The sequence below is a fragment of the Spinacia oleracea genome, chromosome 1, assembly GCF_020520425.1.
Source record: "Spinacia oleracea cultivar Varoflay chromosome 1, BTI_SOV_V1, whole genome shotgun sequence".
NCBI classification, from domain to species: Eukaryota; Viridiplantae; Streptophyta; class Magnoliopsida; order Caryophyllales; family Amaranthaceae; genus Spinacia; species Spinacia oleracea.
Genome location: NC_079487.1, coordinates 120,805,017 through 120,928,099, shown reverse-complemented (window position 1 = coordinate 120,928,099; position 123,083 = coordinate 120,805,017). Strand labels below are relative to the sequence as shown.

Genomic DNA, 123,083 nt, shown 5'->3' with positions numbered 1-123,083 from the left:
TTTAAAAAACATATGATAAGTACGTATTATAAAATATTATATAAAAAATGACATTTTAAGTATTTTAGTAGGATTAAACTACTACATGCTCGTCTTATACTCTCTATATTTATTTATACTCCATATCTTCCGTTTCTAATATGATGCGCGCAATATTTCTTTGATAATTTTAAAATATACTAAGTACGAATTATTATAATCGAATTACATGCGGACTTTTACAAGAATTTATAAGTACCTCTCTTTAATTAGGAAAAATCTGGTACACGAGCTATGAATTGCGTGAGGACCATTTATATTGATACCGAAGACAAATGATTCATCCGTTCATCGACAATTTAATTATGTGGTGGTTTAAAGTTTTAAACTATTGAATCCCAACGTACAGATAATCGTAATACTTGTTGGCACTAGCTAGCTGAACTTACGTAAAAGAGATTCTTACAGTTAATTTAAGTTTTTAAGCATCATTAATTAGAAAGGATTTAACTACAATGTTTGGCCTTTTCAATGAAAAAGAAGGATCCCCATATATAAAATAAACTTGTTTTGAGGAGGAGATAGCTAGATTGTCCTTATAACCTTATTATATTGGTGCAATGGTGCAGTGTTTACCAGAAAGGCATGATGTTTGCACTAAAAATACTACTAGGTCGTATAAATAAATGACTGTGACACCAGAAAAGTTTTAAAGCATATACTACTTAATTAATTACTAATTAATGGTTTCATTGGCCAATAACTTAATAGATTAGTGGGAATTTAATAGTGCATACTAATTAAATTACTGCAAAATGAGAAAATTATTGTTAAATTACTCTTAAACATGACGTAGGCGATGATTTTTGACGGATGTTGGTCGTCACGTCCATCGTTTCTAGATACTGATTGATGGCTTGGTTCCACAAATCTAAAACAATAGTTTTGAGCAACAAAAATTCTATGGAGTATTATTCACAGAATACGTTATCTGAATCATTTTAAACATATGTATAATAGTTACCTTCGTAAATTTCATTTTAGTCTATTTTATAATGTTATTTATGTTGTGGGATTTTTCCTGAGATGTTAATGTGGGTTGGTGACTTGTTGTGGATGTATGACATGTATCCAGTATACAATGATCTAATTTTTGGATTTATGGGCATAATTAGAATATTAAGATATATTCCCTAGAGCTGTCAAAAATCGACCCGACCCGAAAATATTGGGTCCTGAACAAGATTTTGTGACCCGTAACCCGATTTTATCCGAACCCGAGCAACCCGAAAAGGAATGGGTCAAAACCCGATCGAACCCGTTTTGGACCCGACCGATTGAAAATCATTGTATTTATAGTAATAAATGAGATTATGAGAAAATTTAAGCATAATTGACACGTTGTTTTTACTATTGTTGTGTGTAATATGATTTTAATTTTAATTATACGCCATTTTATGGTTGAATTTGACTAAATATAAACTTTCGTAGGAAAATTTGTTAATTTGTGCCAATATTTTGTATATTTATAACCTAAATTAATGAAAATATAATGCGCGTTTTAAAATCTCTCAACCCGTTGGGTCAACCCGAACCCGAAAGTTCTGGGTCCCGAACAAGCATTTGCAAACCCGAACCCGAAAGTGACCGACCCGATTCAACCCGAACCCGAAAGTAATTTTTTACAACCCGACCCGACCGACCCGTTTGACAGGTCTAATATTCCCTGAAATGCTTAAGTGAGACTGAGAAAGATAGATAGAATGTAGAGTAAAAAGACATGAAGCTGAGAGAAAATTGAATGTTTAACTCATTGAGAATTGCAGTATTCATAGTCCTAGAGAATGTCCTAAAAACGTGGTATCTAATTGGCAATTTATTAGTGATATGCATGACAAGTGTCCTTTCACATCAGCCTCCATTATGAGTAAATAATAATTAGAGTTTTATTTCTAAGCTAATCAGCTTATGCGAGCCCACAATTACAATTGGTGCGCAGAAACGAGTATTTCCTTTTCGACGCCCTGTAGGCTGTGCCTGTGGGCGACTCCTGGCTAGGATATGCAACCTAGCTACGTGTTATTTAGATAAGTCGGGCATTTATCCACGCTGGATGACAATTTTATACCACATCAATTTACATACACTTCGTATTTTGTTTTACACTATTTTTGGAATTGAAAAGGTACCCTCTTACACAAAATTTCTACATTTTCAGTCACTTCTTCTTACACCTACACACCTTCATACAGTCTCTCTTCATCCATATTTTTATAATACTCACCCAATTTTTTACACATTTTCTCTCATTTATCTTAATATTGTGCAAATGATAACTGTAAAAATCATTATCCATCAATTATTAACTACTTCAAACCCTCAATAATAATCTGAAAGTTACTCCTTTAATAGTAAACTAGTGTGTGGCCCGGGCGTTGCTCCGGGTTTTACTTTTAGTCGGGTTTACGTTTTCTAATAATGTGCCCAATTTTAAAAGATTGTATTTTACATTTATATGTACAATATATGACAAACATTGTAGCTAGTTGAGATGGTAGGAAGTGAACTTTTAATCCATGAGGTTTGATGTTCGATCCTTACGGGAGTCTACGTGACACATATACGTTTTCTCAAACGCCTTTTAATATATTAGTATAGATAATCAATTCTTATAATTCCTTTTTAAATCGTTGTCACAAACTAATTAAAATCAATAGTTTTACGGCTTAAATCCACACTTTAATTATTAGGATTATTCTTGTGTGAATTAGCTGGTATATAATAATATTAGTGTGGACCAAAAGCCAATAATTTCCTCTAGCAACTCTTCTACCTATGTACAGTGATTATAGAAAATTAAGCACCAATTTTCTTAGATATGGTAACCATTTAGAAAAAACAAAATATAGGATTCAAACCTCAAAAGAATAGAAAAACAAAAGAGAAGAAACCATAAAAGTAAAGAGAATACGCATGACTAGGATTCAAACCAAGGATCTCAGTCCCGACCGTGAGCAAATACTTGATAACCACTTAGATAAGACCATTACAATGCATTTATAGGGCACACAAATTCTATGTAACTATTCTTTTTTTTACAAATAATGGTGGGGCACGTGCCCCATCATGCACAATGATAGGTCTGCCCCTGTTTATGACAACCCCATGACTAAAAAGTAGAATTTCATATTTCTCCTTATTTAAACTACTTTACCAATTTGTTTTAAAAATAAAATTTGATTAAACCTTAAGAAAAATTTGGCGATTCCAAAACGTAATCCGTACTACATTTTCAGTGACATCAACAAAGACAACATGTTTTCTAATTTCCTACTCTTCACATGATTTTTTCTTTATCAAAACATCACTAAAATATACGAAGTACTTCATGGTATACTCCCTCTATCCCTTAATACTCGTACCGTTTTGACTTTTTGCACTATTCACATAATTCACTTTGACCCTATTTTATTTCTAGTGTATGAAAACAAATATTAGTATATAATATATTGTTGGCTTCATCTTAATATATATTTTCAAATATTAATATTTTTATAAATTTTTATAATATGTAGTTAAAGATATTGATGGTCAAAGATGTGCATTGGCAAGCGTGTCCAGTCGAAACGGTGCGAGTATTAAGGGACGGAGGGAGTACTTTATAACCCAACCCGACCCAATACACCCTTTAACATGTCTAACATGATATATGGAACAAGGCCTCTCATTTGAAGGGGCCCCGAAAATTTGAATTTGATATATGGAACAAGGTCTCTCATTTAAATTTGATTACTTTGTCTTTTCCTCCATTTTTTGTTGGGCTTACTTTTGGGCCCTTTCTTTTTTTTACTTGGATTATACTCGTATATAGTAGGCCAATTTGAGCATTTTAACTCAAATTTTAATAATTTTTGTATACGAAGTACAATTTATCCCTTTATTCCTTTGTTAATGCTTCATGCTTAACAATAGTAGTAGTTAATTGTTTGGTTTGTTGTCAAGCTAGCTTGATTTTTGTAAATACAACTAGTTTTGTTTGGCCCGTTGTATAAATAGACTTTGTATTGGTTTGGTTATTGGGTGGTGTTTATATGTTTTAGTTATTTTTGTTGTTGTTGTTGTTAATAATTAAGATGAGCATAATTTTGTTATATGCTGAACTTGTTTGCCTCATTCGGCACGACATGAAGGAACTGGCTCGAAATGCCTATGATTGAAATGATTTTGTAATATGAAATTGATTTTGAGAGAGATGATGAAAATTGGATTGAAATCAGGAGACGAGAGGTTGGACAATTAATTGTGAGAAAATCCATTTTTGAATGTTAGTTCCTTTTGAAATTTAAGACAATCCAGTATAATTGTATTTGTTAAATGAATATAATCCACGTGGGTATGAGAGCAAAATAATTAAGGGGTTTAATGGCGATAAAGGTTACTTGGAGTTAACAAGTGGGGTATTTAGATATTTTTGAGGCTTTAATGGGGATAAATGTTGGACAAATAAGGAAGATTCCTTAAAAGACTAAAAAAATCAACTCAACCAATACGGAAAGATGAATAACATTCAATAATGGATGGAATATTAATTTTCAATGCTTGAATTTATAGAGATTGTTTAGTTAAGACAACCCACTTTCCACCTCAAAGGGTCGGCAACCCCGAGAGTGGCTGGATATTCTCCACTAATTTATGAAAAGTCTCATTTCCTAGGAAGTATAGAGTATAAATGTTGTTTGGTTGATATACGCATTAGAAGTTTCATTTCATATGAAGTTTTATTTCTCCCCAAATGGGGGAAGTTGATTTATCTAGTCCCATTGTTAAATATAACTTCACATGGAAACTCTAAATTCCTACACTTAACCAAACAAGAAAGCTCAATGACTCGAAAGTTAAAATACACGGGAATTGCAAATACAAGGGACGCATAATTTCACAAGTGCAACCAAACATCACCATATCATGCTTTGTGTTTCCCAATAATAGCAGGAATATTGGCTTACCTAAGAGGTGTTAATAACTTATTGCGCATGATCTGTAAGAATATTTACTTCATTGGAATTCTAACTTCCCCATTTTATCAATTGTATGCCAACTAAACACTAAGCAGTCTCGAGTAATCACATAACTGGTCATTTATGACGAGAACATGCTTTATTGGTATAAAATTTTATATGTTGACATACATTGTTATGTTACTGATACTCCCAACACACAAGTAATCACTAATCACCACAAATAAGACTTGTTTTATTGGTATTAAGAAAATCTTGAATGATAGTCATCATTACAAAAAACAAACTACTCCCTCTATTCCTAAATGATCTTTCTATTTGGTGTTTGGGGTGAAAAATAAGAAAATTGAATCTTGTAATGATTGAGTGTAAGAGTAATGATTGGGTGTAAGAGAAAATAATAAATAAATGAAGAAAAGTAATAAAGAAATGAAAAAGATAGAAGATATTTTTATTAAAGTAATAAAAAATCATAAAAGTGGGGTTGGGTGGGTGAATGGGAAAATGTGAATGAATTAAATAAGGGATGGTGGGAAAATTTATGGTAAAAAGTCATGGCCAAAAATAGAAATAGGAAGATCAAATAGGAAAGACATTTATAGAAACAGGAAGATCAAAAAGGAATGGAGGGAGTAATTTGTACTCCCTCCGTATTTATTTAAGGGATACACTTGCCTTTTCCGGCCGTATTTATTTAAGAGATACACTTGCCATTTTTAGTAACTTATCAACTCCACCATCTAATTAAATAATATATCTACAACCCATCCCCACCCCCACTACCTAAAATGACATGGTTCCCACTTATTTTTCTTATTAAAATATTACTCAACCCCATTTGTTTTATTAATTTATTTCATTCAATTCTTTTTCTTAATACCCGTGCCCGGCCAAGTGTATCTCTTAAATAAATACGGAGGGAGTACCAATAAAACATGTAAGAGTCATGAATGGATAATCCCGAATATACTGTTAGCCAGCCGCAAACGATCACCAACCCATATAACTATATAACCATATCCTAGGAAGTTTGATTTCCCCCAATATTTTATGCAAATAAACAACTCAAACTCTGTTCTTTTCACTTTATTTTTATTTCTTATTAAATGAGATAAAAAATCAGACCAAATTCAGACTAGGAAAAGTAAAAAACCTCCACAAATTCTTATTTACAAAGGGTGTACAATAAATATTGTACACCGGAGTAAAAGTTAACTCAAAATGTATAAAAGTTAAGCTTATATATATTATCTAATTTTTAGTTATAAATTTTTTCATTTTAGTAAAACATATTTCTTCAAAACCACTAATAGTGTATAAAATTAATCATTTAACAATTTCTATCAATTTTTTTTAACTAATATAAAAATTAATCAAAACTAGGTTAAAGTTACAAAAAAACGGCTAAAAGTTATCTTGGTGTACAATAAATTTATTATACACCTTGTGCGCACAAGACCTTTTGAAAAACCTCACAAAAAACAATGCAATAAGACCAGATAAAAAAACTACGGAGTACTACTACTCCGTAGATAGACCAGACCAGACCGAATGAAGAATAAGCATTATATTGGAAACCCTTTTTCTTTTTTTCTAAAAAAACGACAGGCTGGATACCGTTGATTGGCAACGTGCGAATCAGCTGGCGATTCGATTCGAATCTACGACTGGTGATTAACGGCCTTGATTACCCTCATCAGTTTCCAGTTTCCAGTTTCCACCCTCCAAAAAACTCTCTCGGTCTCTCCACATATTCCATGTCCGCCCTTCCTGTTTGGAGGAGGAGAGAGAAAACAGCTCAGAACATCCCCAACAGAGACGTAACACATTTTTTCTCCCTTTCTCTCTCCTAAACCTGCAAATCCCCATCCCCAAATTTCAAATCTGGTCGACCATTCTTTTTAGGTTCGTATTTTCCTCTTTTTATCGCTTTCATTTGTCCATTTCATTTCATGTTTTTATGTTCAAATTTCAATTGTAATTCGCTCGATTTCCTTTTTCTTTTGTTGGTTCTTTTCGATTGCGCATTGTGTTATTTTATTCGTATTTTGTCATGATTATTCACTTTTGCTTCCGAATTATGTTTGTAGTACTATTTTATTCAAAAAATTAATTAATTAATTAGGATATTATTGCAATTTTGCTCATGATCTTGTTTTTTTTGTTAACGGTTCCTTTTGTTGATGATTTTTCTGCTTGTTTTGTGTGTGTATTTTGTTGTTAAGTTCATTAAATTGGGTCTCTATTTGATCCGTCATTGGTATTCTGGCGAAATATGGCGTTTTGGTTTATCTTTGCCCCCGTGTAGCTCTTTTAGGAAGAACACATTATCTTTAGCATGGAAGCTAATTATGTTAGATATGTAATCATTTGGTTGATTTTGCATTTTGAAGGTAAGGACGATTAGACGTCCTCCAAAAAAGAGTTGAAAAGGGTTGTTAAATAGTTTAAGTGTTGATAGAATTTGTTACTGGTAGGAGGCAGCAAAATTCGAGAAGGGAAATGAGAAAAAATACTTGGCATTTTGATATTATGTCTCAGTTAGGTGGGAAAGAAGTGTCATGAATATATGTTTTCCTAACTTTTGGTCATGAAATGTTGAATATGGAGTATTAATTTTATTCTATAGTCTTTGAAGAGCTGAGTTTTATCCGTTTTGGGATTGAGATACATGGAACTATGGAAGAGGTTTTGGTCTCCGAAGAATCCGTTATTGTTTTGCTGTCTGTGGACTAAGTCAAAAGTGTTCAGTCACTTTTTATGGGATAGTATTTGGTTTGATGTGCCCCCTAATTGATGGTTATTGAGTCATGATGCAAGTAATTAACTAATTAACTTTTAAATCCTTTAATTAGCAATATTTTATGTCTTAATTAAATTTGAAGTGGTTCAAAACTTTAAGGTTAAGCTTCAAGTAAACAATGTTCTGTTATTCTTTATTATTCTTTATTCTTTGGTTGGGAATATATATATATATATTTTAATTGAGAATGCCTACATATTTAAAGGGAATCGATCACAATGTAAGTTTTAACTTGAAAGAAATAGTGTTGCATATATATTAGCGTTCCGGTTAATGTACAGTTTCTTATACCTGCTGCCTTTTCATCTGGTGATTTGTTGGGCTTGTCTGTGAAGTTGTTGTGAATTCATTTTGTTTTAATTTTTTATTGCTGATGCTAATAATTCGTTAGTTGTACTAATTGATCAAGTAATGATTGACAAAAGAAGCAAGGAAAAGCTTAGACGACAATTTATTCATGGCTTGGCATTCTTCCTGCAAACATGTGATGTGAATACTGTTACGTGACCTGTGCAAATGTGAACCCCCTCCCCCCCTTCCCTTCAACAATAGAAAACGAAAAATGGAAACTAACATTTTAAATTATACTGCACCTTATCTTCTAAAAGGTGATATACTATATATATACGAAGTATATGTGTTTTTTTACTAACGAATTCCATGGTATTATTATGTAGCTGTACGCTAGACGGAAGACGCCAGGATGGTTGTCCAGGGATTCACAGTGGATTTAAAGAAACCACTTGTCTTTCAGGTATGGCTTCATAGGGCTGTTCTCTTTTTTCCTCTTATCATGTCAAGTTAATTTGAGCTTTGAGTTTGCTTCTTTCGTCCCTTCTATTAACCCGAATGATAGTAGAGACTTAGTAACTTCTCTTACTTTTAATCCATCTTAAACCGAAGCCAGATCGATTCTATATTAACCCGAATTATGCATGTTTGTCGCACCTTACTATAACCAAATTAAAAACATTTAGTACCAAGAAGACCTCACCAATCCTAACACAATACACTCACATAAACGAACAGGCATGTTAGATCAATTGTGCTCTCTAATTTAAATTGCAACCATCTTTGCAGGTTTAAAACAAACTAGTTGCTACTTGTTTCCATCACATGAATAGCATAATTATAAACCTTACGCATGAGTGATAACACATCACATAACAAGTGTGTAATTGAAAGCTTAGAATCAAGCACAATCGAATACCAAATTAATTTCAAATTAAGCAAAACAGAGTATACCAATCCTAAATCATAGTCCCATGTTTAAAACTCAAAAGTAAGTTATCTAAGTTACAAGAACATTAAAGTAACAATGCAGAACAAGGTTAAGAGGGGAAGGGAGAATAGAAAGACTTGTGAATTAGTTCCGAAAACACGTCATCCGAGGTCGGAATTCGCACCTTCCGCCAAACTCCGGTCTCCTTCTTCTTGGACATGAGACTAAGCTTCAGTCCACTGGCTGGATTTCTAGAATCCCACTCTCAACAGTCGAAATCCTTGTCTTAAATGTCCATTAAAGCTCTCGCATTTTGACCTACCAAAAATGTAGCTTGCTTGCATGCTGATTATTTCCCCATAGTTGGGTATTTATACCCAACTCTTTCTGCCCCAATGAACTTAATAGGTCCAATAGACGAGGATAATTAACCTCCGAGAAAATCGACAACTCATTTATCGTTCAGGTTGGATTACGGCTCCAAATTGCAGTTCTTGATTCTAATTGGCGGAGGGAAGCGGTGCGGCAAATTGTAGTGTGTAGCCATTGGTGTTTATTGAAGGAAATTTGCGGCGAGCACTGGGCAGTGCCAGAGAACGAAGGAGAAGGGTAAAACGGTTGAAAATGTAAAGTTTATGATGTTCTGGCTGCTAATCCTTTCCTTTCTTCATTTTCTTTATTTTCTTTTCTTAGTTCCTTGTTTGCTTTGTTGGACCAAACCAAAATCTTGTGCACATCATAACTGGGCCTTGCTTGATTATCTCTATTGGGACCATAATTACCTACGTATATAAAAAGAAGCTAATAAACTGCAATTATACATAAAATCGTATATGAACAATAATAAAAATACTAGAATTACATAGCTAAAACATTACAAATGATTATGTAAGACATACAAAAGACTAGATTAAGGGAATGTAAATATATTAAACTACACACTTATCAATATGCTTCCAGTTGTTACTAAGAATTTAGAGCTTGTAATTTGTTAATCAGGATGCAGTTATATTGTGATTGTTATTCCTTTACGTGTATACTTTTCTTGTTTTATAAGTCAAAAGTTGCATTATATTGCATTACAATTATTTGTAGGTTGGTCACCTTGGCGAATCTTATGAGGAATGGGTCCATCAGCCCATAGTTAGTAAGGAAGGCCCCCGTTTCTTTGAAAGTGACTTTTGGGAGGTATTGTTCTGTATCTTCTATTATTCTTCTGAGAAACCGTTAACTGCCCATTCTTTCATTTTGCCTTGCATGTGTGGCGTAGGCTTATTTAGATATCAGTTGTTTCAGTTCACCAGCCCATTGTCTCTACTTTTTAAAGACCCTTAAACTTCATTCAAATTTCTGACATTGTTTCTTTGACTTGATCCAGTTCCTAACCCTCACCGTGTGGTGGGCCATTCCAACTATTTGGCTTCCAGTTGTGTGCTGGTGCATCTCCATGTCTGTACGGATGGGTCACACTATTCCGGAGATAGTGCTGATGGTGATTTTTGGTATTTTTGTGTGGACATTTGTTGAGTACACTTTACATCGTTTCCTCTTCCACATCAAAACAAAAAGTTATTGGTTAGTTCTGTCTCTCTTTGGTCACAACTACTCACTCTTTTTATGAAAGTAGTGAAACTATGGATCTCCTTGGTTTGTTTTTATTTTTTATTTTAATCTTGTCATATAGTTTTATAACGTATGTTAGTGTCAATGTACAATGTTTACAGGGGCAACACTATCCATTATCTTATTCATGGCTGTCATCACAAGCACCCTATGGATGGCCTGCGTCTTGTTTTCCCTCCTGCTGCGACAGCTGTCTTGTGTTTTCCGGTTGGTTGCATTCTCAGATATGTGTATTTATGTAGTACTCAGTATATATGATTTGGACATATTTCTGACATGGAGAACTTTAGACTCAAATTGGTTTGATTCACTCTTACAATTAGTACAAATATTTATAAGCAACCTCTATTTAAGCTCCTTTCAAAAAGAAAACCCCCCTCTATTTAAGCTAAATAGTAGTATAGCAAAGTACAGTTACTTTTTTTATATTGGAAAGATAGTACCGCTTAATTGTTTAATAAAGGTGCTATCGTTAATGCATCCCAATGTCATTTTTTGGGCAAGTATAGCATGATAGAAATTTTAGGTATCTGTTTTGGGTGGATTTTTTTCCTCCATGAATACTTCTGTTGCTTTTTATCGCGCTTATTCTTTCTACAACAAATTTATTCTGAACAGTTGTGTATCCACGACAATGGTATGGAGTGTAAGTTCTGTGTAACATATTCTCCGTCCCTTTAAGTTTGCCCACTGCCCCACTTTCCTTTTGGGTTGGCCCTTTGAGTTTTCCCCATACCATAAATGGCCAATATTTTTGGTCCCACCATTCTTCTCAGTTTTCACTGCTTAGAATTAGTTGCACAATTTTCCTGTTATGGAAATGTCATAATAGTTTTGTTATGACTAAAAGACCCACACAGTGCCCTTGTCTCTCCTCTAAATCAGCAGACCAACCATTCTTTTGACCTCCCTCTTCATCTCCAGCCAACCACTTCACCTCCCTCCAATCATCTACCGCCGCCACCACCACCTCCACCCTCGTCCTTCTCTCGCCCCTGTTTTCTGAGTCCACCTCTCTCTTCTATCTCCTTTCCCGACCTCTATCTGCAGCCTTCTTAGTTCTTAAACACCTCCTCTGTTCCCTCGTCGCCTTTCAAAATCTCCTAACTCTAATCCTCTGCGACTCCCTCTCTTCCACCATCTCCCTCCTCTCCTCTATCCCGTGCCACTCCCTCACCCCCTTCCCTCGGCTTTTCCTCTTAATATCGGTGTTCACCCTCATCCCTGAAGGCTTCCATCAATTCCTCTCTGGCGGCAAGTCCTTGTCTTCCCTTTCCCTGTGTTGTTTGGTCCAGATTCCATGTAAGCCTTCAAGGAGCTACAGACTTTGATGCTGAGAAGATTTGGGAGATCTGTAACTGTTAGGTAATATCAATCGTAAGACAATGGTGGTTGGTGGTGGTTCCCAAGGTCTGGCAGGGTTGATTGTTTTGGGGTTGTCAAGATCATAGTGGGTGGTAATCGTTCTGAGATGGGAGTGAATAAGGTTATAATTGTCCTTTTGACATTTTCTGTCCTCTTTTTTAATAGTTGTGCCATTTAGAAATGGTGCTACTATTTATAAACGGAGGAAGTAAAATTCATTTATCTTGCCAGAAGTAAGTGGATTTCGAATTTCAATATTCTTAACAATCTTTAGCTCATTAGTCCAATCTATTAATGCATTCTTTTCTTTATATTTATGGCTTTGGAAAATAGCTGGAGGTTATGTCTTCATTTTCTGAACAGCTATTAGAGCATCAGTTCAATGGTTTTATGCTTTGTTGGTTTAATGCAAGTCGGATAACTTCTTTCTTTCATATTTTCTGTTTGCTCCCTGGTGCTGCTGTTGTATGGAAACTAAAAATTAGATTGTGCGGGTACTATGGACTAACCCTGATTTTGTTTCCAAATTTGCTTTTGCTTTTCCAGTTCTGGAATTTGGTTAGGATTTTTGCAACACAGTCCACTACTCCCGCTCTTTTTGGAGGCGGCCTATTGGGATATGTGATGTATGACGTGACACACTACTATCTGCATCATGGACAGCCAGCCAGTGACGTACCAAAGAATCTGAAGGTATGCTTACTTCTACTTTTACTTTTAAGAGTCACTTTTTTTATGAGTTATTTTCTTGTACGATTTTCAAGAAGCCTTGGAACGTTTTGTGCTCGTGTGTGATGATTGTGTTTGGTTTTTGCAGAGGTATCACTTGAATCATCACTTCCGTATCCAGAACAAGGGCTTTGGCATTACTTCATCACTGTGGGACAAGATTCTTGGAACACTACCCCCTCAAAAAACAACTCAAGATTGTAAATAAACTTGATTGTCCGTACAGTTGTTCTTCTTCATCTTGCAGGCCCTCGATTCTAGTTTGTCCTAGGTTTAACATTTTCTGGACAGCCAGGAAAAAGTTTTGATGTGGTGTGTTCATGTTTGTATAAACAAGTTAGGACTGAGGTGTCTTTATTATCATTATTTATTTATTGAAACCCAAAAAAAGCAATTAACAGATTTATGTTCCTGTAATCATGTGTATTTTTTAATATTTTGGTATTAGAACTTAGAAGCTAGCAGTTGGGATCGCGAAGTTCGTTGTTTGGGTGCTGAATGGCTATATCTAGGAGAAAATGTAAAGCAAATTAGCTAGTAGTTTAAATGAATGTGTTTCTTTATGACTGGAGAAAATTCTATCTTAGAAACATTTTAGAAACTACGCTAGTTTTTCAGGTTTTGAGAACTGATCAGAGTGTTGTGTAGTGTTTATCCAATTGTTTTGTATCAATCCCTTTCTGTTTAACATTGGCATTGTTTGATAAATTTATTTATGGCTACCCTTTAATTGGCTTCTGGATAATTAATTTGGCAAACAAGCCAAAAATTATTTCTGGTAAAATGGCATTTTAGCATGCTGAAAATCTCTTGGCCAAAATAAAACAATACTCAAAGTGTTATGAAACAAAGCATGTCATGTAGTAAAGTGTTTCTTCTTGGGCGGACATGCTCACGGAAACGAATCGAACCCTCATAGTCGTATTTTATAGAAGGATAGGCTGGAGAATGCCTCTGACTCAGAACAATTGGGCTCTGCAACACAGTGCGTAGTAAAATTTTGTAATTAAATTCATTTTCGTGTAACAAGAATAAAAAAAATTAGGTACGTTTTTTCTTCGAAGTAAAATACTCAAAACAGTTTAACACTTTATCTAACTAGTGAATAAGCAAGTGAGGTTTGGTAGATATTTTACTAGTAAGTAAACAAGTGGGACCATGTTATTTTGTGGGGGTAAAAGGTGAGGTGGGTTTCTGAAATTATTTGTTTAATATGATTGTGGGTCATAAGGTAAATTAGTTGTATTATTTAATTAGACGGTGGGGTTGATAAGTTTACTAAAAATGGCAAGTGTATCTCGTAAATAAATACGGCCGGAAAAGACAAGTGTATCCCTTAAATAAATACAGAGGGAGTATCTAAAATTCAAATGGTAATCCATGTAATCTTCATATACATAAAAAAAAAAAAATGTACAAATGGTTTGACCCCCTGACCTTGAGCTTAAAAAATAAAACTTTTACCACTATATTATCACACGTTCATGTTATCATCGCAAAAAAACGAAAATATAAGTAAATGTGAATGTTATTAATGTAATAACCCGAGGCATCCCCGGGCCCAATAACTAGTTGCTTTTAAACACTCTTTCATTAACTCATTTCAACCGGATTACAAGAATATAGGCGGTTTTGGTAAGACGGATTGATCCGCCCCACCCAAATTACTGCTCCATCAATCAATCACGTGATTCACGTGCCTTACAGAAATTCTAAAAAAAAAAAAAAAAATCAAAGCCCAACCTTATGAAGGACGCTAACCAGCTAGAACCCTAACCCCCATTTCCCTCCAAAAATAGCTGAATTTTGATGATGCAACCGTAAGCGTAACATTTCCCTATCATTCGAAGCCTTTTACTATTGGTTAATTAAAATCTCAGGTAAATTTTCAGATTCTGCGATTTCTAATGTGATTTTAAATGCTCAATTTGAGATTTCCTTTATCAGTTCTCTAATTTGTATTTGTAAATCGTAATGTTGTTGCAAATTCTAATGAGAAGGACATTTTCTGGCTTGGATTGTCGTTTACGCAGCAGAATTTTTATTTGGTGATCATCAAATACTCCAAAATTTGGTAGAATGGCTGAAGAAGAAGCAGAATCGACTAAATCAGCTGTGTTAGTGAGGTCATGGAGGACTGCTTTCTTGACTTTAAGGGATGAAACTCAAACTCAAAATCATGCTACTAACACTTTGATTAATGTTCTTCCCGTGCTCGACGAACTCATCTTCGCTCACTTTCACTCATTTGTTGCTGCTGCTCCTTCCCTTCCACCTCTTGAGGTATGGTTTTGCATGTAGGGGTGTCCAACTGCTGCTTCTAATCAACATTTTCTTTTAAAGAAGCTTATTCACGCTGATTTTTTAAATTTTTTATTGGATGTTAATCTTGTTATTTGTTTAGGTTACGTCTGATTTGATGTATATGTTGAATGTGGCGGCTCCGAGCAATGGCATGAATGAAGACACAGAGCGTGCTTTGTATCTCGTTTGTCATCTGGTATTGTCATTGTAACTTCTTGTACATTGCTTGCTTCCTAGTTCCTACATTGATTAATACTCCGCATTGGGGAGCAGTTAAAGGTTTTGAAATAGTTTGGCACTTCTATTTGGAAAGCTGGATGTATAATGTTATGGCTCAGTGCCTCAGTTTGAGGAAAGGGTTGTTGCCTAAGGAAACTGTAATTTGCATTTCAATTACCTCCTTGAATTTTTGAAAAATGGATTTAATCAGTCATAGCAGGACTTGCTGGTAGATTTCATGTAATCGTTAGATCATGGTGGGGATAAAAATACTTAGACTAAGTGGTATGATCTTCCGTGTAAGAGATGTTTCAAAAGTTGCAACTGGTCTACAATTTTGATGGAATAAACATCATAGGACCATATGCTATCATTTCCCATGTCAATGGCAACTTATGGCCTCTAAGAAATACGGAGTACTTGAAATACGGAGTACTTCTTAGGTTAGGTGTAATTACAAGAATGCAATAATTTATTTTATATTCTCGGTCACCGATAGAAAAGGAATTAAAAGAAGGTTGTGATAAGAGACCTACATAAAGTATTTGCTGTGCACCCAAGAAAAAAGTTTTTAACTATTCTATTTTTTCATTGAGAAATCAAGACTAAAGATATCTTTGATTGTCACTAGATTGAAGAGGTAGATTATTTAGCTCTGGTCTTCTGAGTGTTCCGACTTCCGACCAGTGATTCCATGTGTAATACAATAGGGCAATTATAAAGCTATTTTAAAAATTAAAAAAACATATGGCAGTATAGTTTGGCACATATAAGGTCAGTTCAGTAAAATCAGTGGAAATAAACATGACCTTTTCCCTGCTACTTCTAATACTAGATAAGTACTCCTCTGCCTGGGTAAGTGATCATACGTTGGAAATTTATAGGGTATTTCCGTAGTTATTTTGAACAGCCTAGGGTGCATACCTTTTAGGGTTGTTTACTAGTAAACACTGATGTTTTTGACATGCAATTCATGGAATAATGAGTAGTGAAGCTCCATGTAATTCTTTGTTTGAGAGAAATCACAAACCTGTAAAGTCATTGTATTGTTTCTGATTATTCTGAAGCTTATCTTGCGCAAGACCTGGGGATTGCTAACCTGCATCTCCGACCTTTGTCCAGCCATATGTAATTCTGGTTTCATTATTATAGAGCAGCATCTGAATGGTTCTTTTCACGGAAATGTAATTTCAATTGAGTGACTAACAATTCGGGTATCAATGTAGATTATCTGGAGCTTCTGCTATTATCTCATGGTATATATAAAGAACTTAAAAGCCCGTTTGAAAGAAGAAAAGAAAGCATGAAACTTCAAAATGTGTTTCTTTTCATGGCTTTGCATTGTTGGAAAAAATTCCTGTTATTTAGCATATTTTAGAATTTGTGTTTATCCCGACTTCAAATATGCTGTATATGTTGCAGATCTACAACATTGCTCTCCGTGTCCCACTTGCACTGAGTTCTTCTGCTTGGTCTGAGATGCTTGGCTCTTTCAGCAAGATGGCAAAGTCTTTTATTGAAGATGCCGTCAGAGAAAGATTTGTCTCTGAAAATTCAGTTGGCATCAAAGCTACAAAGGATTGTCTGGAAACTACAAGGTTTATTTAGTGCTGCATTTCTATTTTTATTGTGGTGCTTTACATGTTTAGTTTAGCTACCATGAAGCATTAGGCATGTCAAATTGCAATTTGTCTAGTACAGAGCATAGTAGAATTTTGATTTTGTAGTGTCTGTAAAAGAGAGAGTAACAGATGGAACTCAAGTATTTTGTGGCCTAGTGTAGTACTATGATTTATCTCTGATAAGCAAATTTTTAGCTTGGCGACTCAAAATTTAGAGTCTTACTAAAGTTCGCTTGTCATTTCTCTGTTGTGACACGATGAGCTAATTATTTGTATGCATGAATAATTTCAGGCACCTGATCAGCATGGATCCTCGAAGGTCTTCAATATCTGAAAACATCCAGCTGGTGGAATTCCTTCTTCATATTATTGTATGTTGTCATTCTGAGTTGAATGGTTCTTATCACTCCATTAGTGACTTGAGGTGTTGTGGTGATTCTGGGAATAGAAATCCTCAACATGCTAGCTTGTGGAAAGTTCAAACAACTGCCTTTTCTATGGTTGGTGAAGCGTTTACAAGAGTTGGACCTTCTTTTCCCTTAGGCACTTGGCAGTCGGTTGTTGAGGTGGGCACTATTTAATTTTTAAAATTTAAATGTATTTCTGAATGGACAACTTAGATAGTCTATCTCTGTATTAGGTTCTGAGGAAAGTAATGGATGCACTTGCGACCAAGATGTTTCCTGCAGAGGATGGTACCCTGTCAAGGTACTTTTTTTTTAATTCCTTTTTACTTTTGTTGTATTAGATTAGATACTCTTCATTTCATAGTGTTTATTTTGTAGATTTTTTGCAAAAATAGGAGAGTTAGAGCGAACTAATTGGAATATGCTTAGTGAAAAGTTGGATTTAATGCTTACAAAGAGAGTGAGGCACTCCGTTTAGAACATATCAATATGAAAAGGATGATAACCACTTTGAACCTAACCAGGGGGGTTGTTTATTTTGTTCTCTGTTATTAGACATGTATGTTCACACAATCTTCACATACATGATTCTATTGTTTGCCTTTGCGGTTTTCTTATGCGTGTTTTATTTACTATCCATGTCTCTCTTTCTCTCTCTCTGTAAATTTTAATTAATGCGTTTGAGGTGGTGTAATTTGATAGGAAAGAAAAGGAAGCCTTAGTTCAGTAACGTGGTTTGTATTCGGTACATAAGGGGAGGCTATCTCTTGAAACATGTCTTGTCTTTCCTGCTTCATTTTGTTTTTGTGCAAAGAAGTTTGGAACTTTCGTCGTAATATTAAATTTTAATATTAATGGCTGACGAGGCATGCCTGGTAGTTTTTATTTTGTGTTGGTAAGATAGTTAAGCTGTCATGTGGTCCCAGTTTGACTTCAGTGCGTCTTTGCTTTCGTCAATAAATAGTTTATCTAATTCCTAAACAAGCTCATATGAAACCACTTTAAGGGAAAGGGAATGTATAGGGGATATAACTACAATTAGTTATTGATCTTCTGTTGGTGAGACCTAGAGAGGTCAGTTGTATGTGTTCTAATCTCTAACAAGTTGAGACTAGAGCAGAGTTTGTTTGCAGAAGACCCGCTGCATGAATAGGTCATCATCACATGTTTTGACTGTTAATGGAAAATGTCTCTTAATGAATTATTATGGAGAGCATCAGGGCATGGTTGTTTGAGGAAGTCAGAGTAGATGTTGGAGTGTAAAAAATTTCCTTAGGGGAGGTCAACGTTACACGAGTAGAGGGATCGCGCTTCAGTCACCTGGCATTGAAGAGTTTGCCTCGGCCCTGAGATTTGTTGATCTATGTGGTTTGGTGGTACTGAACATGGATTATGTAAGAGGAACCTAAATACTTGCTTACTTGAATAAGGTGCCAAACGTCTCTGTTGATAACATATCTTGGTAGTCACCATCCTGTTATCCCTGGCAAGAACCCTGGAAGTGACTGCACTACTGCAGTGAGCAGTTTCTCACTCACCGGCCTTAATGACGCTGTCCATGTTTCTTCCTTCCAAATTGGGTTGCAGCTCCATCCCCACCGACAGTCTTTCATAAGAAAAATGTTACACACTCTTCATCTTTAATGACCTTAATTAAGTCCTTCATGTACTATATTTTTTCTATGAATAAAGCTGAAAAAATATGCTTGCATCAGCTTATGCTGTTGTGAGAGTCATGAGGTGCCTCAAAGCATCTTCTTCTGCTGAGTTGTAAGGCTGATAAGTGATAACTGGGGATCCTTACTAAATTGTATAATGTGTTTTGTTAAAAGAATTTGATGGAGAGCTAAGAGCTTATAGGTACATCGAAACTCACAGAGAGTAGGAAGCTTTCAGTAAGATTTTAAATAAATTTTCTTACTGAGTACTTGTCAATTTGATAAGGACAAAACACAGCTTGGGAGAGCAAAGCCGCAAAGTTCTAGCCTGCAGGAATTTTCTGTCTGCTAAGGAGGCAGCTCGGGCCTTAGAATGGGATTCACACTGTGTTATAAATTTAGGGAAACTGATGATATATTCTTCAACTCACATTTAAAGGAAGCTTTTGTTTCTTTAGGTGTTTGTTATTCTAAAAAGTTATAGAAATGTTAATTTTTTAAAAATATATTTGGGTTTGACTTGTGGGTTACGCTTGTCGTTGTTTTTGATGTAATATCTTTTAATATGTTGGTGGGAAGTCCTAACTTTAGCCGAGGGGCCTTATGTTTTGCAGGTTTTACACCTCAGTCTTGCATTGTCTTCACCTTGTACTAATAAATCGGAAAGGTTCTCTTTCAGATCATGTGAGTTATTGATTCTCTTGATGGATGAGGTTTTTGCTTTATGTTTTCAAATCAACTCTTGGTTTAACATCATGACATCAAATAATGTTGCAGTTGGCAGCTTTTGTAGCAGCATTAAGAAAGTTTTTAGCTTATGGCCTGAATAATTCAAGCCTGTTATCCTTTCATGGCGACAAGGATCCAGGCCCTTCAAGCCATAGGTTTACTTCGAGGGAAACCATAAAAAAGGATGTTGGTGCATACAAGCCTCCACATTTGCGCAGGAGGACAAGTTCTTCTCTGCAGCAGACGCTAACTAAGACTTCTAAAATATCATCGGATCAGGACTCTTCTCCACTTGAATTTTCATCATCTGATTCTGACTATAGTGATAGTGATGGTGTCCCGAAAGATTTCGATAACGTGAGCAGCTGTAAGGCTAGAGTTGCTGCTATAAATTCTATACAGGTGAAAACTTGAGATGTTTGTTTCTTCTATCTTAAATCTTTTCTTATTTCCTTTCATTTGTAACATATTATGCACTATGAGCCCCCCTCACTCAACTAAGCAGTATATTCCAATTCTATTGCTAGTTGTGTATGGATGTCATTTTATGACTTGGCTCTTTATCCAAGGGAATGTCACTTTCTGTGAAATTTACAAATTCCATTTGGCCTTGATTGAAAAATCTTTTTTGTCAGCTATTGTATGAGATGTTTATTTTTGGTCAAGGGTGGAGGAATAGAGGAGAGATCACCGTTTTGGTTGGGACTTAGTTTGCAACCCGGAGATGAAAATGACTGGTTTTTGAGATTCGTTGGTGGATATATTGTTTTTGAGAATCCCAATTTGGCTGGATTACATAGTCATTGTGTGATCTTAAGCAAGTATGAGTCTTATTCAAAAGTTACTAGGAGTCATGCATCCTATTCTGTTTACTTCTTAATTTTGTATCCTTTTTTCCCCCACCCAATGATACTGTTTAGGCGACTCCTTTTCTTTCTGTACTTGTTCCAATTTCTATCACTGGAAAATTTCACCTTAAAAAACGGAGTCGTACTCCTGACACCTAACTGTCTAGCTGACTGGATAAGCTGAAATACCTTCTCTTTAAAATAGATGTTGGAATCTTGTATTGAACCTGCTCCCAGACAAGGAAAAACTTTGGAGGTGCATTGGATTCCAAATTGCCTTAGGAGGGAAATTAGGCCAAAGATTCCCTTCTTGAAGGTTGCAGACACTTTTAATGGCAAAGAAGCTTTCTTGTCATGCAACAAAGTGAACAAACTCATCAATTATAAGATTCATAGCCTTGAGGTTTAACCTTTTGATAGTGGAAACAACTCTGTCAAACAAAAACTGAATATTTTCGATCATTGGAGTTATTACTTTGTCATGGGCAGTTCATGATTTCATATAGAAGAAGGGTCTAAACATTGCAAGTTGCACTTCAAATAATCCATTGGCCTATATTTTTTACATGAACTTTTTGTTACCATGAAAAGTCTTTTGAGTGAAAATCTAGATTTTCTGTATTATATGGAGCAACATATGTTTTTCTTACTACTGATTATAATTTCTTCAGATAATACTCAAACGGCTTGCCCAGCCTTTGAGTACTAGGTGAGTTATATCTTCTGTGCGGGTAACTTCTTTGACTAATAAAGAATGCGGAACGCTGCTTACTTTGAGCAGTGGAAGTTAGAACCTGATAAGTTTAGCTTTCCGCCATGGCGCCATCCATACTATTGCTTAGCTTATTACTGGACCTAAGATTGATTAGTTATCAGTTTCTAATGTTGACTTTATTTTCTCCATGAATCGGGTTTGTAGGATCTTTGCGAAGCTGATCCAAAGGCCTTTATTGCACATTGGACAATGCTTTTGCCAACTAATGATGTACTTCAACCGAGGTGAACATTACGCCTCTCTTGTTCTCCATCTGTACTTATAGTTGTCTTTCATTTGTCAATTTTTTTAATCATCATCAAGGCTGTTCTTTTTTTCTTTGACGAGTTCTTGCAAAGCTTGCCGCTGTACTCTTCTGCATTCTATAATTTTCCATTTTGTGTTCTGTTGCTCTTTCTGTCTTTTTCCTTGCAGACATAATGAAGTGTGTGAAATAACTTTGATCGCGTTAATTGATTTCTCTTTGAGCTATTTGATCCATTTCTTAAGGTATTCCTTGCTTATTTACAGGAAGTATGAAGCGACTTTGATGACTTGCTTGTTATTTGATCCATTCCTGAAGGTACTGTTGCCTCAATTGGATACAACCTACATTTTCACATCATTTTCTGTTAGCATAGGCTTCAAGAGCCATTTTGTGTCGAAGTTCTTTTTTTCTCACCTTTCTTTATGTCATCTGGTCAGTTGTTATTTTTTCCTCTAATCTTATATTATTCTCCTCGGTATGCTATTAAATTATGCATTATCATTTTTTTTTCCAGGCACGCCTGGCATCTGCCTCAGCGATTGCTTCCATGCTGGAGGAGCCATCCTCTGTTGCTCTTCAGGTTGCAGAATACAGGGAATCAACTAAATGTGGATCCTACATGGCACTCTCAAGCTCTCTGGGTCATATACTCTTGCAACTACATGCTGGTATACACAACATCTGAACTCTTTATGTCGAGGAGCTTTTCTTCTGCGATATACGCTAACGATTATATTTTTGTCCTGACTCATTTTTCTCCCCTTTTTATGTTTTTCAATTGATAAATATTTGTTAATGGTGCAGGTGTGCTACACTTAATTCGACATGAGAGACATACTGGATTGCTGACTTCTTTGTTCAAGATTCTCATGCTGATGATATCATCCACACCGTAAATATTTCTATTCTTTTGCTATTGTGCAATGCAAGTCTTTCTTTCCGTTAATTACTGATCGTGTTTCTTGCTTAATTCTAGAATCTTGAGCTTCATATATTGAGACAAGGATCACAAATGCACGTGTCATTTTCCCTTTTCGCTTTTCTGAATATTTATTCCGAGGATAGGGTGAGTCTTACCTTCTGTGGGGTGTGGAGACTAGAGATTGGGCCTAATTTGGGAATTGGTGTGTCGGCTGCTCGTAGTGAATTTTTTTCGTAATATGAACCTGTGCCTAACTGCCTATGGTGAATAGTGTTGTGCTTCTGCAGACTGTAGCACGTATATGAAGGTTTCAGAATCCCCATTTAGTGGATATGTTTGTTCTAGGAACTACTAGAAAGTTGGGGGAGATCTTTCACTTTAATCATGGACCGCTTCCCTCATTTGGGCTTCCAGATCCCATATTCACCTTTGCATTTACTTATCTCTCTCTTCGTAACAATATGGCACCAGACTCAAATTTTAACTTGGTAATTATCTATACGACTAGTTTTCCCATTCATAAATATGTTTTTCTTTTTTATTTCTATAGGAATCTCCTGATATTTTTTGGCTTCACTATTTCCATTTCATATCATTTCTGTTTTTACTGGATATGATTTATAATTGTAGTTGTCTTGCGCAATAATGCTGCTTTGTTAAATTTTCCGTTGTTTTAAGTCATTTTCACAAAACAAATTGGTAGAGCTACTAAGTTTAGATAAAGAAACATCAATATGTTGTATTTTGCGAATGTGCGAGGTTGACTCTTAGGCTTTTCCTTCTCAAAGTAGAGCCTTCCACGGAATCAACATGTCTAAATGACTTCATCCCTTTGTGCTTGAGTAATTGACATCTATCAGATTATTCGTTGAAAAATGAAGTTTGACTGAGGGGGTTTGTTATTGTGGAGATTGGTTGGAGTTATTTTGGTCTTGTATGTTGAGAAATATTGAGTTTTTGGGAAGGATAATTCCTCATTGGGGATATCTGCCATCTGTTTGAAAGCTTTTGCAAGTTGGTCTTTGGAGTTATTTTGGGAAAAAGTACATCTCTGTGGAGGCTAGCATCTCTTGCCATCTCTTTTGCTTTTGTGGCTGGGTAGAGGTTGCAAGATATTTAATAGTTGGTTCTTTAGTTGCAAATTTTTGTTGAATAGGATAGTTCTCCTTGCATAACTTTGGTGCTTTGTTATGAGGTTTTCTCTAGGCATTCTTTCATGAATTTACAGACCGCAGTTGGCACACAAATCTTTTTGTAATAAATTATGGAGGACTCTGCTTTTCTTTATTGTACTCTTTTTTTTAATGATAAAGTAGTTTTGGTTATGTCAAAATAAGTAATAAATGAAGAAAAGCATCAATGTTGTACCTAAGAGCCTAAAAACTACCTTCTATTTGTGACTGGAAAAGTGCTAGTTGACCATCAATGCCTAGGACTGTGGCAGAGCCAGGAATTTGTTATTTGGGGGGCTAAATCAAAATTGTAATTTTAATATTTTTACAAGGTTATATTAATATACAAAGACTGGTACTACAATTTCCAATTTTTTTGTCATCATAATATATGGTTACTCGTAAATTTTAGCTAAAGATTTTAGGAAGTTTTAAGAGAAAAGAAGAAAGACCAAAAGAAAATAAATGCGTGTTAAAGGAAAATAAGAAGAAAGAAAATAATAAGCAAAAAGCAAAGTGGTAGGCTGGTAAGCAATTAATCATGCTAAGAACCGAACTCTGGTCTAACACAACAGGCAACGATCTTGAGAAATCCCATGATCACTAGGACGAAGTGCATTTATTGTTTAATTATGTAGTGAATAATATACAACGCTTTTCTTGTTCTTGTGGGGGGCAATGGGACATAGGCTCTACGTGCCCCACTAGCTCCGCCCTTGACTGTTCCTACTCTTAGTCATGGCTATACAGGCTGGTATATGAATGTCAACATCAACAGTACCTTAATCTCCTAAAGCTTCTGAAAGAGAGCTTGCATCTAGCCGATCTAAGGAATGATAATTGGGGATCGGTTTTATGTAGCATACTCTTGCTGTAAGTCTGTAACAGGGAGTTTATTCTATAAATAATATCAAGGAACGAATCACAGTTGCAAGCGGAAGCGGCTTGTAACTGACGAATGCAACAGATCACGACCGAACTCGGTGTGATTTTTTAAAACATATGTACAATAATTGGTCTTTATGACCTTATTTGCATTTTTTTAGGTTAGTTAGTATTCTTTTAACATAATATGGCCAAACACATTAAAATATTAGTGGGTTCATTAACTACTTAATTAATTAGTAAAATAGTTTTTGCCGAATTTGATGAAAGATCGGACCACTGTTGCCTGATTGGTTAGTATGAGATTGGGTATGGTTTGCAATTCGCTACCAAATTCGCTAACTTAGTCCAAAATTGTACCACTTTCATGTTATAATTCGCCTTTTCGGTTCGCGGTTCATGGGGCGGTTAAAGAATTAGGTAACACTGGATCGACATAAAGGTAAAAAGATATTTTAACAAGACAAGTCACCGTTATGTATGAGAGATGCAGTAGAGAAGGATGTGATTTTTATTGGGGATTCCGCAATTAGGTTTACGGAACAGAAATTACAAGCTGTGACAGAAGTCACAGAACAGCCGCCCTGTAACATAACCTCTGAGTCCTCTTTTCAGCTCATGTAGATCCTTGAACCGAAACACACACCATTTTCTCCGTGACAAAATTATATAGAAGCACAAAAAGTTTAATGAACTTTTTTTAGTTAGTCTATTTTAATCCAAAGCAAAACCGTGTGAATCTTTCGATTGTATTGAAATGGAAATATTATTGCTTATCTACCATTTCTTCTTCAGTGATGTAAAGTTTCCTTGGCATACTTGCCACTGTCTTATTCTTGTGGAGGTCTATTTTAGAAAATTAAGTGCATGTACTATTAAGTCAATCGTCTTGATTGACGTGTTTGTTTATGCATTGTTTAAGTATCAAACTTGTAAGAAATTGAGAATGCCATGGATGAAGGATACTTGTTCAAATTAATTGGGATTGTCGTTTATATGCTCTTTTCCTTGGGGTTAATTTTAATCTTTTGAAGTATTCCTTAGGTATTTGAGGATGCCTGGAGAGTTGTTGCCCAGAGTCCTTTCATCTCTTAGATTGAGGATTGAGGAGGGGTTTCCATTTAAAAATGATCAGACCAGTTTGCTGGTAAGTGGTCTGATTTTCTGACCGCAATATAACTGTGAAATCATTTAGATTTTTTTAATCCTACATATTATCATTTGAGGAAAAATTCTACAATTTTATCTATCCACAGGTTATTGCTATCAGTTGCTTGACTGGAGCTGTATCTACATCACCGTCCTCTTCACATGTTTATAAAATGTTTGAAGCTGAAATATCTGCAGGTTGGCTCACTGTCTCCTAGTCATTGGTGGTGATTTTATTAGTTATGGCACCTTGACTTTTTTTTACTGATTAAGTTGTATATTGCATTAGAAAATATATGGAAAGTGAAGTGAAAATAAAAGAAGAAAAAAGACCAGTAGCAGAGCCTACTGCGGGGCTTCCCTGTCGTCTTCACTCCTGACCCTTTACTGGTGATGTCAACGGCTAATATTGGTCATGTTCTAACTAAAAGTTGAGTTATCAAAGACATAAATCTGTGCCCTAAAACTATTAACAAATCTGGAAATATCTACACTTGTAGAGCTGATCAATGCAGTCCAACATCTTTTATTACATTAGTATCTTCCCTTCTTTGTGATTGATCCTTATTTTGACGAATGATCCTAATCAATTACTTTGATGGTTGACTGTTCACTGCAATAGAGGGACCTACGTAATATATTAACTGAAACTTGTTACCTGTTGAAATCTTATCTGGGTCATTTTCATATCCCTGAGTTGTACATTTTCGAATCTTTCTTGCATTTCTTGAACTGTGATGGTATTATTGTACATTTGTGAACTGTGATGCCTTTCTGTTTCTCTTTTTTACCGCTCTTTCTCTTTTCCAAGAGCGAGTAAAATAATTCTCATTCCCAGGGTAACGAAACCTATCTCACAGGTTTGGGTTGTAATGTTATATACCTACAGGGATTTCTTCTCTTTTCATTCCTCATTCAGTTTGCCGATTTCATTCTTTTGTGTTGGCTAATAGTCAATGGGATTTTTGCCCCCCTAGAGTCTAACTTCACATTTGTTATTATATGATGCTTGATTCCAGGCTTATTTTTGGGTAAAGGAGGATCAGGTGTCTTGATTACTCTGCTTCAGCATGCTGAGCAAGTCACCAATCCACCAATATGTTCCGAAGCTCTCCAGGTAGTGACTGAATATTAATATTCGTATTTGAATTCCTGTCATGATGATTGTTTTGCTTCCTGTTAAGAGGAGATTTTGAATCCTTTACTTTTTGCCGGCTTTAAGTCTGAACTCTATATGTCAAAAGCTTATAATTTTAAGGGTTAACAGGTTTCTTTCTTTTGGATCAAGGGATAAAAATAAAGGTGTCCCCCCCCCCCCCCCCCCCCTCCCCCTCCCCCCTGTTTTTGGTTACATATTCACATGATGCAATCATTCAGTGTAGTTTTTTGTTTTGTTGTGAACTTTTCTTATTACTCTGATCCTGATTATCATTCAAATTATTGTGCTACCACTACTTTTTTAGTATGATGATATGTTACATTTATTCCAAGTGTGTTACAGGCCCTCAAAGCATTATGCCACAACTACCCTAACATAATGGCTGCGTGTTGGAAACAAATTTCAGCCACCGTGTATCAAATTTTGAGGCCAGGCACTTTTGGGTTACCTTATGGAAAAGGAGCTTTTGGTTATGACACTGGCTCGACTATGGATAAGGTTTTGTCATCTGCTGTCAAGGTATGAAGTCCCCTGCCTAATATTCTTTTGGTTGAAGAAATTCACATCACCGTCTGGCAGGTCATTGTGTCCAACCTTCACAAAGTGAAAGATTATCTATATTCACAAATAGTTGTTCAATTTTGATATCTTTTTTTTCCCCAGGTTTTAGATGAATGTCTTCGTGCTGTATCTGGATTTAAAGGAACTGAGGATCTTGTTGGTGATAGATTAGTGGAGACTCCCTTCGTGTCAGACTTTGTTCGTGACAAAAAAATCTCTTCGGCCCCATCCTATGAATTGGAGAGTGCTGGTGTTTCTAGAGACAATCTGTCAGGGAGCACAGAGTGGTCTGAGGCCATTGAGAAGCATATAGCCATATCTATATGCCATGCATCTGGAATGGTGCGTTTATTAAACTTAATTGGCTCGTAAAAGTTTATCTGAAAAATACAAGAAGTCGGTTGACTTAATAAATTGGCGTGTCCTGACTTTTGATGGCTGGGGTTAAATTTAGATACAACTGACTCACAGATCCAGAAATTTACTTCGTCCTCCCCAATGTAGTGTTCTCACTTTTCTTTTTCTTTTGTCCCCATTTTGTTTGTCTTTTTTTATTTTGGTGGTGGGGTGGGGGGGGGGGGGGTTATTTTTTATAACACTTCTCTCTTTGGACTACTAAAAGATGTCATAAACTTTCTCATTCAATTAAAATAAAATAAGATACCCACTATCTTTCATCATATCTACTTTTTCATTAAAATAATATTTAATAACCTAACACCCTTAGTTTTAAAAAGCGCGCTTTTTTGCGCTTAAAGCTCGGAAGCCCAAAAGCTCACAACAAAAGGCTTCTGCCAGCCGAAGCCTAGCGACAAACAAGAAGCGCGCGCTTCCTAGCGCTTCGGCGCTTTTGCGCTTCCTGTAGTCTAGGCACATCAGATCCTTCTTTTTTATAAAAAATAAAGCCACGTGACTCTAATATTCTTTTTTAAAGTATCACATGATTTCTTTTTTTTAAAAAGCGAATATTTGGAAAGTTTTTGAAAACCCTAGTGCAATTTTCTCCCGTAGCCTGATTTCTCTAGCCTTCTCGACGGATTTTTCCCGTCGGATGCTGAATTTTTCTTTCATCGTTTTGATTTCTCTTTCTATTTTCATCTTTTCTTTCCATATTTTCTGAACCTTTGAAAATTTATTATTTCTTTCCGGGTGCGCTTCGCCTACGAAAAGCGTGCGCTTTCGCTTTGCGCTTAAGCTCCAGGGCCCTTTTGCGCTTCAGTGCGCTTCGAGCTTTTTAAAACTAAGCTAACACCTAAAACTACGCGCTCTGATATGTGGGTTACACTGAATAGGGATAGAGGGAGTATTTAGACAGTAAATTGCACAGAAGAGCACCTTCTTATGAGTTATGACTTGTCTGGATTGCAAGCTCGTTCCTTCTCTGCCACGTGCCTAGTACATTAAGAGCACCTTTATTTTGATCAGTAGAGAACAGAAAATAAGTGCATATGCCAATCTTGAAGGAGTGTTTTATACTTGTTAGGCAGTTATTGTGCATTCTAAAAGTCTTCATCCTCATGTTTATGACTCGCGTACCCCGTTCAGCTGGCACATAATTTTTTAATTTTTTTGCTGATTCTGTTTATTTTTTTTAAGAGGTTTTATTTACATAAATCATTTTTTTTGAATATGGGTTGTCTCAAACTAATGTTGAGGATTCTACTGTCATTCTTTCTGATTTTATTGTCAATTTCTTATTCTGGACTGACTTCGTAACGAGTTAAAGGAGGTTAAGTAGGCCACAAATTGGAGCGGGGTTTAAGTTTTTGCAGTTTCCATCATGCTGTCTGAGTAGTAAGAACACCATTGTGGGATTACATTCATATCTTAGATCACAAAGTTGGACCTGAAGTCATTCATTGTGCTGTGGGGCTTTAGTAAAATGGTGAACTGTCAGTTGAAGTCTCAAAGAGTAAAGTTTTGTAGGATTTTCTTGTTATTCTCAGTTTTCTCCAGCAAATCGTCCTTTGTCATGTTTTTCAGATTTCACATAGTAAGCCTTTTCTTGTACCCAATAGTGGCAAGTACCTTGGTGGTGAACGATGTCTTACGGTTTTGAAACGAGTGGTTTGCATTCATTTGAACAAAGTTTCAAGATTTGTGTGTTAGTCTGTGAAGCATGAGACTAACTAACGTCTGTTTATCTATTGTGGGCTTGCTCAATGGTAGGGAGGAGGTTATTTAATGTAGGAGCCCTAGGAGGTGAATTGCTTAATAATTAGTAAGGAGGTAGTTTTTGCCTTTTTTTCGGTAAGCAGTGAGTTTGGGTTTGTTCTGGCGATATGGAGTACATGCGATGGAAGCATGTCAATTTTGTAGCAAATGAGGAGAATGATTATGTTGTATAGCTAAGCTGGCCAGAGTGGAATGAGAGGATTTTCTCCACTAATTTCCAACTTACACCTGGTGTGTAGGATGTGTTGTTCACATGGCCTCTGTGCATGCTGTTGGGAGTTTTCAGGGATCGTATTTCTGATAACTGTAGGAATAAGGAAATTTGTAAAACAGTGAATCACATGGTATCGTGTGCTTTTCTCCTGTGTTTATATATCCTGATACATTATCTTTCTGATTGGGGAGGGAGGGGAGGGGGATTTATTATGGCTGATCATAAGCCTTTTTATTTGTATTTATTTAGAGAGCCACGAACATACCGATGTAGATGGGATTCAATCCTAGCCTAGGTCTTGGGTATACCCCCTCAAGACTTTACCAACTAAACTAGTTGCCATCCATGAAACCCTATATGGCTGTAATTGGGGGAAATGGCATCAGAACTATTTTGAACTATCACAAAGGAACAATAATCTGCTTGGGAGAAAAGCTCTGTTTGGGAGAAAAGCTCTGTAACTCTAAATATCTTATAGAACTATTTTGTTTCTTGTCGCCGCTCTCCTTTCTTTTCCATCTGCTTAAATGTAAGGCGAAGAACAACTCCTTTTTATGTTATCATGTGCCATTACTGGCCCATTCGCGAGACAACTCTGAATTCTGGAAGAAGCTATTGCTCATCTTATTTTCATACCATTTTGTCTTTGAAATAGTTCTTGTTGCTTCATCAGTGGCTGCGTTGGATATTTCCTCTTGATTAGTTCTACTACGATTGGAAACAACCTCTGTGCAATTGCAGGGGTAAGGTTGCGTACGTCCGACCCCCCCTTACCCCGCTTCTTGCGGGAGCCTCTTTCAGGCAATGGGGTAATGATAATGAATAATTAGTTCTACAACGGTTGGAGAGTTATGGGTAGCTTGAGTTGTCAATCGTTTTGTTTTCATCAATTGGTAATTGGGTGGACTGTGAGGCCAGGGTCTTCACCAAGCAGTTAGTTCTTTTTTCCTTAGCTTCAGAGTGTAGTGCTTTTCACTTTTCTCTTTGGGAAACTGCATTCCTTTCCTTAGGATGCAAGAGTCCTTTCGAATATTCAGCGTGACAATTGCCACAAAAAAAAAAGTTACAAAATTCAGCGTGACAACTTTGCTATGTACCTTTTCCTGTCACTTCCTCTTCCTGCTTCATTGATTAATTTTCAAATAGTGCAGAGGTAACTCAAAGCCATTACTGTTTCAAGCAATATTTTATTCCTGGTCTCTGCCTAAGCAGAAACTATTAATAATTGACTTTATCTTGTGTCTGAATGTCTGATACTTTCTTTTCCCTGCAAAAATTTCAAATACAAAGTGATTGGTTTCAGTTTTACCTAGAATTTATGGGAAGCATTAGTCAAGGGTCACTGAATTGAACTTCCTAGAGTGAATCAGTTGGGCTTGTAAATCTGTATGCACCACTGCTGGCACCATCTTAGGTCTCCTACTTTCCTGAAGTTCCTGTGGTCTTGCTTCTGTGAAAACCATTCTCCCCATACAAAAAGTAGCTGACTCATTGCGTAATCCAGTTAGAAAATTCTCGCTTTAATGCACATACCAGAACCAAAAGTAAGTGCTATACTGAAGCCTATTTTCTTGGTCTGTTATGATGTTAACCTGAATCTACCTATTCCACTGTCATCTAGCCAATTGAAGATAAATCCTTCCAATTTTTTAGCTCTAGTTATCCAAGGACTCTGAATTGGCAAGTTATATGAGTCGGTGGTTTGTCTTATTCCCATTTCTATCATAATTGTAATTTTACATTGTTGATTCTGTAAATATTCGTTTATCCTTGTTAACAGTCCATTTTAGCTCTGAAGGTAACCTTCATAGATAAGTTTTTATAGAACAAAGCCGTTAAGGAAGACAAATCAAATGGTTGGTTTTATCTTGTTGTAGAAATTGATTCATGAATCACCTATAAGGCTATAACCAATATGGTATTTTGTTTTTTGTGTTTATATTGTTTCCTTTAGAAGGGCGGGCCATTTTCTGAAGAGGTGGTCTGTTTTGGGTTCATCGGTCTGAAGGATTTTCCCATTCCTCATGTTTGTCACCTTCATGCCTGCTCTCCAAATTTTCTTTCAAGCATTTTTAAAAAATAGAAACTTGTGATGCTAGTCTAAACAATTTAGCTTCGTATTCTTAAAATTTATTATGAAGTTTTTGTTTTCTGGAAGGTGAGAGCTGCATCCGTTACTTGTTTTGCTGGTATGACTTGCGCTGTCTTATTTTCTCTCAAGAAGGAGCAGCAGCAGTTCATCATTTCTTCCTGTGTGAGTACAGATCAGTAATTCAGTATTTATGTATTCATCATCTGAATTTATTACTGCTGTATTGCTTCGTAGCCGTCATTTATATGTTTCTCCAAAAAAATCAGATAAATGCTGCAAATGATTCAGTCCCTTCAGTTAGGGCAGCTGCGTGTCGAGCAATTGGTGTCATTGCTTGTTTTCCAGAGATCTTTAGGAGGTACTATGAAGTTCTCCTCTATCTTTTTCTGTGGTGACTTGTTTATACATCACGATGAACAATATGCTAATTGGAACAGTCAATTGTATAGTGCAGAGATCCTTCACAAGTTTATCAATGCTGTGGAGGTTAACACACGTGATCAACCTGTATTGGTAACTTCTCTATTGGCTTGATCTTGCCCTCAATTATTTGTATTCATGGAATACTCTCCCTCTCTCTAACTATTTTTTCCTTTATAGTAAGATATTCAATTTGTTTTATATTTTTATTCATAGTTTTTTGCTGCAGGTGCGGATCACTGCATCTTGGGCACTGGCAAACATATGTGACTCTTTTAGACATAGTGTTTCAGATTTTTCTTTAGGTAGGTAGGTCATTTTTTTTTAATATTCATTTTTAAGTAAGAAGCTTCATTTTCATATGGGGTATAACTTTTAGCTAAATGTTTATAATTTTGTCTATTATCATCCTCCTAGAAACAGTTGTTATCAGACTTATATGGCATATATTTTCCTTGCAGATCCTGAAGCAAATTTTCGAGTGGTGACATTTTTGTTAGAATGTTCGTTGAAGCTAACAACAGATGGAGACAAGGTAGTTTATATATGATTAGAGGATTCCAGTTTTTGTCTCTATTATAGTTAATCTCGATGTGTTGAATTATATTATATCATGTCTGTCTTTGTCACTTGTCTTCATCATTTTTTTCTTAGAAAGATGATCATATCAATTTTTTAGATGCGTAAAGTTGTAAGGGGAGTAGCTGAAAATTGCCTATCTTTTTACTATGGAATACAAGAGAATAAGAGATACTAGTCACTTTCTCAAACTGCCCTTCTTTCTTTTGCCTGATGAATAAGGAAAGGGCTTCCTGTTATTTGCATGGCGGGCTGAGCACACCAAAATCAGTTTCGGACCTGATAAAAATAACATCACTTGATTTACGTATCCCATCTCAAAAATCTTCGGATATCCGAAATTTTTTCGGTTCGGATATCCAACATTTATGTTTGTTAAAACACCCAAAATTTTGGATATTTATTTCGAATATCGGATAACAATTCAAAACATCTTGATATGGATGTTTAAAATTCCAAAAATTGATAGCTCTATTGGTATCTATATCTAGCTTTTCATCAATATTGGATATGTAGATCAGGTTTTCGGATAGGTCTAATCATCCCTTGCAGGGTGAGGTTATGCATATATTACCCTCCACAAACCTAGGTTGTCAATGTGGGTATTTTGATGTTGTTTCTGAGTGAACTAGGTGCAAGGAGATATGAGCTCTTTTTCCCCAGGTCTTGGCTTTAAGATAGAACCTCACTAGCTAGACCGTCTTGGTGTCTGTCAATTATATTGCAAGAAGATGGCTTTTTACCAACCTCTAAATTAGTTCGTTTATTCATGCACTTTATTTCCTTAGTTTTTATGTTTCTTGCTTCGTTTTTGTATTTCATCCTATTTGTCTGTTCTTGTCAGTGTGAAATACTAAAATTAGCTGTTTGCATAAAAAAATCGTTATTTTCTGCTAATTAATTCTGCACCCCAGCTCAGGTAGGAGCTTTGGCAGTATGAGGTTGTTAATCTTTTGGAAGCATGAGCTTTTATGTCTAATTATTTAACTTAATGCCTAGGCAGGTAGTCATGTTGGTCACGAACTCATGAGCCCAATGAACTAATTGATCCTGATTTTTATTGAAAAAATCAGTATATTACATGTTCTTGTGGAATTACCAACCCTCCTCCATGGCTCTGGATGTACATTATTGGCAACTTTTTACTTTTAGATAAAACTAGGCGTCATCCCAGTATTTTCGTTTAATTTCCCTGTCAATCCTTCAGCTTTAGGATATCTAGATACACTTCTTCATTGTATTCTAAATGACTGTATTTCTTGCCTCAGATAAAGTCAAATGCGGTTAGAGCTCTTGGTAATCTTTCGAGAGTGATCCGGTTCTCGAATCCTCTTGAACAAGGCAAATGTGCTGTCACATGTCCAGGAACCGGTAAGATGGACAACTTTTCCTGGAAGTGCACTTCAACACAAGAGGACACTGCTCGGTCTACAGATTCCTTGGGATGTGTTCATTTATTGGAGAAAATTGTGCAAGCTTTCCTCTCATGTATTACAACTGGAAATGTGAAGGTAAGTTGCACTGTATGTAAGTTTTGTTTACTTGTCCATTTTATTGTTGATTCTCCTACTTTTTTCTATTTTCACCCCATAATAAGAGACCTGTTTTTGCAGGTGCAGTGGAATGTTTGCCATGCATTAAGCAACTTATTTCTAAATGAATCACTGAGAATGCAGCGGATGGATTGGTAACGGACTTGTTTCCTTTTTCTCCATTTATTAGTTTCTTCTCCTTTTCAAATCTCCTTTTTTCCCCAAGAGAACAATCTTATTAAAAATGAAAGATAAGTCTACTATATAGAGGACCAGGAGTGCTCCAAGCCTCCAAGTGAAAGAGTGTGTTTATCCATTGTTTACCTTCTGAAACATATTGGAGTACCAATCAGATCACACATCAGCTAAAGACGAGGGTTAACTGTAATAGCCAGTATAGGTAACATATTGGAGTCCCAAAGACTACCTTAACTAAAAGAGGATTCAGTAGACTATCAGTCATTTCTCTCTAAAGTTCAACCACAGTACCCTTATATTAACTGGATGTACGAGCAGAGCACTGCAGGATTTCAGATTCCTTTTTCCTAAAAGGAAGCATTGGGAACTTGAAGACGCACTCTGAAAAAATCTACTTGCCACAAGTTTCTCCGTGGATCTAGTACGTAACATAGACATCAGGTGTTTGATCTAGAATATTGAAACTCTCCCTTTTTACAAGTCTTTACCCTTTCTGAAACCTCTGACTTGCAGATGCCGTTTGTAACTAGTGCTTGTGCTGCTCCTTTGTTAGGGGTAGCAATTTCACCCGATACCGGCTGATACCCAAACCACCCGAACCAAATATATGGGTGAAATCTCAGTTAAGCGGATGTTAAACGGGTGGTGGGTGGATCAGGTCGGATTCAAGTAAAAGTTCATCCAACCCGTCACCCGATACGTAGGGGTAGTTTTATTTATTTATTCATAAAACAGGTTTGGTCAGTGGCATTTTTTATTTTAACGAAGTTCATGAATCACTTTTGCCACCCTTCCTCCCTAATTCTACCCTCCACAAATTCTCTAACCCTAAAACACCATACAGATGAGGTCTTCCACCTTCCTAAACGACTAAACTTCACCTCTTAGATCTAAGGTTTTTGAAAACTCCTTGACTTTTACACCTTCTTCCTCTTCCTTCCTGACTCCCCGTTCTTTCACTCACTTTACTACGGGATCTCGAAACAACTGAGCCGTGACAGAACGACACAACTTCTATGGCGGTGAGAGATAAGAAGCAACGGCGGACTTTGCTAAACCTTCTCATTAACAAAATCTCCCATCTAATTCTTTTCTGGGGAGGGTTTATGATATGATGGATCAAGATTAAAAGAAGTTGCAACTTTATTTTATTTTTTGTGACTTGCTTGGTTTAAGTAAAGATATGGTCTTGTGGTTTGTTGGATTGTAATTTAGGCATTTTCATGCTTTTTTGCTTCGGAATTTTTGTCTGAAGCGTTAGAAGATGTCTGAGGTAAGACACTTTAAAATTTGTTCCTATCTAAATGACTACTACAACTTTAAATCTGATCTGAACATCTAAAAATTATAATTTTGTTAGTGTAAAGTGTGCAAGATTTAATCCTAGGAATTCGTGATTCACCCGTTATCATCCGATTACGGTGGACCGGGTGTGGATGAAGTATTAAGTGGTGATGGATGGATCGGGTGGCAGGTGGACGCATGTTGAGCTTGTTGGTTTAATTGACTGATTCAAAAGTATGTTTCCTTGTGATTAGTAGCATGCGTTTTTAAAGTTAGGGAGTCATAGACTCATAGGATTATTAAGGTTTGAAGATAAGTGAAGTTGTTAGGATTCTTAGATGTTAGTGCTCAGTATTATTGTTAGGGATGAGCCGCATGATTATTATGATGTTATCAACTTATCATGGGATGTATTTCCTATTTTCTAGCTTAGTCATTTCTTTTGGCATCCTATTAATTGTCATGTATTTCCTTTAGAAATTCTTTTTTTGTTTCCACTTTTCTTATTTATCCAACAAAACTACATCCGACCCGAATCCGACTCATTGTCAGCTCTATCCCTTGCTCGTTATGTTAGCAGAAGTGTTCTTGATATAGAATAGTCATGGTAAAGGCTTTTTTATCTTGTTTGGTAAGCCTTGCAATCCGTTTAACTTATTTGATCTGTGCATCTGAGTAAGTGAGTGGCAGCTCATTATGAGATGGTACTTGCTTAGATTAGTTCCATTATCTAAAGAAGACCTTAGTATTATTTTGTGGTGGTCTTTTGAAGTTTTTGTCTTGGCCAGGTGCTCCTCTAAGGTTTAATAACAGTTTGGCCTAAGTGCGTAACTGTCCAAGCTATGTGCAAAAGGGTGGCAAAGAAACAAATCGCTTTGCCTAGTGCTTCCTTCAACCTATGTTACTTGGACTCGGGTACTAGTGTCGGACACGGGTACGTGTCCAAGTGTCCGACTCGGCTAAATTATGAAAAACTTCCAGGATTTAAGTCGAAAATGAAGTGTCGGAGTGTCCGTACCCATGTCGGAGGGTCGAGGGTCCGACACGGGTACTTGAGGTAAAATGAAGAGTCTGAGTAACATAGCCTTCAACTCTTTTCTTTTCTTTTCTTCTGGCTGACTTCAGTCTTTCCCCGGATTTTTGACTTCTGTTGGCTTTTTTGTTTTACTTGGTTTCGTCACTTTTTTCTATGTTTCTACTTCAAAAATTTATATAATGTTAAGTTTATGTCTTGACAGGGCTTCATCAATTTATAGCATTCTTCTGCTGTTGCTTCGTGATTCTTCCAACTTTAAAATTCGGATACAAGCTGCCGCTGCTTTGACTGTGCCATCAACAGTGCTTGGTGAGTGTCAAGGTTAATCAAACTTCTGCTGCCCTCACACATAATATCTGCTTAGTATATCATTCTCTGATTTCTCAAATGTTTGCATGATTATTATATTTGTATCATCAGTTGTAATTGTCGTCCTCTTATACCATCATTTGCGGCATCAATTTCTCCATTATATGTGTCACTTAAGGAGTTAAGGTTATGACCACAGATCAAAGAACTGCTGCATATTGCATGGTATTCAATATTATCCTGGAACTAGTTATATTGCATCGGTCCTGTTAAACGACTAATAATGTATTGGTGCCAGATAATGTGGAAGACTGACAAAATGAGGAATATGAACATTTTCTTTATCCTGAAAAAAAAATCCATATTTTATTTCATGTCAACAAAACAATCAAGTGAATCAACTAAAAGTTAGACTAGTGTTTGTTTCAATTTCTTTGATTGATTTGTTAATACATATAGTAGGCATGTTTAATCTGGATATGCAAACATGTTTTATAGAGGGAGTTAGTGTACGAACTATATTTTGACTCATAGAGATTGTTGATAGCCTGATAGGTGTCTGCCAATAATTGAACATTTGATTTTATACTTTGCACTTTTGCACATCATAATTGGTTTTTGTTTTTTGTTTTTAATTTGGCTTCGCCTCTCTTCAGATTATGGCAGTTCGTTCTCAGATGTTGTTAAAAGTATTCAACACATTCTTGAGAATGTGACAACAGACCAACATTCAACTCCTAGTTTCAAGTATAGAATTGCCTTAGAGAAGCAGGTCAGAAATGTCTAATTATTTTGTGGTGCAAAATTTTTCTGGTCACTTGAATCATGCTAATTTTCAGGTTTAGTGTCTAACTTTTGTTGAAGTTAGTAACCTTGTTTCTGTTTGCAATGCTTTTACTGTAATCTGCTGGAACTTTTTTCTTTCTGAAAGTACAAGGGTAAAAAAGAAATAGGACACTGCATTTAGTTTTTTGACAATAGACTTGGATTATTATCCATTTGTTCGACTTGCATGGACTTGCATCTGTTCCCTTTTAGTTATGAATTTATGATGCTTGACCACTTGAAGGGACATCTGTCATTTGATCCTGTAAGTAGGCTTAAGGAACAGGGAAAGCCTTCAAGTTAATATCAGTGGACAATCTATTATTGAAAATCTTTTTTACAAATTGCTGATTACAAACTTTTGTCTTTCCAATTAGAAATTTTGTTCTACTACCTTTTAAAATATTTTATTCTAAATATCTAATCAAACCAGCTATTACTGTAATTTCAGTAAAATTTAGTATATTTACCCAGTGACCACAGCCCACCTGCTTTGATAGTGTTGTCCACTTGTCCTTGTAAATGCCTTGCACAATTCTACCCCTTGCATTTGCAATGACAAAATGGTTGAATACGTAAAGTTTGTATTTCAAATGAACCCTAGTAAGGGGATCCATCAAAATAATATTGAGTAAAAGGTGAGATGGTTTTGGGCACTCCACGCCCTTGTCCTCACCCTCAATTATAAATCCTCCTACACATTAGAATATTGCCAAATTTGTACTAATGTGTGAATTTAGAATTTTTCCTCTTGGTTTTATCTTTTAATTTAATTTTATTTATTATTTGTTGCTATGGTTCATTCTTAAGTTCATCTTGAAATTGTATTCTGTCTGATGCTGCAGCTGACCGCAAGCATGCTTCACGTTCTTGGTCTTTGTTCAAGCAACAGTCATGAACCTCTGAAAGAATTCCTCCTCAAAGTAAGCAATCTGTTTAATATTGTATACGATGAAATTGTTGCATTTATGTGTTTTCATTGTACGTTTCATGCATTAATGTTAACAAATAACAGCTCGTTTTCAAAATTAATCATTGTTGTTCCACAAGTCTTATATTGGTGACAAGCGGAGGGGCTCCATGGTTTCTTTAAGTTAATTAGATTTTTCGAAATGCTTGATTTAGCTTAAAATTTCCACTTATAGCCTCCTTATATGCAGCCCTAAGAGTTGTATATACCATTTTCCTTCTAAATTTATATGCAAGTTTAGCTCATTGTCTTTATTTGTCATTCAGAAAGCGTTGTTCATTGAGTGCTGGTTGAAAGATTTGTGCTCATCGCTTGAGACAAGAATTCAGCAAGAGGATGAAGTGGACTTGTATAGGAACGGTAAAAAAGATTTAGTCTCCAAAGCAATACAATCACTGATTGAAGTGTATGAGAGTAAAAACCAGTCTTCTTTGGCACACAAACTTCAGAAGTTACTTGTAGCTTGTGGATGAATTGCTGGCTAGTCAACTACATACACTGTGACACGAAATATTATATTCTTGCATATCCAACACATCTATCTATCCAATATGACATTTGGTGCAATGAACATAAAACTTGGATATTTTGCTGGATGCTGGGCCTATAAGTGTGTGATGCGATCAGAGTACTCATACCGGAGCAAAGGCCGAGACTTGGATGATGAAAATGAAGAGATAACTCATATCCACTGCCCTCTTCTACACCATGTCTGGAAACAAATTCATTGTCTATCTAGGAAGAACGACTTCCTCATTCTTGTTCTTTCTGGAGGAGTGATTTCAGAGTCCGCTCGTGCTCTTTTGTACATGAATGTTGTATTATTTTGTATAATTTCCTCCATTTTGGGCTAAGTTATGGATGGTTGCTATAGGACTATATGTATAGGAACTATGTTGGTTTTGATAATTGTATTGATTGATAAAACAAACAGAACACTGTTCAAATTCTTGCGGGGTTTAGTAGAAAGTGCAATGATGTACGAAATAGTACATTAACCTGTTCCACATCATTTGCTGAGTTTTGGATGTTGTGATTCACAACTTCGATTTTCGCAGACTAGGATACTGAGATGGGGCAGAACAAGCGTAAGCGTATTATTAAGCAATTAGCTTGACTTTTTACAGTCTTGTGAGAAGACTATCATAACTTTGGCCGGACTCTTCCTAAATTTGCGAACTGTGTGGAAGAGGGAGGCTTGTAATTTGATACATCGAACTGTTAAGGACGCAAATTTAAGCTTAGATATTGCTTAGGTCCTGAACAGATCATGGATCAATGATAGGCAATAATACAAAGTACTAGTCTACTATTCCTTTAATTTTTATGCTCAATTATGCTGCAACATGATAATATACAACTTTTAGTTATGAATCTTATGATTGTTTTAAGTTATTATGATTGATAAGCCACTTGGATGATAAAGCCAGTCCTCATGTGCTTGTCTCGATGTAAGGCCTTTATTAGAAATGGTAGTTGAGTGATCTGTCCCAAACTTCTTGAGCAATGAGCATGTTTGGTAATATCCAAATCCTTGGATATTATAGAGAGATTGAGGCCAAGAGAGAAAATGATTTCAGGAAACTGAAGGCCAAATGTTTGGTGTGGAGTGAATATATATAAATTCAAAGACATAAATTTTGTGAATTCATGGTGTTAATCTTATCTCAATAAGAAGATAATATTTCAAATATTTAGGAAATTTAAAGTTAGTAGGACTCTCAATTATCCTATATAATTGAGTTCTAACCTTAGTGTTTCGATAGGCTCGGGTGGAATAAGTCAAAAATACCCCCATCAACTCCCTACTATCAAATTGTAGATATGCAGTACTGGAATAGGTAGATCATACCCAATATTACAAACATATGAAGTATCAAACTCTAAACCCTAGAAAAGAGGAATCAAAAGAGTTACGAGAATTGTAATCCCAGAAACATCAATAAAATTATGTATTTCATATTATCTTGCGTCTTTAAATTTATTTTGCAGGTTTGAATTTTTATTTGTTTACAAGGTAATGCTCATCTGAATTTTTATGGTTTACAAATTGGCACACTTGAATTTTTATGATTTACAATAATATTGTTTGAGACCAAATGCTTAGATGTTATTAAAAGTGTCAATCTTTAATTGATAATGGTGATAAAAACAAAGTCTTGATTAAGGATATGATATTTTATTTTACTTTACTTTTGGTAGAAATAGTCACAAAGGTATTATAAAAATTACAAAAGGGAAGGGAGATTCGAACATGTGACCTAATATATATAGTACAATATATTAATTTTCACCATTAGATTAAGACGCCATTGATATGATGTAACGTTGTAAGCTATAGGTACTACTTTGTATGAGGTAATTTAATAAGCAACTTTCTAAATTGGTTAACATTTGATGGCCTAAAAGAAAGACATGCATAAGAAGATGCTTCTTCTGTGTAATTTTAATTCTCATTTATTGTTAAATATTATTTGGTTGAATTACGATATTTATCAACCAAATTGACTCTATTTTCTCATACTTCCTAGAAACTTTACTTTTCATTTATTTTTGAAATCGATCAAACAAACACTTACGCAGTATTTAACCATTTTTTTATAATATTTCCTTTACAAAAACAATTCTTTTAGAATATGTAACAAATACTACCTTTACTAAACAATACGGCCTCTACTAAACAACCAAAAGTTATTGGCAGTGCTCTTAGTTCCTACCATGTGCAAGCAATCATATAAGATGCTGAATTTCGACTAAAGAATTGGCATTATAACTTCCTTAATCAAAGTCAAATTAGAAGATAATAAGGTTTATTTTTTCATTATTCTTGTTTTTTGGATTAAAATAGGTAGCTAGGCAAAATGGTGATGACCCATACTATTTTTGGCGCTTAAACAAAGAAGAAATTTGTCCTACTAAACTAATCATATACCAACACACCTAATAATGCATCGAAATGTGTGCCATTTTATCGGCCAAGAAGCTGCTCACACTATAATCAAAAGTCTAATCCCACCCACTCTTTAACAAGTGTATTATTTGAGTGTGTTGTGTTGCTACACAATTATGGTTTTTTTTTTGCTTTAGTAAAACACATTCACGATTTTGCAGATCTTTTAACGTACTTGTAAATGACAAAGAAATAATGAAAGAAAAAAGAGAAAAACATAAAAAGGGAAGGTTTTTCCTGTAAGATTTTTATTTATGAGTGACAGAGTGTACAACTAATTTGAAACATGAAGTTTCAACATTTTTTCATCATGTTTCACATTTATAAATTTTTTTATCCTTAGTTTTCATTAAAATAACCGAATATCCTACTATGCATTTCTTCCCACCCCCTTTATTAATTCGATTTTAGATTTTAAGATTCAATTGGCATTTTGATTAAAAAAAATAACCATTAACCTCGCAAATATTACATATCACAACGTCATTTTGGAGATCATCTATTGATAGAGTATAAAACTAATCTTGGGGCTTCAACCATCAGTTTAAACTTTTGGTTGAATTGGTCATTTGACATGGTATCGTAGCCAGCATGACGCAAAAGTCACGGGTTCAAATCTCATCCACCCCTCCTTTCAAAGTGGAATATATCGCACATCCACACTTCAGGCCCAAAGGACTTTCATGTGAGGGGGCGTGACAGAGTATAAAACTAATCTTGGGGCTTCAACCATCAGCTTAAACTTTTGGTTGAGTTGGTCCTTTAACATCTATAGTCTTTTTTTCAAAGCATAAGAATAACACTTTATAGTACGATAGTACGTGTTCCAATTTATTTAAAAGTTTGTATTTCACTATTTTTAATATTTATGTTCACAAATAAAATAGTCCGATGTCATACTTCGTACCGGTCTAAAACTTAGTCTCATTTGTAAGAAGACTTCTTATTTAAAAGACATAACTTTTATACAAACTAACCTTTTAACTTAGTGGTACACCAATGAATTGGTGAAAATCTTAGGGGGTATGTATTGAACAACTAATACAGAGTACGATGTATATAACAAGTAGACAATTGAACATAGAAGAAGGAAAGCCCGGCCGTTCAAGGACTATATTAGCACTCTTTATCTATAAGAACCTTTTAATTTCCGTGTACGGAAGGTTTGGAATTCATATAGGCCGGGCACGACCATCTCACTGTCCTCGGAAAATAATGGAGAATGTTGAAGCATGTACTTGAAGTTGAAGCATAGGCCAAATTGATTGAAATCAACCAACATTCATCCGTAACCTACTAACCTATGATGAAGTAACCCTACGTCCCTACCAACATTCTTTTACATGGAACAAAAACATTGTGAATGAAGACGAGTACAACTAATTAACCAAAAGTAAAAGGGGAAGAAAAGGGTACAAACACTACCCAATTAGCCTATAAATAATAATTAACTACAACCGCAAACATCAAATCAAATGTCTAATCTAGGAAACACTTGGATACCCTCTTGCCAATTTCTGATTATTTTTGTCGACATTCAATGGGGAGGCTCACAAGACCACAAATAGATATGTATCACATTGTAAAAAAAATATAATCAATGATCAGAATAGTATATTGAAAATCGTATATAATGAAAAAGTGAGTAACTTTATAAAACGGGGAACACTTATATCGTATGATGAGACGAATAAATCTTAGTGTAGTAAAAAAATATGCAATTTACGCACCTTACAACTTATTAAGGTGGATAATTGTTTCAAAATTATTAAAAACGTTTCCCACCATGAATATCGAAAAAGAAAGATATACAACTTAAATACTTCCGATTGGAAGAAAAATGTTTTACTATTAATATTTTATGTTGTTAATGGACTATTGTTACACATAAACATAATACACACAATGACACAACCACCACATATATATTATTACGTTCTTTAAAGTTTTTAGACTTACTCTTTGCATTAAATCTATTGTAATATTTAACCATTAATATATCTATTTTTGTATGTGAAAAAATTATAAAATATTGAAATTCTAAATTTATATAACGAGACCAATCTAACAAGATCTTACATAATACTTTGTAAAACTTGATGTATATAATATTGAAAATTTACAGTCAATTTTTTCATACTTTAGACACATATTCCAAGGCGTGAAGAACTTTCAATAACAGATGTAGTATATAAGCTATAGCAGTTTTCATACTTTGGACACATATTCCAAGGCGTAAGAACTTTAATAACGAGTGTAGTATAAATGCAGTTTTCATATTTTACAGTAGATACATATTCCAATTAATGCGTAAAAAACTTTCAGCAATTGAGGTAATATTATATTTCCTCCGTTCCGAAAATATCGTAACATTTGTTTTTAACACTATTTACACTACGACTTTGGCCATTATTTGTAATTCGTATGTAAGGAAATTTTAAACATGTGGGGTCATGTTAAATTCGTATCGATATATATTTTCTAAATATTAATTTTTAATAATTTTTACTTGCACTTAATTTGACATATTAAGAGTCAAAGTAATAATTAAAGGAATAAAAGTCAACCATACTGCGATATTTCCGGATCGGAACAAGTAGTATATACGGGCTGTAGCAAACGATAGTCGATACTCATACCACCATTTGAAGAAGAAAAAAAAAACAAATCAAATTTTTTTAGTTTCTATTTTCAAACAAGAAGATGATTGGACCCTTTGGGCCCGTCTATTAGTCCTGCATTAGCTACATCAAAAGCCTGGTCTAAGTTCAGAGTTTAGCCCATAGTCGACCCGGATGATTAGGGAATAGGGACCCATTTCCTTTTATGGTATTAATAATATTAATAATATAAAGGCCCACCTTGTTCCCCAATTTCCCATCTCTGAAACTGATCAATACTTCTCCAAATAATACTTTGTGTATTTATTATTTTTTATAATAATCCATCATTGAATTTGAAAGTTATTTAAGTGATGTATATTTCTTGAAATATGAGTGACACTTGTAAACATCAGCTAGGAGCATATCTATATTATTTTCCTTTGTGGTACTAAATTACTAATTGTAACCTTGACTATTTAAGCATAAACTACCTAGAATTAGAGCTGTCAAAACAGGTCATCGGGTCGGGTTTGGGTCGGGTCATCTCGGGTTTCGGGTCATGATCAGGTCGGGTCGTGTCGGGTCAATATTTCATTCGAGTTGAGTTCGGGTTCGGTCGGGTCGATTTCAGGTCGGGTCATATCGGGTTTTTTCCTATCCCGGGTTCAGGTCGGGTTCGAGTTGGGTCACATTTCGGTCAGGTTTGATTTCGGGTTCGGGTCTTATCGGGTCGGGTTTAAGTCGGTTTGTAGCAGATAATTTCGGGTTCGGGTCTTATCGAGTCGGGTTTAAGTCGGTTTGCAACACAGTTATTTTCGGGTTCGGGTCTTAGTTTGGATCGGATAATAATCAGATCAAATAGAATTCAGATTGGGTCACTCTCAGGGACGGGTCAAACTCGGGTCTGAAAATTAACCTATACATTTTAAGGATTTATATTCTAAAAAATTTTGTTTAACTTATTTTAGAGTTAAATTTTTCAATATTTAGCAATAAATATTTAAAATAGATATATCAATGAAGTTAATATTTGGTCATGTCATTGATAACTCGGGTAAATCGAGTAGCGGGTTCTCACAGGTCGGGTCAATAGCAGGTTTCATCGAGTTACAATCGGTTTCGGGTTGACATCGGGTCGGGTATCAAATCGGGTTCGGGTCATTGTTCGGCCGGGTCAGTTCGGTTATCGGTCATTTTCGGGTCGGGTGTCGGGTTCGGGTTCGGGTGTTACAACATCGGGTTAAAATCGGTTATCGGTTTTTTCGGGTCGGGTACAGGTCGGGTTTTGGGTTACCTGTTTTACCGTAATTTCGGGTCATGGTCGGTTACGGGTTCGGTCGGTTCAGGTCGGGTTTTCGGGTCGGGTCGGTTTTTGACAGCTCTACCTAGAATATTGTTACTTGTAAGTTGTTATGTCTATATGGACATATGGTGTGTAAATTGTGGTGGGAGACGAGGTGTGTGGTAGGCAGTGGACAATGGACAATAGTACATACGATAGTGATGCAAGTATTTGTATGCTTGGTTGTAGTCTATGTGGATGATAAGTAACATTATAATATCTAAGTGATTTAAATTGCTCCGGGAAACTATATTGTTAATTTTTTATTTATTTACTCCTATTTTGAAATATAAATTAATAAAAGTTGATATATGGGGTTAATATAACATTCGTCAACCTGGATTTGATGAATTGTTTGCACTACTTTTTTTTTTTTTGTGTTACCACCCGGTTCATCCTTAGGGCTAATCCGGATTCGAGGCGAATTCTAGGTGGATAAGTTTCAGTCCCCTCCTAATTGTTGTTGCAGGGTATCGAACACGCGGTTCGCCCTACCAACTGCAGCCTCAATCACTACTGAACCAATAGGAAATTGAAGCTTGCAATACCTTTATGATGGTATTTCTTCCGCAATTATTAATGTCTTCTAAAAGGACATTTGGAATGCTCAAAGTAAAGTATCAGTCACTAGTGTTCTACAATCGGCCTATGAAAAGGTTCCTTTTCTCCACAACCTTCATCAAAAAGTTTGATACCAAACCAATGCAAGAGTTCTATCTTCCAAGAGCTCATACTACAAATTTGTATTGTTTTATTTTAATTTGTTTTGTACTACTAAGAGTTAGTAAAGGTTATTTTTAGTAGTCTGTGTTGTTTAATCGTAGTTTATGATCCTTGTGGTTATGTTGTTTTAGATTTTGGTTATTGTTGTACTCCGTAAGTTGAACTTATGTACAAAAATAAATAAAATATGACTATGAGCATTTTAAGAGTTTATCTCTCATGTGGCACAATCCAAGCAAAGGCCCCTTTTAATTTATAACAACTCCTTCCATTTTTTAGGTTAGTCCTATCTAAGACAATCCAATATAAGTACATTTGTCATATACAGAGTATATGTTAATAGAATCTAACACATTTGTATATAGGAGATAAATAATTAAGGGATTTAATGGGGATAAAGGTTTATTTGGGAGTAAATAAGTGAGCTATTTTTGTGTGCTCTACTACGAGGAGTTCCCACCGCCTTCTGCAAGTCGACTAATCTTTCGTAGGAGTTTGCATGTGTACCTCGATAGACAACATCCCTCCCAAATAATGTTTTTTCCATACCTAAGTCTCGAACGTGAAACTTTGGTTAAGGAGCAAGAGGCGCTTAACCACTCATGTCAACCCAGTCGGTTAACAAGCAAGCTATTTAGATATTATAAACATCGTGTCTCCTGTGTGACTGGCTACACCATCAACTTGATGGTGTGACGTGCGTGCACAACTCACTCACGCGCATCTACTATTGAAAATGTTATTGACTGTTGTTACTTATACATTGTATTCGCTGTTACTTTTCTTGTTTTACTACAATGTCTTCAATTTCATGTTAGAGGATTTTTGTATAGATTGGTGTTACTTGACTTTTATGCTGGTGGTACTTACACATTGTATTCTCTGTTATTTTTCCTGTTTTATTGCAGTTTCATGTTAGAGGTTTCTTGTATAGACTGGTGTTACTTGACTTCCTATGTTGGTGTTACTTATACATTAAATGTTAGTTTTCTTGTTTTATTGCAGTTTCTTCAATCTCATGTTAGGTGTTACTTGACTTTTTATGCTGGTGTTACTTTTAATTATTGCAGTTTCATCAAATTCATTTTAGAGATTCCTTGTATAGATTGGTGTTACTTGACTTTTTATGCTGGTGTTACTTTTAGTTATTGCAGTTTCATCAAATTCATTTTAGAGATTCCTTGTATAGATTGGTGTTACTTGACTTTTTATGTTGGTGTTACTTTTACATTGTATTCGTTGATACTTTTTTTGTTTTATTGCAGCTTCATTTTAGAGGTTCATTGTATAGACATGTGCTACTCTATTTTTTATGCTGGTGTTACTTTTAGATTTCGTTAACCAATGCGTTAGGCTTATTATAAGTGTGAACATGTCACACCATCAAGTTGGTGGTGTGACTGGTCACATATAAGACTTGAGGTATTATAAAATATATAATAAGGATAAATATTGGACAAATAGAGAAGGATTCCAAAACAGACTAACATATAAAAGAACAACCAAATAGAAAAACAAGACTAATATTCAAAAACGAATAGTACTACATTAATTTTGAACGCGTGATTTTTTGGGTTAGACATAATATTAACGCATTCAATGTAATATCATATCTTATTTTCCAGTTTTCTTACTTACAACTTACAACTTACAACTTACAAGTCCCTTTTTAGCTAATTTTCATTTCAAATACATATATTTTTTTTCTTCTAGTTTTGTACTTAACATTTACCTTTGTCGAAATAGTTTCCCCTCGTTAGGAAAAATGAAGAACACATAACATTTTAGATCAGCACTCAAATTATTCATATTTTACTTAAACCTAAATTAATTTTAACATAATTTTTCACAGGTTTTACTACCATACTCGCTCTATTTCTAGTAAGTGTATCACTTGTCTTGTATGATTATTTCTAAATAAGCGCATCACTTCTAAGTTTGATAATATTATATACTTTGTAATTTTTTCTATTTGCAGTACTCTCCGCTACCATATATAGTCCGCCATTTCTCGTAATATTTGTTGTTTCTTTCTCCTTCGCTAGTTGAGTAGTTGTCTTATTAATTGTTTATTTATCTTATATACCACGACCCATTTCCTAAGCAACTTACAAAAAATATACGTAATAATATGCATGATCTAATAGTTAAATAAATGCCACATGATCTTATGAAGCACAAATTACACTTAAAACCTTATCTTCGATTTATTAACAAATACTCCGTACTTCGTACTCAATAGTTGATAAAAAAAAAAAATTCATACTTCAATCAATTTTTCCCTGTTTTACTTTTTCATCCCCCACCCTTCCTCCCTCCTTTTCTATTCACTCTTTCCCCACCAAACAAAAGTTTATAAGTAACAAAGAAAAAAAAGTATCTATAACAACAAAAATAATTGAACTTTCAACCCACTCCACTTCACTCCATTTTCCCCCATCTCCTCATTTCCATTTTCTCTCTCCCATTTAGACCACAATCTCTCTCTTTCTCTCTCTAAACAAAAAAAAAGTAGTGTTAAAGACAAAAGAGAAAAGAAAAGAAAAGAAAAGAAAAGACCATGTTTGAAGAAGCAATCTCTTTACTCTCAATTTGGGCCTCCATGAATAGTTGGTTAACCCCAACCGTCCTCTTCCTCCTCCTCAACCTCATGATTGGCACTATCGCCGTCACCTCCGGCTTCACCTCTCACAAACCCTCCCATCACCACCACCTCAACCACCCTGATACCACTTTCCACCACCACCTCAACCAACACCAACCACCACAACAACAATTCCAACCTCAATTAACTCGCGCTCCTTCCGTCTTGCAACGCCTTAAATCTATCAATCTTTACACTTTCTACTCTCACCCTCCCACCACCCACCTTCAACAACCACCACCACCACCTCAACAACAACAACAGCCTGAAATCCACAACCACCAACCCAACTCCCCCACCCCCATTTCCAGTGTCGCTTCCGACAACGTCTCCGACGAAGATTGCGAAAACCCCACTTTGGACGAAATCTACAGCCGTATTAAGCACGAAAACTCAATTTCTCACTACGGCCGTCAAAATTCCGACACCAAACCATCTGGCGGCGAAATCCCGGTAAAACTTCCTAAGAAGATGAAGAAATCTGCTAGTGATAAATCCGCCTTCAATCACTTTCACATCGAAGAAGAAGAAGCTGATAATGCTGGTGGTAGTGTTGATAGTCCTCTAAATCACACTGCAGTGCCGACGGTGGTGGAGGAGGTTGAAGAAGAAGAGAGAGAAAATGCGTTTACAGTGAGAGAAGATCAAGATGATGGTGTTGATGCAAAAGCTGATGATTTTATCAACAGATTCAAGAAACAGCTACAAATGCAGAGGGCTGATTCCATTGTTAAGTATAAAGATATGATTTCTAGAACTTCTGCTCAGTAATTAAAATTAAGATAAGCTTGTTCTTGGATTTTCTACCCTTTTTTTATTTTATTTTTTGAAAAACAAAAAAATGAAAATCCCAACTTTACCATTTTCTACCACTTTCTTGGGCTTATTTAGATTTTCCTTGTGGTACGGTGTTGATTATGGAGTATAATTTTTGGATCAATGAAAATATTGATTATATTAGTAAAAGATTAGTGGCGCTGGGGTCGGAAGCAAATTCTTGTATGAGACGGCTTGACAATCAGACCAGGTATTAGTCCGACTTAACCCAAATTCTTGTATCAGACGGGCCTGACGGTGCGACGGTCATACCAGTTATCAGTCCAATCCAACTTATTTCAAATTCTTGTATCAGACGGGCCTGACGGTGCGACGGTCATACCAGTTATGAGTCCAAATCCGACTTATTTCAAATTCTTGTATCAGATGGTGTGACGGTCAGACCAGGTAACAGTTCGACATAAATAGATGGTGCGACGGTAAGACCAGGTCACCGGCCGGACATTAGTTGGATTTAACAAAGGGGGGTGAGGAGGTTGTGTAAAACTGTAAAGTGTGTTTATGGAATTATTGATGATGAAAATGAATGATGATATTGATGTTGATGATCTGTTAGAGTTAATACTATTAAATGCTTGTTAATCATGGACCGTTTTTCGTTAATATTATTGTATTGGGTTACTTGATTATTGGGAACTTTTTTAACTTTATTGAGTAATTTACTACATTAAGGAGGGTGTAGTTTTGGTTTTGTCACATTATATTCTGCTATGTGATCTGATCTGTTATCTGTTGCTCCCACCGATATGGATGGAAGAAGAACAAAGACACTGCAGCTTTTTTTCTTTATTTTTTGCCAGCATTTTCCACGAAAAGGGTAGTTTAGTCAAATACACAGTATGGCAAGTTTTTGTGGTGGTGGTGACTGGTGACATTTCTCATTTACGGAGTACCACAAGTGTTATGCCTCGCCCCTCGGATCTTGAAAAGTTTTACGGGGGACCAATATAAAAATTAAGTTTTACGAGGGGGGTCATTTAACTCTAAGGCCGAGTAGTATTTAATTTATATAATTATACTAAAATTTTAGATGGGGCCATAACTAAAAACATACTACGGAAATTTTTGTTGGGGGGCCATCAAGAAGTTCTGCCATTGGATTTTAGCACGAGTTTGATGAAAGTGTAACTGACGAGACTGGATAAGAACGAGACATAATTAAGTATAGTGAGAGGGTTTGCTAAAAATGGTGTACTTTGTTACAACTAAATTGAGATACTTCAAAACATCATCAGGCAACTAAATTAGAATTTGGGTCTATTTGAAAGTAAACTTATTTCAACACATGTCTATATGAATATATGAATACGTCCTTTATTAGGTATGCTAAAATCAATTTTTTAGCTGGTTGGATGAGAGATAATATCCGAGTATGGAGGGTGATTTGGTAATTTAACGAGGATAGTAGAGTCGTAGATTTGGTGATAGTATATTGGTGACTGTGTTTGGACTGAGTATGACATAGTGAGATCGAAAAGCTCAGAAAATGGGAAAATTTTGGAAATAAGGTGCTTGTATTTTTTGTTGGTATATAAAAAAAAAAATAGGGGGGAAATGCATGGTTGGCAAAGCACGTGGGATGATATTTAAGGGCATGTGGTGTTGATCGACATGATAATGTGAGTGTTGGTTACATCAAATTGGTAAAAAATCACAATAGATCACTTGACCAACCAAAATCCAAATAGTAACATGTTGGAATTCAAATTTACAATAGTGATTTGTGACTTTGTGAGTCTACTATTGCCAATTGCCATCGTGGCATTGTAAACGCCATTCTCTAGTCGCCTAATAAGCCAAATAAGATGGACTATTAAAGGTCGCTTCATTTTTCATATTGGATATCCCTTTAAATTTGTCGAACATCATAAATAGGTCAACTAGTCATCTATCTAATAATTTATTCCTTTTCTCCTAATCCAGTAGTGCCTATTTTTTCTCTTATATTGAGCAAATTTGTAAAGAAGGGATTTATCTAATCAGTTTTATTTAGTTTTTACGTGGAGACGCAATAATAAGAGGGAGAAAAAAGACCGGAGAAAGAGGAGGAGGGGACGAAAGAGAGAGAGCATAAAAATACGTACCCCTAATAGTAATCTTGAAATAAACTATTTACCACGTAAAATAATAAGTGAAAAGCTAAATTAGCCTTATTTCCTCCCACTTCAAAATCCGTAAATAAATTAATGGAGAGTAGATAATTAAAATTTAATCTTAGCATGAGCGTGGCCGAAGAAATCACAAATAAGAAGTCCTATTTGTTGCTTTTTAAACCTTAGAAAGGAAGGCAATACGGCAAGTGTATTAGCAAGCTAGCTAGCTAGTGGACAATTGTTGCTCGTGTTGGCGGGGCCCGGCCCGGCCTCTGTGGATATTGCTGCCAGCTATTTCCTACTTGTACTTCTCTTATCATTTTTGTTTATTTAACCCAACTAACTCCCTTATCACTTATCACACTGATTACTGTAGACTGTAGTACCCTACGGAATACGGAGGGAAGAGGTAAAATTAAAGATGGTTGTAGGCCGGGTCGTCGTGTCTAAGGCTAATTTGACTAAATTTAACGTGCTTTGTCGTGTCGGGTCGAATCGTGCCGTGTCTTGTCGTACTTTTTTCAAAAAAAGTAAGGATCAAGCCCGGCCCACGGCCCACGACTTCGTGCATGTGTCGGGCCGTGCTTTTTTCGTGTCGGGCTTCGAGCTTCGGGCCGCCCGGCCCGGCCCACAACCATCTTTAGGTAAAATCAATTTAATTCATCTTGACTTAAGTTAAAAGTAACTTAAAACCAAATTGATTAGAAAGTTAAAATCAAATTAATTCATCTTAACTTTAAGTTAAAATCAAATTGATTAGAACATTTACGGGTCAATTGGACCGGATTAGTGGGCTAGGCTCCTTGAATGGAGAGATAGTAGATAATCTCCATCCCAAATCTTCATAAGTGACACATATTTAGGAACGGAGGGAGTACTACATAATATATTATTGGAGGAAAACTGAATCAATATTATTTTGTCATTCATGATATGATTTTATTTCTGTATTATTATAACTTTTTAATCTGATAAAATTTAAATAATATTGATGAATTAACTTTTAATGTTAGTCTACTATTAATAATATAATACATTGCAGTAAGAATGTTACTTAAAACAATGATACATGGTAAGTAGACTAACATTAGAAATTCATTCATCAAAATTGTACTCAATTTAAACTATGTTGCATTTGACTAACTCAATTATGGTCGGGTCTTTTCGAAAGTTAGTCTTGGGTCAGTCATTCGGGTTTTGTTAGCTTTGTTAGATAGGTCTACATACAAGTACACAACTATAATCCTTAACTTTGTATTGTAATATGCAAATTTAGTTCATTCGAATATTTTTTACACAACTTTGAATTTATACTTTTTCATATATCTTTTTCTATTTTCACGTTTTACTAATATCGCAAGTCTTTTATTATTGAAATAATAAATTATTTTAGTAGTAACCGTGCGTTGTACGGGCCCTAAACTAGTAGAATAATAAAAATAATACTTCGCGTATGTACTGCCGTTTTCAGAGAGTATTTTGTTCACACATTTCTTTAGTCGCTTTTGGCGACATACATTTTTTGTATCATTAATTTCTTTAATTACGTAAAAGAAAAATTACTACATATAAGAAGTTGATATTTTAAAAATATTTATCAAGATGTATTTATTAAGATCTCATGTTACTACTATATTTTCCCTTATGTATAAATAACAAAATCCAGCCAAAGGAGAGTATATGAATTATGATTAGTGCTAAAGTCAAACTGTGTCAATTAAATAAAAAAAGGAGCTAGGAATTATGTAGCATTACGGAGAAAAAAAATAATAAAAAAAAGTCCAAAAAAAAAAGTACTTCTCATATAGGGTTAAAAAGGAGAAAAAAGTACTTCTCGTATAGCATTATATTTCTGTTGGATGTTTTTCTTTACGAGGGTGTTGCATTTGTTGTTAAACATTGGGTTGGTTTAGGGTGTACTCCTATGTGGGATAACCTATTTTGGAAGTTTTTTTTTTGTGTAGGAAGATTGGGGTTGCTTAACAGGTTTTGGAGGCAGTAGAAATATCCGGTGTTTCCTCCTTTGCAGAGTGGAGGTCACCCTGTGGAGGAATGTTGTTGTGTGGTGAGGAGTTAGGATGTATGTTTAGGGAAGAAGGTATGTGCAGGAGCGGGTTATGGTTTACACGGGTTAAAGTTGTGTGTTTGTTGTTGGGATTAACCTATATTAATTCTCAGTTTAGGTTAGCGATGACTTTGTTTGTAGCTTTCAAAACTTTTTATTTTAACGATGCTCCCCATTTTATTGGGGTTCATAGTACTCTTTTTGAGTCACTTTTAGTGATCCGTGTAGCTTGCGAGCAATTCGCAAGCTCTTTGCAATCGGCTCGTGTCGTTACTACTCTTCTACTTCTTCCTTGGTTTTCAAGGTTTCCACGTTATTAAAGGTGCCTCCAATTGGATCTCCCCAACTATTCAATCTTCCTCAAAGCAATCACTCAAATGATTTTGGCATACTACGTGTAGTACGTCGTTCTAAACAACGTCAAGACAACAATTAAGGATCCAACGGAGAAAAGCTTGTTACCATATTGATTTTAAGTAGTTGGTTATGTAAGTTGTTTAAGGTTCTTTAATGTTTCTAGTTTAAGTTGTAATTTACAAACTTATTTATTATGCAATATTAAGCCTATGTTAAAAAAAAAAAAATTGTAAAATAATTTAAGTAGATACGGAGTAATTAAGGGAAGTGATAAATCCAAGGAAAATTTTACTTCTTCCAAGAAAATCCACATTTTTTTATAGTTGATTTCCTTGGAAGAAGTGAAATTCTTCCTTGGATTTATCATTTCCCAGTAATTAGGAATAGTCCGTAATTTAAAGGGTGTCAATAAGGTGTGCACCCGAAGACCACAAATATTTGCGTAAAAAAACATAACATACGTACATGTGCTAGCTTTGCTCTTGTTATATCTCTAGTCTAACTCGAGGATTAGGCTAGGTATAATTTTTTATATTTAAACTTTTATTTAAATACATTTATGTTCATTTGATGTAGAGCATAAAAAAAAACTCCTCTCTCGTCGCTCTCCCCTCCTCTCTTATTTTCTAGTTTTATTTTCTTGGCCTCTTCGGAAAGTTTTCGAATAAATTAGACTTTTTTCGACCATTTTTATTCATGTAATTCAGCAATTGTCTTTAAATTTAATAAACTTTAACCATGGTCGAAGTTCGTTCTTGTTCGTCAATCTTCCTATAGTGGAGTTAGTTTTAATTAGTATGTTTGGTTTGTCGTTCACTTGTAGTGGATTTATGAAGAATTGGTTTGTTGGTAATTAAAGTTTTATGCGGGTTCACAATAAATATCAATTTTTCGAGTACATTCAGATGAACAAGTGAAAATCATCCTCACTTCTACAACGTACAAATCGGTAGACCCTCTCTCTGAAAAGCCCTTATGTTCCAGCGTTATATACGGGAGAAGTTCAGTGCAAGATCTATTCACAATAAATATCAATTTTTCGAGTACATTCAGATGAACCAAGTGAAAATCATCCTCACTGCTACAACGTACAAATCGGTAGACCCTCTCTCTAAAAAGCCCCTATGTTCCAGCGTTATATACGGGAGAAGTTCAGTGCAAGATCTATTCAACAACCGTAGTTTTGATGAAGGAAACTTTTATTTAATTCAATTTGTCATGTATTAGTAGATCTGTATTTCTCTTGTAGAACTCGTATGACTCATTATTATTGAATGTTAATATTCCTTTCAAAAATAAAATAAATAAAATGTAGAGTGATGTTAAGATATGTTAAGATATTAGATATTATTCTGTGAATATTCTGTAGAGTCCTAAATATGGTATGTTACCTAATATGAGTCCTACATATGGTATGTTACCTAATATGTAATCTAGGGTTTAGGTAATGAGTTGTACTATATATATACGTGTGTTATTAATGAGAAGGATACGAGATTACACAATATTTGACATGGTATCAAGAGCTTAGGGAGATCCTACGACCCGTCTACAAAAAAAAAAAAAAAAAAAATTATCCCCTGCCGGTGGGTTAGAAAAATAAACCCACCGGCGGGATTCGTAATTAATATAATAATTCCGCTGCAAATTGGTAGAAGATGAGGTTTGTGTTGGAGAAAAGACTCGTACTTGGAATCGCGTCCAATTCGAGTATTCATATTGAGATAATTGGTGAGTTCGAAAAGAAAGGCGTTCTCATCAAGAGAGAAAAAAAAAAAAAAGTGCAGGTTCGAAAAGAATGGCGTTCTTGCTCGATTTTTTTTAATCGAAGAATGGTGATTCCAATCGCAACGTTCGTGACACTGCCGTTACGATTGAGGGAGGGAGTTAAGGATAACGTAGTTATCCTAGAGGATAGAATATCATATGAGATAGAGTTATGTTATATGATACGGGTGATACTGAGGGAGTGTCGTCACCTACGGGTGATACTGAGGGAGTGTCGTCACCTACGGGTGATACTGAGGGAGTGTTGTCGCATACAGGTGACAATGAGGACGTGTCGTTGACTAGTGTCGTTGACTAGTGGCGTCGACGAAGGGGTGTCGTCGCCTGTGAGGGAGGAACAACAACATTATACACCCAGTTGAGTGGAATCAGAGGTCGTCTCAGCAACGACAGGTGTCGATGAGACGACGTGTAGTGATGAGAGTGAGACAAGGCAGTCATCAGCCCGTCGTATGTGTCGAGACTGTCGACGAAGGTTCAGTTAGCAGATATCGTCACTAAAGCGTTGGGGAAGAAGCAATTTGAGTTTTTTTTGAACAAGATGGGCATTCGAGATCTACATGCTCCACCTTGAGGGGGGATGTTAAGATATGTTAAGATATTAGATATTATTCTGTGAATATTCTGTAGAGTCCTAAATATGGTATGTTACCTAATATGAGTCCTACATATGGTATGTTACCTAATATGTAATCTAGGGTTTAGGTAATGAGTTGTACTATATATATACGTGTGTTATTAATGAGAAGGATACGAGATTACACAATATTTGACAAGTGAGCATATATTGTACAGTGTTTCGTATTATTCATAGTCCATTGTAGTCTTTGTAGAGTGTATAACCGTATAAGTGATACACTAATCTTATTCATTGATGTTGATGTGAAGAAGTGTCCTGTTTTGTACCTAAATGAAAGCGGTGTGTCATCGTGTTTCTTTGAGCTGACTTAGAAGGTTAATAAGTGATACAAGTAAGATGCAAAAGTCGCATTTAGTTTTATGCACTCTAATAAAGCACATGTAATATGTAACCGACCTGCCAAATTTAATGTAGTAATGTACAGTACGTACTGTTATGATAGTCTAATGGGAACACGCACAAGAGGGGGGTGAATTGTTTTCGGAACTAGAGTGAGTTCCTTTGCTTTTAAGGTAATATAAAGAACTGAAAAAGACAGAAACGAATGTTGCTCAATTTGAGGAAACTTCTTGACACTAATCAAGAAGAGAAAACCTCAAAACCCTTTTTATATTAAAATAATTCCTCGATTACAATAATATAACAATTTGAGTTCCACTCAATCTCAAGTATCTCACAGTAATCTGCTCTGATTACTCTCTATTCTTTTTCTCTCTTTCTCGACTTTAACTCAAAAGCCTTTACAAGATTACTCAATCTCTACTCACTCAGATTACAATTTGTTTTGAAAACTCTAGTTAATAATAAAGCTCTTCTGATATTTGTGGAACTTAGGAACTTGAATATTGCTAGGACACAAATCAATTTTATAAACTCTTTTGAAAGCGTTTATCTAGATAGGAAAGTAGGTAGAATATTTGTGTAATTTTACCAGAAGGAAAACGACTCTTTATATAGAGATGATCTTTAGGGTTAGTTCCCTTCAAATCTCAACTGCCCCCACTCCTACAAACTTGGTCTCCACGATCCATGACTTGTGGATCAAGGGAAGACTACTTCCTTTAAAACGGTTTATAGAGAAAATCGTGGTTTAGACTTTGTCAACCACTAAAAGATTTGTGAAATTATTTACTGAAATCAAATCAGATATTTAGGAGAAGTTTTAGGGAAAGTAAAACTGTTTTAACAGAAAGGATAAAAACAGATTTTATTAAAGAAAATAAAACGACACTTTATTTATGTAATTATTCCTTAAAACTTGCTGTTAAATAATTTGATAAAATTTTAATAAATATTAAATCAGGCATCCTAGTTCCACAATGTATCTTTATAGCTGTTATTATTTTACACAGAAATCTAAGAGTATTTAACTACCTAGGTTCGTGTTTTGCTCTTTTACTGGAGCTACAACTCAGCAGCTGCAATGGTTCCTTCTCTGGAACAGGTGAGTTCCTCTAAAGGGACAGAGGAACTCATCACATGAAAACTTCATCCTCCTTTGCTTTGTTGTTCCTCTGTTGTGTATTAGCTTGGAGTTCCTAGCTTTGCGCATTCCACCTCAGGAACATCAGCAGCCATCTCAAGTTCCTCTCTGGAACAGAAACACTTTACTTGTAGACACACCAGAAACTTTAATCAGGAAGTTTTTCAATGATACAGATCTATCTAGTGTGAATGTGATCCTAAATTCAGTTTGCTTAAGAATTGATTACTCTTTGATATCATTTATGATTTAGATCTTCCTTATGCACGTTTGACTTTCCAAGTCAATGGATGTATCTTTATTGAAATATTTGAGTAAGAATTGAAGCTGGAACATCCTGTAAAAATTAAACTTGCAATTTAGATGGTGGACAAGAACAGTGTAACCAAATAAAATAAGTTATTTGCATAAAACATGAGTAGGTTAAACTTTTTTTTACAAACAATAATAAAAAAAAGTATGTAAACATATCACATGTAAATGGATGTAAGTGTAACTCTATTTATCCGTTATTGTTTGTCATTAGTTAAAAATTGAAGATGACGGAGTCAAAAAAATTTGTTCCCGGGAATTGTAAGTTAGGACTACAATTAGATAAATTGTAAACCAAATATCGAAAGTCTACCCGTGAAGTGGGAAAAAAATCCATTTATTATTTTTGTATCGGAGAGAGTAAAAATAACTTGTATTTACGGAGAAATCGACTAGTCTGTAAATACCGATTTAATGTTTAATATGGAGGCTCTAATCAGCCGAAAATGGCAGCTAGCTTCCGGAAAATATTTGTCGTAGGCATTTAAGATATTTTAGTAAGAAATGAAAAGACTGAATAATATAGTTAACACGTAGGGTGAAGGTGTTTTTTTTGACATGACATATTTGGGTATTGTTCTTTTCAATTTATTAATTTGTTGAAAATCATTTTTATATAAGAAATAAAAATATTGGAAGTATGTAAAAGTATTTTGTAATTGGATAAACAATGTAGCGGCGGCATAAATTGATTGCGTTAGACTAACCATATCGGGTTAGTTGATATAATCCCATCATTTATAATTTAAAATCCACTTTAATTTGGCGTTTAATAGATGACGTTGTCTACATGCATGATGATTCTCCCTCATGTTACTTCATATTTTTTGGGTGTTATTGAAAATTATAAACTACGAAACTATTAGGTAGTTTAGTGCACTATGGACTTTTCTATAACTACAAATATCAAGCTCTATATACTCCGTAAATATTTACATAGATGTCACCATGGGTATGTTGTTGATACCATTGTGCATTCATACTAATAAGGTTGGCAGTTAATGGTCATGCCGAGTTGTGCCTTGTGCGACCGTGTCAATGGACTGCTCAATACGACAAGAACCATAAGTCTGTCGCATTGTTTTTGGTTAAGATAAGAAAGAGTACCCCTAAAGGGATACCAAAGAAAATCTGGTGCCCATCTAAGTAGATGAGCATAAGTCTGTCGCATTGTGTTAGTGGTTAATTTATTTCCCTTTTTCATGTTGTTATGTTCAAATTTGTGTTTCATATCGTGTTATTAAATTGTAAAAAGTAAAATTATGTACTATAATACCAACCCACAAATAACTTATAGTGCAATTTTAAGGTACTCTACGTGTCTTGCACTCTTGCCTAACGTACTTGTTCCTATGTTGTACGTGCCTAAGGCCAATATGATTTTTTTTTTTTTTATTATTGTTTTACAAGAAGCATGATTAATTTATTTTATAGATTTATAGCCAAGTTTCAGAATGCCCTGACCAAAAGCCATATGAAAGATCTTATATTTCACTTTGCAGGCCCAACTAATATTCTCATCATTAAACTTATCAAGTAAATCATGTTCACCCAATTCCTCTACTACTTCCCCCCCCTTTGAGCCGTTTCCTAAAATGATTGAAGAGATGAAGATAATGTATTGTGGGAGAATGATTGAAGGGATTAGTTTATTGAATGCTAATGGGTTAATGGAGTTAACGTCTGCTACTCCATCCATCCCTAATATTTTCACCTATGTTGTTCCATATTCAACCCCTTTCTCTCTCATCTCCTCTATTGCTATTGTCAACTCCCTCTGTATTTGTCATAACAAGAAGCAAAACCCCACTTTTCACCATCAAATTCATTCCCAGAACACCGTATTTTCCTTTGGGTTTCATCACTTTCAAAACAAAATTGTTTGTCACCGCATTCATTTGCTTGGCTTAAATGAAAACAAAACCCATATCTTTCCACAATTATCCCTCTCCCTCCATTAAAGGGTTGACCTTTAACTTCATATAATTATTTTCCAACCAAAAAATACGAGTGAGATTGACCCAATTAAAAAGTAGAGCATTGAGAAGGGGATTAATGGAGGAGGAGAGAGAAAGTTGATGTTATGGGGCTAATTTTGCTGTGAATTGGTTGTTTTATTAAGATGAATTGACAATTTTCCGTCCCCAATACTGTTTTCAAGGATATGGATTAGTGTTTGATGTAAGAATTGGGAAAGTTATTGATGGTTTTGCATGTTGATCGGTTGTTTGGGGAATTGGGGGGAGTTGATACTTGGTAATCTGTGGAATGTTGTGGAAGAAAGTGATTAAAGAACAAGTGTCATTATTCTAATAATTTTTTTGTTATCGGTAATTTATTTATTTTCTAACTTTTTGTTAACTTAATTTTTTAGTTTTGTTAATTATAATCTTACTTAGGGTCGTGTTTTGTTCCTTACAAATATTTTAACATGGTTTACTTTATTGTTAATAATGGATAAAATAAATTTTATAAATATAAAATAGGCCAAACAACATAAAACTATTTCTACTTCTTGAAGGTGTTTCTAAATTTTTCGGCCAAACAGATGTATTTCTAAGAAGTGTTGCTCTAGAAACAGTTTCTATAAAACTACTTCTAGGAAACAGAAGTTGATTTTTAGAAGCTTGGCCAAACAGGCCCTTCGTATGATACAAAGGAGCTTCAAACCCTTAGACTATCTCCACGATAGAGAAAAGGATTACATCTCTCCATTATATCACTAACTGGGGGTTTCATTTTCATGTGAAAAGACCAAATATCTCCATGAAACACCTACTACTGCTACTAGTGGTTGTATCAAGGATCTCCATGTGATAACTGATAAGAGCAAAGATCTCCATCTTCAAGGATTACGTCCAAGAAGACTGTTTACTTCTTCAAATTGTCAGTCCCCGAACCCCCAGGTCTATATTACTACGTTTTAACTATCGTCTTATTGAGGATAGATGGGGGCAATGTCATCTTTGGACACGGACACGGACACAAACACAAACACAAACACGGCCTCCGACTCCGCACTCCAACTCGTCACTCCCGAAATAATCTTTGATGACGATCTGACCCTGTCAATCTGTCATAGTATACCCTCTTGACAAATCCTTGGCGACTCTTTGTGTAGGGCTTACAAAACCTTGATTAAATTCCCATTTTGGATTCCATCAAGCAATTATGAGTTGCTTAATAAATACACAGTAATCCTCTTTTTTCACAATGCTCATCTTATGATGTGTGTGTGATTGTATGAAGGAGTTAAACCACCTACGAAAGTGTTAGATTGTGAAATACCATAATCCGGAGTGTTATCATTGATCAAATATATATATTAGGTTACAATATTAGTCCTAATTATATTAGGAAATCTGATGCGACAAGAAGTCTAATTATCCTAAGAAATTTATCTCTAGCACACCCCGCAGTCGTAGCGGATAGAGGTCGTACGCTAAGACTGGATCTAAAATCCAACAATAGTTCTCGAGACGGGCTTTTATGAAATATCTGCAAACTGATACTATGATAGTACATGAAGAACACGCATCTGTCCCAAAGCTATTTTTTCACGAACAAAGTGTATATCCATCACATGTTTTGTACGTTGGTGTTGAACGGGGTTCGTAGACAAGTAAATGGCACTAATATTATCACAATAAATAATGGTAACCTGACGCAGAGGACAATGCAACTCAAGTAAGAGATTACAGAGCCAACAAGCCTCAGAGAAGCATTTGCGACGCCTAGATATTCTGCTTCCGCACTTGAATTGGACAATGTAGGTTGACGTTTCGACGACCAAAAAATAAGATTATCTCCCAAAAAACAACAATATCCTGAAGTCGATCGACAAGTGTCAGGAAACCCCCAATCTGCATCTATATAGGTGATCAAGCGCATAGTACACAGTAGACAGATATAAATGTAACCCATGATCAATAGTTCCCTGAATGTAACGCAGGACACGATGTAATGCACCAAGATGTGGCTCCTGGATCTCACATAAACAAACAAACCTACCGTACCGCATAAGCAATATTAGGCCGAGTGAAAAAGAGGTACTGAACAACACCTGCAAGGCTGCAGTATTGAGTCGGGTCCTTTATAGCCCCAATCTGCATAAAAATGTATTGCCAATCTACCATATTATACAAGTATAGAACCCAAAATGAAATAAAACAAAGCCAAAGAGTGAAGTAAAATCACATTAATTTCTAAAAAGGCCGGTAGTTGATCTTGATGCATAATCATGGATACTGGTATTATTACCATAAAAACTCTTTGCTCTTGCCCAACTAAAATGACCATAATTGAAAGGAAAGTACCAAAAATAATCCTTGCATTACTAAACTGACCACAATAATCAAGGAAAAAGCCATAACAATGGAATCTGCTTCAGGTAGGGAACGACTTTGTGATTAGAATCTCGGACGATGGAGTTGATTTACATTAGCAACCTGCACTTGATTAGGCCCTTTCTTTTCATTTTATTCAGACGATCTGCAAAGTGAGGTTGTGGGCGCAGGACTTCAACAACCTTCAAGCTGGGCAGCATAAACAACTCGAGTTGGTCATCTTTCCAGTTACAATAATTATCTAAAAATTCACATGAGCATCTTTTTAGAAAGAGATATTGTAGTTGAACGAAAGCAGTTTCATATGCTGAACAAGCCCCTTGAGCAACACTCTCCAAATGAAGGGTATGAAGTTTAGGAAATGAAGCTTTACTAGCAGAAAAATAGAGAGATTCCAAATCAATTAATTTCAGAATGCGAAGATTGGGAAACTTTCCAAGCATACTCAAAGAATCTTGTGACCATGTTGAGGCTTTCAATGTAAACTTGGTGAGGCGTGAAGGAAGATCAGCCACACTGACTCCCCTAAATATATTATCCCTGTCATAATTGCTGTTTGAGGAGGAGATCTTCAACGATTGTACATCAGGCAAACATGTGAATGTGTTCTTCAACGACCAATCAAGGATATATGAGCCACACAATGAGAGTTTTCTAATGTTAGGGAAGAGTCCATCCACGACAGCGCATTCAAAATCATTGTCAGGATAGATGGAAGATACCACCCGGAGGTTTTTAAAAAGTTGCTTCTTAGATAAGAAGGTTTTTGAATAACCACATAGCTTACTGCGCTCTCCTAATACGAGTTGCTGCAAACCTTGCAGCTTTAATAGCATTTCCATACGAATTACTATTGACTGGTTACCCTCTATGAAAAGCATTTGGAGGTTCCAAAGCTCAAAAACTGATTTTGGAATTGAAGATGATGAAAGGAAGAGCCTTAAATACCTCAAATTCAAGAGGGAACCAATGTCATCAGGCAGAGTTGTGAATTTAATAGCAGCTCCCAGGTCCAAGACCCTTAGTAACTTATATTCGGTACACAACTTTTTCCAGAATGCTGAGCTCGCATAACCCAACTGAGTGTCAAAGGACAACAATGCACGGACAGAACAAGGATCCCGATCTTTTGATTGAACACAACGGGACGTGTGACGATGGACGGATATTCTTCGGGGCCTCCATTTGCTTGTTGTGGAGGAATGATTATCCTCAATCTTGGATGTCGCCCGCATAAAGTTCTCACGTATTGCCTCTCTGATGCAAAGGTCTCGTACAAGATCATGAACTCGACAAGTCTTGAGTCCACCATCAGTTCTCCTTGTTCCAGCTTGAACTAGACTTCGATCAATTAGGGCATCCAGGTAGCTTTCAGCTACTTCCTCTATAGTCAATCCTCCAAGTGGCTGTATAAACCCCTCTGCCAGCCACAAGGCAATTAGCCTTCGAACAACCATTTCATGGTCCTCGGGGAAGGCTGCAAAGTAAAGAAAACAAGGCTTCAACTCTACTGGGAGATTATGATAACTCAAAGCCAGTATTTCCAAGCAGGCTTCGTCTTTGCCAAGATGAACACTAACATCCTTCAGCGTCCTTTCCCATATTCTTTGTGACTTCTCTTGGCTAGCTAACATACTCGCTATCACAACAATGGACAAAGGTAACTCCTTGCATCTCCCCACAATTTCTGTCCCTAGGGGATTGAGATGAGAAGGGCAAGGATCCCCGCGAAATACTTGCTTCTCAAAGAGTTCCCAACTCTCCGTCGGCGTAAAAAAGCGAAGAAAATGAGGTTCCCTAGGGCTAGCGTGCCTAGCAACCTGAGCTATACGGGTGGTGATGACAATCCTACTCCCATTCCCCTTGTTGGAGAAGCAAGACTTGACCTCGTCCCACATGTGGGGCTGCCATACATCGTCCAAGAAAACTATGTATTTTCTGTCCTTGAGGTACCCTTTTAGCATTTCTTTCAGCTTTTCAGTGTTTAGTTCCTCCAGTCCCTCCTTATCAGGCATCACCCTGTTGAGAATGTTGATGATGATCTGGTCAGTATCGTAATCTTCAGACACTGACACCCAAGCACGGCTATGAAAATGATCTATGATGAGCCTGTCGTTGTACAACTTCTTGGCAATTGTTGTCTTCCCTAGGCCACCCATCCCAACTATAGATATGATCTCCAAAGCGGGTGACCCCTCTATAAGCTGCTTCAACAAGGTGTCAGCCACGTCCACAAACCCAACCATTTCTTCATCAACATCTTTTCTCCATCTATGAAGGGAAGCCTCAAAGTGGGGATTCATACTTCCCTCGCCTATCTCAATCCCAAACTTCTCCTTGTTAGCATAGATATCATCTATTCTTGTTTTGATGCCACCAATTTGCTTGGCCACTCCACGGAGCATTATTGCATGCTCCGCACTATGGAGGACTTTCTTAAACGTACTCCTCCGTTGTTGCCTCTCAACATTGAGGAGAAACGTCTCAATAATATCCTCAGCCTCAAATGCCACTACTTTTATTTGCTCAACTAACTCGCTCACTAATTCATGATCCTGGTGTTTTCCCTCAGAGTTCCTTAAGAACTTTTTCATGAATCTCAACTCATTTTCCAGAGACTTGAGTTCATCCCCTACCCCACTTAATACGTTATATTCTTCAACAGCAATGGCCCCCAATTGCTGAACCAAATTTGTCAGGATACTATCAGCCATTCCCAATCCCAAACTCCCTAACTTTCTTTTTTTCTTTTTTTCTTTTTTTCTTTTTTTCTCTAATTTCCCTAATCCTGTTTGCAATCTCTCTTTTCTTTTTGTAGATGATATTTCAATTACTCACGGTCGTACTAACTGTCATTTCTTAATTAGTTGTTTACCAAGTCTTCTATATAAATTTTATTTCATTCTTTGGTGTAAGTAATCTGCAACCAATGAGCTGTCCCCAAAAATAGGAAATCGATTTATCCATGACTTATGGATCTGAACACATGATAAAAACAGTAGGAAACTAGGACTCACTTTCACAATACTCCAAAACAAATGACATATATAATCGGTACTAACTATAAATAATACAGAGTAGAAACTACCATTGACTTTTACTAATAAAATCACACCTAATTATAAAGTCCCATAGTCCCATAGTCCCAACCTATTATTGGTATTTGTTCACTTTAGATGAGTCGGAATCAGTTTTTAATAACTTCTAGTGAAGGTCGTTTTTGAGACAGCTTAGAGCATCTCCAATGGCTACATATAGGGACTAGCTTGCAATTTTCATAAATTTTCTAGCTACTAGCCAACCATTGGAGTACATATGAACAATTAGCCAAGTTAAGCAAATTAGCTCTACAAAGCTAATTAGCTTGGGAAAAAAAGAACGCAAAAGAAAATTTGTTTATTTGATAAACATGTGAATTGTAATAAAAATAAATTAAAAAAAATGGTTTAAAAACTCAAGCAACTTGCTAACCATTGGAGCAAAATACATATGAGAAAATAGTAGCTTCAAATTTTGATGTGGCAAATGAAAGCAACTTACCAATTAGCTTACCATTAAAGATGCTCTTAGTACATTAGGAGCATAATTTTAGATGTGATCGGATCGTGATGTTTTAAAGTATAAAATGAAAGTCTGTCACGTAGTACACCTGATGACCTGAGTACCTAATGATGCCCATCAGATTCAAATAAAAGTAATTATGCAATTTCACCAATCGTATTCAGAGGCTAATCAAGTACCTAATGATGCTTCCAGGAGGCTAATCAAGTGGCAAACTACTTGACGACTAAAACAAGTTCTTGTATTTCTATGTCATTTTGGTTTTCGTCTTTTGACCCCTTCCTCTTATCATCCACAAGGATGAATTAGGTTGGCCCTTACCAATGAGTTAACCTATTTTCCTTTCCTAATAATTTTTTAAAATAAACCAATCGAATTCGGTTAGAAAATTTGTTTACCCGTCATATTTAGTTATTTACATGTCAAGAATAAATTTGTTAACCCATCAGGGTGACAGATTTGTTAACCCATCAGGGTGACAGATTAACGGCTAATTTCATGTCACTTCGACATTCAAGGAAAGCACAGAGTTTAAAAGCCAACCCATCAAGTGACACCAAGGCATTCAGGCTCAAAAAGAACTGATAATAAATTGCAATAGCAAGGACAGGAACAAGAAAGTAAATAATGTTTATGCAGCATAAGTTATGCAACGTATCAAAGATAAAGCATAAATAAATGAATAACAGTAGACATCATATCATTGAGGCAAACTTTTACAGACCCTAAAGGGAAGGAAGAACATTCACAATGGAAAAGCCAACTTAGGATGCATCAAACATGGGAGAACTAATGGAAATTAAAAAATACATAACCAAAAAAAAAAGAAAATAAACTATAATGCCACATAAAAGATCAAAAGTTTCTACAATCAAACAACATAAGAAACAACAATAAAGCAGAAACTTATAGTCATACTATCATATGTAATGTAACTAGCTTTGAATCTACAGCAATACCTCAAAATTTCAGTCAGCTACAAGGTAAAACCCTTCAAGTAATCAGGATCACGCTTAGCACGCTCCTGGAACTTCTTAAACCACCGATCCAAGATATCCATGGGCACAATCAATTTACTACCATCAACGCCGCAAAATGACTGCATGAAATTAAAGAGATTCTCCCCAACTTTGAGGGCGGTGTGCTCAATCTTCTTATCTGCAGCGATATCAAGAGACGGGAGCGACGACACGTCTTGAACAGACACCCCAATCTTAGCAGAAAGAGGGGAAGCATCAGCTGTAAGGAATTGGCCTTCGCTTCCAGGCTCCGGCCAGAGGAGAGAGAGAACAGCAGATGGACGAGCTACTGTGACGGCACCACAGTACACAAAGGGTGACCCGGGTGATTGTACATAAACTGCTAGGGCTTTGTCTGCTGGAAGGGTGAAATTGTTGAGTAAGAAAATACACATATCTTTGACTTGATCATATGCTTCACCTGCAATTGTTATATAGTAATTGAGCTGAACAATATGAATAATATAAGTATGAAATACGCTGCATAAAAGAAATAGCAGAGGGGTTGAAGGAAAGAAGAGAGAGACATACCGACAAAGTGGTTCATATCGAGAACCCAATGAAATGTGTCAATTTGGGTAAAGGTAGAGATGTCAAGTGGGAAGCTTCGATTTGGGAATACTACCCCAAACATATTTATCAGCTTTCTTTCTTCTATCTACAAAAGAGTGGAGTAAACAATAGAAATTAAGGATCCCTATTAATCTATTATTACTGAAAACATGTTTTACAGAGTATCTTAGAAGCAGCTAGGTTTGATGCAATATTTTCCAACATTTCAGATTGTTTAAGTAGCTTTTGCTCGCGTTGTTTGATGATTATGACAAAAGGTCACTGGTTTACGAATTCAGCTCAGTACTAATCAGAAAACTACACAGCCAACATTTAGTCTTTTAATAACAAGGTTTACTGTTTATGCCCTTTCAGAGCATATAAAATTAACCAACAAGCTTATTTAACATAATCTGAAAATCGGTTGACTACAAACTAGCAAGAACTATGTGCTAACCATCCAACAACCACATTTTTTCCAAGTTTAATTTTCGATTGCACTTTGAATCAATTTCCAGTCCTTTCTCAAGTTATGATCCATCCTAAGACTAAAGCAAGACGACAAACCGGGACAGCAACAGACGAAAATGACGACCTAACCACAAAATTTTGCTATCCTTCAAGCTACATCCTAACCAAAACTAGCATAATTCTGCAGTATTCAAAGTAAGACTATCATATACTAATCAAATTTAATGCTTCAATTTCAGATTTTACGAAAGTAATCGAAAGACTCCAGATTTATTTGCTTATGCACTTATAACACCAGTTTAAATTCATAAAGTTCATAGCCAATTTCAACAAAAAAATAAAAATTGAAGTTTGCCGATAAGCAAAAACTAAAAAGGTCCACGATACTTGATCAAAAACTTAAATTTGCATGATAAAACACACCCATTTCAACTTAAATTCACAGTATCAATTTTAATCGAGTTCCAATCAATGTGCGAGCTACTTCTCTAGAACATTCTAGCTTACTTGAAAAATTGCAAATTCAAACCTAAGTTCATAAAAACATTACAATTACATCTAAAATCATTAAAAAAAACATGAAAAATCATGTAAAAATAACCAATAAATCACAATAACAAAAAGTTACAGTTCATTAATTGTCAAAGAACACTAAAAATGAGAAGTAACAAAACCCTAACCTGGGATCCCTTCGGGAAATTAAAGTTTACAAATTGATTAATGATTTGTGCCTAATTTTCACCAAAGTGTCGCGAATTACCGAATTGGCTTGTTGTTGCTTCTTGCAAAGGACGCGGAGAACATAAGGGCGAGAGGAGAGAGAAAGAGTGAGAGTGAGATTCTGTGTTCTGGATTGTTCTGGATGTTTTGATTGATATTCTGGGTTTCTAGAATCATCACTAAAAAATGGTAAGACCTTTTGAGGTGGAACTGGGTCATGATCTGAATATTCGGATATGCGCTTATACTCGTGACCCGGATTGTTGGGCCTTGAAGAATCCAATAAGGAATTAGGATAAATCAATAACAACCACGTCCCAAAATACTGATTGTCAACACATAAATATTGTTAGTTTGGATTTTGGAGTATGGAGTAAATACTTTAAAAATACAAGCAGACGTTTTGACAAATATACGTTTCAAATTGAGAAAAGATAAACAATTATAATGGCTTCATTTGGCTATTGGACGTTGGATGTTGGATGTCGGTTGTTGGGTGGCATTTAGTTGGTTTGATCGATTGTTTGTATTGGAATTCCGTTGGTTGTTTATTGTTTTTAATCATGCATTTGTTATTGATAGTACAAGGTTTGTGGACGTCGATGACACCAATTTGTGAAATCCTGGATATGTCACTACTTTAAAACAATTTAAGGTTTCAATTAACAAAAATTCTTAAACACGGCTTCACAAGTTAATGGATGTCGGATGTCGGTTGTTGGACGACATTTAGCTGTTTTGGTCGATTGTTTATATTGGATTTCCTTTGGTTGTTTATTTTTTTATTCATGCATTGGTTATTGATGGTATAAGTTTTGTGGACGACAATGACACCCATTCGTAAAATCCTGAACATGTCACTATTTTAAAACAATTAAAGTTTTCAATTAACTAAAGTTATTAAACACGGCTTCACAAGTTACATCCGCATAAGAAAAAGAAATAATTTTGGTTGTATGGTGAAGGACTGAAAGTAACCTACCATACCATTTCATAGTAGACGGGCCATCCTCCGAAAATAGAGTGAAAAGAGAAAGAGGATTGCATGTCATTGTTTTCTTCTTAATCTTTCTATACAAAGATATGGAATTCAGAGTTTCCATATTCTACTGTGGCGATTCGATCAAGTAAGAATAGAGATTTGAGATTCAATGAAATATGGGCTTTTAAGATATCATTTTCAGAATAGAAAGAGCATAAAGATAACATAATAATATGACGTTGAGAAACAGTTAAATGAACAAGTTATTAAAAAAATTTTAAAAAAATAAATTAATTAAAAAAAAAATTTAAAAAAAAGGAAAAATATGCGGTGAGCGTGGATCGAACACGCGACCTTCAGATCTTCAGTCTGACGCTCTCCCAACTGAGCTATCCCCGCTGTTGTTATCATACTTTCATGGAAATTTTATTAGTCACTTAATAATATCTTCAAACGTAACTTCCCCTCCTGTATAGAGTTTCCGGCTTCTTGTTTTCTTTAATTTCATCAAACCAATTATTCGCTATTCGTAATTACAATCATAATTATTATTTTTTTAAACCATGATGCAATACTATCAATTTATTTCTTTAAAGATACTGTTTCAATTCTAAATTATCACGGATAGACAGAGTTGAAATACAATTGACCGTTACACCATTGTTATAGAGAAAGTAAACAAGTCGAATATTAGTTAGCCAACTTTAGCGACGGGTTACCTTTGAGCTGATCGACTTGGATCTATCTAGTTACAGAATATGTTTTATCTAAACAATAGAATTCCAAAAAAATAACTTTACTTATTTATAATTAAAGATATTACTTGTTCAAAACTTTAAATTATACGGAATACATTAACGAGCGTGAAAAGAAACGGAAAAAATATTATACAAAGAATCTTTAATTTTTGTGTTGAAGTAGTTGTTCTTTTCTTCTCTTTGCTACTTATTGGGCTTTGACCCGTCTCTATCAGGATTCAGGACTATCACTCCAGCAAAAGAAAGGCACAAGTACAACCCACCCAAAATGATGTGTAGATATTTCATATAGTCATTCTCTTAATCAATAGTTCAATAGTAGTACTCTGTATAATGCACTGTAAGCTTTTGGAATATCCTTCGTGAAGCAATCAAAATAAAAGTTCAATTCCAGCTTAAAACACGTTATCTGTTGGTAACATGTCTTTGTAGACAAATACGAGTTGTTGTTACCAGAGCTGAAATGATCAAGTGAACTTAATACGTTTGCAACCATAGTATTTCTTTTAAAGCCTTAAAATTAATTCGTTAAACAATAGTAAGAGAAATCTAGACCTAATAAACACATCAAAACTATATATGGTATATATATAACGTTGAAACGTTCAACATTTATGTAAAGGTCTAACGATTTGTTGTAGTGGCAATAATAATTTCCATTTGATTTATTTGGTGTTTTAAAAAATTATCTATGCTGTTTTCCGCGTAAATCTTCATGAAGAGACTAATTTCACATAAATCAAAAGAGATCAATAGAGAATAAGTATATGTTAATGTTCTCTTTTTATATTCTATTAAGAAACATTTGTGTAACTATGTAAAGTAGTGTTCTCGTAAAATTAGGACTACGTATACTTTATATATAACAAAATATACGAAGAGAATATTAACGTATAATCTCTATCCGATTGAGACAACAGAGAAAATAAAACTCTAGAGGAGAAGATGGGGAGAGGGAGGAGGAGGGGGAGGGGAGTACATGTTATATATCGTTCATGATATATACTTTAAGGCTCGTTCGATAGCACTGTCACTTTTCAGTTTTTGGTTTTTTTGTTTTAAAAGATAGTTATACCTATAATCATCATATTAAATATGAAAACTGACAACAAAAATTTAAAAATCATTTTTTGTGTTTTTCATATTTTGGTTTTTGATTTGGGGGAAAAAAAGGTTGAAAACAAAAAAACGATACAAAATGGGCCCTTAATGGGTAACCAATTTAATGGGATAAATGATTTGAGTTTGAAGTGGTGAACAACACAAAGCAATGATGAGTAGTCACATTTCACAACCAAATAAAATTCTAGACTTTGACAAATATACCAATATGCATTCATTCACATGTAACATGTAATAATATACAGTATGAAAAGTATAATGGTCAATTATATTATTGGTATATTATGTGTGATGAGTGTACCACTAATTAATAATAATCATGTCCATGAATCTAGGGGGTGTTAATTATATGCCACTCACATGCTTCTACATGTGCTTTTAGATAATTGTATTGTCCAATTCTTCGTGTATAATTGCCACCAAAAAAAACATACAAAATTATTGTTGCTTATTTTGAAAGGGTAAATGGAAAAAGAGAGGTAGCTATACAAGAAATTAATTTGTAGTGATGTGTATAGCTAGTTTATTTACGATGCAAGCTTTTGAATTTTAAGTTTTTCTTTTTTCTCTCCACCATCCTTTTGTTTTTTTGTTTTTTTGTTTTTTTTACGGGTGAAAAGATCAACAATTTTTATTTACTTTTTTTTTTTTCCGTATTCGCCTTTTTATCGTTTTAAGTTTACACTAACTCGTCCGAGAAACTTTTGTTTCCTCTTTTCTTTTTTTAGGGAGACATTTTTCTTGTTTTTCTAATGTCTAAGATCGCGTATTTGATTAATTACAGTGAAATTAATTTCTTGATAGAGAATTATTAGCATCATATAAGTTAATTACGTATATTTCGAAAGCAATAACATTTACGAATCAGAAGGAGACCACCCTCATGACTACAACAAATTGTCATATTGTCTCTTCGAGAACAGGTATATTCTAGTGATAAGTGTGAGAAATGTCCTACAATGTAAGATTTATTTAATGTCCGTAATTTTGATGATGGAAACTGTTATACTTGATTCCAATTTCTTATATGCATTTGTTAAATTTAAGTTTATTTTGATTTGTACATTGTATGACTTCTTTTATTTAATAAATTAATAGTAAAAAAAAAGTAGTAGGTGCATGTATCCATTTTTTTTAGGATGAAAAAGGAGGTACAAAATTTTGTAAAATTTTTGACATGTATTTTTTATTTCTATAATATACTAGTAGTTGTTTTGAAACTTTTTTCGACATTTAGAAACGTACAAGCTAGAAAAAACAAAGACGACGAAAAGTAAAATCTAAGCGGGAAATGGGACATAGATCTAAATTTAGGGGTTTACTGTTTACCGCCTCATATTATTCAAAATCGCCCTATTTATTTACTCATATACTGTTATATATTTACCTTTTTATTTACATTCTTTCACCTCTAACTTTCAATTCTCACCATATTTCTGACCACCACCACCTCCGGATGTCAATCAGGGCCATTCGTTCATCGCATATTGTTACATGTCGGAGTCTACTGGTGGAACCTTGACGACTTCACAAGAGGGTTTTTTTTGTCCAGAAAACAATTCATGAGCTTATGTATTTTGAGTTTCGACCATGGTACAAATTTATGAATTTTAAGCTTGTACCATGGCAGGAGTTTAAAATTCATAAGTCTATGCCATGGTGAAGCTCAAAATTCATAAGTCTCTAATTTTTTTTTCCCGAGTAAATGAATTCAAATGCTACAACAAATTAAACTCTTAATTAACATAGACTTATGCATATTAAGCTCACATCATGGTGTAGACTTATATATTTTAAGCTCCTGCCATGCTACAAGCTCAAAATTCATAAGTCTATACCATGGTTGAAGCTCAAAATTCATAAGTTTGTACCATAGTACAAGTTTAAAATTCATAAGTATGTGCCATGGTACAAGCTTTTAATTATAAGTTTATGATTTTTTTCCGGACAAATTAAAAAAACGTTGTAGGTCTTTTCTCCGGACAAATGCTTGGGAATTAATTGGTGGTGGTTGGCTGGTGAAGCGCCAGTGAAGGTCTTTTATCCGGTAATAGAAGAGGTGAAAGTTGGGGGAGAGAGAAAAAGAAAGTTGGGATAAGGGTATTAATGTAAAATAATGAAGCGGCTTTGAGTATATTGGGCCGACTTTTAGCGCTCCACTAAATTTATTAGCCGTGAAACAGTTACACTTGATCACGGTCTGTCTTGAGGCAAGTGATAAATTTAAAGAAGAATTTTACTTTTTTCCAGGAAATCAACTTTGAAAAATATGAATTTTTTTGGAAGAAGTAAAATTTTTCATTGAATTTATCACCTCCCTACCTTGGTAGTAACACTAAGGCAATAACTAAAACACGATCCCCTTCCACGTAATAGAAGCGATGGTCCAAAACTGTTGAATATTTGCAGTGGAGGAAACTGTTGAAGCTTAATTTAGTTAAACTTTCGTTATTTTTCTATTAAACCCCCTTAATTTAAATTCTTTTTGAAGGAAAAGTTAAGCACACAATATTTTTTTAAAGTAGTTAATCACTTTTTATTTTAATTAATTTTAAATTATTGTTTATGATCTCATTACGTAAGTTTCTGGATCCGCTACTAATATCCTACAGGATTTTCATTTGAAATTAATATTCTAACCTTGCAGATGTAGGAGTATCATTAATAACATAAATTTATTAACATGTGGGCAACGTTAATTGGAATTAACTACAGGAGCATGATTAATGAGTTAACTATTTGTCTATTTATAATTCATTACAAGAGCTACGTACAAAACACCTTATTAGTGGCTTATTCCTTTGGTTTCTAGGAGCGTCGGTGACATATTTTCCCACTCTTTCAAGGGGCCCTCCACCAAATCCGAACCAACAAGCCCACCTTTTTTGACCTTTATACTCCCTCTATTTCAAAATAACTGGACAGTTCACGTTTTTTGCCAGTATAAATATTTGGTTATTAATATCTTTAATTTTGTATTCATAAAAATTATAAAAAGTTAATATTCCGGAAGTACATATCGGGACGAATCAAATAAAATCCCACACAATTATATTTTTCTTTACCCATAAATCACAAATGATGGTCAAATTAAAATTTGTGAATAGTGTCAAAAGTTAAAGTGTCTCTATTATTTCGAAACGGAGGTAGTATTACAGAGACACGGAGTATTGCATTTTGTTAGCCACCTCACCCCGGTGCTTCTTAACCATATAGGATAATTTTTGAAGGACTCGGCTTGTAAATCATCATGAGCCCGACCCGGCCCGAAAACAGCGTGATCTGGGCAGAATTTCCATGCCCAATTTTCGGGCAGGACGCGGGATTTTTTTTTTTTTTTTTGTTGATTTTGGGCAACTCAAATTGCAAAGTTAGTTATAAATTTGGTCCGGCCATAATAACCCGGAAAACCGCTACTTTTGACAACTCAAATTGCAAATTTAGTTATAAATTTGGTCCGGCCAGAATGACCCGAAAAACCGCTACTTTTGATCGAATAACGGGTTTTGGACCGGAAATTTAGGCCCAAAGTTTGGCTCGATTCGACATAGTGGCCAGAATTTTTAAGTCGTGGCCCAGCATGAACCCGATTCGGCCCGAATTTTAGCTCGACTCTATATAGTGATCAGGTCTATGTTATCGTTGCTCTCTACATGGCTACAGTCTGGACCTTCTGCCTTATCGTGTGCATAATGCTCATAAGTGTCATGAGTCATAACATACGTTCGCAACTTCGCACACTCACATAGCATAGCGTAAATGAGAGTGATGGATAGCTCAGTTGGTTAGAGCTTCCATCCTGGTTTCAGGTGATCCTGAGATCGATTCTCATACCCGCCCTTGTGGCTCATTTGCAACCAAAAAAAAAAAAACATAGCATAGCGTAAATAATTTGGGATTGAATCATGTTTTTTTTATACATTTTGTGAATCTACGCAATGGAGAAACACTTATTTAAATCTTTTTACGCTAATGTTGGTTTTAGATGTCTTTTCAAAATAAGTACTCCATAAATAACTAAACTAAAAAAAAAAAAAAAGATTTAGCCTTGTAGGCTACTTTTTTCGTTTTAAAGGTGTCGTAGGTAATGAAAGTTGTTGATGAGAGATTGAGAGCAACATCCAAATAATTAGTTTAATAAAAACTACTCCGTAGACCGTAGTACGTTTTATATATCATCATTCTGGAAATAGAACCGACCGTGAATATATCATCAATCGCTAGGTTACAGTGTGACACACTTCATTGTAGTGAGAGTTATTGAAAAAAAATATCAATCCTTGCCTTTGTGTCACTCATATGATTATTTGTTTTACTCTATCACCTTATTAATTAGTGTACTTAATCTTCTTTTTGTCATCAATAAATTAGTTGTCTTTTTCAATGAAGTTTTGGTCTAATAGTTAAAATGGAGGATTTTTGAATTGTATTATAGGTCACAAGTTTAAATTATTTTCCCGTTATAACTTATATTGACATGTAACTTTTTTATTGAAATTTTTTGACTTTATTACATTGTGAGTGTCCCACGGCAACGTATTTTCTTCTCTCTTTACGACGGATGCGCGCGGCTCAGACCCATATGAATTGCCTTTTAATTTTCTCTAGCTTGTGATTGTTAAACATAATCCCTCATAAATTTATTCTTATTTATGTTACAATCTTTCACTACACATTTCTCTTGTGGCTGTCTTCAATGACCTTTTTTTTTCTTTTTTTATGGGTCTTCAATGACTTGAAATTAAACAACTACAACCACTAGTTTGTCAACTTGCAAGGAAGGAAGACTATTCTAAACCTTTTTTTTTTGTAGGTCCAAAATCTTAACATTTAACATTTGCAGGTTGATGAAGTACGCATAATAATTGATCACACATATAATTGTGTGGGAAATTCATGAACGTAACCACAAAACAAAAGAAATCAACCTTAATTTGCATGGATCGCGAATCATGATCAAACACTACTTCTGAGTCTCTGACATATTATGGACAATATGGTCTACACTCGACATTAGTACATGCGTTATGCTAACCCACTCGCTTTCAAGTGCACATTTTTTTTTCTTTTTCCAATTTTGTTAGCTTTAAGAGGGTGTTTTATTCACCTAAAATGTGGTAGACTTATATAGACGTATTTATTTAACTTTATTAAGTAAAAGATATATTTCGTATTAAACTGGGTGGATCGGATTTAAACTAATTATCGGAAGCTCAGAATTTATTAGACCTAGCAAATTAGAACTTATCTGAAATGAAACTTATTTTTATAAAAGGGAAGCTAACATATGCTCTAAGTTGGAGAATAACTAAGTTGTGTTAATGTCGTGTTTGATTCACCCGATTCACTTATATAAGCTTAACCAAACTGTTTAGAACTTGTTTTAGTTTTTCACTCCTTTATGTATTAAACTTGAGTAACCACTATCAACCATTTTCACAAGTATGTGGTGGAGTATTAAATTAGTGAAAAAAACAAGACCTTATTATATGTATCTTTAACGACAACCTAGTTACGACGGGTCAAAAATCTCGTCGCAAAAGTTTTTTACGACAGAACGACTAACAACCAAACAAAGACGGGAACAACCGTCGCAATTGTTTTTTACGACAGTTTAACGACGAGATTTTCCATTAACGACGGCCTCCTTTTATGACGAGTTCGCGACAGGAAATCCCGTCATTAATCAACGATTATTGGCCTTTAGCGACGGGATTTCCCGTCGTTAATGGTAAAACTTTTTTGTAGTGTTACAAAGTTTTTTCTTTAAATTAAAGTGTACGTATTAATTAGCCTATAAGCTAGATAACCTAATTAATTAAGAATTAATCTAATATTATTAACTCATAAACTAATGTTTTTCGTATGACTACGGAGTAGTAATCTACGGAGTAGGCGAGTACTAAACGTTTAAAACGAAACAAAGTCTGGAATAAGTTGTTGTGTGTTGTCCAAATTAAAGATTTATAAAGATATTATTACGTCATTCTCAAGAGTTTATTATAAGTCAACTTCTACACGATCGAGTTGTGTTATATTCTATGCTATGACAATGGTGATTCCATCGTTGGATTTATCTACAATTTGCAGCACTTCTCTGCTACAATTGCATAAAATACAACTCGCTCTGATACTCGATCATATTTACTTGGATCGTTAAAATCTTTTGTCCCGCTTTTTGTGTACCATTTGTGTGGTGCTGTAACATTTGAACTTTGAAGGAGTTAATTTGCTCGTATAAAACGTGATCGATTACCTACTATAAGTATCCCTCAAGTTAATATGCATGCAAATCAAGATATACACTAGAGTACTAGCTAGTATGAAGTTGGTAAAGTCATAATTAAGTACTCCCTCCGTCTCATAATTATAGTCTCGTTTGATAAAAAATATGGGTTTTAAGAAAAAATGGAATATAGTACATGAAAAGGTAGAATAAAGTACACATAATAATTGAGTTGTATGGAAAAGTGGAATAAATTAAAGTACATTTGAAAGAGAATATAGAACTTAGGAAAGTGGAATATAGTACAATGGGTTGGGTTTTCAATACATTTTTAATTAACATACTCCGTAGTAATTGAGAAAGTGGGGACCTTAGTAACCAAAATTAAAAACAACACTATAATTTTGAAACGCCCGATTTAGAAAACAAGACTATAATTTTGGGACGGGAGTAGTACGTAGTTGTACTTAATTGTGTACTATAATTAACAGGTACAATGGTATTCAAATCGAAGACACTCAAATCCTCTGCTAGCTAGTCCATATTCCAGTTGACAAACATATTAAGTTATAGAAGTAACGTTAAAGAATTATATTTAGGGGTCAACAAACATTGTCAAGAAAATTGACATTAGAATGTTCTCACAAAATTACTTGCAAGTTACTCGTAACGATTAAATTATCGAAAATGATAAAGTTCGCAACATGCGACCTTTAAGCTATTTCACAATAATGACATTACATGTTTATGTGTTATGATTTAAATTGGAAACTAAAATATTTAATTTCTATAACCTATTATACATGTTACAAAAAATGTAGGAAATCTTAATATTCTAATTTGTTTTCTTCTTTATTTCGACTACCTTACTTACATATTTTCCTAGTAAAAATATTGCATTGATAGTAAAAATATTTTGATGACGCATAACCTACATAGCGCTTTTATTTACCAAATAAACTCTGACACGTAAGATTACTCTACGACATTCAAAACGAAATATTTTTCTTGTTAAGGTAAATAGCCCACAAATTAGTTGGGTTAATGGTGAGTCTCACATGAAGACAAACAAACAAAGATGGTGATTAACATATAAGATTAATGGGTTACCCGTTACTTCATCTAATTTCACTAATTGATTTAACGATATAATAGTGACAGACATGTTACATGTATACAGTCACAATTAGTGATCGACAAGCAAATAATTAAGGAGTAAATATTCATCTTTCTTGGAAAACACTCTGCAGTCGATTGAGCTATATATGGATCGCCAATTTAAGTGCATAAGGATAGAATTATTTGGCATTAACGTAGAAATCGGATGATGGCACCACACTACCAAGAAGACAACGAGCCAACTTGTGGGCTGTATTTGGAATTGACTCTTTGGAGGTGTGTTCAGCATATTCAATCTTTATATTTATATTTATTTTTAATTAAATGTTTTGTTCTTTTTTGGGAACCGTTTGTTAAACTCACACAAGATTAGGAGAAAACGATAACCTCCGTTTAAACTTCCGTATATTATTATTAACGTATATATAATACAAGGTTCTTAATTATACAACCATAACAGCATATAATCTCCTAAAACATAAATTTGTTAACAATAAGATCCATCGGAATTCTAGATATACTATTTAATAAAAAAAAAAAAAAAAAAGTACTTCTAATTCCTAATACTCCCAATTTATTTTTCTTTGGATTGTTTGAAGACATGAAATATGAACCACGTCGTGTTTTCTAATCCAATTCTTTAATATCTAATCCCTCGTAAAACTTGGAAATTATTTTACACTTCCCCTCTTATTCTCGTTCGATCTTGTGTTCCACGGACCACGGCCACTACTAGAGGTAAAATACTAAAATTTCACCTTCACAAATTCTCCTTTTCACTGTATAAGCTTTTCAAGAGAGAATATTTGGGACGGGGATGGGAGTAGAACTGTCAAAAATTGACCCGACCTGAAAAACCGACCTGAATCGATCTGTATTTTTAAGGACCCAGATCCGACCCGAGACCTGAAATTTTGTTAAAATAGGAAACCCGTAACCCGCCTTATCCAACCCGTTAAAACCGACGACCGATTTCGACCCGTTAATGCATGACCCGTTCCCGAACCTGATACCCGACCGAAATAGAACCGATAATAAAACAGAGTCAGCTCACCCGACCGAAAATGACCCGAACCCGATTCAACACCCGACCCGATGTCAACCCGAAACCGATTGTAACCCGATGAAACCTGTTATTGAATCAATTCGCGACAACCTGCTATCTGAATTTACGCGACCTGTTGACAACCCGGTTTGTCATTGACCTAACTAAATAATAACTTAAATCAAGTTAATATATTTTTTTTATAATTACCTAATCTAGAACGAGTGAAAAGCGTTAAACCAAATTTAACCAAATTTATAAAAGTTAATTATAAGGTTAAACCTTGACTAATTCTGATAGCTATCGTACCCGGTTTTAACCCGTGTCCGATAGTGAACCCGACCTGAATTTTAACCGACCCGGTTATTATCCGATCCGAACTTGACCCGACTCGTTAAGACCCGAACCCGTAATTTTACCCGATTAGAAAAAGACCCGACCCGAACCCGAACCGAGCCCGACCTATACCGAAATGGAAAAATAACCCGACATGACCCGACAAATTTTCAACCTGACCGAACCCGACCTGAACCCGACCTGCACCCGGTGATGAAATGACCCGACACGACCCGACCAGATCATGACCCGAGACCCGAGATGACCAGACCGGGACCCGATTCGAGTAACCGTTTTGACAGCTCTAAATGGGAGGCGCAAAGAGACAAATGCTTCGATCAAGGTTCCGTTCTATTCGACTTATTTTGTCTGCAGATCTTATTTTATTTGAAAACAATTTATTTGTCTGAAATAAACATCTTTGCGTGTGAAAATAACGAAAAAAACTTATATTTTTTTAACTTATATTATCTGAACTTAAGCTCCCTTCTATTTGACCTATTTTGATTGAACTTATATTATCTGAACTTATCTGAATTATTTTATCTGAAAAAAAAATATTTTGTCTAAAATAAACTTTTTGGTGTGTGTCCGGAAAAAACTTAGTTTTGCTGAACTTAATTGAACTTAACTGAACTTATTTTGTCTTAAATAAGTCGAACAAAATAGAGCATTGGCTGAAATTATTTGAGGCTATTTTGTCTAAAATAAGTCAAAATAAGTCGAACAAAACATAGCCTAGTTAAGAGGGAGACGATACCTCTCTTTCCTACTAACTTCGTTTCAAAATGATCTTTACACTTTCCGTTTTTAGTCTATTTCACAATGTTCTTTACACTTTGTTTTTTTAGTCTATTCCATTTTTTGACATGAAAATTTAATATCTTACCTTTCTTATCTCACAATATTTACAATTTTCCACTCACTTTTTCTTAATTTTTTAATTTCTTTCTTACACACATCCACCTTTTCCCACATTTCTCTTACTTTATCCACATTTTATTATATTCAACCAATTTTTTTTTTAATTTTGTCTTAATATTTGTGCATATAATAATTGTAAGATCTTTATGAAACGGAGATAGTATTTGTTAAAATATACTTTTATTTTTAATTTATACATTAATCCCCTTCATCCCTTATTTGTTAAAAGTAATGTTTATTATCGATTTTTTTTTTTTCCCAATAATTACACGTACCATACGTTCAAAAACATTTACAATATCTTATAGATCTACTCCCTCCATTTCTTTTTGTTCTTTATGTTTGACATTTTATACGTTTATTAACGACTAATTAATGTACTTTGAGATTCCTCTATTTTTTTATTTAAACAAGGCCGGCAAATTACGTTTATTTATAATGTTTTCACTTTTATCAAAATTATGATATTGGAAAAATGGGAAAAAAAATTAATGTTCCAATGAAAAAGTGTGAAAGATCAAATGACCCGATGAGTTTAATTGGTTAAAATAATCACTGGACACAAATTTTGATAGAATATTAAAGCATTTATACAATAATATAAAAGAAAATGTAAAGATCATTTTGAGACATTAAAAAAAGAATACGTAAAGAACAAAAAGAAGCGGAGGGAATAGATGACTAATTTATTTCCATTATATAATTAACTCACTTTTTGATATTTGCATTTCGAAGTTTTCCATGCAATCACTTAACCATTAATATCTTTAATTCCATATTACTCAGTAGTAAAAAGGATTAAAAACTTGCATTAAAATAATTCCTAACAGATATCTCAGGTCTCACTAACATAGTTTGATAACATCACATTTTACATTTTCTAGTAAAGCAAAGAGGTCACATATCACAATAACTCAAGAATGACAAACCCAAGCAACCATTTGTCTTAGAATTTTGGTGGGTAGGTTAAAAGTCTAATTAAACTCATTTTCAAACCCCCTTTACATATTTAAGTGTGACAAATAATCAATTTGTCAACATTTGAGAAAAATCTCTTACTACTAATATTAATACTAAACTTCTAGTTGTTGCTATCCAGCCCTATTGAAAACCCACCCACCAACTAATCTATGCACTCCTAGAGTCCTACTATTATCATTATCATTATAATAATCTTCATACCAAATCTCATTAATTATCCCCACAACCATTTCCAATGATGAGTGATTTATAAGCCTACTCTCAAACTTAGTTTTCAAAAGGTTAATTTACATATTAGTCCCCCACCTTTTTTTAAAAAAAATTGGGTCAATTTTTATATTTCCTCAGTTATTTACATTAGACATTTGGTCATCTTTTGTTATTTTATACGTAAGAAAATAATAGTCATGTCAACTTTTTATAATTTTTACTTATATATAATTCGATATATTAAGAGTTAAAGTCATGTGTCGGATAACGTAAAGTCAACTATGATACAATATTTAAATAACAGAGGAATAAGTTTTATTTATTTATTAATGTATATAAAAAAAAACCTTCAAACTATTACCTAGCTAGTAATCTATCAGACTATATGTCACGTCAACTATTTCTTACCAACTTGACATACTACAAAGAATAATTAACAATTGAATTAATCAGGTTTGAGTCTGAAGAACTCTAGATGACGTCCGATGTTGTTGTATGAACAACACTTTTTTAAAAGGTGAAACTAGTGTGTGGCTCGGGTGATGCTCCGATTGCTACATTGAATAGTTAAAATTTTAGATTTTTTTGAGCTCATCATTTGACAACATATGTGTATACCATAAAATGAAAACATTCATCAAGTTCGTCAACTATACAAACATGCTACGTCGTTTATCATGGGAAATAATTTTTCAATTACGTCATCTTACAATTTGTATAATTTGTTTTCTAATAGAACTAAATGATTCAAATTAATAAGCACCAAATTAGATACATGCAGCCATGCAAGGCATTTATGTAGTTGATGCTTATGAAACGTGTGACATCATGTTTATTCATGGTTGCCCTAATTCTTTAATTACCCCCCAAAATAGTTAATAGAAAATAAAAAGTCACAAAAATATTTAGTTTTTCAGACTTCATGTTAGCATTCATTTATAAATTAATGTGAAGAGATGAACCACAATTGGTGTTGGTTAAGATGGTAATGAGAGTTATTATCTACACTTGAGGTCTTGAGTTCAAATTTCATTGTACATATTGATTTTTGGTTGTCCATCATATGACATATCATTCGGTGAGTTAATAATGTAGCGCAAAGGGAAGCATACTACGTGACACGTACATAGACATTTTTCTCAACGTCTTTGAGTATATTAGTATAGATTAGTTCATTAATGGTATTAACAACACTTATTACTCTATACAAGCCGCAAATTAAGATTGTTTTAACTGACTCTATAAACAATAAAAGAAAACTATAAAGGTCGACTACAAGTGATTTCATTAAAATTAAATTATTCATTCAACCCGTCAATGTTTTGCTACTTATAAACTTGCTTGATTCGGGGCAATAAATTTTTGTTTTTTTTAAAAATAAAATAAAAATAATTTGAGAAGATTTCTAGATTCGAAAATTCTTTTTAGAATAATTTTATTATTTGGCCTAGTTGCTAGACTTGATTAAACGTATAAATGGTTCTATTATGTGAAAAAATTAGTTTATTTACTATCATTCAAACTCTAACATTGTGATAACAATTAATGATAAACAATTTCTAAGAGTCTAAGACTCTAAGGTCATACTATCATAAGTTCATAACACTTTAAAAATAGTGTATCCCGTAGCACGGGGTTTATTGCTTTATTATCACCCAAAGTCCAATACAAAATATTTAAGTAGCTTATGAATCTATTTTCACAATCCGTATTATGTTAATCACAATTCATTTTAGCTTAATTGCATGATATCTTGGATATACTAAACAATATCATTGATTGACCTAGTTTTAAAGTTGTTTTTGATAAAAATCTAATGATATACTTCATAAAAAGTAATACTACGTACAAATTAAACAATACTCATTTGCCCTAACATATACTCCGTACGAAGTATTTAACTTTAGTTGATAACTCTATTTTCTTAAATTATTAAATTATATTACGGAGTAGATAGTTTAATAGGAGACGAGATTGTATCTTAATTCAACATTTTTCTTTGCATAGTTGGTAAGGGAAAATAATGTAACACCCACAATTATCATCAAACCTCCCCCCACACTCTTTCCTTCTCTCCTCACCTCAAATATTATCATCGTCATTTAAAAAAAAAACACTCTCACCCAAAGTGAATAACAATTTCTAGACAGAGAAAATAAAGCTCGCTAAGCTAAACTATTCTAGCAACTGCAAGGAAACCAACTTTCAAAGAGATTCCCTTTCTTCCATTTTACATTAATCAAACTATTCCACAATTCTTTCTCCTCTATTCCAAACCTCAATCTCACACAATCTTTCCTTCAACAAAGGAAAAAAATGACCGACAGAGTTTACCCAACCGCGAAACCAAACCCGCCACCCGCCGCGATGAACGGTGGTGGCAGTGGCGTAAATGGGACAACCTTAAACGGGAACGGACCGGCAAAAACCCAAACCGGTCAACTCTACAACCCAAACCGTCCTCGACCGGTTTACCGCCCTCAACAAAACCGTCGATCGAGCCGATCATGTTCCGGTCGAAAATGCTGCTGCCTTACCTTCATCTATACTCTCATAGCAATTCTCTCTCTCCTCCTCCTCGCCGCCATCGCCGCCTGCGTATTCTACGTCCTCTACCACCCGAAACATCCGACTTTCTCCGTATCTTCTATCCGTTTCTCCCGCTTCAACCTCACCTCGTCCGACCCGTCCGGGTTTGCTCACCTCCATTCGCGACTCGACTTCACACTCACTGCTAAAAATCCCAACAAGAAGAAGATCACCTTCGTTTACGACCCCATGTCGGTGGAGTTATCCGGCGCTGGAGTAAACGCAGGTAACGCCACTCTCCCTGCCTTCGCTCATGTCGCCGGGAACACAACCATCCTCCGTGCCACTGTCATCAGCGACCCAACTCGAGACCTTGACTCAGACTCAGTGAAGCAACTCAGATCGGATCTGACTAAAAAGGGCGGATTCCCTGTGTCGGCGGAGTTGAATACTATGGTGGAGGTGCAGATGGGAAAGGTCAAGACAAAGAAGATTGGAATCAGAGTCACGTGTAATGGTATCAAAGGGTTTCAACCTAAGAACGCCAAATCAAAGACGCCGACACCCGGAACGACGAAGGATGCTAAATGTAAGGTTGATCTTAGGATTAAGATCTGGAAATTCACATTTTGATTTTTTTTTTGGGGGGTGTTATGACTTTTGTTGTTTGTTCACAGTACTACAATTTTTAATATATTTTTTTTAATTTTTACATATATTTTAATTTTAATTTTATATAAATGGGTTAAATAGTTTGGATCTAAATCAGGGCTTGTAAACCCTCTTTTTTTTTGGTGATTATTTGTTTGATTATATTTTTTTCCTGCCCAAAATGGGTTGAGAAAATTGAAGATGTGAAAGTGAAATTGGAAAATCTGTGACTTGCAAATACTTTTATTATTTTATAGAATGATAATGCAGCTAATGCTATAGTAATAGTCGTTCATTTTTCACTGTTTAACCGGCCACATTTGCTCATTTTATGAAGCCGAAAATGCTAACACATTCGATGATGTGTATGTTACATTCCGACTTCCGAGTATAAAATTGATTTCTATTGCGAAATGTGATTGATGTTGCTAGATTATGCGGTATGCTTGTGTATCCAACTGTTTTGTTGTAATTTAATTACAACGTCGCGGTCATAATACGGAGTACTCCGTATTATTTTTGATAAATATAGGTCTCGTGGATATTTGTAAGAAAATTTCCGTATTTTACGGTTGAATTTCTAAAATCCGTAGTAGTAGGATGTTAATTAGTCCAATTGGGAATTAATTAGATGGGCAGTCAACGTGGTTAATTGGTTGATGTTGGTGTGAACTGTGAAGCAGTGAAAGCGAGAATATTTTAATTCTGTATTGCAATGAATTTGAACTAGTCAACATCATTTTATGTTGGTAGTACAAATACGAGTTTCCCGTCGGAAAATGTTTTGTTGACCCTAAGGGTTCGACAACCTCTAACATACATATAACATAAAATAATATATAAACATAATTAATTGGAGAGAGAGTGTGTTATATGTAAAGTTTCAATGTATTTGTAACCAATCAAAATTCAATATTAAAAGGTTACCAACCCTTAGGGCCACTCTATCATTGTCCTTCTTTGTCTCCTTTTGTTAATTCATGTAAGTTGAGATTTCTTTATTTTTTATTTATTTAAACAAGGTAATTACATTTATTTATAATGTCATTTTTATCAAAATTTTAATGTTGGAAAATTGAGAAAAATTTAATATCCCAATATAAAAGTGTGAGAGAATAAATGACCCAATTAATTTAAAAGATTAAAGTAATCATTAGACACAAAGATATAATATTAAAATATTTATGTAATTATATAAAAGTAAATGTAAAAAACATTTTGAAACATCCAAAAATAAAAGCATAAAGAAGAAAAAGAGACGGAATATTCATTTACATAATACTAGTCGATTATCCATTTTACCGACAGTAGTTTATTGACAATGATTTATTATCTGTAAACAATTAAAAACTTATTCACTCTCAACTTTATAAATTTAACGTGTTTTTGTTCATGTAAGCTCGTTCATGTTCATCTATAACTTAAGAGAGAACTCAATTCTTTCATAAAGTTTTGTATTAGCTTGAACATGGTGATAAGAAATTAAAGATGTCCACAACTAGAACTTTCTCCGTGTAATTTACCTCGAGTAAGTTCTAAAAGATGTGTCAATGTTGAGCTTATAAGAAGGGATCCTACTACATGTACAACTAATGTACAAAGCATCTTGTACACCATGCTTTTCTATTGGTTGAACTGATATATTTATTGTCTTTTATTTTCATTTTCATTTTTTTAGTATGTTTGATAATGTGTCTAACATATTAATGGTAGTCTGTACATATAATCTTTTCCTATAAGAAGGGATCTCGATTAAGAAAATATGTAGTTATACAAATCTCTTACGGGATAAATGTACAATACTACTCCTTACTTCATTTCACTATTGATACGGAAAGAATCGTTAGTGATAAATGTACAATACTTTACCCGTAATAGATATGGAAAGAATCATTAGTGATTGAGTAGGGGGAGAATTAATGAAACAAGGGGAAGGGTGATCATCTACTCCATTTCACTAACCATGATGATTAGATTAGATTAGATTAGATTAGATTAGATTAGATTAGATTAAAAGCAATAGTAGTAGTTAGCATAGGGTTCTGAAATCAAAGGCGCATTTATTAAGCAAGGTTGTGATTATAAAATGACACGAAATACGGAAGAAATTACTGTGAATAAAAATAATGAGGTGCACTATAGTGGAAGTTTCCTTTTTAGTCAGAAATGATGAAAAATAGACGTTTGCTAAAATTTAACTTTCCTGGCGAGTACAAATTTTGATCTCCTCAACTTTGCTCTAAATGTGTATGTCGGTTGGTTTATGTTACTGTCGGTGCGCCATTTCAGCGTTTTCAACTCATGGTAAACGTTATAGGAGTAGTAGAGATCATTCGGGGTAGGATTAGGGGATGTCAAATCGGGTCATCGGTCGGTTACGAATCGGATATAATCGGATAATGTAATTGAGAGGCCATCGTGCTTATACGAATTGAATATAAGATTTCTTTTTACGGGTCACTTCGATTTTGTCAGGAATCGGTTAGTAATAGAGTTGATCGAATATGTGATCGGGTTTGATTTGAGTCGGGTTTGGATCGCTGCTTTTTTTGATTTGTTACCCGGCCTGTTTGGTTGTCCGTTTTCATTTTTGGGCTTTAGTATTTTATTGGCTGGATGATATAAGTTCCGGCCCACTGAGTTAAGCCAAATATGGGGAACTTGTGAGTTGTGTCTATGACATGATCCAATAATCCAACCGAAAAATATTACTCCCTCTGTCCCTTAATACTCGCACCGTTTTGACTTTTTAACTATTTACATAATTTAATTTGACCCTATTTTATTTCTAATATATGAAAACAAATGTTAGTATATAATATGTTGTTGGTTTCATCTTAATATATATTTTCAAAATATTATAATTTTATAAGTTTTTGTAATATGTAGTTAAAGATATTTATGGTCAAAGTTGTGCATTGACAAGCGTGTCCAGTCAAAACGATGCGAATATTAAGGGACAGAGGGAGTAACATTAAAGAGGGATTAAAAAATAAAAATACAAAGCAAAAGAAAAGAGCAAACAACGATGACAAATTTTAACAAGCTTTTGAGAATAAATATGAATATGAACTAGACCTGGTTATTGGACAGGGTAGTCCAATGGATATTGGGTTAGGGTCAAGTTAATAGGGCTTTTATTGGGCAGGGCTCTTATTGGACAGGGCCTTTATTGGACAGGGTCATTATAGGGTCAAACTTATACTACAATAATTTTGAAAATTAAAATAGTAATGATACAAAAAATTACGTGTATAGCTTCGTATTTACTTGTACTTGTACATGGCTCTTTTGTTTTTCATTTTTCATTGCTCGTTTATTGACCCGCCCACTAATGACCCGCTATTGACCCGCGACCCGTTTTTGACCCGTCCATTATCGACCCGCTAAAAATGACCCTTTCAATACCCGACCCTCTTTTGACCCACACCGACCCTGACCCGCCCCGCCCGATAACCAGGTCTAATATGAACAACTAACAATTTGTCGCAAGAAAGGGAATGAAATTGGAGTACACCATGGTCGTTCACGTGGTTTGTATGATACTCCGTAGATTATTGGTTACATTTGACATTATTATTACGGTTTTGTAAAGTATGGGCAGTTGGAATTTTGTCAGGCTGTTGATTGTTCTCCTCTTCAACCTTGAATCTTTGATCTCCTTTCCGCCGAAAGATACTGCAAAAATATTTAATGAACAAATCTACTATTCCATTCGTTCTTTTTTCTTACCTTTTAAAAAAAAAAAAATCGTTCTTAAATACTTCGTATTAGTCTTGTTTTGACTTTTCAACCCGTTTAAATACAAATTTAATATTTAAACGTAAATATATACAAATACGTATGTTAGAAATATATAAAAATTTGACATTGTTAAACTAACCCATTAAGACGAACAAAATAAAATCTCACTTGAATATGTTTTGAAAGTACGTATTGGAAAGAAATTAGAAGATTATCTTCGATTGTAAATAGTGTCAAAATTCCAAAAGGGACTAATATTCGAGAACAGAGGGAGTAATATTATTTTTAAAAATCATTTTCTCGAACATAAGTTTACCACGGGATCCTCTATGGTCCGGGTTTCTCGCCTCATATACGATAGAGTTATAGGTATAATTGTATAAATAGGTAAGGATTTACGGTTAAGTACAGATTAAACATAAACTTACGTTTGTAGCGTGTTTTCCGTTTAGATCAACGAACACGAATAAGAACTCCAAATGTAGTTCCTCTACTTGGTCCACCGACATGTTCAAATCCGTCTTGAGATTGATAGCTTAGATCTTGATATTTTGACTTTTGGGAAGAACACTCTAATGGAGGCAGAATCAGAATTAGGGTTCTCAAGGTGCTAGGGCTTAGAATGAATTAATTAGTTAGTTGGAAAACCTTACGCAATTTGGATTATACACCCGGGTGCACAATGCTCATTGTGCACCCTAATGAACATGGAAGATGATTTCAATGTACATGTACAAGTGAAATATTTGAACTATATGTTCATTTAATTTGCTATATGTTCTTTGGGTATGAACAATATGTTCTTTGTATTTAAATTATATGTTCATTTAAAAACAGGGTGCATAGTGAGCATTGTGCACACGGGTGCATAAACCATATTTTGAAAACCTTAAGTGTTAGGTATTAGTATAGAAGGCCTTTGTGGCAAATAAGCCCCAAGACTTATGTGTTATGTGCAAACCAGTCTTCATACTTTTAATTGAAGCAAATCAGCCCCTTAGGTTTTGTAATTAGTGCAATCTACATCAAATCAAAATTCCAGCCAATCTAAACTTAAAAACCACTATGCAACTTTAATTTCGCCAGAAAACAATTCCAAATTTAACGCTATAAAATATTTGTACATTCCAAGTACAACATACGTAGTATATAAAATTTGAATAATTACAAAACCCTAAATTCACAAAAACAAAGAGAAAAGAATTGCAGGAAGCAGGAAGCAGCAAGCCGCAGGAAACAACACCACCAAGTTCTTAACTATACAAATTAAATAAATTACGTATTAAAATTGTAATACATGTATTTCATATTTCGCATAAAGCTGGTTTTCCGATAGATTTTAAAGTATTCATATTAAGAGTAACCGGAATATACTACTTAATAATTAAATTGCACAATGTAGAAAGATATGAGGCTAATTTCCTTTAATTAAAAGTAAAGGGGTTTATTTGCACGTAAGACATAAGTCTTGGGGTTTATTTGCCACATATCCCATAGAATAACCTATTAAGTATGTGTGCCAACCGCCAACCGACCCAACACACACACTCGCATAGGCCTGCACGACAGTGGGCCTTGAGCCGCGCCCAAGCCTGCTGCGTGCAACATTGTTGCTGTTGTGCTTGGGCTAGCGCGCACACACACAATCGTGTGACCATGGGCCAGTACTGCTGTGTTGCTGCTGCCACGCACTTGCGCCCATGAGCCTCGAGTAAGGCACTCGGCTCGTGAGCTGCACTTCGTCTTGCATTTAAATTATCTTTCGAAAATTTATTTATCATGTCGTACGATATGATACAGTTATTCGTAGTATAATTAATAATATAATACTTGTACACATTAATAATCATCAGAAAAATTATTTAGAAAAAAGACATAGAAGTAGGGATGAGAGGAGAGAAAAGAAAATGTAAAGGATTATAGTGGAAAATATGGCATTCCTTCTTTTCAAAGGAAAAGTTAATTTTCCTTATAGAAAATTATTTTCAGACTATTTTACGGGAAAATGTTTTTTGTCAAAACAAACGGAGCCAATCAGATAAGTTGGTGTTCAACTCCTCATGAACAAATACATGTACATTTTAGCTAGAAGTGGGGTTTAATTACATTCAAAATTCTTATATACTGTCCATTTAATGCTCAAAAAAATTAAATAAAAAAGATCAAAGACATGGAATTGTCCAACCTTTTCATACAATATAATCCATCAAGAAATTGCTAAAATTGGTATGCATATAGCATCGGCTTCAGAACTCGTGTTTCAAATAAGAGAAAGAAGGGATAATAATGATGGTTATGAAGGGTAGCAAAATGTGTTGTAACAAGGAAGGTGATCATCCAAAGAGGAATGTTTGATTCTTTTCTTTTTGCGTTTTCCAAATTTATCTACAGACTTTCTCTTAGTTGGTTTCTGCTCATCACTAAGATTTTCAGTTTCGTCCTCCAACTTGTGCTCTACCCGTACTGCAACATTCTGAACTTGATTGCCTGTGATCATGTTCTCTGTTTCAAATTGGGCTACTGCTTTCTTGGCTTTATTACTCAATTTTGGTATTGGTTTAATGTCTTCTAGTACATTTCCAGGGCGTTTTCTGTCAAAAATATGGATGATCGACCAAACAAATGTCAATTAGACGAACAAACGATTTAGTATAGATGAACATGCCAATCGTACACACAAACAAGCAAAAAAAAGTAACAGAATAAAATACCAAGTTAGTGTACTCGATCCAAATTAACAAAATAACAGAATTCAGAAGAGCCTTCATTAATCTTAATTTTGTCAATGGATAGTATAAGTGAACAAATAAACTGACAAAAAAAGAGCTAATAAGCCCTATTATTAGCAAATCCCAATTAGTTCATTACTCAATTTGACTCACAAGAACTGATGTTGCTCATTATAGTCTTCATTATGAGCAAAACGACGCACATTACAAGATGTGCTAAATTGAACAAATGGGAAATTAAGAGTGGGGTTGAAAATTGGTAATTCGGATGTACTCGCAGATGAAGGAAACCGAAAACATTTATATACGATTATGGGACACATTAATATATTAGCAAAAAAAAAAAAAACATGGTCAAAATAAGCGAATATAAAAAGCACAAAATGTCAAATTGAGCAAATCTCTTTGGGAGTTTGGGGGCTATTCCATTAAAAATTGTACTCCGTACATTAACAAAAACAACAAAAAGTTGATATTGTTCTGCCAAAAAAAAATAAAAAAAAATAAGGCATAGCCAAGAAACCTGAAATGAGCAGGTGACGACAAGGGTAAGGCCTCTGGAACTTGAACATGAGCACCACGGAAGAACGGCGGGAAACCAGTACTAGCACCGGCTCTAAAGGCGGCGATTTGGGCTCGAATGGCGTTAAGTTGATTTTCGTAAAAGGTAATTTGGGCTTGTAGAGAATCAATAATCTGTTTGCAACCACCAACAGGATCTTGAGCACGGGCGTTAGCAGAGTAAATAAGAGAAGTCATTGCGTCGTCCCTAAAAGTCGGACCGACGGAAATTAAAGCCTTAACGATTTTATTAACCCCGAAAATTTTGTAAGCATTGATAAACTGCTGGTAATTGTGGGCGGGGAAGTAAGGCGCTAGGGGACAGTTTTCGGCACATTTTCGACGCTGGAATCTACACGCGGCGCAAGCATTTGTGCTATTTGACGATAAGGGATCATCGGTAGGGCAATTTTCATCGCTAGGTAATGGCGTGGATGTTGCAGTAGTAAGAGGAGGAGTGTGTGAAGGAGTATTAGGGTTTTTTATGTTGTTGTTCATGATGATATAGAAGGGAGGAGAGAGAATTGGGCGGCGTAGGATTTGGAAGGGGAGCACTTGGCGGCGGAAGAAGGGGTTGAGGGAGAACTTTGCGGCGGTTATAGGGGTGAGAGGTATTTGACGGCGGCTGAAGCGGGGAGGATTAAAAAGAGAGTGAAACGTAAGCTAAGTGAAGTTATAATTTTTTGGGATAATTTTGATTTTTCCTCAAAAGTCTTTTGAAAGTGAAAATGTGATATTTGGTCTAGTACTAGTATAACTGATTTGAAAGAGTAGTACTGAGGGACGTGGTTGGGTAGGAAAACATGGGGAATTTTGAATGAAGTTTAATGAAATGGAACAGAACGATTCAATTTGTTAAGGGTCATTTTTAAAGTTGAAAATTAACCAGATTTATTTATTTATTTTAAATTTAGGTTTACTAACAGAAACAACTTACATTTTGATTTTTAATTGACTTTCAATTGTTTAACAACATAAATTGGTATTGGTTTTATATATCCCGATATCAGACCGTCTGTTTAATAGTTTTGGTCGGATCAATTAGTTTTCTTACTTTATAAATTCAGCTTTTTGTTTAGCAAAATGATTAATCTAGCGAAATAAAACGGAATATTATGCTTTTTCTATAAAATGTTACAAAATAATATTATTTTGTCAAAGAAAAGTGGAATGGTTCCCAACTTCTAATATTTGGTTTTTTTAGGCTCTATGACGGTGGTTACCAAATTTCATCCCAGCATTAAGAACAAACATAAATTGTTAATGCAATTATTTCTTTTCAACCAGATTTTTCTCTTTGTTCATGAATGGGTTTTAGAGGTGTAGTACAAAGCTTAAATAGAGGAGAACGTTTAGGGTTGCAGTCAATGAAAAGATAAATTGGTTGCATTTCATTCTTCTAACATATGGACATCTTTAAATTTCCACAAGTTACGCGCAATTTGGATTATACATTCAGGTGTATGTTGTTCATTGTGCATCTTGATGAACATTTTATTGAATATTTAATGATCATGAAGAATGATTTCTATGCACATATATATACAAGTAGAATATTTGAACTATATGTTTATTTATAATATGTTCTTTGGATATGAACAATATGCTCTTTGTATTTGAACTATATGTTCATTTAAAAACACCAATGATGTCTTGGCCTAGTGGTTAAGACTGAGGGCCTGTGTATAATAGGTCTCAGGTTCGAATCCCCCCGCCCCCATTTGTAATTTATATTGCCCTTGTGGCTCATTCGCACCAAAAAATATGTTCATTTAAAAATAGGGTGCACAGTGAGCATTAGGGTGCACAGTGAGCATTGTGCACCCAGGTGCATAAACCATGTTTTATAAGTTACGTTTGTTACATCCTTATATTTTCAATGTTAATAACTTAATATACTCCATCCTTCAACATATAGTTTCATTTACCATGGACAATGTCCAAGTCAGTATATGAAATTAAGCTAGCATATGTACCTACTAGACCTGATCAAGATCAGCCCGGCCCGTCGGCCCGAAATTTGACGGGTTTGGGCAGCCATTTTAGGCCCGATTTTCGGGCATGGCCCGTCCCTGCCCGAAAACTAAAAAAACTTGACGGGTTTGGGAAACATAAAAACTACATTTTTAGTTATGAACTTGGCCCGGTCCGAAATTTGCCCGAAAAGCCCGATGTTTTAGGCCCTAAATAGCGGGTTTGGCATGAAAAAATCTTCCCGAATTTGACCCGGCCAGGGATACGGGCTGATTTTTAAAGCTTCGGTCCAGCCCGCCTTTTGATCAGGTGTAGTACCTACCTATTTATGACTTGTTGGCTGCTGCGTTTTTTCTTTTTTCTTTTTCTTTGTCTAAGAAGATCTTATGAGTTACGACTGGTTGACTAATGTACTATTACAATTCTTTCAAAGTCAAATAAGAAAAACTTAAAAAATGGGATGGAGTAAATAAAATGACCAGTGATGTCATAGCTTAGTTGTTAAGATTGAGAGCTTGCGTTTATTAGGTCTCAAGTTTGAATCCACTTTCCCTCCATGTATAATTTGCATTGACCTACCAATTGCTTGTTGGTTCAGTGTTGATTAGGGCTGAACTTGGTAGGGAGAATCCGTGTTCGATCCCCCACAACAACAATTGGGAGGGGACTGGAACCTAACCACCCAGAACTCGCCCTGAATCCGGATTAGCCCTAAGGGTGAACCGGGTGCTAACACCAAAATAAAAATAAAAATTGCATTGACCTTATGGATCATTCACACTAAAAAAACAATGACCCTGAGATTGGGGGGATAACTTAGTTGGTAAGAGATTTCCTCCCGGTTCCAGGTGATCTTGGGATCGATTCTCATCCCCGCCATTATGACTCATTTGCAACAAAAAAAAAAAAAAAAAACAATGACCCTCCATCATTTATAATTTTTATCGCAATTTATTTTCCAATCAGGAAATAAATCAAGAATGGATTAAGCTAATACGAAGTATACTTTGTAGATTTAACATACTCCCTCCGTATTTATTTAAGAGATACACTTGGTCGGGCACGGGTATTAAGAAAAAAAAATTGAATGAAATAAAATAATAAAACAAGTGGGGTTGGGTAGATATTTTAATAAGTAAACAAGTGGGGACCATGTCATTTTGGGAGGTGGGAGGTGGAGTGGGTTTCTGAAATTATTTGTTTAATAGGATGGTGGGTCATATGGTAAATTAGATGTATTATTTAATTAAATGATGGGGTTGGTAAGTTACTAAAAATGGTAAGTGTATCTCTTAAATAAATACGGCGGGAAAAGGAAAGTGTATCCCTTAAATAAATACGGAGGGAGTAAGTAACTATCAAAATCTTGTATTTTGTAATCAACCATTAGCACATCAATGACATTAGTAACTATCAAAATCTTGTAGCTATTTTGAATAAGTAGTTCAAAATCTTGTTGAATATTGAATAATTTATTTTGGATCAAATAAATAAAATAATAAAGAGCTACAAGGTATTGAGCCAACAAAAATAAAACTTTGTCTCCGTAACTTAAATTAATTATAGGTAGAAATTTGATATAGCAAACTTAACTATCAAAATCTTGTAGCTATATTGAGTAAGTACTTCAAAATTTTGTTGGATATTGAATAATTATTTTAAATCAAATAAATAAATTTATAGAGAGCTACAAGAAAATTGTAGCCAACCAAAGTAAAACTTTGTAGATTAAACCAATTGTTGGTAAAGTAGGTCTAGCCGTTCTCTCTCTCCCTCTTCTTCTTCTCTCAAACCCTAGCCTCCATTAGTGAATTTCGAAGGGGCTTCCATCGATTTTATCGGTGGAAAGCCCCGATTTTTTTTTGTTGTTGTTCTTTTTCTAATTTTGTTTGATTTTTAGGGTTTTAATAATGCTTCCTCCTTGTGCGAGGAATTGTTCTCCCTCGAAAGACAGGGTTTTTCTTCTCCTTTTAGGGAGAATTTTTCTTAGGTTAGAGGTGTAAGGTTATGATTCATATGACAGTTCATAAATCATGCGGAAAAACCATAAAGTCAGGAAACATATTATTTACACATAATCATATAGCATAATTTAGATGCATACTCTTTGTTGCGTGCCCTCCCTAGCTGCGCCCGAACCGAACAAGAACAAGTCTTTAGGACTCCAAGTGTCGTCCCTCCGTAGATAGTCCACAGCACGTCCGGATCCGCCTTAAGATTGACCAACTAGAATCGCCCTTAAGGTTCTAATATTTTCGGTTGGGTAGGCAAGAATATTGGCTGATTTTTCTGCTTAAAAATCTTAGTTTTGAATACTTAAAAACTTGTATATAAATAATGACCCCTAGGCCTTTATTTATAGAGTTATGGAAAAGGAATCGCAATCCTAGTAGGATACGAATTAATTGAAATTAGAATCCTACATGAATTCTATTTAATTAATTTATCTAATTAGGAATAGGAATTTAATCACACACTAACTCTTGCAGTTTTAGGAATCACGCATGAGCACAAACTCACACACACACGACAGCCACAAGGGCTGCCCATGCGCGTGCGAGCAGCAGCCCACGCAGCACGGCCCACGCATCCGTGGCCCTTGGCGCGCGCTGGGCCTGCCTTGCGGTAGGCCTGGGCGCTGCCTTGGCTGGGCTTGTGGCGCGCATGCTTGCTGGGCGATGGCCCCGGCTTCGTGCTGGGCCTTCGTCCGGCAAGCCTCGTCCGATGCTAATTCGTACGATACGCTTCCGATTAAATCTCCAGTTCCGGAATTTATTTCCGATACGAACAATATTTAATATTTCCGATTCCGGAATTAATTTCCGTTTCGAACAAATATTTAATATTTCCGTTTCCGGAATTATTTTCCGATTCCGGTAATATTTCCGATTCTGACAATATTTCCGTTTCCGGCAATATTTCCGATTCTGGTAATATTTCCATTTCCAATAATATTTTCCGATACGTACCATGTTTCCGTTTCCGGCAACATCTACGACTTGGATAATATTCATATTTCCGATACGATCCATATTTCCGTTTCCGGCAATATCATCGTTTCCGGAGTATTCATTTCTTGCCTGTGACGATCTTAGCTCCCACTGAAACCAAGATCCGTCGGTTCCGAATATTCATAGATGGAGTATTTAATGCCATTAAATACTTGATCCGTTTACGTACTATTTGTGTGACCCTACGGGTTCAGTCAAGAGTAAGCTGTGGATTAATATCATTAATTCCACTTGAACTGAAGCGGCCTCTAGCTAGGCATTCAGCTCACTTGATCTCACTGAATTATTAACTTGTTAATTAATACTGAACCGCATTTATTAGACTTAACATAGAATGCATACTTGGACCAAGGGCATTATTTCCTTCAAGAGGATCCTAAATTTCTGTTGTACGAGGGAGAATATTATTTAATTTCGCAGGAGAAATTGATTCAGTGATGAAGATTTGTGCGGTGTCGCAACAGATGTCAGTTCTACATCTACAATCAATTGAATCTGATTTAATTCAATATCAAAACTACAACAGATCAAAAGACCCCCATCGTTGAAGGTTGTATCAAACAACGATGTGTTAGAGGGTATACAAGATGTTCGATGCGCGACGATCGTAGTTTTGCAGAAAACGAGTTTTATTTGATTCGATTTGTTATGTATTTGATAGATTCAGATTTCTTTTGTAGATGTCGTATGACTATTTATTAATGAATTAATTTTAATTAAAAAAAAACCAATTGTTGGTAAAAAAATTAATGTAACAAACTTAACTATATAGCTTTGATATTGCTCAAAGTACCCCTAATTTCAAGTTTTTCAGCAATGAAATATGAGGGTTTCTAAACCTCAAGTGACTTGATCCAAATACAACCATCTTGAGTACCAACACATAATATGTCAGTACCAAAATGCAAAATTGCTTAGAAATACCACCAATATAAGTCATATGTGTTATTATTGGTATTCACATAATTTGTATTGGTACTAACAAATTCTGTATTGGTACTCCAAATTCTGTATTGGTACTCACTTGTATCCAATATGGACACAAGTCACTTGTGACAAAGACTTCTCATGAAATATGGGTGACGATATAATTTTTAAGCTTGTTAGACCTACATTAATTTATTACAGATAAGATAAATAGATAATGTAAGGAATATGTTTGCCAAAAAAAATAAAATAAAGAAAAATACCGGGAATATCCTGCTGATGATTCGAGAAATCCAAGCTCAAAAGCTATGGAGTTCCTGTGACTCTCCTACTTATTTGCAAGTCCTCTCAAACACTCTTCCCCCTCGACTTTAAAATCCAGAAGTAATCTCTCTCCTCATCTTTGAGAATACACGATTCAATTTGCTTTGATTTAATCTCCCGTACCAGGTATTATTTCTCTCTTTCAACTAGCTGGACATGCCATGATATTAGGTGTTTAATCCAATTATTTTTTCAAATTACAGATTTTATATTTTTTTAATTCGCATTTAGAATCTTTAGAAATGTAATGGATTGTTGAAAGATCTGTGTTTTCTGTGTAATTTCTTGTCATTTATTTATGCCTGCTACGTGTTTGATAAAATGCCTGTGTGAAACACAGGGCTTCTAAATGCTTGTTTTTGTTTTTCTGCCGTGATGTCTACTGAACTAATGATGATTACAAATTCAAAATGAAATGTTGTGTGAAATTGTAATAGAACATTTGTAGGGTCTTCTTCAAATTGTAAAAGGGGTTCTTTTTCATTGATTGAGTTACATTGTTGTTTATCATCGAATGGAAAAACCTAGCGAATTGCTACGAGATTTGTGTCCATTTAAGAAAAGTTCAGTGATCAAATTGGGATTTTGTTAGTAGCTTGCTCATATTTAGCTAACACACTATTTTCACTGGTTGGCCTGTGATTTTGGATACCGCTAAATGATTCTGTGGTAGATACATATGTGGAGGTGTAGTGAATGCAAATTACTGTACATGAAGTAACATTTCAATAATCTGTCATCACATTAGGTTGATAGTGGATGCTGTGGCTGTGACTGTGACTGTGACTGTGACATGTCTTTTGGGAGGAGGAACATGAACCCAGATTTTGGGTCGGATTATGTAATTCACTACTCCCAAATGAAAAGAGAATATATCCATGACAGTTTTCTTGACAAAGGAGGAGTTTCTATTTAAAAGAGAGTTAGAGGGCGCAAACTAGATTACTAGATGACTTGCTTTTTCTGGACTCTGGAGTGTATCTCTTACTCTCAGAATTGTCTTCTTTTCTTCTGGATTCCCCTTAAGTTCAAGTTTTCTTGCTGTATATAATTGTCCTATTTTTTCTTTTGTTGAAATCCCTGATATTTAAGTGGGAAGCAATAATTTCTAAAATGAACTTATGTTTCATGTTATCCCTTTTATGTCTCTTTATTTGTGCAAACTACAAGCCCTACCCATCTTACATCATAAAACCCACCAACATGCGCTTGCACAAGATTTCCTCATTTTTAGTTCCTCCTGAAATATGAAATGTATTTTTGCTAATGCATCATAATTTCTTTCCTTGAATGCAGGTGTTTTGCAGATTAATCCTTTGGGAAAACCCATTTGTCAGCATGGCTCATCTACTTTCAACTTCTTGCTCCATGAAGGTATCTCCGAGTGAGAAACTTTCCTCCAAATGTTGGAACATAGGGTCGACAAAATATCCCATGTCATTTACTCAACAAACTTCGAAGTCAGCATTTAAAAGCCTTGTTCACCAAAGAAATAATACGCAGAAATTAACTGTTGTTCGTGCAACAACTGTACCTCTAAACCAGGAAACTAAAGCTGAATCTGGCACTAGTTCCTTCGAGAACAATGGCAATACATCTGGTCGCAAGCGAGTTATGGTTATTGGTGGAGATGGATACTGTGGTTGGGCAACAGCCCTTCACCTATCCAAAAAAAACTACGATGTTTGCATTGTTGACAACCTTGTTCGTCGGCTCTTTGACCATCAACTTGGTCTTGATTCATTGACTCCTATTGCTTCCATTCAAAACCGCATTCGCCGCTGGCAGGATTTGACGGGTAAAACAATCGATCTTCACGTTGGTGATATCTGTGACTTTGAGTTCTTAGCGGAAACCTTCAAGTCATTTGAGCCTGATACTGTTGTCCACTTTGGAGAACAACGGTCGGCCCCATATTCCATGATTGACCGTTCAAGAGCTGTATACACTCAGCAGAATAATGTAATTGGGACTATCAATGTTCTATTTGCCATAAAGGAGTTCAGCGAAGAATGCCATCTTGTAAAGCTTGGAACTATGGGAGAATATGGAACTCCAAATATTGATATTGAAGAAGGTTTTATAACTATCACTCATAACGGTAGGACAGACACTTTGCCTTACCCCAAGCAGGCTAGCTCCTTCTATCATTTAAGCAAGGTTCATGATTCGCATAATATAGCCTTTACATGCAAGGCTTGGGGGATTCGAGCAACTGATTTGAATCAAGGTGTGGTATATGGTGTAATGACAGAAGAAACTGCAATGCATGAAGAATTATGTAACAGATTTGACTATGATGCTGTTTTTGGGACTGCACTAAATCGGTTTTGTGTTCAGGCTGCTGTCGGTCATCCACTTACTGTCTATGGAAAAGGGGGTCAGGTAATATTTTGTGAATTTTGCTCTAAGAAATGTGTAGCATACTGTAAGCTACTGCATACAGCTTTTGGAACCTAAATTGACTAACTTCTTTGAAAACATATCCTCCTTTAGGGAAATTTGATATGCAAGGATAAAAATCAAGCTTCATTGGATGATTAAAATAGTAATATAGTCAATAGTAAGTTTAAATTACAAGTTCTTAAACCACTATCAGCTTGTCTGGAAATTCAGAACCTATCTAGATTTTCACAGTCGATGGAATATAATTTAGAGGTCTTGACTTTGGTGCTTCCTATGTCTTGATGAGTGACCAAGACCTTTCTGAATAGATTCAAAAGATGGATTTTGGTAGGTTATAGGCTTCTTTTTTGTATCTGCAAGTAGCATAATCTGGTCTTTGCCTGTTTTTGCTTTCTTTAATTTAGAAAGTAATCTACATATATTGTTAGCAAATTCCTTCAGACAAACTGGAGCCATTGTTGATGGTAAGATTTATAAGAATGGTTACCATATACTTGTATAGCTTCTATTTTCCCTACCGGAGGTTTTATAATATTATCTGTCAATCTATAATTATAAAATATAAATAATATGACTTTCCTTGTCAATTAAGGGAAAAGTTTGTCGAGAACTAGGAGATGAGTGGAAAAGAGCAGTAGAATGAAACATGTACATGTTCTATTTTTGAACATTTTTGAAATAATATATGCTAATGTTCTTTCCATTGAATTTTTCCAGACGAGGGGATATCTTGATATAAGAGACACCGTGCAGTGTGTAGAGTTGGCCATTGCAAACCCTGCAAAACTTGGTGAATTCAGAGTCTTCAATCAATTCACAGAGCAGTATTCAGTAAGAGATCTTGCTGCACTCGTAACAAAAGCAGGAGAAAAACTTGGATTGAATGTTGAAACCATCTCGGTGCCTAATCCAAGGGTTGAGGCAGAGGAGCATTACTACAATGCTAAGCATACTAAACTCGCCGAGTTAGGTCTCAAACCGCACCTTCTATCAGACTCTCTCTTGGATTCTGTACTGAATTTTGCAGTTCAATACAAAGATCGTGTTGACACGAAACAAATTATGCCAAGTGTTTCCTGGAAAAAGATTGGGGTCAAGCCACAAACACTTCGAGCTTAATTCAAGAGAGATGCAGACCTTTCGTTTGTTACATTTTTTTCTTCTTATCGTTGTATTATGTAACGGTTAAATTACTGATACAGTAGAGATGTTAGGCAGCTGTAGATGTGGAGTTTATGTTGCCAATAAATAGAGCATATTTGCAGTTTTAGGGTTTATGGGCAGTTGTACCATTGTAAAACTATCATAGAAGTGAGTGTGCTTGTGCCTTTGCAGCAACTTTTGTGTACATAATTTGCCTTTGCTCCTTTATGGATTAATAAACAATTAAGGTAGCCAACGATCAATATGTTTCACTTATAACTAGTGAACAAGCTTGACCTAAACCTATTTTAGTAAATAAACAAATACTTCCTCCGTTTCTTATTAGTTGACACAATTTGACTTTGATACTATTAACACGTTTTTTTACTATCTTTTGCGATTTATACTTAAAAAAAACATAGTCATGTGGAGTCTTATGAGATTCGTTTTAATGAATATTTTTATTATGTATCAACGTTTTATACTATTATCGTTATTCATAAATAAAGATATTAATGTTTGAAACCGTGCATTGGCAAATTAACCAATGTTATTTTGGTCCACAAAATTAATGAGTTGAAATTTCTGTCGAAACAATAGTCTACAGTCATACCCATTCTATGACACTATCCCTAATCTACTCTTGAGCCAAAAGATGTAGAATCATCACAACACTAGTTTTATAAATAATTGTTGCATAAAACTTCGGAAAAAAGGGGGCCATACAATGTGCAAAAGTTTCAGCAGGCTACCCTAAAGGATAAAACATTACACAGGTTATCAGAAATGGTGGTCAAGAACTTCAATATTCTGACTCCCTTATTATTTTCGGGTGTGCATGCTGCATTTTTGCATCCTCTGCTGCAAAGAAACGACAATCACAGCCTTGGACTGATAGAAGAAAGACCGTGTACACGAGATGGTGAATGCTCCATTGTGTCATTGCATCGACTGTGATCTCTGATAAAGTCCAGAACTACTTTTACCAATTCGTTCTGATGCGAAGTATACTCGTGATCAGCCCCTTGTATAATTCGGAGCACATGATTGGTAATGATTTTATCAAATTCCAAGGCGTCTTTAACTGGTACAATTTGGTCCATGGAACCATGAACAGTTAAAACCCTGCAAGGAAGAGCTAATGCATTAGCGAATCTATTTACCAGAGGATAGTTAAATCTATTTTCCAACAGCATTATCTTTTAGAACTCAGTTTTACTCTAAGTCTACTTTTGCCTAGGATCTTAAAGTCGATAACCCATTAAAGCAAAAGAAGAGAATAGGAAAGCAGCAACTTCACAAGGTATACACTGATGGAAAAACAGTAACTTTTAAGGTGGAAAACTGGACATTTTGAATCAATTATTGATACAAAAGAGCTGACAAACCCTGACCTGCAATTCTCAGGTATTAAGTGGCATGCTGCTCGCATATCCGTAGAAAGACGATCCATTAAGCTCTCCTTAGTCACGCGATACTGAAATTTTCCTGCAACAAGAGTACAAGACACCACTACTCAGTCAAAGTTCCGGGGGTTTAAAAGTATGCAATCTGGCCCCAATTTGCATAGAGCAGGGAGTAGGAAACATGTAATATCAAGTCAAAAAATATGTCTCTTGAACAATAGGAATACAATTACAAGGAACTTCCAAAAGAATAAGTAAAAGAAATAGCTTTAGAAACCAAATCAGCAGATCTGAACTCTGTATAACCTTCATTTAACTTACCACTTTTACTACCAACATCGATAAATCCACTGCTCTGAATCCTGTCCAGAAAGTTCTTGCCCAACCGACCCTCAATGCCTTTCTCGAGATCAAAGCGGCCAGATATATTCACAACTCTATGAACATCATGGTACTTAGCGGCATACAGCAGCACCACATTTCCTCCTGCATGAACCTTTTTCAATTCCAGAGTTATATTATGCTAGAGTTTGGAATTTGCTCATAAGCTGCTTATCTCAAGCAGAGTAACAGACTGAGACTTCAAATATGCTTTTAAAAATAGCTGATTAACGCAAAGTCCTTTCATAGTCCATATTCAATATAAAAATTCTTAGGTATGCAAGTCAAAATAATGGAAAAGGATGAGAACCTTTACTATGACCAATGATTGTGGTTATAACATGGCCAATCTTCTGGAAAAGTTGAACAACTGCATGCAAGTCCTCAGCTTCTCTACGATAGTTTCCATACCGAAACAAACCTTCACTTTCACTACAAAAAGAGCACAGAACATTTCTATCAAAGAGTCTTCTACCTGATGTTTTCACAAAATTTAACATAGAGATGTGCCAACTAAGAAAATCAGTGAACCACCTATTGCCATCTTGCACATTTCCACACCCCATATGTGTACTTCTTAAATAGAGAAGATGCACCATTTGAGAATGCCACATTTATATATACTGGTATGCAACACAGGAAACTCCAACAGAAAAGGGGAACTGATAGACTAGATCACACAGAATTCAAACAATTTTTGTAATAACAAGGCTGCAAGAGCTGCTAGCCAATTGAAACAAATATTGTGTTAGATCACATTTTTATCACCTTTGCGGGGGGCAATAGGGATAAAATCATTACTTATTTGTTTCCATACAAGAAGCTCCTGTTATTACTACCGGAGCATGTGTAATGCCATAGTTGATAGATTTTCTTTGGGGGGGTGGTGGGGCTTAAGGAGAATTTCTTTGGCTTTCTTGTTGTGTCAAAACGGATAAGATATACAAAGTATAATCAATGATTTATTTACATAGCTCACCCATTTCCAGCAAAGTCAAAGCGGAAGGCACTTATTCCAGTATTTTCAATTGCAGCAGCAAGACTCGCCATAGGAATGCGTTCCTGACATCATTAAAAGTCACTGTTTATTGTACATCCCACAATATTCGGTTGTTTTCTGACTTCAACACAATAACGAAGCAATTTTTAGCCAGTCTTACACCCAACACAACATTGTTACCACAAATTAGCCACAAGCTAATTACATCTACTCTATACACATATATTTTCATAGAAAACTGTTCAGAACGCATTTCTCAACCAATACTGTATGAGATTTGTGACAGAAAAACACGACAGCATGAACGGTGATGGAAAAGAATCCAAGTAATCCACAACTAAACATTAAGGCATACCTAAGTTGTTTATTTGTCTATATCCATCGCAATCAAGTTCATAAATATAATTATACACCATCTACATTATGTGAAAAAGCATAAGAGGCGATGTGAAAAAAAATCAAGCAGGCTCTGGATTGTTTAGCAGCTGTTTTACAGCTTAAGTCTTAAAAACTTAAAAGACGATGTTAAAAATCCAATTTAATGTACTGTGTTCAAGGTTTAAGTATCAGTCTTATTTCCGACAGCAAATACTTACCTTCACGGATTTTATTCCATGGCACACAATTACAAGTTCCTTGGAACCTGTATCATGTAAAATCCCCACTAGCTTTTCACCATGATAATTTGGTATGACAACCTTAGTTTGCACGGTCCCTAAATAGAAACATAGAAAATATTTTTAAGTGGGGAAAGAAAAAATAAGGAATAAAGAAGCAATGTATTTCTAACATTTGACTGATAATTAGAGAATGATAAAGATATTCAAGACCCGGAGCATGATATAGAGAGAAGAGAAGGGGGTCCTAAACCATAGAAAATAGTACAGTCTATTCCTAGCCACCACGTGGTAGCTTTACGCCTTGTATGATTTACTAAATCTCACAACAAATGGAAAGTCCTTCCATGTAAAGCCCCTCACTAAAGTCTACTTCCAAGAAACAGATACATGATGTTTACTTTACAACCTTCTTCCTTCAACACTTTGTTCTATTGAAAACTAAACTTTACAGTTGAAAATTAACATGAACATATTGATATCCAATGATCTATCATCTAATTTTTCTCTAGCTTTCTGTAGCTAATAAGTAACACTTGCCAATAAATTATTCAAAAAATTATCTTGTTTGTTCTTTAACAGTTAACAAAAACAAGTTGATTAACAGAGAAAATTCTAAGTCTTAATGATTGTGGAGTAATTAGACAGCGCTTTTAGTCTTCTGTTAACATGTTTTGGAAAGAAAATAAGCCAAGGAAACGAAGGTGACCAACCCCCACTCCCTAAGTCAACTACTTCGGTATTTCCAGTTTGCCACCATAAATATATTTCCCAAGGAAATTAAAATTCCATGGAATATCATCACCAAAAGCTAGATTTCTCACATGTTTCCATGGATTTAGAGTTCCTAGGATAAGTTGCAAAAGATCAAATAGGGCCATGCAGAGTCGGACTTCATAGACAAAGAACCTAATATTTGACATGAGTACATGATAAACAAGCTATACATCATAGAAATCAATGAACAATTAGCTTAAGAAAACCAACTATCACTATGTGCTTGAGTTGGTGGACATTGTTCTAACTCACAACTCTCAGGTGACTAGCATGAGTGCATGATCAAGTAGCTTCACCACATCCTTATTAATGCTAAAACTACATACAATTACCACTTGCTACTACCTAATAACAGATTCATGTTCATACTTATTAATTTATGAACAACAAAACCCTGATTACGTATACACCAAACTCAGCATTAAAGTAAGCGCCTTTTCACAAGTATCATCTAGATTTTGGGAACAATACCCTTAATCTTAGTAAATGTAATGAAAACCCCCATAAAAGGGATTAACACAACATTTTGAATCAGTCATAACTCCATCAAATTCGAAGTATAATCAAATAATCAATTGTAGAAAATAAAAACTCCAATACCATAGTCCAATATCACATATATTTTCTTGTTAATATTGACTACTTATCCAATAAACGAAAACCTCCAAAATTTTGAAAACAGAATAGATCCAAAATTAGAACCCCGTTTACAGAATCAACATGTTCTTGTAATTTTAAGTTTAAACTATGAAAATTATGATTTGAAATGCAAAAAAAGTTAGCTGAGTAATCAATTACTTACGGTGAGGATTATTAGGCTGATTAATTCCAATATTATCTTCGCAAGCGGACGAATTCGGGGCTTCGGGATGACGATGAGCCATACTTACAGAATGAGTGATTGGGGGAAGCGTTTCGGAATACAATGGTGGTTGGAGGTTGCACTAAGTTATTTATTTGTACTATTTGGATTTAACTCATACATAATACAACGAGGCCCATTAGCTCAGTTGGTTAGAGCGTGGTGCTAATAACGCCAAGGTCGCAGGTTCGACCCCTGCATGGGCCATTTTTTAACGAAGTTCGATGGTATCTGATTTTGTTGTCTTCACTATAGGAGTACAAAAATCTTGCTCTTGAAATTCATCCATCAAATTTCAAACTTTTTCTTTTTTGACGGCAATTTCAAACAATTTGTACGTGCGCAACGGTGCAAATTTAATTTGTCAATGCGTACGGAGATTTAATTTATTTGGACCAGCTACAGTAGGCATATCAAGCCAAAGCACCAACATTTAGTTGACGCAAATAGTAAGCAACTTGATGGTTCGAGCCTCATCAGAAAATTTGCAAAGAGGAAGTACGGAACATTATTATCTCTTTTGCATGGTGTGAAAAACAAGTGTGGGTGTTAGAAATTACTATGAAATAAACTGATATTGGCACACATACGTGAGTGGAACCACGAAACAATGCTCTCACATAATGTGCCAAAATCACTTTCCTATCTTGAAACGCAATGTATAAATTCCTTTTACAAACTCCTATAATGCCTCAAAAAAGACCCCTCAATAATATCAGTAGAAAACATGAATCACATTTACATTTCAATAACGTTTACCAGTCATCAACACAAATGTACATTTTGCATGCTAATGAATCTAGATAATAATTGATGCAACTAAAGAAGAGCGACAAGAATGAATATAAGAAGAGCAGCCACAAAAGAGTACTTAAGCGCAGCAACCACAATAGCAAACGAGACAGCCACGAGTTGCCACACTACCTGTACACTAGCCCAAGTAAGCAGGCCCGTCAAACCCACAGCCAATACGTTATCTGGGTCCGGGTCCAGCAGTAAATCAGTCCATTTCAGTTTGAAGAATGGAATTTGCTGATTCTCATTCTCATTGCCATTTCCATTTTTGGGGTTTGACTCTTTACTTATCTCTTTTTCATCTTCATTCTTTTGCTCTTTAGCACAAACAACAAGTTTCCTAGGGTTCTGAAATTTCTTTTGAGTGGTTATATGTCGAGGTCGGATTTGCTGGATCATGCATCGCCTTGGATTTGGGATCGCAAGTACTCTGGGTTCGGAAAGACATTGAAGACCTAACATAGCACAGCCAAAACTGATGATCAAGAATTAGTCTGCAGTAAACAACTTTGATAGAATATGAGACGGCACAAAATGAACAATCAGCTGCTTCAACCCAGCTGTTTGCATATTCCAAACATTTGCTCCTCTTTATTTCTTATATTTGTTATGTACAATTCTCTCATTCGGAAATTAAATAAGAACTAAGCAAATAGCCAAATGTAGCAAAGAAAAAATGATCACACAAGAAGTACGCAGTAGCTTTTCTAGCCAAGTCGAACACTAAACAATCAAGTGAATTGAGATTTTTCCTTATGTAAGGCATGTACACATAACAGAAAAGAGAATCTCCTGTTCTACAGGTTCCAGATGCTTGATTTGACTTCTGAGTATAAAACAAGAACCGAAAATCCTTAACCAATTTCAAAGATAAACATAAGACTGATTACATGAGGAAAAAGAAACAACAGCTCTGGTCTAACACTTTCCATTCTGTTCCACAGCTGACCATGATAGGCACTACAAGAAGGTATACGGGCAACTGTGCAACGAATGGTATAATCTACAATGTATGTTTCAAATTGGGTGGTAATTTATGCAAGATATCAATATATTATTTCAGGAATTCAAATTTGCCAATATGAGGGCAAACATAGACTTCAAATTATCCTAAATGAAATTCAAACTTAGATGGTGAACCGACTGTCAAAACAAAACATAATATTATGTACCCAACTGGAGAACCTTAATCGTAAGTTAATCTCAAGCCAATATAATGTAAGATACATCAAATCCTATTGAAAAGAGCTTATATGCTCGAGTTAAAGATAGAAATTAATCATATCCTAATTCTATTCACCTGATATCTCCACATTCCTACGAAAGACAATTCCCAACAAGCTTTCTTGTCGGAGGAATCTGTGTCCCTTCCTGATTCAGCGTTCAAAGACACATTTTCGATCAGTGTTCAATAATCTGGATATCACGTTCGTGAATCAATTCTCCTCTTCAGATTGATCTAAATAGTTACAAGAATCCGACATCTTTCTATTTTCCACTTAGCAATACTCTCCAGTTTTGAATACCCCAATTCCTATTTCCTGCTGTCATCAACTACTTTTCTCTCTCCATAAACATTTTCATCAAATTACCCATGGCCAAAGGCCACATAATACTTAGTATGCCTCAAATATATTCTCCTAAAACTCGGAATTTGATCCATTTTAATTAATTTCTCACAATTGAACTAAGTTTGTTCATTGAACAATTGATCCATCCATCATCCAAAATTTGTTCATGAATCACTCTCAAACCTCCAAGTTTCCCAATTATTATAATTTGAATTTACTGTAACATCTCTCATATGCATTAGTTTTCGGGTTAGCTATTCTGCAATATAACATTTATAATAGAATTCGCAGCTAAATAAAGACGATTTTCTGGATTCAAGGATAAATTCGCCAAAAAAAACTAATTTAATCATCAGTATTTGTCAAATTCATGTATCATTCAGTCAATTATAAAGCACAACAACCAAATTCGCCAAGATTAAATTGCCAATTGAAGAAAAATCAGAATGAGAGAGGGAGTGGAAGGGTGGATACTTACCAGTGCCGGTGAACGGAAATATAACGCCGGAAATCAAATCCAAGGAGGTGTTCGATGATGAGGGTGAAGTCGGGAAGATGAAGGAAGTCACTTGTCAATCTTTTATGTGGAACATTTCACATTGGCCCTAGTAGTACTAATACAGTAAGAGATGAACCGGCTAGAACCCCGCACATGTCAGCTCGATCCGGGTTAGCAGGTTAGACATTTTGACTTTTGGAGAGTGTTGATTATAGTGGAATTGCCCCTAAACCTTTTGATTGAAAGGTGAAATTTTTTCTAGTAGGCCAAGACATTCTTAATACTTATTTCTATTCTTTGTAATGAATTTTTTTGACATGTTTAGTGTGTACTCCATCTATATTTTTTTAAAGAGTTAAATATTGACCGACACAAGTATTAAGGAAACATAGTTCAATTTGAGGATGTAAGTTGAGCAGTTGACGATAAACAAATATATAAAAAATAACAAGTGGGGTATTATGATTTCTAAAAATACCACGGAGGGAGTACAAGTTACATAAATCTTGAGTTTCTGTTATTGTCAATTGTCATAACATGTGTATATGACGGCTCTAAAATAATCCCTTGGTAGGGAAAACTAGACTAAAATTACTTGAGTTTTAAATCCGAACAACGGAGTACAATATCATGCAAATCTAATTGAAACTACCACCTTATCAACTTATAACATTCTAATACGAAGTATGTACTCAAGAACACCTACACCACAACACCGGTACATAGCTGTTACAGTTTTTACCAGAGTAAATGGCTAATTGCGTACAGAGACGACTCAGACAACTTTCAGGGTTAAGAAATGGAAAACCGAGGTTATTGCAGCTATGCGAAAAGAAGAAACCATCTCTTTATTGCTACACAACTTTAGCGTGTTCAGGTCTGCTTCAGCCGCTAAGATTCTACATCTCTCTAGTTCACTTTTTCAACTCACAGATTAATGATACAGGTAAATCACCAGATAACTTGCAGCAAATGCAAGCAAGATACGGTAGCAAGTGACAGAAAATGAGCATCATCCTCCAATAGTAATAGTAATAGTAATAGTAATAGTAAATTAACGACTAAATATATGCACATTGAATTCATTCAGTAAAATTAAAAACCACCTTTTTATAAATAAACAGTTAAGACCCCACTGGTGCAACCCCTTTGGCCTTGGCTGTTGCAGCTGCGGCTGCAGCAGCTGCTGCAGCCGCTGCTGACGCGGCTGCACCTGGAGTCGATGGTGGTGGGGCTGGATTTGACTGCTCGCTGCTCTGAGTGGCCACTATCTTCTGCTGTTGATGTTGCTTCTGATCTGAATTGACTTCCGTAATCAACTCCTTAATTTGCTTGCCCGTAAGTGTCTCATTCTTTAACAAAGAATTAGCCAGGGCATGAAGTTCCTTGCTATGAGTTGTGAGAATGGTTTTGGCATTGTTGTATGCTTGCTCGAGTAAAAACCTAACCTCTTGCTCAATAAGAAGCCGAGTTTCGGTGCTCATACTCCGCCCATTATCATCATAATCGTGAGTCACAAGCCCAACCTCTCTGCTCATTCCATACTTTGTTACCATTGATCTTGCAAGTGTTGTTGCTTGTTGGAGATCAGAGGATGCACCGGAAGTTACCTCATTCTCCCCGAAGATGAGCTCCTCAGCAACCCGGCCTCCCATGCAAACATCAAGACGGGCTAGCATTTGTTTCCGCGAGATACTCGTTTGATCTTGCTCAGGAAGTTGAGTAACCATTCCAAGGGAGACACCACGGGGGACAATTGTTGCCTTATGAACCGGAAGGGCACCATTAGTGTGGACAGCAACAAGGGCGTGACCGCCCTCATGGTAGGCTGTCATCCTCCGGTTTTCCTCGGAGATTACAGCAGATTTGCGCTCGCTGCCCATTAAAATTCTGTCCTTGGCATACTCTAGATCAGGCATGCTCACAGACTTGGCCCCATCCATTGCAGCCTTCAGAGCGGCTATGTTGATGAGGTTAGCAAGCTCCGCACCAGAGAAGCCTGGCGTTCCTCGAGCAATGATCATCAGGTCCACATCTTCCGACTTCAGCACCTGTAAAAAGTAAAACAAGGCGAATGACCCACAGGTACCAACGGCATAACACAGCAACCAAGTTCAATTTAGGTTATACTTTGGGTGAGGAGTCATTTAGTTTGGACCAAGTCCATTGTTAATGTTGGAATATTAGTCATTAATTTCCACATCGAGTCAATATTTACGGTAGATCAAGCAATATTAGTCATTAATTTTCAGGTCACATCAATTTTCACAACCGGTCAAGACTGGCTCATGCGATTTCGGTACAGTCCGGGTTTGGGTTGGGTAAATACATACAAGTTTTGACAGGTCTATATACAATAATGACACCATTCAAAGGTAATATCACAAAATAAACCACTCACCCTGCCAAGGTGTTGAACTTATGATTAAAATAATAACTACTTCATTTAAAAACACTTAACACAAAACATGTGACTATTCATATTTATTTGCCAGTACTGTTTCATACCTTGGACATATGAGTTTCTAAAATCTGTCTGCGTCCTTCAACATCCGGATTAGGAACAGTAACATGTCGGTCAAATCGCCCGGGTCTAACCAGCGCATGGTCCAAGGATTCAGGAAAGTTAGTTGCTGCAATCACAATAATTCCTTCACTTTGTTTGAATCCATCTAGCTCAACAAGCAGCTGATTTAATGTCATCTTCATATATTGCTGATCCTTCGGGTTACGACTTCCCCCAATTGCATCTATTTCATCAATAAATATGATACAAGGTGACCGTTTCTTAGCAGCTGCAAACAGATCTCTGACCCTCCTAGCTCCAACACCAACAAACATCTCCTCAAACTCACTGCCACTGCATGAGAAGAAAGGCACTCCTGCTTCTCCAGCAATAGCTCTGGCTAGCATAGTTTTGCCAGTACCAGGAGGGCCAACAAGCAAAACACCCTTGGGGAGTTTACCACCCAAACGAGTGAAGCGCTGTAGATAAAAAAATAAAAATAACATCCATAAGACATGAGTCACATGACTATCCACACAAGTATTTTAATGAAGTGGACCATTATGACATCACAAACATAAATGGGATAACAAGTTTCCATCATGGCCCATCAAACATTCAACAAGAAAATATACAGAAGTGACATCATAAAACCCCTTCTTCAACGATAAAAGAAAAAAAAAACATATTTATAAATCATACAAGCACCTGCTGTTGTCTATCGTACAAATATGAAGCGGAAGACAGGAGGCTATATTAACATTTTCATACTAGCAGGAGATAGGAGTCCTAACAAGTTTAACAACAGAAAAGAAGCAACATTTAGAAGTTATGACATAACAGAACTATGTCATTTAGACTTGGCTACTAGCATCAAACATGACCAAGTATCTATGAGTTCGACTACGCTGTTATATGAAAATTGAGCACGAAATAAAGTGTAAGTGTCAAAACCATGTTGGAATTTACATGAGGTGAAATAAAGAGTCTATATAACACAGGTCATAACTATCAAGTGTACTCCCAGAGTTTCTGAGCTCTCTAGATAGGGAAATTGAGGTAATGACTTAATGATATATATAACCTAACATTATACAAACCTTTGGATCTCGAAGATAGTGAACTATTTCTTCTAGCTCAGCTTTTGCTTCATCAACACCTTTCACATCACTGAATTTTGTGCTGGACTCCATGCTAGGTTGCACCTCTTCATTCAGACCGAGTCCTGAAGGATGAAAAACAGGATTTCATGAATTAGCTTTATGACAAACAATAAAACAGTAAAACCTCCTCCCCTCTCCCCCCCCCCCCCCCCACCCCCCACACACTCTACAGATAGAGGCACTATAAACAAACGATAGAAAGTAAGCAATGCACTTCTAACTTTTGTACCTTTACTAATTCCTCTGTCTTCAATTAGTGCCCCAACTCCTGAAATCAAGAGAAATGCTAAAGCAATGGTACGAAAAGTACGCCACAACTGTTCTTTAAAATGCCCTCCTTCAGCGGTCACCATATGCAGTGGAGCACTAGAAGTTCCAAGTACTCCATCTTTTGTAGATTTACCCACATTGCGGAAAGCGGAAAGTCCAGCCATACTTCCTTCCTCGGAAAAGCTGTGGCCCGTGGAAGCTATTCCTGATGATTTTAGCAATCCAATAGAGTAAGAGAGAGGGCAATGAAATATAAAAAATAAAATAAAAGAGACAAATTACTGAAATGGAGAAGAAAACAAGACCACCAAATGACTTAAAAACAAATGGAATTAATGACAGACACAAGTACACAACACACAAGAAAGAAATGACTAGTGATACGCACAAGTACTTGCCTTTCTAACGGTACAAAATAAATGGCAGAGACACTATATTAAAGAGTAATCTTAAGGGTGAGAAAAGACTAGTACAGAGATGACTTTGACAAGAAGCAGAGAGGACAATGCAGAGATGGAATGCTCCACCTGCAAGCCAAAAGCAGGATAAGCTAAGGAGTGGAGGTTGTCGGTGATTTAGCAGCCCATTGAAGCGAGCAAGCGAACTATTATCACGGTGTCTAATCCACTACACGGGAAAACATTATGAACATACTTTTGAGGTGTTTCCAAAACTTCTTCTATAAAATAAAATGTTAAACATCTAAGCATAGACAAAGATCTTAGCAAAGAAAAGCATCAAACACAGAAGAAAGACAGTACGGCACAACATAAAAGAACTTGATTGATACTTCGACAAGTAAATTTGAGATGAAACCAAACAACAGATTGCATATACAACGGATGGCACATACAACGACCAAAAAACATGAAGTTAAAAAATGACCAAACAATTTTTAGTTCTTCTTCAGGAAATCAGGAGACAATTAAACCCACTTATTATCCACTAACTGCAATTAGTTGTCAACCGATGTAACTTTATTTTCACAAAGAGACAGGTCCCGGCCTTAGGGGACGAGCCAATCATCCACAGAGATATTATAGTTTTCAGTTTGACAATGGACACCATTGGCAAGACACCTGTTGTAAGAGATGTCAATCCCATAGTCCTAAGTCAAAATAGAAAGTAATCCCCATAGCTTGTTACCAACTTATAAAAACAAATATTCCAGCACAAACCTCTTTGTAAGGTTCTGAGCAACTCGCTCTCATCCAACCTATCAACCTTGACCAGTGCTTTAACATACTCAGCAACAGCCGTTGGACTAGAATGCAGAGCAGGTTGACTTTCAAAGGCTCTTATCACCGATTCTGGATCTCCTCGGCGATACACATCCCTAAAATACGCACTATCACTTGCTCCCTCTGCATCGCGTGCTCGGCGACCTAAGCTGCCAACATAGCTTGACTGGTATCTCTTCTGAGATCCTGCAAGCCCACTTTCTGTGAAACAAATCATATAATTAGGGATAAATGTCTGATAACGCGAACTGAAAATGAGATCTGGATTCCAGCCAAGAAAGGAACAAGTTGAGTAAACAAAGGACAGAAGCCAGATTAAACTTCAAAGCAGAGTTCAAACACACACACACACAAAAACAAGATTTAAAACAACAAGGAAAATTCTCGTTGGTGACATCCTACTTTTGTATTTTCTCAATGGTAGCCAAAAAAGGTTTTGAATATTCTTGGTAGCCCTCCTTCCTTAATTACTATCTAATATAGCATTACTAACCTAAATTCGACAAAATTACACACTTAAAGCCTAACCATGGTAACCTACGGTTAATCACACACTCCTTCACCTACGGTTAATCACACCCTCCTTCACCTTGGTGGACTTATGCAACTTTGTGGACTATTGAATTATGCAAATGTTTGGCTATATGGCTTCTTTCGTGAACTGTTTGGAATAAAATGGTCTTTGTGCAAATTTTGCAGACATTGTTTTCTTGATTCATGTTTTTTGGCTATGTTATATTGAGTTCTTTTCGTAAACATGCCATACACGTGACGTGCAAAAATTTGAAAAGGAATTCCTATTTCATTCCTTGGTAACTTGCTGCATTTGAAAACAATTTCCTTCAATCATGCAGCATTCAACTCGAACTTGAAACATGAGTAAAAATTTAATAAGCTTATAAGACAAGTGATTACCCACAAACAACCCATAGATCTCATCAAATTCACAAGCACCCAAGTCAAAATGCTACAACTTTTCTACAAGTGAAATACAGTAACACAGTCAAAAAGAAAATATATTTCACCTCCGCCATTGTGCAGCTGCCGTAAAGTTGAATAGAGCCTAGACGAAAAAGTCCTCAATCGTACAAGCTCATATTCACGTGTAGTCGCCTGCCAAAAACAACATAAGGCCATAAGGGTCTTAAATTTCCAAATTCTAAGTGCATATCTGAAGAATTAAACATCAAATTAACACTCTTCTCCTCATTCAAAACACCTTCCAAGTTTAGGCAATCCATATGGAAAGATGACATTTCGCAGACGAAAAGGCACATTCTTTATACTGCAGCTTCCCAAACATTTCCTAAGCCATTTCATTAGTCAATCCTTTAACTTCCAACTCCCCTTCGGACCCTATATTACCACTATCAAATGGATCTTTACAAAAAAAAAACCTAAGCTCAGAGTCCGAACATTAAACCCTATCTAATATCCACACATATTTGATCATTCAAAAATCAAAATCAAAATACACCAATCAAAAAAAGGAACCAACAATCAAACCCCAGAATCAATTCAACAAGACCCGAATCCTAAAATTTCCCTAATCAACTGAAAATAACACAATTAGGGTTCTTCGATTATTTAAAGTTCAACAAATTTCCAACTTTAAAGAAAACCAAGTAAAAGGTATCAATGAAATTGAAAGAATGAATCACTAACCTGCCTAAGAAGTTGCCTCCAAGCCATAAAACCCTATAAATCTCTCTCCTAAAGAGAGCTAAAGCGAATGATCTCCCCTCTTTCAATCGGTTTCTTCCCCAATTTTGGCAAACCCTTGATTAGAAAATGAATCTTGAATGTTAAAATAAATACTACAGTGATTTTGTGCCCTGCAAAGGCGGAAGGAGGGGAGGCAGAGGGGAGAGGAGGAGAGAGAAAGAGAGAATGATGTATGTAATGCTGCGTTTGGCTGGGGTGGAGGAAATTTGTGGGTCAAAACTATGATTTTATTTTTATTTTTCTTGTTTTTTTTTGAAGGGGGTGATGAAATTGGAGAGACCAGTTCAGGAAGAGAAAATACTCAAAATGGAGAAGTAAAATATCTAACGGGTACAAAACAAATGGGTCGGTGATCCATATTTGCCCACGCTGTATTAAGAGATGCCAACTAAACTAAACTGAAGTTTAGAACTGATGATGTAACTTAACTACGGTGCGATTTTTTTAACATACATTTTTATTTAAAGATGGTGTATAATATTTTGTATATTTTTTATAGTTAAAATAACTACTTCGTACTCCGTATTAAACAATATACTTCATATGTTATATTTATAGTAAAAATTTAAGTCTAAATGTTTAAAATTTATCACGGTATAATGTATGGAGTAAAAATTATCTACATTTTTAGTGATAAAGTTTTTCGTTTTAATAAAAAATATTCCTTCAAATCCGCTAATGAAGTATAAAAGTAAGTATAAAAGAAACTATGTACGCCTTTAAAATGTTTATCTATCACCAAAAAATGGATAAAAGTTATCCCGATTTATAATATACTTTATTTATTTTACACCTAAAGTGTGCAATACCTTTTAAAAACAAATAGGAGTACATCGCATGCTTGAATATGCCGATTTATGTTAGGGAGCCTTGTTTCATGCACTATGTTTTATTTAAAATATTAAACTCACCACTCACATTATCTTTTGTCTCGTGAATAACTATGTAGTTCTCATGTATAAAGATGTGTATTAATGATAAATGGGACGGGATAGATTTTCAAAACACAGACGTAGTTGGATAATTTTGTTTATGATCTGTATACTCGTAATATACTTTGTATGTCCGTTAGGTTTTTGAGATTTGTACAAACAAAGTGTTGGATATTTTTTGTACCTAAAGCTAAAACAACCTTATAAATGGAAGTTTGGCCCAAAAATCAATGCCTCTAACTCTTGATTAAAAAAATGAATCCATGTTTGATTATGCTTGGATCAAAATTTTATTGATTATGGACCCTCGATATCTATGTATTTGGAGGTTAATTCGATCCACTCTCTTTCACGCTTTTTTCGTTTCTCTCTAGATATTTTTAAATTCTTATTTCTATCCGTATCTCTTTTTGATTTAGTTTTGTTTTATACTCCGTAGTTAATTTCAATAAAATTACGTTTTCTGGGTGTAGTATGTGGCTATGTGCTCTATGATCTAGATTTGTTTTTTGAGTCTAGTATTCTCTTTTGGTTGATCCTAAAGTGTACTCCGTATTTGATTGTTTATTTATTTTTTATTTTTTATTTTTTATTTTTATAAACATAGTTGTCATTTGAGTTTAGCTCTCCTAGACAAAAAGATGGGCTGCGCATGTTAAGTAAGGGCTGTAAGGCCGTGAGAGACAATTATTTGAGCTTGTAATCCAGTGACTAATGGGCTTTATGATAAGAACCTTAAGAGTTAAGGCTATGCTTTGTTGTTGTAAACGGGTTTGAGTTTGAACTGTGTTTTAAATGTGGACGAGACCAAAACCAAAAGGTTGAGGGCACCAAATGCATTATGCAAGTTTCATCAATTTTTAAATAGTGACCCCGCTATCTCGAATTTCTGGATCCGCTACTGTTTAAGGTAGTCGTTAAAAGTTTAAGTATTTGGTAAGATAATGGTTTTTAGGTGGGTTTAATGGTTGTGTAGTTTTTTTTCTCAAATGTTAAAAATATTAGCGTTTAAAGGTAGTGGGTAGCATTGATATAATAAAGTTTTAAACAAAATACACCACTTTTATTGTATTTATAATTTCTACCGCTATTTCTATCGAATACTCGTACTAGTTATCTGTTGCTTTGACAACTAACCGTTACTTGCTACTATGTATCGCTTGGTGTGAATGAATCATAAGAACACTATACTGTGAATTATAAATGAGGGCGGAGATATTCGAAATTAAAACTTATTGTGCACATAACCTCAAATTTAACCACTAAACTAATACCTCGTACGTCGTTATTAAAGTAAGAGGTGACAATAGACCAATAGTAATGTCATGGAGGGTGTGGATGCAGGTCACACCATCTCTAATCCATCACCATTGCAAGTACGAAACAGTTTATCCCTGATTCCGAGAATGGAGCGACGGCTAATCGTTATCATGTGTTTATAAACACATGACACGGTATACCATTATATTATTCTTTTTTTATATCATTAAAATTAAATGTATTTACAAAATTGCCATATTATATTTTGACATAACAATTATTGAAATTTACTTCCTCCCCTGATTCCCTGCCCATCGACCGCTTAATACCTAATTACCTACTCCATACTTCATACCTTATTCATCCAACAGCCCCAACACACTCGCCTTACGAGCCTGATCCACATCAAATACCCAAATTAAAATTTACGGAGTACTCAATTAAAACAATGTTACGTGTGTTGACTTTTTGAAAAGGAAGTTTAATACACCGGTTTTAGGTTTCGTTTTAATCGATTTGTTTTGTCTGAACTTATTTGAACTTGATTTAACTTATCGGATCTTATTTAATATTAAAAAGCTTAATTTGTTTGAAATAAATTTATTTGTGTGAGAATTTTTTTTCCTGAATTTATCTTATCTAAATTTACTATGGAGTAAACTTAATAGAACTTATTTGAATTTATCTAAATTTTTATCTGAAATAAGTCAACATAAGTTGAGCAGAACAAAGCCTTAATTATGACAAGTCGCAATTAAATAATCACACAATTATATGGTTGCGTGGATGTAAAACTACCACGTATATTTCTCTAATCCGATTGTGCTATGGCTATTAAAGATAAGGACTTTTAATTTACTTTATTTCGAATATTGGAATCATACACAATACACATATACTCGTAGCAAACTAATTAAACAACTCAACACTACCGCAAGTGCTTGTCTAGAAATAGTAGAAAACCTCTTTAGCAATACTCCGTGTTAATTATCTTAAAAGGACCCAAATGTTCTCTACTTCCATTTTTGAGTTAAATACAATTTCCTCTAATAGTTGAAATCATGAATTTCTATATTCGTTGACGTCATTTAGGGTTGGGAAAAATGAGTTTTAAGTCCAACAATTTAGTCGTAGTCCAAATAAGTTGAAATTAAGTTAAGGGTAAATAAGTTTCAATTAAGTCTAATAAGTTCAAAAATAAGCTCTAACAAGTTTATGCTCTCAACTCTACTCTCACAATCAGGTCTATTAAAATTCAATAAGAAATTTCAAGCATGTCCAACCAGATCCAATTAAATTCAATTAAGTCAATCATGTATAATCATGTACACTAAATTTAATCAATTCAAATCTCATCCGGTGAAAATAAACACCCCGTAGAACTATTTTAAAATAGTGGAGTCAATGGGCTATGAAAATTGTTATGGTTCTACACAAGGCCTGATAAAGAAAATAAAGTACACTACAATCTGCACACGCAACATGTTACTAAAACGATTGTTCAAAAACAGTATGATAATATGTTTCTGATTGTATTTCTGGATGTAGGGCACTGAGTGCAGAACTAAGTGATGATTGAAAATTTGTCATGGCCTCGATTTTCTTCACTAATTGTTTCTTTGAAGATTCTTCTGCTTTTTCCTATCACCTATTAATAGTAAGTTGGACCTTTTATTCCTATTATTTCCTTACTCGTATTAGATTTAAATGCACACGATCCGTGCTTCACATTTCAAGAAACATGTAAGACGATTTACAATAGTATATTACGAAATTACTCAAAAATATTAATTTTACAAAAATACACAAAAAAATAATGACATTTTATGCACTTTAGGAAGACACTAAACTATTCAATTCAACAGTTGGCTTATATTAGCAATATCAATTATTTCTGAATTTCAGCAGATGTGAGTATATGAAATAGAAAAAATATAAGCAATTACAACAGATGTGAATATAAGCTGTTTGGGCTTCAAGTAAAAAATAATTGATACTGCTAATACAAATTAGATAATCATAATAACATAACCAATTAACAATTCTCCCCATAAACAAAAAAGGAAAAGCTTATTAGAAGCTTTTGTTTACTCGCTTAGTTAAAGCATTAAGGTAGGAAAAATGTCAAATATTGTGTAATCTCGTATCCTTCTCATTAATAACACACGTATATATATAGTACAACTCATTACCTAAACCCTAGATTACATATTAGGTAACATACCATATGTAGGACTCATTTTAGGTAACATACCATATTTAGGACTCTACAGAATATTCACAATATAATATCTCCTATATTCTATCTTAACATCCCCCCTCAAGGTGGAGCATGAAGATCTCGAATGCCCATCTTGTTCAAAAAAAAACTCAAATTGCTTCTTCCCCAACGCTTTAGTGACGATATCTGCTAACTGAACCTTCGTCGACACATACGACAGGCTGATGACTGCCTTGTCTCACTCTCATCACTACACGTCGTCTCATCGACACCTGCCGTTGCTGAGACGACGTCTGATTCCACTCGACTGGGTGTATAATGTTGTTGTTCCTCCCTCACAGGCGACGACACCCCTTCGTCGACGCCACTAGTCAACGACACGTCCTCATTGTCACCTGTATGCGACAACACTCCTTCAGTATCACCCGTAGGTGACGACACTCCCTCAGTATCACTCATATCATATAACATAACTCTATCTCATATGATATTCTATCCTCTAGGATAACTACGTTATCCTTAACTCCCTCCCTCAATCGTAACGGCAGTTTCACGAACATTGCGATTGGAAACACCATTCTTCAATAAAAAAAAATCGAACAAGAACGCCATTCTTTTC

At 35.3% G+C, this 123,083-nt stretch overlaps 10 protein-coding genes and 2 non-coding genes across 19 annotated transcripts; 6 read left to right on the top strand and 6 right to left on the bottom strand.

Annotated features, from left to right (window-relative positions):
• Positions 1 to 6,698: 6,698 nt before the first annotated feature.
• Positions 6,699 to 13,156, top strand: LOC110775988 (dihydroceramide fatty acyl 2-hydroxylase FAH1). The gene is made up of 7 exons (XM_021980575.2): positions 6,699 to 6,902; positions 8,478 to 8,554; positions 10,118 to 10,210; positions 10,401 to 10,597; positions 10,747 to 10,852; positions 12,557 to 12,703; positions 12,828 to 13,156. The coding sequence occupies exons 2-7, from the start codon at positions 8,504 to 8,506 to the stop codon at positions 12,945 to 12,947; spliced, it is 714 nt and encodes a 237-aa protein (XP_021836267.1). The 5' UTR covers positions 6,699 to 6,902; positions 8,478 to 8,503; the 3' UTR covers positions 12,948 to 13,156.
• A 1,309-nt stretch (positions 13,157 to 14,465) lies between these two features.
• LOC110775986 (uncharacterized) lies at positions 14,466 to 40,050 on the top strand. Of its 5 annotated transcripts, none has more exons than XM_056842603.1 (28): positions 14,466 to 14,619; positions 14,776 to 15,022; positions 15,144 to 15,239; positions 16,685 to 16,860; positions 17,177 to 17,450; positions 17,525 to 17,592; positions 19,564 to 19,633; positions 19,727 to 20,080; positions 21,446 to 21,525; positions 21,812 to 21,863; positions 22,063 to 22,216; positions 22,353 to 22,440; positions 25,572 to 25,674; positions 25,784 to 25,874; positions 26,696 to 26,793; positions 27,178 to 27,354; positions 27,499 to 27,738; positions 31,944 to 32,039; positions 32,144 to 32,235; positions 32,327 to 32,390; positions 32,527 to 32,602; positions 32,759 to 32,832; positions 34,145 to 34,387; positions 34,490 to 34,563; positions 37,129 to 37,235; positions 37,892 to 38,007; positions 38,906 to 38,983; positions 39,297 to 40,050. In XM_056842603.1, the coding sequence occupies exons 2-28, from the start codon at positions 14,819 to 14,821 to the stop codon at positions 39,501 to 39,503; spliced, it is 3,552 nt and encodes a 1,183-aa protein (XP_056698581.1). In that variant the 5' UTR covers positions 14,466 to 14,619; positions 14,776 to 14,818; the 3' UTR covers positions 39,504 to 40,050. The 5 variants fall into 5 exon arrangements, with proteins under 5 accessions (XP_056698581.1, XP_056698588.1, XP_056698582.1 ...); XM_056842604.1 differs by having other exon boundaries at positions 14,469 to 14,619; positions 14,773 to 15,022; XM_056842606.1 differs by having other exon boundaries at positions 14,513 to 14,619; positions 14,740 to 15,022.
• A 9,158-nt stretch (positions 40,051 to 49,208) lies between these two features.
• Positions 49,209 to 50,063, top strand: LOC110775985 (pathogen-associated molecular patterns-induced protein A70). Its single transcript, XM_021980570.1, has one exon. The coding sequence runs from the start codon at positions 49,209 to 49,211 to the stop codon at positions 50,061 to 50,063; it is 855 nt and encodes a 284-aa protein (XP_021836262.1).
• Positions 50,064 to 62,144: 12,081 nt separating this feature from the next.
• Positions 62,145 to 69,724, bottom strand: LOC110775991 (protein OPI10 homolog). Of its 4 annotated transcripts, none has more exons than XM_056842596.1 (4): positions 69,497 to 69,722; positions 68,325 to 68,451; positions 67,734 to 68,214; positions 62,145 to 62,973 (listed from the first exon to the last, which is right to left on the bottom strand). In XM_056842596.1, exons 2-3 carry the CDS (start codon positions 68,425 to 68,427, stop codon positions 67,751 to 67,753), a joined length of 567 nt encoding a protein of 188 aa, XP_056698574.1. In that variant the 5' UTR covers positions 68,428 to 68,451; positions 69,497 to 69,722; the 3' UTR covers positions 62,145 to 62,973; positions 67,734 to 67,750. The 4 variants fall into 4 exon arrangements, with proteins under 4 accessions (XP_056698574.1, XP_021836270.1, XP_056698568.1 ...); XM_021980578.2 differs by lacking the exon at positions 62,145 to 62,973 and adding an exon at positions 63,051 to 63,402 and having other exon boundaries at positions 69,497 to 69,716; XM_056842590.1 differs by lacking the exon at positions 62,145 to 62,973 and having other exon boundaries at positions 67,450 to 68,214; positions 69,577 to 69,724.
• Positions 62,715 to 66,877, bottom strand: LOC110775989 (disease resistance protein RPP13-like). Its single transcript, XM_056834487.1, has 4 exons — positions 63,396 to 66,877; positions 63,128 to 63,208; positions 62,884 to 62,973; positions 62,715 to 62,804 (listed from the first exon to the last, which is right to left on the bottom strand). Exons 1-4 carry the CDS (start codon positions 65,925 to 65,927, stop codon positions 62,715 to 62,717), a joined length of 2,793 nt encoding a protein of 930 aa, XP_056690465.1. The 5' UTR covers positions 65,928 to 66,877.
• A 1,120-nt stretch (positions 69,725 to 70,844) lies between the features above and the next one.
• Positions 70,845 to 70,917, bottom strand: TRNAF-GAA (transfer RNA phenylalanine (anticodon GAA)). The gene has a single exon. It is a non-coding gene; the product is annotated as a tRNA-Phe (tRNA).
• Positions 70,918 to 85,275: 14,358 nt separating this feature from the next.
• LOC110793407 (NDR1/HIN1-like protein 6) lies at positions 85,276 to 86,642 on the top strand. The gene has a single exon (XM_021998280.2). The coding sequence runs from the start codon at positions 85,556 to 85,558 to the stop codon at positions 86,399 to 86,401; it is 846 nt and encodes a 281-aa protein (XP_021853972.2). The 5' UTR covers positions 85,276 to 85,555; the 3' UTR covers positions 86,402 to 86,642.
• Positions 86,643 to 92,183: 5,541 nt separating this feature from the next.
• Positions 92,184 to 94,228, bottom strand: LOC110793397 (LOB domain-containing protein 22-like). The gene is made up of 2 exons (XM_021998270.2): positions 93,416 to 94,228; positions 92,184 to 92,754 (listed from the first exon to the last, which is right to left on the bottom strand). The coding sequence occupies exons 1-2, from the start codon at positions 93,949 to 93,951 to the stop codon at positions 92,457 to 92,459; spliced, it is 834 nt and encodes a 277-aa protein (XP_021853962.1). The 5' UTR covers positions 93,952 to 94,228; the 3' UTR covers positions 92,184 to 92,456.
• A 5,316-nt stretch (positions 94,229 to 99,544) lies between these two features.
• Positions 99,545 to 103,493, top strand: LOC110793408 (UDP-sulfoquinovose synthase, chloroplastic-like). Its single transcript, NM_001426426.1, has 3 exons — positions 99,545 to 99,815; positions 100,986 to 102,074; positions 102,813 to 103,493. Exons 2-3 carry the CDS (start codon positions 101,028 to 101,030, stop codon positions 103,212 to 103,214), a joined length of 1,449 nt encoding a protein of 482 aa, NP_001413355.1. The 5' UTR covers positions 99,545 to 99,815; positions 100,986 to 101,027; the 3' UTR covers positions 103,215 to 103,493.
• A 460-nt stretch (positions 103,494 to 103,953) lies between these two features.
• Positions 103,954 to 108,337, bottom strand: LOC110793410 (putative uncharacterized protein YDL057W). The gene is made up of 7 exons (NM_001426427.1): positions 108,222 to 108,337; positions 106,622 to 106,740; positions 106,005 to 106,087; positions 105,336 to 105,457; positions 104,966 to 105,130; positions 104,633 to 104,726; positions 103,954 to 104,363 (listed from the first exon to the last, which is right to left on the bottom strand). The coding sequence occupies exons 1-7, from the start codon at positions 108,301 to 108,303 to the stop codon at positions 104,117 to 104,119; spliced, it is 912 nt and encodes a 303-aa protein (NP_001413356.1). The 5' UTR covers positions 108,304 to 108,337; the 3' UTR covers positions 103,954 to 104,116.
• Positions 108,338 to 108,414: 77 nt separating this feature from the next.
• Positions 108,415 to 108,488, top strand: TRNAI-AAU (transfer RNA isoleucine (anticodon AAU)). Its single transcript has one exon. It is a non-coding gene; the product is annotated as a tRNA-Ile (tRNA).
• Positions 108,489 to 111,959: 3,471 nt separating this feature from the next.
• Positions 111,960 to 118,312, bottom strand: LOC110793409 (ATP-dependent zinc metalloprotease FTSH 4, mitochondrial). The gene is made up of 7 exons (XM_021998283.2): positions 117,992 to 118,312; positions 117,352 to 117,439; positions 116,264 to 116,527; positions 115,045 to 115,290; positions 114,753 to 114,877; positions 113,655 to 114,131; positions 111,960 to 113,197 (listed from the first exon to the last, which is right to left on the bottom strand). Exons 1-7 carry the CDS (start codon positions 118,016 to 118,018, stop codon positions 112,271 to 112,273), a joined length of 2,154 nt encoding a protein of 717 aa, XP_021853975.1. The 5' UTR covers positions 118,019 to 118,312; the 3' UTR covers positions 111,960 to 112,270.
• Between the last annotated feature and the right edge of the window lie 4,771 nt (positions 118,313 to 123,083).

What these genes read in the sequence shown, in the direction of transcription:
- LOC110775986 (XM_056842603.1), top strand. Translation starts at nt 14,819, where the DNA reads ATGGCTGAAGAAGAAGCAGAATCGACTAAATCAGCTGTGTTAGTGAGG. An exon ending in GATTGTCTGGAAACTACAAG is followed by an intron (nt 16,861 to 17,176) that starts GTTTATTTAGTG and finishes GAATAATTTCAG; the next exon opens with GCACCTGATCAGCATGGATC. An exon ending in TTTCCAGAGATCTTTAGGAG is followed by an intron (nt 32,236 to 32,326) that starts GTACTATGAAGT and finishes TCAATTGTATAG; the next exon opens with TGCAGAGATCCTTCACAAGT.
- LOC110793397 (XM_021998270.2), bottom strand. Translation starts at nt 93,951, where the DNA reads ATGAACAACAACATAAAAAACCCTAATACTCCTTCACACACTCCTCCT. An exon ending in TCGTCACCTGCTCATTTCAG is followed by an intron (nt 92,755 to 93,415) that starts GTTTCTTGGCTA and finishes TATTTTTGACAG; the next exon opens with AAAACGCCCTGGAAATGTAC.
- LOC110793410 (NM_001426427.1), bottom strand. Translation starts at nt 108,303, where the DNA reads ATGGCTCATCGTCATCCCGAAGCCCCGAATTCGTCCGCTTGCGAAGAT. An exon ending in AATCATTGGTCATAGTAAAG is followed by an intron (nt 105,131 to 105,335) that starts GTTCTCATCCTT and finishes AGGTTCATGCAG; the next exon opens with GAGGAAATGTGGTGCTGCTG. An exon ending in TTAATACCTGAGAATTGCAG is followed by an intron (nt 104,364 to 104,632) that starts GTCAGGGTTTGT and finishes TCTTCCTTGCAG; the next exon opens with GGTTTTAACTGTTCATGGTT.
- LOC110775985 (XM_021980570.1), top strand. Translation starts at nt 49,209, where the DNA reads ATGTTTGAAGAAGCAATCTCTTTACTCTCAATTTGGGCCTCCATGAAT.
- LOC110793408 (NM_001426426.1), top strand. Translation starts at nt 101,028, where the DNA reads ATGGCTCATCTACTTTCAACTTCTTGCTCCATGAAGGTATCTCCGAGT. An exon ending in TCTATGGAAAAGGGGGTCAG is followed by an intron (nt 102,075 to 102,812) that starts GTAATATTTTGT and finishes GAATTTTTCCAG; the next exon opens with ACGAGGGGATATCTTGATAT.
- LOC110793407 (XM_021998280.2), top strand. Translation starts at nt 85,556, where the DNA reads ATGACCGACAGAGTTTACCCAACCGCGAAACCAAACCCGCCACCCGCC.
- LOC110775991 (XM_056842590.1), bottom strand. Translation starts at nt 68,427, where the DNA reads ATGTTTGGGGTAGTATTCCCAAATCGAAGCTTCCCACTTGACATCTCT. An exon ending in CGATATGAACCACTTTGTCG is followed by an intron (nt 68,215 to 68,324) that starts GTATGTCTCTCT and finishes TAACAATTGCAG; the next exon opens with GTGAAGCATATGATCAAGTC.
- LOC110775989 (XM_056834487.1), bottom strand. Translation starts at nt 65,927, where the DNA reads ATGGCTGATAGTATCCTGACAAATTTGGTTCAGCAATTGGGGGCCATT. An exon ending in TTATGCTGCCCAGCTTGAAG is followed by an intron (nt 63,209 to 63,395) that starts GTTGTTGAAGTC and finishes TATTGTGGTCAG; the next exon opens with TTTAGTAATGCAAGGATTAT. An exon ending in GGCCTAATATTGCTTATGCG is followed by an intron (nt 62,805 to 62,883) that starts GTACGGTAGGTT and finishes CGTTACATTCAG; the next exon opens with GGAACTATTGATCATGGGTT.
- LOC110793409 (XM_021998283.2), bottom strand. Translation starts at nt 118,018, where the DNA reads ATGGCTTGGAGGCAACTTCTTAGGCAG. An exon ending in GGAGGCAACTTCTTAGGCAG is followed by an intron (nt 117,440 to 117,991) that starts GTTAGTGATTCA and finishes TGTTTTTGGCAG; the next exon opens with GCGACTACACGTGAATATGA. An exon ending in GCTCAGAACCTTACAAAGAG is followed by an intron (nt 115,291 to 116,263) that starts GTTTGTGCTGGA and finishes TAAAATCATCAG; the next exon opens with GAATAGCTTCCACGGGCCAC.
- LOC110775988 (XM_021980575.2), top strand. Translation starts at nt 8,504, where the DNA reads ATGGTTGTCCAGGGATTCACAGTGGATTTAAAGAAACCACTTGTCTTT. An exon ending in ATCAAAACAAAAAGTTATTG is followed by an intron (nt 10,598 to 10,746) that starts GTTAGTTCTGTC and finishes CAATGTTTACAG; the next exon opens with GGGCAACACTATCCATTATC. An exon ending in ACGTACCAAAGAATCTGAAG is followed by an intron (nt 12,704 to 12,827) that starts GTATGCTTACTT and finishes TGGTTTTTGCAG; the next exon opens with AGGTATCACTTGAATCATCA.